General features: G+C 43.9%; 2 protein-coding genes across 2 annotated transcripts; one reads left to right on the top strand and one right to left on the bottom strand.

Moving 5' to 3' along the window:
* The first annotated feature begins 42,147 nt into the window (after window positions 1-42,147).
* Window positions 42,148-141,891, top strand: TFB1M (transcription factor B1, mitochondrial). The gene is made up of 8 exons (XM_077486249.1): window positions 42,148-42,321; window positions 50,706-50,843; window positions 57,812-57,963; window positions 91,436-91,544; window positions 93,046-93,197; window positions 96,769-96,888; window positions 136,940-137,067; window positions 141,344-141,891. Exons 2-8 carry the CDS (start codon window positions 50,729-50,731, stop codon window positions 141,594-141,596), a joined length of 1,029 nt encoding a protein of 342 aa, XP_077342375.1. The 5' UTR covers window positions 42,148-42,321; window positions 50,706-50,728; the 3' UTR covers window positions 141,597-141,891.
* Window positions 101,590-108,633, bottom strand: CLDN20 (claudin 20). Its single transcript, XM_077486248.1, has 2 exons — window positions 108,358-108,633; window positions 101,590-103,268 (listed from the first exon to the last, which is right to left on the bottom strand). Exon 2 carries the CDS (start codon window positions 103,200-103,202, stop codon window positions 102,537-102,539), a length of 666 nt encoding a protein of 221 aa, XP_077342374.1. The 5' UTR covers window positions 103,203-103,268; window positions 108,358-108,633; the 3' UTR covers window positions 101,590-102,536.
* Window positions 141,892-144,179: the final 2,288 nt, after the last annotated feature.

The following is a 144,179-nucleotide window of genomic DNA, read 5'->3' as shown; positions in this document are numbered from 1 at the left end:
ATTTCTTTTTTTTTTTTTGACTAATTCATCTTTATTAGAAAAAAAATTTCCATACACAATCACAATACTTTCCACAATTAGCAAATAACAACATTTCATACATAGATAATACAATGGGAAAGGGCGCTCCCGACCCACACATCACGCCGGGAGCGTCCTCTGTTACACCACCTATTAAGTTTCTGCTTCAATTTCGTTAATAGTGGTAGTAAGTTCTCCTTGACATACTGATTCACTTCCCCAGAGATCCGGATGCCCAGGTACTTCAAACTAGACACTGTCTCCAGACCTTGGATTGCCGGTGGCGCCCATTGAACCCCAGGTCTGGTCAATGGCAGGAGAGCTGATTTGCTCCAGTTAATTACAAGGCCAGATTGTTGACCAAACTCCCCCATCATCTGCACTACCCTATTCAGGGTTGAATCCATGTCCCCAATAAAGAACAGGACATCATCCGCGAACAGGGCGATTTTATCCTCCCCTACTCCGCGCCGGAATCCCTGGATGTCCGGGCATGATCTTGCCAGGACAGCCAGGGGTTCCATGGCTAATACGAACAGGAGGGGTGACAATGGGCACCCCTGTCTTGTACCTCTCTCCAGCTGAAAAGCCTCCGAAAATTCAGTTCCCATCTTGATTTTTGCCCTGGGCCTATTATAGAGTAGTTTTATCCATTGGATAAATTGAGTACCAAAGCCAAACCTCTCCAACACTCCCCACAAGTAGCCCCAGTCCAGGCTATCGAAAGCCTTAATCGCGTCTAAGGCCAAAATAGCTCCCGGCCCGTCGTTATCCCTGGGTGTTTGAATATTAAGGAAGACTCTTCTGATATTGGTGCTGGTTGTCCTGCCCGGGATAAAACCCGACTGGTCTGGATGTATTAGTTTATGAATATATTTATTTAAACGGGTTGCTAGGGCCTTAGCTAGAATTTTAATGTCCGAGCACAGCAAGGATATTGGCCGATATGATGAGACTTCCTGTTGGTCCTTCCCCTCCTTAAGTATTAGAATTATATTAGCTTCCAGCATTGAGGCGGGGAGTTCACCCACCTCTAGTGCTTGGTTCAATGTCTCCAAGAGCTCCGGCAGTAGCACTTCGCCATAGCGCTTGTATATTTCTGCTGGCAACCCGTCTGGGCCTGGGGATTTATAATTGGGCATTGCAGCTACTGCGTTTTTCAGCTCCTCCAGCGTAAGTGGGGCCTCAAGACGCAATTTATCCTGTTCTGGTAATGTTGGAATTGCTGCTTGAAGTAAGAAGTCAGTAACGAGACTACCTTGACCCCGTGGTGGTGATTTATATAAGTTATTATAGTAATCGTAGATTACTCTCATAATCGCAGGGGGACTAGAAACAAGATCGCCATTTGGCGACTTAATCACCTGGACTGTTGTGGGGGAACTGTTAGTTTGGACCAAGAGGGAGAGGGCTCTACCCACCCTCTCCCCTTCGCCAAAATAGTGCTGCCGTTGGAATATTCGCTGGTTCTCTGACTTTTTTAGAAGAGCCATTTTATAAGCTTGTTGGCTGTCTAGCCATACCTTCTGACTTTCAGGTGATGGAGCTTCTATATATACGCTTTCCGCCATAGTAGCCATATTTCTTATTACTGACTCCTGTACTCGAGCTTTCTTTTTAATTATTGCAATTTGTTGAATTAATATACCTCTAATATAGGCTTTGAGGGAATCCCACACTATTCCGGGTGAGGCTGTGCCCTTGTTTATGAGGAGAAATTCCCTTATCTTATCCAGAAATGGACTAGAACTGTCCATTAGCTCCAACCAACCGGGGTTTATCCTCCACTCCCCTGAGCCTATTCTAGTTCCCAAGGACACCATGATGGACAAGGGGGAATGATCTGAAATCCCCCTTGCCCCATATTCAATGTCCTGTACCACCTCTGCTGCCTCTTTGTTACCAAAAACCATATCAATTCTTGATAACGTGTAATAAGTCCTAGAAAAACAAGAGTACTGTCTCTCCTGAGGGTGTCGCGTTCGCCATAGGTCGCTCAGTCCTATTTCGGATAAAAATCCCTGCAGTCGCCCTGCTCTAACCCCGTCATGTTTAGGAAACCTATCCAGGCTCCCGTCTAATATTTCGTTAAAGTCACCTAGTACTATCCACGGAACTCCCGGCTTGTCCAAGCAGAATGCCAGCAATTTGTACATAACCTCCAGCTTAAAGGGAGGGGGTATATAGATATTGGCAAGGATGTAGTGTTGCCCTCTCATCAGACCATATAGAAAGACAAATCTCCCCACCTCATCAATAGAGGCCTCCTTACATAAGAAGTCCGTGCCCCTCCTAATTAAGACACTCACTCCTCTTGAGTATGACGTATGGAAGGAGTGGTAGTATGCTTGAAATTTCCGATTGTTTAACTGTGGAGCTGTGCGAGGGGTTAGGTGCGTCTCTTGCAGAAAGAGTAAGCCAGGGCCTCCCCTCTCTGTTTCCACCATAACCGCTGCTCGCTTCTTGAGATCTCCCAACCCCCTCACGTTCCACGAAATAATACTTACTCTACTCATGGTCATTGGCAGTTGATATGTTGGCCGGGGGCAGGGGGAGAGGGGGGAGGGAAACCCGTCTTCTCACGACGGGCCCCCTCGCCCCTCCCCCCCCCACTCCCCCTCAGCCCCCCATACCCGCAGTGTGTGCTCAAAGTTCCCCCCCTCCCTCCTACCCTCCCTCCCACCTCTACCTACCCATAGCCCTCCCCCCCTCCCATCCCCACTCCTCAAAGCATCCCTTCGCCCCCCCCACCCCCCCACCCCCCCTCCTCTGCCCATCAGGGCATCCCCTAGGGGTCGCTATGGTGGCCCTCTTATGCATTCACACAAAAGACCCAGGGCGCCCCACCTCACCTCCCCACCCCTCAATTTACCTGGAGACCCACCCTAACTAATTCCAAACATAGTGTTTATATAGCACCATCTTAACCCAGCATTCAGTTAAGCTCATCTCCACACAAGGAGTAGGAGGAAGAGAGAGAGAAGAAAAAAGAAGAAAAAAAAAAGGAAAGAAAGGAAGGGAGGGAGGGGAAGAAGGGGACCCGCACCGAGAAAATCTCCAGCAGGTAGCCCCTCCATAACACTCCCTCACCAGTTCCAGATGAATAAACCCATAACTACAAAGCAAAAAAAAAAAAAAAAAGAAAATTATATATTTGTGCCATTTTCACCCTATACAAGTAGCATTACTTAGTGCTGCTTATCCCCTAAATCCTATACAAATGCTAATCCAATTACTCTATTATTCAATTCCCCCCGATATAGTGAGGAGAAAATAAATAAATAAATAAATAAAAAAGGGGGGGGTCTAGCTTAATCCCCACCTTCCTGGTGAATGTCTCATTAGTGTCCCTAATATCCCATTCATTGCATAACACTCCATCCCTAAGCAATAAATACATTAGTGCATATTATGTGCATACGATGTGCTAAATGATTGATTATTTCCCTTTGTGCCAAACTCATATTGCCTATACATATTGCAATATCTCAAATTACATAGCATACCATTCCTAGACTTATAATTCTGCTTGTACAGTTAATATAACTAATTAATAATTAAATGTTACTTCGTATAGATCTCAAATTAACTTTAGCGTAAAAAAAAAAAAAAAAAAAAAGAGGAATCCCCAGTTTCCCAGGCACAATAGCGCTAGAGAGCACTAAAGATCCCCCCTATGTTCCTCCAGCCACCTCTTAACCTCGCTTGGAGTGCTAAAAAAGAGGGTTGAACCCAGGGCAGTCATGCGTAGTCGGGCCGGGTATAACAATGCATATGCTATATTATGTTCTTGCAAAATACACTTAATGGGGATGAATTCCGCCCTCTGCTTCTGTAAGTCTGGTGAAAAATCCGGGTAAAATGACACTCTAGTCCCCTTGTAGAAGATGTCCCTTAATTCTCTGACCCTTCGCATCAGGATAACTCAGTCATTATAGTTCATAAATTTCAGTATCAGTGGCCTGGTACGGCCCACTGGTGGCCTAGCTCTAATTGGCACTCTATGTGCCCTTTCTATAGCAAAGAGTGCTGTAAAGGAATCATCCCCCAGAAGTTCTCTAAACCAGTTTTCCAGGAAGGCTATAGGGTTAGAGCCCTCACTCCCCTCTGGTAGTCCAATCAAGCGTACATTATTCCTGCGATTTCTGTTCTCAATTTCATCTAATTTTGATGTCTGGATAGTAAGCTGCTTCTGTAGCCCAGTTATTTTTTGCTGGAGTGGGTGAAACTCATCCTCAACCCTGCTTAGTCTTTCCTCAAGTGCTGTAGTTCTTTCCACGGTATTGGTCAGCAATTGACTCATGGAGTGTAATTCGGTTTTAATGTTAGTTAGCTGGTTATCAAGGCCACAGATAGAACCTTTACAATCATTAACTGCTGCCAAAATATCTCGCAGGGTCGGTTCATCTTCCCCTACTGGTGGACGTATTACTGGTTCTGGTGCATTGCATATTGCCGAGCCCTCTACTAGCTCCGGGTTATTTGCTTTACTTCCAATCGGTGAGGCAGTAGGGTTTGCTGCTAGTTGGCTAATACTTCTCCTATCCGATGTCGTCCCTTGTGACCTTGCCTGCCCGACTGTCTGATGGTGTCCTTTCCTAGTTGGTGAAGTTGCATGAGCATAGCGTTCGAGTTTTGCAGCTGCTGCTGCAGAGGCCTGGCTTGCTTTTTCTTTGCCTGCCCGGGTTTTCTGATTCCCATCGCTATACAGTGTATCCTCCGTGGCCCTTTTACTAAGCATGGTCTACGCCTAGGGGCAACTTATCTGGTAATGTGGTGATAATACGGCAGTTATGTAGCAATGGTGGGCAGGGCCCTCTATCCCCCCCCTGCGTACTATGTAGTTTCAGCACGGTGCAATGCGGCTTAATCCAAATGCCCAACAGTCTTGCTTACCCACACCAGGGTCAATGTGATTGCAGATTTAAATACAATTTGGATAAAATTATAAAGCAGGGAAATTTGTGTTGCATTATACAGTGCTTTTCGGCTCTTAATCCCTTAGACCGCAATTCAACAATCAGGCCAAATGGTTAAGATTTTTGCTTGTCAAAAAAAAAAAAAAACAGGGGAGAGCAGAGGGATGGAGGGAGGGTGTCAATTGCATATAGATCTCCTTGTTACCAGCGGTCATACCTGATAGATCTTGTCCCTTGCATTTCACTTTTATTTTCTTCCTCCTCACCCCCCCTCGTCACCCCGTGTTATCACTTAACCCAGGCCGTTGCCACAGGTTACTCAGAAGCTCCACATTGGCTAGTTCAAATTCCGGGATCTCCGTTCCACATGCGGCTTTCAAAAGGCCCTCTTCTACGCTGTGGTGTGTATGTGGTCTCGCGATAGCTCAGCCCGGCGTGGCGGCGTAGCTTTCCCTCGGCTCCCCTCGGCTCTCCTCGGCTACCTTCGGGTACGCCGCTCGCTCTGCACTGCTCCACAGGAACGTTGCAAGGGGATCTCGCGATAGCTCGATCACACGCGAGATCTCCCTCGGCGGCTTCGGACACACAGGCTCCGTTTCTCTCGGGCTACATCCACAGAATTTGCAGGGGAATTTGCAGGGGGAAAAGGTAGGGCCATCACAGTATAGGCTGCATGTTCTCTGATTTAAGCACTACATCCAGGCATCTATCGAGGGAACGAGGGGAGGCGCAGGCAGAGCGACCTCTCACTCTCTCACTCTCTCACTCTCTCATCCGGCCACGCCCCGTAAGCTGTCGAAAAGAAAACATTTCTAGTTGGGACATGGCTGCAAGTTTTAGTTGAAGATACTTAAAACTCCATGTGCCAGGTATCCCAAATTCCTGCCGTAGTGTTGGAAAAGACTTAAATTGACCTTGGTCATATAGCTGATGTATATATTTTAATCCCCTTGTAGCCCAAATACAGGCATCAGGTAGGTCATAGAAGTGAGGAAATGTAGGGTTATACCATATAGGATGGTCAGGGGATATAGAAGCTGTATCATCTGGAACCAAAGGGAGGCACTGTCCATATATCCTAAGAGAGACCTGTATTATATCTGCGCCCTCATCATCTCTAATCATTTTCTGAAATATTACGTTATTTAGAGCTTCATAAGCCTTTGTACACACGGTCGGAGATTCCGAAGGATTTGTCCTATCGGACCGTTTTGTCAGATATTCCGACTGTGTGTGGTCTCCATCAGACTGTTTCTGTCAGAATATCCGACGGACCAACTTTTCCAACTTGCCGGTAAAATTTTCAGACAAAATGCTCCGATCGGACATACTCCGATCATGTGTAGCCTACTCCAACGGACAAAGTGCCACGCATGCTCAGATCAAATTCCTAGACCAAAGCTATTGGCTACTAGCCTGAACGTAGTCCCATCGTAACGAAATAACGTCATCACGTTATGTACAATCTGATTTTCCGACAACTTAGTCCGACCGTGTGTATGCAACATCACTTCCAGACCTCTTCCGGAATTAATCCGTCGGAATTACTCAGACGGATTTGGTTGTCAGAATCTCTGACCGTGTGTACAAGGGCTTAGAGGAAAGCAGGGCCGCCTCTGCCACCGTAGCAGCATTATCTAGCTGTGGAAAAAGCCACCAGTGTATGTAGACCAGTTGTGAAGCAAAATAATAAAGCCTTAAATTTGGTAGCACAAGTCCCCCCTGAGTTGTAGGTAATTGTAGTGTATTCAAAGCTATTCTAGGGTTCTTAGGAGACCATAGAAATGTCGATAATAGGGAATCGATTCCTTTAAATACTTTTTTGGGTGTATATACTGGGTTGTTTGCCAAAATATCTAAAAACTTGGGCAAAAACACCATTTTAAATAGGTTTACCCTACCCAGTAATGTCAATGGCAGGTTTGCCCAGCTGGTTATTTTGTTTTTAAAGGAATCTATGCACGGTAAAAGATTATTTATAATATAGTTAGAAATCGGTACTTGTATTGTAATTCCCAAATATTTAAACACTGAAGTAACCTGTAACGGGCATTCCAGGGGTAGATCAAAGGGTAGGGTTTACAGGGAAAACACTGGACTTAATAATAATAATAATACTACATTTTATTTATAATGCACTTTACATCAAAAAGATCTCAAAGTGCTATAGGTTAAAATGAACAATTTATGCAATAAAACAAACATCTAAAAAGAACAAAAAGCTTTGCTAAAAATAAATGTCTTAAGATCTTTTTTAAAACATTCAGTGGATTGAGGGGCCCTCAAGGTGTCAGGTAAGGCATTCCACAGGCGCGGTGCAGCTACACAAAAAGCCCTGTCTCCCATTGTCCTAAGTCTAGTTCTAGGTATTTGAAGAAGGTTTGAGTGATTAGAGCGAAGGGAACGCAATTTGTTTTGTAGTTTAAGAAGTTCTTTGAGGTAGGGAAGGGCATGTTAATGTAAACATTGGTGTATGAGAAGAGAAACCTTGTACTCAATCCTGGCGGAGACAGGAAGTCAATGGAGTGAGTGGAGAATGGGAGTAATATGCTCATGTTTTTGCACTCTCAACAGGATCCTTGCTGCAGAGTTTTGAAGGTACTGAAGCCTCTGCAGATTCTTTCTAGGAATCCCAATGAGAAATGCATTACAATAGTCCAGTCTGGAGGAGACAAAGGCACGAACCAGCCTCTCAGCATCTGGCAGGGAAAGAATGGGACGGAGTTTAGAGATATTATGAAGGTGGTAAAAAGAGGCCTTACACAAATAATTTATATGGGCTTCAAAAGCGAGTTGGGAGAAAACGCTTCTTTTCAGACCAGCTGACCTCGGAGGTCTGGGGCTCCCACATCTGTGGCTATACTATATCGCGGCTAGGTTGGTGCAGATGGCTCAGTGGCATTATCCCCCGGTTACAGTTCCATGGATTCAATTTGAGAGATCCTCGGTGAGTCAATTCTACCTCCCGGGTCTTTTGTGGATTGAGGGGATCCGCCCCAAGCAATTAGCCACATTAAATGGAGTTGTGGCACAATCCCTTCAACTTTGGTCTCTATATAAAAAAAGATATGCCCTGTGTCCACCCTGCCCCAGCCTAGCCTCTTTCCTTGGTGACCCCAGATTCCCAACAGCATTTTCATCGCCTGAGAGCTTTGAAGGCTGGTCTCAGAAGAACCTTACTACCCTAGAGGCGTTGTCCCAGGAACCCCATTTTAGCTCCTTTGCGCATTTGCAAGAGCAGTTTGGGATACCTAGGGGGCATTTTTATAAATATTTACAGGTTCGGCATTTTTACGCCTCTCATTACCAGGCGAAGGGGCTTCCCCCACCTAATGTCTTTGAAAGAGTTTGCAAGTCCTCCTCCAGAGATCAGGGTACCATCTCTTTGTTATACCAATCTCTCAATGAAGCGAAGCTCCCTGCTAAGTCTCAAGCCATGCTGGGTTGGGAGAAGGAAATTGGTTTTGAACTAACCCCAGAGGAGTGGGTAGATATGATCACAAATATGCGAAAATGCACGAAATCTCTGGCAGTCAGAGAAACAGCTTTGAAATTGCACACAAGATGGTATTACACCCCCTCAAGGTTACACAAGTTTAGCCCTCTGGTCCCGGGGAGTTGCTTCCGTGGATGTCCAGAGGCTGGCACCTTCCTCCATATATTTTGGGGCTGTGGAGTGCTCAAGCCCATATGGCAGCAGGTTGCTGATAAATTGTTCCAATTCACTGGAGTTAGGATAGATATCACGTGCCAGATGGGCCTCTTATTTGCTGACATCCTGGGACTGACCCCCCCAGCCCAGAAATTGGCCCATACACTTGTCAGTGCAGTTCACTGGACCGTAGCGTTACATTGGAGATCACCAGCAGTCCCCTGGGAACAAGTTCTGCGACGCATGGAATCGATCAAACTTATGGAACGTCTACACCACACTTTGATGGACTCCATGCCTATCTTCGATAACAAGTGGGACTCATGGTCGTCTCTTCAATAGAAGGCCTCCCGACCTGACAGGGTAGTTTGGCACCCTGCCCAATGGCAGTATCTAAGAACATAACCGATAGCACTCACTTGTGGTTGAGTTTTTGTCATCTTTTTGTTTTTCTTTTCTTTTCCTACTTTCCTCTCCCTTTTGTTTTCTTCTCAATGATGTACTTTTTACCGATATGCAATTTTATATCACCCTGATGAGTTTAGCATTTCAGCTTGTATGCGTATTGCATGTTTACAGATGTTTATTTTTTTATGCTATTCTCAATGTAAACTACTGTACACATTGGATCTTTCCTTGTACATGTCTTCATTCCTTTAAAAAAACGTTTGTAAACAAAAAAAAAGTGAGTTGGGAGTCCATTTTTACACCCAGATTTGTAACTGTTGATGAGAGGGGAATATTAGAACCAGAGAAGGTAATACTGGTTATGAAAGATGATTTAATTTGGTAATGAGTGCCAATCATGATGACTTCAGTTTTGGAACTATTTAGTTGAAGAAAATTGTGCTCCATCCATACCTTTGTCTCCTCCAGAAAGGTAGTGAGTACTGATAAGGATGATTGTGAGATTGGGTTTTCAGCTGTCGCATTTATATACAACTGTGTGTCATTGGCATAACAGTGAAATTTTATTTTATAGCGGCTAATAATTTGGCCAAGGGGAGTGAGGTAGAGAATGGCCAAGAACTGACCCCTGGGGGACACCGCAAGTAACTGTATGCGGATTTGATTTGAAGTGGCCCAGGGATATGTATTCTGTCCTATTTGTGAGATATGATTTAAACCAACTGAGGGCTATATCATTAAGTCCAGCAGTGCAATGGAGCCGGTTTAAAAGAATGCCATGATCAATAGTATCAAATGCAGCCGAAAGATCCAAAAGAATGAGGAGAGAAGGAAAGCCAATATCAGATGATATAAGGAGGTCATTTGTAACTCTGACAAGAGCAGTCTCTGTGCTATGAGCAAAATGAAAACCTGACTCAAATTCTTCAAAGAGGTTATTATGTTTGAGGTGATCCTGAAGGTGAAGGGCAACAGCTTTCTCAAGTACTTTTGATATGAAAGGGAAATTGGAAATAGGCCTATAATTAAGTAAAACTTCCGGATCAAGAGTGGGTTTTTTGAGCAATGGTCTGATAATGGCATTTTTTTAAACTGGAGGAACATAACCAGTTTGGAGGGAATGATTTATAACAGCGGTGATCAGGGGACTTAGAATAGTGACATGAGTTTTTACCAAAGAGGTCCAAGGAACAGGTAGAGGGTTTCATCTTCCTGATGATGTTCTGCACCTCTTCCAATGACACCTCAGGAAGACAGTTTAAAGGTTGTGAGACAATATGACAATTGGGGTGGGAGGACCAGAAAGGGCAGAGCGAATATGGGCAATTTTTGATGTTTAAAAAAAATCAATGAATTCATTACACTGCTCTTCTGTAAGGGCAGTAAGTGGAGGGGATTTTGGTTTAAGAAGGTGGTTTAAAGTGGAAAAGAGCTGCTTAAAATTGCCTGAGCTATTTCCGATGACATTAGAATAAAACTGTGACCTTGTCTCTTTAAGGGATTGTGTATATTTTTGTTTTTGCTCCAGATAAATTTGTTTATGGACTGTGAGACCAGATGCTTTAAAATGCCGCTCAAGGACCCGCCCTGCTGCCTTCATCTTATGAAGATCATCTTTAAACCAGAGGTACTCGGCAGGGATGTCCATTATCACCACTATTATGCCGCGTACACACGTAGCCAACTATCCGGCGGACTTAGTCTGCCGGACTTCCCGCCGGACTGTCCGCCGGACTTTCCGAACAGGCTACTTGCCCACACACGGCACTTTTTCAGTGGACTAATACGGCGTACTAAGTCCGCCAGACTATCCCCCGTAACTTTGAAATGAACGGACTCGCCCAAACACGCAGAGGAAAGTCCGCTCATTTTGAGCGCGTCTCCAGGTAGTTGGGGCAAGCGAAGGGGGCGTCGCTGGCCCGTCACCTGGTATGGACTTAAAGGGGAACCCCAACGCCGAAAAAAATCGGCGTGGGGGTCTCCCCCAGGTCCACATCAGACCCTTGTCCGAGCACGCTACCCGGCGGCCAGGAAAAGGGGGACGAGCGAGCGCCCCCCCCCCCCCCTCCTGAGCCATACCAGGCCGCGTGCCCTCAACATGGGTGGGTGCCTTGGGGAAGGGGGGCCGCGCGACCTCCCCACCCCAAAGCACCTTGTCCCCATGTTGATGAGGACAAGGGCCTCTTCCTGACAACCCTGGCCATTGGTTGTCGGGGTCTGCGGGCGGGGGGCTTATCTGAATCCGGGAGCCACCTTTAGTAAGGGGGCCCCCGGATACCGGCCCCCACCCTATGTGAATGAGTATGGGGTACAATGTACCCCTACCCATTCACCTGTAAATAAAAGTAAAAAAAAACACAACACACAAGGGTTAAAATAGTTTATTGCACAGCTCCGGGGGTCTTCTGTCCGTCTTCGGGGGTCTTCTCGCCAGACTCTTTTGCTAGCGGAGGAGCCCGGCTTTCTTCTTCACCGCCGCCCTCTTCTTCTGACTTCGGGGGTCTTGCCCCCCTCTTCGGTTCTTCTTGCCGGGCCACCGCGCCTTCTTCTAGCTCTTTTACATGCGGTGGCCCGGTCTTCTGTCATCGCCGTCGCCGCTGTCGCTGTCTTCTGTTCTTCTCTTCTTCTCTTCAGATGTTGCCTCGTCGCTCTCTCTGCTCACAATGACGGAGACACGGCGCGCAGCGACTTATATAGGGACATCACTGGATGATGTCCCCGCCCAGTATGATGTCACAGTCCCAGAGGATGCTTGGGGGCATTGGGCTTGCCCTTTAAGTCCATACCAGGTGACGGGGCCAGCAACGCTTCCTTCGCTGGCCCCGGCTACCTGGAGACGCGCTCAAAATGAGCGGACTTTTCTCCGGGCGGAAAAGTCCGTTCATTTCAAAAGTACGGCGGACTGGCACACACACGGCCAGATTGTCCGCCGAAATGCGAGTCCGACGGAAAGATTGGAGTGCAAAACTACTTTCTAAGTCCGACGGACTTTTGGGTAAAAAAAGAATTTTCCACCGGATTGTTTGATCGTGTGTACGTGGCATTATTCGCACTCGCTATAGAAACCCTGGCCAGACTCCTTAAGTCATAATTGGATATGCAGGGTATGAGGATCGGCACATTAGAAGAACGCATATCACTCTAGGCAGATGATATGTTACTTTATCTATCTAATCCCCAGGTTACAATCCCTATAATGGTCAGTTTAATTAGTAAATTTGGAAACTTTTCTGGTCTCAGAGTGAACTGGACCAAGTCTGAGCTACCATAGACACAGGAAATAGTGATGAGGTCAGGTATTGGTTTGGCTAAGAAGGCGAGAAGCCTCCCATTTTTGTCTCCTATGTCAAAAATCCTTTGTCTTTGATATAATAAGCGACTCTGAGTCTTTGACACAAGTGCCAGCTTATACACCCTTTGGGCATCTTGCAGCAACTAATAGCAAACACACTGTGCTTAATTTTAATTGCAACATGTTACAGTGCTCCGCATTCCAGTGCACACGTTACACCGCTTCCCATTTCAATAAGCACCTTGCACTATACCCAATTAAAATCAACATTCCTTACATCACAACTTATTATAATTAACTTACTCCCTTTAAAATCAGCACCAACAATGCAGTTAAAGCAGACTTAGATTTAAAAAAAAAAAAATATGTAAGTCTGCTGCATAACTTCATCCCCCAATAGCAGTCTCTTACTAATCCTTGGTTTCATTAAGCCCATTTTCTCCCCAGGTCATCCTCAGTAGCCCCAATCTGATTAATTGGACTATAAATCCATAGCATATCACATCAGAAAATGTAGGTACAGAATGCCACAGTATACCATCAACTGTTCCAAAGTATGGTAGGCATCCAGGCACTGAGGTAACTTTCCCCAATGCATTTTGTCCACACCATGCAGGAACTTCATCAGGACAAAAAAAAAAATCAACTAATGTTATATAAATAGTTTTGCCAATTCAGGAATATGTTCATTCTGCTCCTCTTATTTTTGTTAGTCTAACAAACTGATAAGCTAATATTCCTAATGCCGCGTACACAGGAGCGAAATGTATGGCGTAATTAGTCCGTCGAAACACATTGCAGCGGACAATCCGCTCGTGTGTGGGCTTCAGCGGACTTTTTCAGCGTGCATTCCGGCGTACTAAGAATTTCGGATTTTTCGAAATTCTGTCCGTCGTACTTTGGTTTCAGCGGACAATCCGCTCGTCAGTATGCTAGTTCAACGGACTAAGAATGGCGCATGCCCAGAAAGGATTTACACGGCGGAAGGGTGCTTTGCTGTGTCTTGGACTTCCTATTTCTAGTCCCGTCGTACGTGCTGTACACGTCATTGCGCAAGCTGTCGACGGACTGTTTGTGCATCCGTGTGTGGTCAAGTCCGTTCAGTCGAAAGTACGACGGACTGTCCGTCGGATTGTATGACGAACTAAGTACGCCATACAGTCCGCTCGTGTGTACGCGGCATAACATTCATCTAGAATAAAGATTCCTATGCATCTATGCCTCCTTGTGGTGGTACGTTTATGGCCACACTCTGGGGACTATGGGTTATGGGGACTACGTTTATAGCTGATTAATATATCCAAGGCAGTTCTAATATTGAAAGGCAAAATAATGCCTGAAGGTTGAATTTCATGTTCACTCAATAGGCTGTATTATTATTGTTGACATTTACAACTAGGGCTAACGTAGATATATGGATTAAATATAATGTAGTTCCTAGGGTGTAGCTATAAACCAACAGGTTGCTAGGCTGTGCTGCTGTACTTCTTCTGGTGACCCCCACCTTTGTTATTGCTGCTATGAAAGCAAATGTATGTCCTCAGGGACAGCTTATCCTTCTCTTCTAGGTCAGATCAGTGGGTCTTTCACTTCTCCCCTTAGCCAATTCTCCTCTTTCCATAACCCTCTTTTTAACTCATCTTCTTTCCATGATCACCAAAAGGTTGTTGTGTCTGACAGCCTCTAGAAAACGTCAGTTGTGCTTTAGGACTTTATATGCTGTAGGTCCCCCCACGTTCCCACCTCTGATATCACATTCTCTAAAACAGGACCCTGCTCTTCCAGCCTAGGTAGGTTCCTCTTTTCACTTCTTCCATTGGCCATATCAACACAGTCCCTTCTCAGTCCATCTTTTTTCCTTTTTCACCAATACTCTACTATGCTGCTGGACTCCTTTAGCTTTGGCTACAGTTCTTATCAGCTATCACAGTCTAACCATACACAGCAGAGGAATATTCAGAAGGACAGCACACCCTACTCTTCAAGCTGCCCCTTTTTACTTCTTCCCCTCAGATACCTTTCACCCACACAGAGCCTCATTTCTAACCCACCTGCTTTCCTTTTCTCCAATGGGTTGCTCTACCTGACCGCCCCTAAACAACTCCCTGCTGAATTACAAAGCATTTTCTGCTGTAAATCCCAACCTCGTCTCAGTTATCACACTCTATCTTAATGCAGAAGAGTGATACCTAGACCGCACAACCTTCTCTATCACAAAAGTGTGTCAATTTTGCACCACCCCTATGTGTAGTGAGACCAAATTTACTAGCAATTACTAGGTAATCTGATTTTTCAATGGAGGATAGCAAGAAATTAAACTTCTAATGTGCCATTAGCAATCTGACAACCAGCAATGAAAAATAAATAAATAAATAAAACTACTAACAATAAATGTCCTTTAACAGAGGATCAGCAGGAATAACTTCATTTGTAGACCAGGTAGTTTTAGCAAGCTTGCTTAGACATTTGCTTAGTCTCATCAGTAGTCAGCAAAGTCTTGCCCTAAATTCTTAACTCTTAAAATGAAAAATAAACACTTAAAACCAAACAAGTAGGTCAATATTTCTGGGTTTTAATTTATACAAATGTATATTTAGCTGAATTCAATTTTCCATTCAGAGTCAGAGGAGCAGATGATAATTGAATTGGTGTAATAATAAAACTTTCCACAATGGAACTGTGCACTTCATTCAAGATCTCATTCACTTATTTCGGTCTTCTATATTTTTCTGAATAACATTTTTCAAAAGAATGTTTTTTTAAAGCGAGAGAGAGACCAGGGCAGGAAGTGAGCTAGAAACAATCATAATTCACAGGGAAAAAATAGATATGTATGTAAAATACAATAGATAGAAATATACCAGTGCAGGGAGAGAGAGAGAAAGGAAGAGAAAAACTAAGGAAAAAAACAAGAGCATGACATAAAAAGAGAGAGAGAGAAAGAAGACCCAATGAAAGCCCCTCTTTTCCCACGATCACCTGGCCTCTCTGGCCTGCTGATCCAGATAATTCTGAGCTGGAAGCCCTCATACTGGTACATTTTCCTTGCAGCAGCATCTGCTAATTGGGCTTTCCTTTGAACTGGGGTGAAATGAGACAGGTTGCTCTGTACTGTGGAGTGAGGTAGTAATTTGGGGGGAGAGTTCTGTACTGGGGGGAGGGGACATTTGGTGGGAGAGATTTCCATGGGAGGCAAATTTTTAATGTACACTGGCCTATGAGTTAGCTAGTGTATGGAGGTGTCGTCATCACGCTGGATCAGGTGTTTGCTCGTGGGAAGATTCGGAGATGCCCCACATGCAAATTCATGCTTGTAAACCTGTGTTGGTGGAGACACTTTTAAATATGAGTGTTTTGTGATTTTAATAAATTGGAGACATGTTTTAAAAGGGTTTTATGCTATGCTGAGCTTTTTTTCCTATATTGGGTTCTCATCTCTTTGGAGAGATCAGTGGATTAGTGCAGAGAAGACCTACTAAATATTTGTAGACGAGTGAAAATGTCTGTTTGCTGGTTTATAACATTACCAGCCATTATTGTTGGTGAGTGATTTTGATCATAAATGGTGGTGGATAATTCACTTGGTGTGTGGGCAGCATATATGAAGAGGGAAGCAAATCATACTTACCTAGGTGGTAAGGAGGTAGCATCAGTCCGATTATGCAACTGTACCATGGCGCCTCTACACTGAGAACCGAGCAATTGAACATCGCTAATGGCTCAGTTCTCACAGCTTCCCGAGCGGAGAGCTGCTGATTGTCAATCAGCATCTCTCAGGTCTGCTCCTCCATGCTCAGTGGAGTGCTGAACTGTGGAGGGGCCGGGAGCGGGCATCTCAGGCTCTCAGCGGCTTACTGACAGGCTGAGAGGAGAATTAGTCCAGGCACCTGCTGGATCCAGACTCCCATTGTTGGGATGCCGAGGTGCCTGCACTGATTTCTGTTACATCAGCAGAGAGCCAATTTCGGTCTGATCTCTGCTGAAAATGGGTTACTGGAGTGCAAAACAAATTGCACTCCTGTGACCCATAGGAGAAGCTAAGGCTAACAAGCTAAGGCTGGATTTCTCCTTTAAGCCATTAATTAACACTGTCAGCCAGGCTATTTTCCTGACATTTTCCTTGCTCTTTATCTTCTTAAGCACTGGTCCCCTCACCGACCCCATAAGTCACTGTGCTTCTATAGCCTATGAGAGGGAACCTGGCCTCTGGAAAAGTCATCCCTATTAATAGGAGGTGTCCATGTCATGCACTGATGTGGACACCGGAAAGAAAAATTCAAAGACATAAACAAAAGAAGAGAGTAGGTTTGTCACAGGACCGTGGCTTCAGGTATGTAAAACAGTCATTTGGATACAGTTTGCTCCATACCAGTGGTTACTCAAATGAGGGGGGGTTGCTAACATATTAACATCCTAGAGTTAGGCTTTAAGGTAGTATTAAACACCCAGCGTTTTTTAGCTTAAAATATTTAGCACAATAAAGTAAACATTGCCCAGTAAACTACTGTTTGTTGAAATTCTTGCTGTTGGCTCCTGCTCTCTCAGAGCCACTTCCCTCAACTTCCAGTCATCACGAGAAAGAGATAGCAGTGAACAGTGTAGTCTCCAGTCTGCTTGTTAGCCTGGAGGAGGGAGTAGTAGGAAGAGGCAGGGGTGTACCATGTCATTCTAGGTCAAGGGGCTGTATGTTTCTATTGATGCAACAGTGTAGAGAGGCCACGCTCCAAAACATGTCATCATGGCAACCACCATCAACAACCATCTGTTCAGTGTCCTACGGCATGTGGTTCCAGCACACAGAGTGAAGCCAACTTTTTCCATAGCCGTGGTCCACCCTGTGGAGCAGTTGGTGGCTTGCTTATCTTGAGAGTGGCTGCTCCAGGCATCCCTTAAACTCCATCTGTCCTGCCCTGTCTAGGAAGAGACAATTGCCTGGCTGACAGGGGCTTCATTTGGCAGGTCTGCACTTGTATCGCTGGCAGCACGTTTGTTATACAATGAACCATATGTAAGATATCCCATTGTAAGCACATTGACATCTGTGTTTTTAATGGATTAATAAAAAGGCTTTACTGTGCTAAAGTCATTGCACTCTTTTTTTTGCTTTTTGCTTTTTGTTTCTGACAGATACTGGGTTCAGACTGGTATAAAGAGCTGCAGGACCTAATATTGTAATACTAAACACATTGGACTCGTATAGAATATTAATTTGAACTAATTATTTGATTTATTGGTGATCAGTATTAAGGCAATTAGCCAGTTAATTTATTTGTATCCTCAGGTGACGTGACTTTAAAGTACCTGACACCTAAATGTCAATCTTAGCCTGCTTCCGCTGGGGCCCTTTTTTCCGTGGTGCACATGTAGCTAACCCTTTAAGACTGTACACAAAGGATGGCTGATAGAATGTTGAATTGGGATGGTTTCAGTAAGATTAACTGTGGGCAACAAGAGGTTAAGCCCAATAGTTCCACTCACCACTCCCAGTATGCAACAGAACAGGTTCAGTCTGCTTAGCAAGCAGTTGTCTCCATGATCAGCCCCAGATCCCATTACAGGTCGGCCTCTGTTCGCTCCCCACCCTGGCCTGCCTGAGCTCAGCTTATTTTGCCCTGGAAAAATGCAGTATCTCTCCTCCTCTGTAGGGAATTGGGTGCCTGCCTCACTTGTATTAGGCAGTGCCCCTTTAAGGACTACATATCCCATGATCCATTGCTGCACAACAAGTCTTCTCTCTGATGCTTGAATTGGCTCAAAGTATTCCTCTCTGATTGGCTCAAGTCCAGTGCCAGGAGGGAGGAGGGCAGAAACAAGTAGGGGATTTGACACAGAGCCCCACTGCTCACAAAGCAAAGAAGGGTGAGAAGCAGCAGATGCAGCACAATGAAGTTGGGGAGAAGGAAGAGAAAGGAGAGAGAGGCACGTGCACACCCGGCTACAGTGGGTACCTTTCTCATTGTCAGTACGGTACTGTCTGTCTCTCTGGGGATGTGATTTTAGCAGTGTCATTATAGTACTTGATGTGTCTCTGTGGGTGATTCTGACAGGGTCAGTAAAGCATGCCTCTTAACTGTCCCTTTTTTTAAACCAAATCCCTCTGTCACTCATTTTGGATACATATGTAGGACTTTATAATAAATGCAATATTTAAAGTAGAACTATAGGCAAAACTTTTTTTTACATTTTGGATAGAGTAAGGGAGGGTGATAACCCCTGTCATATTTTTGTTGGCATCTGTGTCCCATTTAAGAGATTTCCCTTTTACATCCTGTCCCACAGCCAAAGAGGAAGTGAGGGGAAATCCCTGCAATTTAAAGGAATTCCTTGGGTGTCATCAGCATACTAAGGCCGCGTACACACGCGCGGACTGTTTGCCCAACCTTGTTCGTCAAACAGTTTCGGCAAACAGTCCGCTCAAAATTTGCATGAGCGGACTTGCCCACACACGAGCGGACTGTTTGACGAACAAGGTTGGGCAAACAGTTCGCTCAACTTTTGAAATGAACGGACTCGCCCACGTAAGGCGGAGGCAAATCCGCCCATTTCGAGCGCGTGTACAGGTAGGCGGGGCCCGCGAAGGAGACGTCGCGGGCTCCGCCGCCTGGAATGGGCTTAAAGGGGAACCCCAACGCCGAAAAAAATCGGCGTGGGGGTTCCCCCAAAGTCCACACCAGACCCTTGTCCGAGCACGCTACCCGGCCGGCCAGGAAAGGGGGCGAGCGAGCGCGCCCCCCCTCCTGAGCTGTACCAGGCCGCGTGCCCTCAACATGGGGGGTGCCTTGGGGAAGGGGGGGCCGCGCGGCCCCCCCACCCCAAAGCACCTTGTCCCCATGTTGATGAGGACAAGGGCCTCTTCCCGACAACCCTGGCCGTTGGTTGTCGGGGTCTGCGGGCGGGGGGCTTATCGGAATCCGGGAGCCCCCTTTAAGAAGGGGGCCCCCGGATACCGGCCCCCCACCCTATGTGAATGAGTATGGGGTACAATGTACCCCTACCCATTCACCTGTGAAATAAAGTACAAAAAAAAACACAACACAGGGAAAAAATATTTTATTGCACAGCTCCGGGGGTCTTCCGTCTTCGGGGGTCTTCTCGCCGGACTCCTCCGCTATCTGTGTGTAGCTCTTTTACTAGCGGAGGAGTCCGGCTTTCTTCCTCCCCGCCGCCGGCCTCTTCTCCCGACTTCGGGGGTCTTGTCCCCCTCTTCAGTTCTGCCGGGCCACCGCGCCTTCTTGTAGCTCTTTTACAGGCGGTGGCCCGGTCTTCTGTCGCCGCTGTCGTCGTCGTCGCCGCCGCCGCCGCCTTCCGTTCTTGTTCTTGTTCTTCTTCTTCTTCTCCTGGAGATGTTGACTCGACGATCTCTCCGGCCGGAATGCCAGGGACACGCTCCGCTGCCACTTATATAGTGACAATGGGGCGGTGTCACATGGTATATGTCACATGGGTTGGTCACATGGGTTGATGTCACATGGGGACTATGACATCGTAAGGGGGCGGGGTCACCATGTGACCAACCCATGTGACATATACCATGTGACACCGCCCCATTGTCACTATATAAGTGACCGCACAGCGCGGCTCTGGCATTCCGGCCGGAGAGCTCGTCGAGTCAACATCTCCAGGAGAAGAAGAAGAACAAGAAGAAGAAGAACAAGAACGGAAGGCGGCGGCGGCGGCGGCGGCGACGACGACAGAAGACCGGGCCACCGCCTGTAAAAGAGCTACAAGAAGGCGCGGTGGCCCGGCAGAAGAACCGAAGGCGGCGACAGAAGAACGGAAGGCAGCGGCGACAGAAGACCGGGCCACCGCCTGTAAAAGAGCTACAAGAAGGCGCGGTGGCCCGGCAGAAGAACCGAAGAGGGGGACAAGACCCCCGAAGTCGGGAGAAGAGGCCGGCGGCGGGGAGGAAGAAAGCCGGACTCCTCCGCTAGTAAAAGAGCTACACACAGATAGCGGAGGAGTCCGGCGAGAAGACCCCCGAAGACGGAAGACCCCCCGGAGCTGTGCAATAAAATATTTTTTCCCTGTGTTGTGTTTTTTTTTGTACTTTATTTCACAGGTGAATGGGTAGGGGTACATTGTACCCCATACTCATTCACATAGGGTGGGGGGCCGGTATCCGGGGGCCCCCTTCTTAAAGGGGGCTCCCGGATTCCGATAAGCCCCCCGCCCGCAGACCCCGACAACCAACGGCCAGGGTTGTCGGGAAGAGGCCCTTGTCCTCATCAACATGGGGACAAGGTGCTTTGGGGTGGGGGGGCCGCGCGGCCCCCCCTTCCCCAAGGCACCCCCCATGTTGAGGGCACGCGGCCTGGTACGGCTCAGGAGGGGGGGCGCGCTCGCTCGCCCCCTTTCCTGGCCGGCCGGGTAGCGTGCTCGGACAAGGGTCTGGTGTGGTCTTTGGGGGAACCCCCACGCCGATTTTTTTCGACGTTGGGTTTCCCCTTTAAGCCCATTCCAGGCGGCGGAGCCCGCGACGTCTCCTTCGCGGGCCCCGCCTACCTGTACACGCGCTCGAAATGGGCGGACTTTCCGAGCGGGAACAGTCCGCTCATTTCGAAAGTACAGCGGACAAGCCCACACACGGGCGGACTGTTCGCTCAAACACAGTTTCAGCGGACAGTTTTTCGGAATTTCCGAAAGACTTTGTCCGTCCAACTGTCCGCTGAAACTGTCCGCTGAAAGCCCACACACGAGCGGACTGTCCGCCCAAACACTGTTCAGCGGACAAGGTTGGGCGAACAGTCCGCCCGTGTGTACGCGGCCTAATTGTAGTGGAGCTGACTAAGGGAAGAGGTGTAGATCAAGAATAGGAGAGGTCCGAGGACAGAACCTTGGGGGACCCCAACGGTAAGAGGAGTGGGAAAGGAGGAAGTAGAATTGTAAGTGACACTGAAGGAGCAGTTAGATAGATTCAAACCAATGGAGAGCGTAGCTGCAGAGACCACGCAAATTAAGTTTTTTGAGGAGGAGGTGGTCAACTGTATCAAAGGCAGCGGACAGGTCCAAGTGTAATGCCCTGTACACACGGTCGGACTTTCCGACGGAAAATGTGTGATCGGAGCTTGTTGTCGGAAATTCCGACCATGTGTAGGCTCCATCAGACTTTTTCCAATCTGAATTTCCAACACACAAAGTTTGAGAGCTGGATCTAAAATTTTCCGACAACAAAATCCAATCGCGTAAATGCCGATCGCGTGTAGACAATTCCGAAGTACAACGTGTCACACATGCTTAGAATAAATTACGAGACGGAAGCACTCGGTCTGGTAAAACTAGCGTTCGTGATGGCTATAGCACATTCGTCACGCTGCAATTCTTAAAATTGTTTAATGCAGCGCATTCTCTTTTTCTTTATAATGATAGAAGAATGAAGTTGTTTTGCTACTCATATTTACACAGGGTTCTCACAAACTTCTTTCTTTATTATTTCTCGTGATTTCATGAATATAATATTTTTATTCATCAGATCTCCCGAATAATTTTTTTTTTTATGTTTTAATATTTTTAATTATTACATGGCTGTTTTTTTAATCATGATCTCCTGTTTTTTTGGGGGGGGGGTTTGTGATCTCCATCATTTTTTTGTGTGTTTTGTGTGTCAAGTTACTACAACACCATTATTATCTTTTTTTTTTTTTTTTTTTTTAATCTCGAGGAGGTTGTTTGGTGTTGGTGTCCCTTGTTAATATGACTTTGTATTTTTGAAATGTATCTGCCTACTCCCAAATAAACTGTCCTTTTTGAAGTAAAATGCATAGGCAAGAATTTCTTTAACAAAAACCTTTATTAGGGGTCATAACCAAATAAAGAGAAAGGCAACGCTGGAGAAACTGCTGAAATTGGCGAAGTCTTTGGCCCCCAGGGCACACATCAACTCTTTTAAGGCAAAATTGTTGGCCTGAGGAGTCCATATATAAAGGGAGTACAATCTGGTCCAGAAGTCCACGAGTTCAGGAACAGCAGCAGATGACATATATGTCCCCAGGCTGTGGGCATACAAGAGCCTGCATCTTTTGTCAGACCAGACTGAACCCAGACCATCACTATCTTGTCTTCCTTCCATGCTTCCTTCCAGGCTGTGGTGTTGGAAGTATGGCAGGAGGATGGTCCAACTCACACAGGTGTTTTTTTTGGGGTGATTTTGCCCCTCAACCCCTTATTTAGTGTGTGGTACATGATTTCCTCACACATGAGGAGTTGTCCCTCCTCCATGTCCTGCAGTTTGCATGCAGCCATGGAGGCAAAGGCCTCTTGACGAGTGGGGGTGGTTCTGAGGGCCACAGAAGCCTCCCCTATCAACCTGAGTGCTAACTCCTCCACATTCCTCCCCTTCCTGGGCCTTTTGGTTGGAAGGCGGAGGGGAGGGACCTGTAATTATGTGAGGCTCCTTGGCCTGCCCACCTCCTTGCTGACACTAACCCCTGCCTCCTTATGGCTGCCACATTCCACAGGCACCTCCTTGCTGCCACATTCCATGGCCTCCTTCTGGCTGAGGTCTTCCTGTGTATGAAAAGGGGACATACTTTAAGTTTTTGGTTCATCAATCACACACAATTTTCAGCTCATGACTGTTGCAAATTGAATGTTAACAAATAGAAAAGACTATCATTCTGACCCCAGCATTTTTCATTCTTGTCCCAATTATTTTTGGCTACTACTGTCTATTGATATGTAAAACACTTTATTAAATCAGCAATTAGTGATCAATAATCACATGTAGTTAACATAATTCATTTTTACAAAAAAAATATGTAGAACAATACTATACCTGGCGCAAGCTGGGCTCCTCCACTTCTTCCTGGCTGGAAGGCGTCGGTGGGCGTCGGAAGCCTCAGCTGGGGTGGAAGGAAGCATGGAAGGAAGGGTTGAGAGGGATTCCTTGACTTCAGTCTGTTCAGAAAATGCACTCTCTCATAGTACCACAGCATGGGGACATAAATGTCATGTGCTGCAGCTCCTGACCTCTGGGAATCCTGTACCTTCTTGCACTCCCTAAGATATGTGCTCCTCGGGCACCAATTTTAGATTTTAAATAGGGGATGGTTGCCGTGGGGACCACTGGCTTCACCAACTCCAGTAGTTTCTCCAGTGCTACCTGCCTCTTTAATTTGTTATTATAATGTGGATGTTTCACCTGCCACAGACAGGGCAGCTCCCTGTAGTTGTCTATGAAAATTGGGAGAAAGCTGTGGTCTTTGAACCCATCCATTTTCTCTGCAAGACACAACACAAGACAAACCCTAAATGTCAATCTAAACTCTCCTAATCTTAAACCAATATAGGCCTCAAACTATAAGCAGTATAGGCCAGTGATGCACCAAGTTTAAATTGTACCTTCGTTATAACTATCGTCGCTTCCGATACCCTGTCCTCTGCTCACAGATCGTACGTACGACGCACATGTGTTATGTTTTATATACACTGCACATGCGTGAAACTCTGCCCGCCCCTGACATTCTTTCTAGTCTATTCCCCGCCCCTTCTCTTTCGGCGCAGTGGGGAGAGCACATGGTGGAGACACAGAAGGTGCATGATAATTCCAGTAACGAGGAGGACGAGGAAAGCCTGGAACCAGAAACGTCCCGATCCCGGAGGAGATTTAAGGCCTCAAATATGTCCTTTGTAGAGATGGTGGAAATGGTGGACATCTTGAAGAGGGCCGACTATGACGGAAAGTATGGACCTTATCCAAACCCAAATGTGAGAAAGGTCTAGATCATGGTTAAAGTTGTGAAGATTCTGCAGAAGAATTTAAGGGTACGACGATCCAAGGATCAATTGAGGAAACGCTGGCCAGACCTGAAACCGAAGGAGCATGATCAGTACTAAAAGATCAAGCAAGTTCTTCAAAAAAATATTTGTTGTGTCGTCATATTATTATTATTACTTGCATACTGCTCCATGTGCTTTTCTTTACTGTTGTATAGTTTAAAATGGCAACTTTCATGTTCATGGGTTCAATCGGTCGTAGGAAACATTGTTTGTTCGCCCACTAAAATACAATGTTTTGGGAAGCTGCAATTAACTATATTTGTTCAGGCCTATTTCTATTAAAATAAGTTTGTTGTCTAGATGGGTTTGTAACTAAAATGAAATGCAAACTTGATTCAGTGTAAAGGAGAGGACACTCAGCAGCTGTTTACACATCTGGACTCAGGAGCACTAGTGTGGGACACCAGAACACCCTTTTTATTAGGGTGTCCCACACACGTGCTCCAGTGGATAATATAGGGGTGTCTCCATCTGTGAAACTTGCACAAAACAGGTAAGTATTCCAGCTTTAGAAAGTGTAAAAAAAAATTTTCTCAGCTTGGAACTCTGCCAAAAAATACAATTGTATGACACCCAACCATGTTTCATATTCCTATTTCTGCCCTCAAATATTGGTGTGCTAAGTATTCCTTTTTAAAATTCTCATAGGGGAGAAAAGACTGTCTGAGGACACCAGGAACGCCACACCTTTGAAAGAAGGGGAAATCCCAAAACCACAAGCAGAGGAGGAGGAGGGAGAGGTTTTTGAAATTGGTGAGATTGTCACCACAACATGTGAGTGTCTTAGACCACAGCTTCAGGTAATAGATGTATTCCTGTATTTTTATAATACAGTACATGTGTGGTTTTTTGTTTATGTTTAGGTGATGTGGAAGAAGAATGTCATTTCACAAGTGAAAGTGCCCAGATCATCATCAGGGAGATAATGGGGTGCAATCGTGATTTAGAAAATCTAAAGAAAAACATCAATGATTTTCAACAAAAAATGAAGAACATCATTGATGTTTTAGGGAGAATCTAAAATACCTAGCATTGATTTGTGTTTTTAAAAACAAGTTTAAAACGTTTTAAAATCCCCAGTTTGAATCCCAATTTGTGTGCATCTTCAAAATGTGGCTTTTACAGGGGTGACATCACCTCATCTGATGAAGGCAATATCAACACAGTTTTGACATACTAATGTCTGATATTGCCTTCACTTTTCAAAGTTGAACTTTGTAAGTTCCTGCGTTGCGTATGTTATGCTTTTAAACATGCCTGTTTTAACAAAAAATAATGTTATACACCAAAGATGTTGGTTTGTTGAAAAATCCTTTTATAAACGCACATGTGAATGTGCTTTGAGTAAAAAGTTTTATCATCAACAATGTGTGGCTTCTTCTTTCAATGCTCAAAAGCAGTTTTTGTAGTAAAGTAGGTGTTTTCCGTGACAATGGGGGGTTATTTACTAAAGGCAAATCCACTTTCCACTACAAGCGCAGTTTCAAGTGCACTTTTTCAGTGTACGTATAGTGCAAAGTGGATTTGCTTTTAGTAAATAAAACCCGCAGTGCTTTTTAATTTGCCCCAATCACGCCATTTTCATGACTCCCCAAATTTCTGTCATGGTGCTGAAAATGATGAATATTTTTGTCAGTAATGCATTACATACAAGGTTTGTGTGTAGCAGACCCCCAACATAATAATAATATTAGCCGAAGAAGAGATTGTCACCTCATGTCTCAAAGAAATTTGGTTTGCACTGTTGAAGAAAAAGGCCCCAAAAAAATAAAAAATAAAAAAAAAGCTAACCTAGGAGACCCCTAAAAGAAACCCAAGCAGTAAATCAAAGCAAATATTATTCCAGTTTCAAAAATACATTTATTTAAAAAATGTCTCAGACATTGTCTGGCATATCAATGGCCCCCTACCCGCAAAGTATTCCATGTAATTTCTTCTGACCTTGCAGGCACTTTTGGGGGGGGGGCAAGCCAGGGCAGCCAGGTTCAAGTGCCTATAGGGTTGAAGGATCTGGAAAGTTGGCCTCAGGCCCAACTGAGGCACAACTGAGGCCACATAGTTTGTAGCATTTTTTCAAAGAAAATTGTGGAGAATGCAGCAGGCAAGCACAATATGGTTCAGTTTATATTCTGCCATGTGGATTGATGTCATAAATAGGCAGAACCAGCTGGCCATTATCCTGGGAACCATTCTCCAATACTCTTCTGGCTCTGGCCAGCCGGTAATTAAAAACCCTCTGGTCCGGGGTGAGGGTCCTCATAGGGAATGGCCACCAGCGCAAATGCTTCATCCGGGATTAAGACAAACGGGAATCCTTCCACATTGTCTTCTGGAGGTGGCAAGCCCAAGCTGCCATTCTGGAGCTGTCGGTAAAACTCGGTCTGGGTGGTGACTCCACCATCCGACATCCGGCCATTTTTCCCCACGTCCACATAGACACCACCGCCAACATCACAATACTATTAAACCCCTTGTAATTATAATAGTATGACCCCAATTTGGGCAGTGGGACTATGTGGACATGTTTCCCATCAATTGCCCATCCAGAGTTGGGAAAGTCCCAGCGGGTGGCAAAGTGGGAGGCCACAGTCTGCCATTCCTGTGGCGTTGAAGGAAACTGTGGAGTCAAACAAGAAAAAAAATTAGTAATTTTGCACATAAAAATTGCAAGCAGATTAGACACAAACATTCTTGGCCAATATAAGTATGACATTTTTTGAAATGAGCATTTAAAGACAAAAGTATAAGGTCCACTTATCAGATTCCTCACCCCATCTGATAGCCCATTGCAAAAATTGAAGGGGGGGGGGAGATATTTTGGACAGATGACCCTCTCCACTTCATTGAGAGCTGAATGCATAAATAATGTGTGTTAACTTTGGCCAACCCCTCCTTACTTACACTATTGGCAGCCCACTGAACAGGTAAGAAGTGTCATATTAAAAAAATACACACTGAACAAATGGAAGCACATTTTTACATTCTACTATTACCTATCAAGATAATAATAGGAGAAACAAACTTTAAACAGTACCATTTGAAAATATTCAGACAAAACATTCATCCATAAATCTGACCACAAAAGAGGTATAGTGTGTATGAGTTGCCAAAGTCAGCAGATAGAGGATTGCTATCAGCTGACTTAGCGGCTGGGGGGGCAAATGAGTTTGGGCCACCAAAAAAAGCATCTGGTACTATGCATGAATTTAAGGACACAAATAACACTTGTACACATAGGGGGTGTTTAGGGTAAAGCACTACTATGGAGCTGACAAAATACATTGTTAAGTGACTAGGCTAGTTGTGTATCGGTCCAGAAGAGCATTCTGGGAAGGTTAGGGAAGGCAAATATGCATGAAGGACAAAAAAGGAACTTTAAAAGCTTCCAGCATGCATGAGGACAAAGGGGCACAGAATATTACAATCATGGTAATAAGGGAATGATGAAAGAAATACAATACATTAGCAAACATTAAATATGTATGATGTGATATTAAAGGATAAAACTCACCTTAATATAGTCCTTCTGCAGGACCTGAATGATGGCAGAACAGGTCTCTCGGATAATGATCCTCAGTGCCTGGGGGGAGATGCCTGTCGAGAACTTGAGGTCCTGCAGGCTTCTCCCAGTCGCCAAGTACCGCAACGTGGCAACGAGCCTCTGCTCCGGAGTGATGGCTTGCCGCATGCAGGTATCCTGCCTGATATAAGCAGACAGCAAAGCCAACAGATGGTGAAAAACTTAGTCCGTCATCCTGAGATAATTCCTGAAATCATCAGGATTATATTCCCGGATCTCACGAAGCAAAGGCATGTGCGAGAATTGGTCACGTTGGAGCAACCAATTCTTGCTCCATGAACTCCTCGTCCTGTTCATGGACTAGGCTTGTGTCAAAGCTAGAAGCCCAACACCAAGCCCCTGCGAAATGGCTTCAAAACGGTCGGCTAGTCAGAACAAACTAACAGAAAGCACTGAAAAACAGCAAGGCCTGAAAGAACGAGCTGAAAATCAGCAACGAGCAGACAAGAACGCACTGAAAATAAAATACGGTACTATAAATAGCACACACTGACAAACAAATGTGAACTGACTACACTCACTGAAAACCAGATACAAGCATAAACTGAAGAGCAGTAACGATCTGAAGCACAAGTCTGAAAAGCGCGAATCGTCTCTAACCAAACTTCTACTAACACAAGATAAACACGAGATCAGCAGAAGGAGCCCAAAGGTGGCGCACTTTGTACTGAACTTCCCTTTTATAGTCCCATCATGCGTGTTGAACGTCACCGCATTCTTGACATTTGGAAATTCCAACAACTTTGTGCGACCGTGTGTATGTAAGGCAAGTTTGAGCCAACATCCGTTGGAAAAAATCCAATGGATTTTGTTGTCGGAATGTGCGATCGTGTGTACAGGGCATAAGAGTACGAAATAGTGACCGTTGGTTTTAGCTGTTAGTAAGTCGTTTGTGAGTTTTAGGAAAGCAGTTTCTGTTGAGTGTTATGAGCGAAATCCAGACTGAAGGGGATCAAGAAGGTTATTCTCAATGAGGTGGTCACCCAGCTGGTTGTAGATTAGACATTCAAGGAGTTTGGAGGCAAAAGGAAGTAAGGAGATGTTGTTAAGATTGGTGAGGCCGTTTTCTGGTATGGGAGTGACTAGTGCGTGTTTTAGAGGGTTAGGGAAGATGCCAGTAGAGAGGGAGAGGTTAAAGATATAAGTTAAAGAATGTAGGATAGAGACAGAGGGTGACCATAGTATTGGAGAAGGAACAGGGTCCAGGGGGCAGGATGGTTAGGTGTGCCTTAGAAAAAAGTTTAGTGACTTCCTCTATAGTAGCTGGGTTAAACGAGGGAAGTATTCATTGTTCAGGAGGACAAGGAGTGTAGGGTGAGGGAGATACAGTATCTGTACAGTGAAGGTCTCCTCGCGAATCGTATCAATCTTGTTTTTGAAGTAATTAGCAATCTCCTGGGCAGGAGGTAATGGAGGACAAAGTAGAGCATTAAAAGGTAGAAAAGAGTTGATGGGGACTGCGTGAGAGGGTGTTAATGAGAGATAAAGTAGGTCTGTTTGGCAGTGTAGGAACAGGAATTGTATTTTTGGAGGGCAGATTTATATTGGCTAAAATCTTGCTGGGAAGTCCTTTGAGAAATCCTAGTTCCCACCAAAAATTTTTTTTTAACAAACAGGAAAATCAGTCCTTTTCACAAATTCGATACAATCTTCCTGACTTTGCCAATATCACTCCTGAATCAGAAAAAGGTTTGACTCTTACCGCAACGGGTGGACTCCAAATCAACGGAGTCGTTAACGCTGGCAGACAGCCCTCTGCAGGGTTCGTTTGTGTGTATTCCGTTCCGACACACTACTGAGGGCGTAGGTACATGCAGGTCATTCGTAAGTTACCAGCCTGGATCGAAAAGTTTCGGAACTCGTCGAGCGTCCTCCTCTTAGTCACCGCGGAAAAAGTAAGGTGGCCGTCCGATCTCGCTGAGTTCCTGGAGTTATCTAAAGCTCTCCAATAAACGTCAGATACCAAGGTTTTTCAATACGCAAACCTGCAGTGAAACATAAAAATGCTCGGGCCTCCTGGCCACGAGCACGGGTAAGGGGGAAAACAAAAGAGGACTCCAATCGTGAACGTACCGTTAAACAGTCAACAAATTTATTAAATAAAATTAAACACACAGCAGACCTAGGGTATGACCGAAAAGGTCCGATTCGAACAAATAAAAAATATGCATAAAAAAACGGTTAAATTAAAATAAAATATACACCCGTGCTAGGGAATATTCTAAGCGTGGTGGTATCAGCACAAACAGCCCGACATGTTTTGTAAAAACGTACATCCTCTTGGGGCACGAACCCTGCAGAGGGCTGTCTGCCAGCGTTAACGACTCCGTTGATTTGGAGTCCACCCGTTGCGGTAAGAGTCAAACCTTTTTCCGATTCGGAAGTGATATTGGCAAAGTCAGGAAGATTGTATCGAATTTGTGAAAAGGACTGATTTTCCTGTTTGTTAAAAAAAATTTTTTTGGTGGGAACTAGGATTTCTCAAAGGACTTCCTCTGTCTTGATTGAATTTGTTTTTTGGTGCTTTTTGATTTATGTGCTATTTTTATATATTTTGTACTGAGTTTTTTTCACTCTTTTCACCTTAGTTTTCATGTATATTTAGCGCAACTTTATGTATAACTTTTTTGATTTGATCCATATTTTGATATTTGATGGTTTTTAGTTACAGCTCTTAGGGTCCGTTCACACAGGGGCAACACGACTTTCAACACGACTTTTGCAGGCAACTTGGACACGACCTGAACACGACTTACAACACGACTTTAAGTCGCCCCAGGCCAGGCGACTTTTGCCGCGGCCAATCAGAGAATGAGCTCTCAAGAGGGAACTCCACGCCAAATTTATGAAAAACATTTGGCATGGGTTCCCCCTCCGAGAGCATACCAGGCCCTTACGTCTGGTATGGATTCCAAGGGGAACTCCCTACGCCGAAAAAACGGTGTGGGGGTCCCCCCCAGATTCATACCAGACCCTTATCCGAGCACGCTACCCGGCCGGCCAGGAAAGGGGGTGGGGACGAGCGTTTGCCCTCAACATGGGGGGGTGCCTTGGGGAAAGGGGGGCCGCGCGGCCCCCCCACCCCAAAGCACCTTGTCCCCATGTTGATGAGGACAAGGGCCTCTTCCCGACAACCCTGGCCGTTGGTTGTCGGGGTCTGCGGGCGGGGGGCTTATCGGAATCCGGGAGCCCCCTTTAATAAGGGGGCCCCCGGATACCGGCCCCCCCACCCTATGTGAATGAGTATGGGGTACAATGTACCCCTACCCATTCACCTGTAAAATAAAAGTACCAAAAAAAACACAACACAGGGTTAAAATATTTTATTGCACAGCTCCGGGGGTCTTCCGTCTTCGGGGGTCTTCTCGCCGGACTCCTCCGCTATCTTCTTGTAGCTCTTTTGCTAGTGGAGGAGTCCGGCTTTTTTCCTCGCCGCCGGCCTCTTCTCCCGACTTCGGGGGTCTTGTCCCCCTCTTCGGTTCTTCTGCCGAGCCATCGCGCCTTCTTATAGTTCTTTTACAGGCGGTGGCCCGGTCTTCTGTCGCCGCCGTCGCCGCCGCCTTCCGTTCTTCTTCTTCTTCTTCTCCAGGAGATGTTGCCTCGACGCTCTCTCCGGCCGGAATGCCAGGGACGCGCTCCGCTGCCACTTATATAGGGACAATGGGGCGGTGTCACATGGCTTTATGTCACATGGGTTGGTCACATGGGTTGATGTCACATGGGGACTATGACATCGTAAGGGGGCGGGGTCACCATGTGACCAACCCATGTGACATAAAGCCATGTGACACCGCCCCATTGTCCCTATATAAGTGGCAGCGGAGCGCGTCCCTGGCATTCCGGCCGGAGAGAGCGTCGAGGCAACATCTCCTGGAGAAGAAGAAGAAGAAGAAGAACGGAAGGCGGCGGCGACGGCGGCGACAGAAGACCGGGCCACCGCCTGTAAAAGAGCTATAAGAAGGCGCGGTGGCCCGGCAGAAGAACCGAAGAGGGGGCCAAGACCCCCGAAGTCGGGAGAAGAGGCCGGCGGCGAGGAAGAAAGCCAGACTCCTCCACTAGCAAAAGAGCTACAAGAAGATAGCGGAGGAATCCGGCGAGAAGACCCCCGAAGACGGAAGACCCCCGGAGCTGTGCAATAAAATATTTTAACCCTGTGTTGTGTTTTTTTTGGTACATTTATTTTACAGGTGAATGGGTAGGGGTACATTGTACCCCATACTCATTAACATAGGGTGGGGGGGCCGGTATCCGGGGGCCCCCTTATTAAAGGGGGCTCCCGGATTCCGATAAGCCCCCCCGCCCGCAGACCCCGACAACCAACGGCCAGGGTTGTCGGGAAGAGGCCCTTGTCCTCATCAACATGGGGACAAGGTGCTTTGGGGTGGGGGGGCCGCGCGGCCCCCCCCTTCCCCAAGGCACCCCCCCATGTTGAGGGCACGCGGCCTGGTATGGCTCAGGAGGGGGGGCGCACGCTCGTCCCCACCCCCTTTCCTGGCCGGCCGGGTAGCGTGCTCGGATAAGGGTCTGGTATGAATCTGGGGGGGACCCCCACGCCGTTTTTTTGGCGTAGGGAGTTCCCCTTGGAATCCATACCAGACCTAAGGGCCTGGTATGCTCTCGGAGGGGGAACCCATGCCAAATGTTTTTCATAAATTTGGCGTGGTGTTCCCTCTTGAGAGCTCATTCTCTGATTGGCCGCGGCAAAAGTCGCCTGGCCTGGGGCGACTTAAAGTCGTGTTGTAAGTCGTGTTCAGGTCGTGTCCAAGTTGCGTCCAAGTTGCCTGCAAAAGTTGTGTTGAAAGTCGTGTTGCCCCTGTGTGAACGGACCCTTAGGCTTGCCCCAAGCGCTATATTTTTGTTTTTTATTTAAAAAATCTTGCTGGGCCTTAGTCTTACGCCACAGACACTCAAGAGTGAGGCTATGTTTTTTGAGGCTTTTGGTATTGTCTGTTTGCCAGGGTTGTAGTGTTCAGGGTCTGATTCTGTGTGTAGTGAGGGGGGCCAAGGTATCCAGGGTGGATGACAGTGAACTGTTGTAGACAGAAGTGGCCAGTTTGGGGCAGGACAGGAATGAGATATTGTCATAGAGATAATCTGTAGCAGAAAAAAGAAGAGAAGGGTTAAGATGACAAAGGTTTCTACGGGTAATTGTTTGGTAGTTGGAAGGCAGGGAAGTGGAAGATAAGGAGAGCGTGAAACTGTCAAGGCTGGACTCAGCCTTTCCTTCTCAGAGCTATCTATGCCTGGTAAATGTCAGTACTCTTCATTCAACAGTGAATCACCTGGTCTTCATCCTGCTAGTCAGCCATCCTTGCTGGCTGATTAAACTGCCTGGATCAGATCTCCTGTGCCTTCGCCTGGTCAACATATCGGGATACTCTACTACGCTGATCTCTGGATTCCTGTTTCACTGGCTTGTTCCGACTACCCGCTCTGGTTACCGAACCCTGGCTATGTTTTGACTATGTTTGCTCTGTTTATACAATTTTACCTTTTATTAAAAAAAGGGTGATTTTTACTGTACTTCTATCTCAATCTGATTCATGGTTCCTGACAGTAGGCGAAGGCCATGAATTCAGAAAATGCAGGCAATCCACTTATTGGTAATATATTTTCCAGATTGGATGAGCAGGATCACCGCATGGATCAGTTTGCCATAGCGTTACGGATGATCCTGATTCACACTGCTCACCTGGATCCTTCCACTGTGGCTGTTCTGGTACAACCTGTGTTGCAGGCCATCCCTGCTGCTACTCCAGGCTCTGTGCAGGCACCCGCCTCGAATATTCCCTCTTTAAGAGGTATGTCTGATTCTGCTCCGCTTCACCAGCGATTGGGTGTGATCCAGTTCAATGCAGGGAGTTTCTCAACCAAGATGAGATATACTCTGAAATGCTGCCCTAGGCATTTCCCCACTAGAGATGGCCTTGCGGTTCGCCCGGCGGTCGTTTCGCAGCAAATTTTGCACGTTCGCGATTCGCCAAACCGGCGGACTTCTGGCGCTGTTCGGCCGGCAGACATTTGCGTTTACATTGTGAAAGAACTTTGACCCATGATGACACATCCATCCTGGGGTACAGGACAGCCAATTGAGACATTTCAGCACATGGACAATTGGACATTCCCCCTAACTTATAAATATACCTGATCTGGCGGCCATTTTACATTCTGTCTTTTGTCAGTGTAGGGAAAGGTTGCTGTGTGGAGCAGGGACAGACTATAGTGACACAAATCGTGAGCTATTAGGTCCACAAAAGTCCTTTTACGGACTGGTAGAGGTGTACAGTATATAGGGTTCTGGTGCAGTGCTGTGCTGGTGATTGCTGAGTGCACTGCTGACTGATTCTGCAGCTGTCTTTTGTCAGTGTAGGGACAGGACGCTGTGTGGAGCAGGGACAGTCAGTTTAATCACTAGCTATTACTATTAGGTCCACAAAGGTCCTTTTAAGGACTGGCATAGGTGTACAGTATATAGGGTTCTGGTGATTGCTGAGTGCAGTGCTGACCGATTCTGCAGCTGTCTTTTGTCAGTGTAGGGACTGAGGGACAGTCTGCAAATCACTAGCTACTAGGTCCACAAAGGTCCTTTTAAGGACTGGTATAGGTGTACAATATATAGGGTTGTGGTGCACTGAGGTGCTGCTGATTGCTGCCCGATTCTGCAGCTGTCTTTTATCAGTGTAGGGATTGAGGGACAGTCTGCAAATCACTAGTTACTAGGTCCACAAAGGTCCTTTTAAGGACTGGTATAGGTGTACAGTATATAGGGTTGTACAGGTATAATCTACTTTTTTTCAAATATAGAAAGAATATTATACTTGACTGCTGACCGATTCTGCAGCTGTCTTTTATCAGTGTAGGGACTGAGGGACAGTCTGCAAATCACTAGCTACTATTTCCACAAAGGTCCTTTTAAGGACTGGTATAGGTGTACTATTTGGTGTGCAGAATATAGGGGTGTAATACACGTATAAAATACTTGCACATATAGAAAGCATAGTGCTCTCTATCTCGGTGCTGGTGTGGTGTCAGTGCTCTCTATCTCGGTGCTGGTGTGGTGTCAGTGCTCTCTATCTCGGTGCTGGTGTCAGTGCTCTCTAGATTCACTGGTTAGGTTCACTTTTATAGAAATTCACTGGGTTTTTGTATATTGGTGTAAATAAATGTTTGTATTGATTGCTAAGTTTCTATTACTTGTAATCGATACTGTTTCTCTAATAAATCACATTTATTTTCACTTCGTTTTAAGTCTGGTGTTCTCTGTGTGGATACACACATCTGGTCACATCTGCTCTACAGGATATTAGCCCTTTGTATCCTAACGCCAGTGTTTTAATAGATATTATAAAACATTCCAGTTTCCAGGCTTAAAGAGGATCTATGGGAAGGCATTGATCCATGTCCCTGCTTTGTAGGAACACAGGATCAATACCTTCCCTACTCACAGTACTCTCCTGCCACTGGGCTCCCACAGTGGGAGCAGGTTGCCGGCGGCACGTGTGCACGCCCAAGACCCTGAATGTCTTTCTACTTGAGTACCAGAGAATGTAAAGTCGGACTCCATGAACAGAACGATCACCTTCCTATTAGCCAAAAAAATTATACAAAATATATCAAAAACACAAAATATGTGTTTTTGGTGCGGGTCCATTGGTCTAGCCCAACAGAGTACCTAAGTATCTGTTTCCAGTCCATAGAGTACCTGAGTACCTGTCTCCAGCCCAGAGAACCCAAGTACCTATCTGCAGCCCATGCCTCATATAACATACATTGGGGTGTTTGCTTTCCAAAATGGGGTCATTTTGTGGGTGTTTTTCGATTGTCCTTGTAATCTAGAGCCTTCAAAAGTGTGATAGGTAGTCAGGAAATTAGATATGTAATTTATGCTCCTAGAACACCTGATGGTGCTCCCTGCATGTTGGGCCTCTGTATGTGGCCCGGCCGTGTAAAAGTCTAACACATGTGGTATCGCTATACTAGGAGTAGCAGAATGTCTTTTGAGGGGTAATTTTTGCTATGTACATGCTATGTGTTAGAAAAATCTTACAAATTGACAACTTTGTGTAAAAAAATAAAAAAAAGTTTTCATTTTCTTTCCACATTTTCCAAAAACTTGTGTAAAAAAGGACGTGTTCAAAAGACTCATTATGCCTCATAGAATATACAGTATCTCACAAAAGTACACCCCTCACATTTTTGTAAATATTTTATTATATCTTTTCATGTGACAACGCTGAAGAAATTACAATTTGCTACAATGTAAAGTAGTGAGTGTACAGCTTTTATAACTATGTAAATTTTCTGTCCCCTCAAAATAACTTAACACACAGTCATTAATGTCTAAACAGCTGGCAACAAAAGTGAGTACACCCCTAAGTGAAAATGTCCAAATTGGGCCCAATTAGTCATGTGACTTGTCCTGCCGCGTACACACGATCGGACTATCTGGCGGACTTAATCTCGTGGACAAACCCGCCGGACTTTGCAGCTAAGGTCCGTCTGACTTTCCGAACGAGTGGACCTGCCCACACACGACCGCACTTTTTAGGGGGGCTAGGTCTGGCAGACAACCCGCTGGACTATGGCGGGAGTCCGCAGTATTTTTGAAATGAACAGACTTGCCCACACACAGAGAAAAGTCCATTCATTTTGAACGTGGCTCCAGGTAGCCGGGACTAGTGAAGATTGACACCTTGCAAGCCCCATCGCCTGGTATGGATTTAAAGGGGAACCCCTACGCCGAGAAAACGGTGTGGGGGTCCCCCCAAAGTCCACAGCAGACCCTTATCCGAGCACACAACCCGGCGGGTCAGGAAAGGGGGTTGATGAGGACAAGGGCCTCTTCCCGACAACCCTGGCCATTGGTTGTCAGGGTCTGCGGGCGGGGGGCTTATTGGAAGCCGGGAGCCCCCTTTAATAAGGGGGCCCCCAGATACCTGCCCCCCACCCTATGTGAATGAGTATGGGGTACATTGTACCCCTACCCATTCACCTGGTGAAAAAAGTGTAAATAAAAAAACAACACAAGTTTTTAAAATAATTTATTAGACAGCTCCGGTGGTCTTCTTCCGTCTTGGGGGGGTCTTTTCGCCAGACTCCTCCGCTATCTTCTACTAGCTCTTTTACTAGTGGAGGAGCCAGGATTTCTTCTATCTTTGTCGCCGCTGCCGTCCGGGGGTCTTCTTCCGACTTCGGGGTCTTGTCCTGCTCTTCTGGGGTCTTGTCCCGCTCTTTGGTTCTTCTGCCGGGCCTCCACTATCTTCTTATAGCTCTTTTACTAGCGTTGGCTCAGTCTTCTGTCACCGCCGCCTTCTTCTCTTCTTTTTCTTCCTTGCGATGTTGACACGACGCTCTCTCTGGCCGCAATGGCAGAGACACATTGTGCGGCAACTTATATAGGGACAAGGGGCGGGGTCACCGGGTGATGTCACATGGTGACCCCGCCTTTTATGATGTCACAGTCCCAGCATCCTCTGTGACTCAGGTGTGAATGGGGAGCATATGTGCTCTCACTCTCTCATACTGGTCTCTGGAAGTTCAACATGGCACCTCATGGCAAAGAACTCTCTGAGGATCTGAAAAAAAGAATTGTTGCTCTACATAAAGATGGCACAGGCTATAAGAAGATTTCCAAGACTCTGAAACTGAGATGCATCATGGTGGCCAAGACTATACAGCGGTTTAACAGGACAGATTCCACTCACAACAAGCCTTGCCATGGTTGACCAAAGAAGTTGAGTGCACTTGCTCAGCGTCATATCCAGAGGTTGTCTTTGGGAAATAGATGTATGAGTACTGTCAGCATTGCTACAGTGGTTGAAGGGGTGGGGTGGGGATCAGCCTGTCAGTGCTCAGACCATAGGCCGCACATTGCATCAAATTGGTCATCTTTAGAAGGAAGCCTCTTCTAAAGATGATGCACAAGAAAGCCCGCAAACAGTTTGCTGAAGACAAGCAGACTAAGGACATGGATTACTGGAACCACATCCTGTGGTCTGATGGGACCAAGATAAACTTATTTGGTTCAGATGGTTTCAAGCATGTGTGGCGGCAACCAGGTGAGGAGTACAAAGACAAGTATGTCTTACCTACAGTCAAGCATGGTAGTGGGAGTGTCATGGTCTGGGGCTGCATGATCCCCTCCCTTTGGAGACTGTGTTGCAGGGCAGTATTCCAACATAACGACCCCAAGGACACCTCCAAGACGACCACTGCCTTGCTAAAGAAGCTGAGGGTAAAAGTAATGGACTGGCCAAGCGTGTCTCCAGACCTACACCTTATTGAGCATCTGTGGGGTGTCCTCAAATGGAAGGTGTAGGAGCGCAAGGTCCCCAACATCCACCAGCTTTGTGATGTTATCATAGAGTAGTGGAAGAGGACTCCAGTGGCAACCTGGGAAGCTCTGATGAATTCCATGCCCAAGAGGGTTAAGGCAGTGCTGGAAAATAATGGTGGCCACACAAAATATTGACACTTTAGGTCCAAATTGGACATTTTCACTTAGGGGTGTACTCACTTTTGTTGCCAGCAGTTTAGACATTAATGGCTGCGTGTTGAGTTATTTTGAGGAAACAGCAAATTAACAATGTTATACAAGCTTTAAACTCACTACTTTACATTGTAGCAAAGTGTAATTTCTTCAGAGTTATCACATGAAAATATATAATAAAATATTTACAAAAATGTGAGGGGTGTACTCACTTTTTGTGAGATACTGTACATTGGGGTGCTTGTTTTAAAAAAATTGGTAATTTTGTTGGTAATTCCACTGTCCTGGTGCTCCAGGGCCTTCAAAAATGTGATCAGTAGTCAGGAAACTGTGTAATTTATGTCCCTATAACACCTGACAGTACTCCCTGCATGTTGGGCCTCTGTATGTGGCCAGGCTGTGTAAAAGTCTCCCACATATGGTATCGCCATACTCAGAGTAATAGAATATATTTTGGGATGTAATTTCAAGTTTATCTATGCCATGTGTGAGAAATAACTTGTTAATATGACAATTTTGTGGAGGGAAAAAAAATAAAAAAAGTGAAATTCTTAATTTTGCAAACAATTGTGGGCAAAATATTTCAAGTTAAAAAAACTCGCCATGCCTCTTACTAAATACCTTTCACTGTAATATTTACAAAAAGGGGTCATTTGGGGGGTATTTGTACTTTCCTGACATTTTAGGGCCTCAAGAAATGAGATTGAGGCCCTCAGTACATCAGGATTCATCAATTATTCAGTGATACATAGCATAGCTTGTAGACACTATAACTTTCACACAAACCAATTATCAGGATTTTTTTACCAAAGACATGTAGCAGAATACATTCTGGCCTAAATTTATGAGGAATTTTTTTTTATTGGATTTCTTTTAAAACAGAAAGTAGAAAATATTGTTTTTTTTTTGTTTGTTTTTACGCTTATATTGCATTAAAAAAAAACCCAGTGGTGAATAAATACCACCAAAAGAAAGCTCTATTTGTGTGAACAAAATGATAAAAAATTTATTTTGGTACAGTGCTGCATGACTGAGTAATTGTCATTCAAAGTGTGAGAGCGCTGAAAGTTGAAAATTGGTCTGGGCAGGAAGGGGGTGAAAGTGCAGGTACTGAAGTGGTGAAAATAGAACTAAAGGCAAAACTTATTTTTTCCATTTTGGATAGAGTAGGCTCTTTTCACACAACAGGTTCAATCAGGTCCACCTGTTAGTTTTTCAGGAAGACCTGACTGTACCCTCCATGGATCGACACAAGTCTGTTTACACCCACCTACCTCCGGTCCGCTAAAACCAAAAGATGTAAGGCAATTGGAGGGCAGTCAAATGTAAGTGGACAGCGGAGTGTGTTTACACCCATAGAGCAGAGTGGCTGTCTGTGTCTGCTGTGCATAAAAAGAGAGGACATGGATCTGTCATCTGCCCGCTCTGCCTAGAGGACAGATCCCCCGCTGATCTAATTAGAGTCCACCCTGAAAGGGGCCTAAGGGAGGGTTGTAATCTCTCTGTTTTTTTTTGTGCTATTGGGGAGATTTCACTTCACTTGCTGTCCCATAGCCAAACAGGAAGTGAGAGGAAATCCCTGAAAATTAAAGCGGGGCTCCACCCAAAAAGGGAAAGCTCTGCGCCTGAAAACAGCCTCAGTGTGAAAGGGGCCTTAGTGAAGATGCTGATTGACGAATTGGCGAGGGGTGACAACATCGCGGGCTCCCTGGACAGGTAAGTGTCCTTATATTAAAAGTCAGCAGCTACAGTATTTGAGTATTCAGAGTTAAAAAACAAAACAAAAAACAGACGGAGCTCTGCTTTAAGGGAATCCCGGTGTGTCACCATAACCTGTGTCCCCACTGGAAGATTTCCTCTCTCTATTCCTGTTCTGGGGACTTTCTTTTACTTCGACATTCAATAATGGTAAACAGGACAAATATAGAGGGTGAGACTCCCTAACGGGGACAACAATAAAGAGAGGACATGGATCTGTCATCTGCCCGCTCTGCCTAGAGGACAGATCCCCCGCTGATCTAATTAGAGTCCACCCTGAAAGGGGCCTAAGGGAGGGTTGTAATCTCTCTGTTTTTTTTTTGTGCTATTGGGGAGATTTCACTTCACTTGCTGTCCCATAGCCAAACAGGAAGTGAGAGGAAATCCCTGAAAATGAAAGCGGGGCTCCACCCAAAAAGGGAAAGCTCTGCTTGTTTGCACCGTCCCCTCCCCACTCCACTGCTACATTTCACACTTTTATTTTGGGGGGGGGGGGGGGGGTAGGGTTGCCACCTCATCCCTTTAAAACCCGAACACAATGATTACGCAGGTTCTGTGGCAGATTAAGATGGTAATTATACACACTTGGTGCCTTATCTGAATAAAATTTGCTTCAAACCTGTGTAATTCATATGTATTTGGGTTTAAAGGGATGAGGTGGCAGCCCTAGGGAGGAGTGGAAACCTGTCAAAACCAGGTACCCACCCCCCCTTCCGGGTAAGATCGCTGCACGACGATCTACAAATTTTCCATCCCCTCCTACTGCCTTCTGGGAGACACACAGGTCTCAGAAGACGGTGAGACCATTCAGAAAGTGCAGCGCTACTCCCGCATGCGCAGTATGAAATGGACTGTGAATCCACAACGCCTCACTTCCTGTTTCCCTTAGGCCCCTTTCACACTGGGGAGGTGCGGGTGTCGGTGGTAAAGCGGCGCTATTCTTAGCGGCGCTTTACCATCGTTTTAGCGGCTTAAAAAGGGTTAGAACCGCCCGCAAATCACCGCTGCAGCCGCACTTTGCCGGCGGTATAGCCGTGCTGCCCCATTGATTTCAATGGGTAGCAGCAGTTTAGGAGCGGTGAATACACTGCTCCTTCACCTTTCCAAAGATACTGCTAGCAGGACTGTTTTCATCGTCCTGCTAGCGCACCGCTCCTGTGTGAAAGGGGCATTTTTTTTCAGGCCCTATTTTTAGCGCTATAGCGCCTGAAAACAGCCTCAGTGTGAAAGGGGCCTTAGTGAAGATGCTGATTGACGAATTGGCGAGGGGTGACAACATCGCGGGCTCCCTGGACAGGTAAGTGTCCTTATATTAAAAGTCAGCAGCTACAGTATTTGAGTATTCAGAGTTAAAAAACAAAACAAAAAACAGACGGAGCTCTGCTTTAAGGGAATCCCGGTGTGCCACCATAACCTGTGTCCCCACTGGAAGATTTCCTCTCTCTATTCCTGTTCTGGGGACTTTCTTTTACTTTGACATTCAATGATAATGGTAAACAGGACAAATAGAGAGGGTGAGACTCCCTAACGGGGACAGCAATAAAAACCTGACAGGAATTTTAACATAGCTCCCAACTGTCCCTGATTTCGAGGGACTGTCCCTGATTTGTTGCAACGTCCCTCTGTGCTCCTCATTTTGGTCTGATCTATATAGATGTATATACAATCCACTTTTTACCTATTAAAAAGTGTTTTCCAGTGCTAAACCTTTCATCTGATTTCTACATTGCTGTATTTGTACATTTCCAAAGTCAGTACACAGGAAAGGAACTTTTGCAGATAAGTGTCCCTCATTCCCATCTCAAAACGTTGGGAGATGTGGTTTTAATACCTCTTCACTCTATCCAAAACAAAAAGTTTTTCCTTTAGTTACACTTTAGGTTTTGTAAATGAGAAAAAATTGATTGGTTGACAAGAACAGTTGCCCCGCACTCTGACTGCTCCCAGTTTGATGAATCCTCTCATTATTCAATTTCATACATACACTAAGCAAGTCTCTGTTTTAAGCAACAACCAACCAGAACCCTTGTATGAGCCAGGTCTGAGTCATGTGACCAGAACCGATGGCAAAAGCGCACATGCGCAGTGTGCACAAACTGCGTATCGGATTATTGTCATTCTACACTGTGTTACTGAACTGCATTGCATTTATTATGCTAATATTCTTTTACGTCTGTCACGTCGCATTCACCCGCCTACATTAGTCCTTGCCCCACCCAAGAACACGCCTATACACTGCGTGCTACAGAGGGCCCCGCCCATACATTGCGTGCAGCAGAGGACTGCTGGGAGATGTAGTCCGGCAGTACAGACACATGAACACACGTGGGGCTTCCGGTTAATCCCGCCCACTGTCTGTCGGTAGTGGAAGCCTGTGAGATGACGTCACTGGGAATGGAATACAGAATGTGTATATGAAGGAGAAAGGTATGGCAGAGATTCATGTAGCTCCCTCATGGGTTGTAGTGTGGGGATTAAAGGACAGCTCCATATTCTGCCAGTGCTGGTATCCTGGTTGTCACGCTGACCTTCTGGAGTCCCCTTGCACCCTGTCACTAAACCTGGCTCAGTGTGCACACAATGACTTCTGGCTTACACATAAAATGTAATGGAATCCACGTAGGTCTGGTTCACGTCATGTCCATCAGTCTGCATAGATCAGTGCATTGTGTATTGTTCTGTGTGTGCCCTTCACACCATACATGTGCCAGGTGTGTGCGACATGTGTGTGTTTATACTCAGTGTAAGTCCCTGCATGGGATCACAGCACTCCGCAGTGATTGGAGATGAATGGAGGGTTCTGTAGTGACACTTCAGTGGACCTCTAGGCTAACAATCAAAAATGGGTGATCAGGCAGCATTTCTTATTGCAGAAGTGACATGCTCTGTCTCTTTTGCATTAAAGGTCCTCACGTGTAGATCTGCTGATAAGGGAAGACAGCCGGTGTTCTATCAAAAAACTGTCCGGCCATCGGATAGTGTCCGCTGTGTACTGCGCAGGCGCAGCGCTTGCGCAGTACGGAAGAGAAGGAGACTCTGAAAGTGTCCGAAGATGACCACCGCCTGCGCACTCTAGTCCAGGTGCAAGCCCCACCATGTGAGGGGACATACGGTTGCACTTTTACACTAAAGCCCCATACACACGGTCGGACTTGTACAAACTTTTCCGTGGACTTTTGTACAAAGTGTGTTGTCCACAAGTTTGTATTGCATACACACGGTCGGACTTTTTGACAACAAACACGAACGTGGTGACGTCACAACGTACGGACGCCACTTCAAAAGAGGACGTTCAATGACTCCAGCGCCACCTTTGGTCAACTTCTGTATTGTAGTCTGATCGTTTGCAATGGTTCTGAGCATGCGTGTTTGTACCTTGTACAAAAATCCGATGCTTTTGCATACACACGGTCGGACTTTGCTCCATCGGACTTCTGTTGTCAAAAAGTTTGTCCGTTCGCAGAGCCAACAAAAGTCCGATGAAAACAGAAAAAGTTTGTCCGATGGAGCGTACACACAGTCGGATGTTGCTCCAAAACAGCTAATTTGCATGTTTGTTGTCAAAAAGTCCGACCGTGTGTACGGGCCTTTAGTTACACTTTACAAAACCTAAAGTGTAACTAAAGGAAAAACTTTTTGTTTTGGATAGAGTGAAGAGGTATTAAAACCACACCTCCCAACGTTTTGAGATGGGAATGAGGGACACCTATCAGCAAAAGTATGCAGGCATAGGACACACCCCTTGTCACGCCCCCTTAAAGGAGAATTGTACAAAAAAAAGGGGCACTGCATTAAAGTGGTTCTGCACCTAAAAAAAAAAAATATTAAAAGCCAGCAGCTACTAATATTGCAGCTGCTGACTTTTAATAAAATCACACTTACCTGTCCCAGGGTCCAGCGATGCCGGCGGCAGATGACGAGCGATCACTCGTCTCTCTGCTGCCCCCGCTGCCATCCTCTGTCAGGGAATCGGGAAGTGAAGCACTGCGGCTTCACTGCCCGGTTCCCTACTGCGCATGCGCGAGTCGCGCTGCGCGTCTCTGCTGGTCCCCGCTGTGTCTCTGGGAACTGTGTGTTTCCCAGAACACAACGGGGGGGGGGGGGGCGTCTGCGGCGGTCTGTCCCGGAAGTGGGTGCAGATACCTGGATTATCCAGGTAACTGAGGGATCAGATTAGCGGAACTTCCCCTTTAGGGTGAAGAACCGCTTTAAGAGACAGAAAAAATGATGTGAACTTTGTGAAAGTGGGTCAACAACCACTTTAACGCTGGCACTGGTGTTTACAACGCTCAGCTTTTATGTAAAACCTTTATCCTAAAAGGAAAGCAAAACTGTTTCCTAAAAATAAAAATAAATAAACTGTTTGCTGGGAAAACAAAACTACTTATAAAGTGTTGGCTGGAGTTCAGCTTTAGTTTGTTAGTGTATGTAAATCTGCTAGTACTTCTAATACTCCGCTCCTCACAGACTGGCAGTGCTGCTGTCCAAAGATGCCCCCTGTTCTCCTTCATCCAGAGTTATGTCTCACTAATACAGGAGGCGTGTTACTGGTCAGATCACCAGGTGAAAACAGAGTGAATACTAATGCAGCCACGGCATCTGATTGGCAAGCTGCAATAAAATTAAATTGGGATACTTTACAACATTGCGTTAGACATCCCCAGCACAAGATACATCTAAAAACATGTGTTGCAGCATGCAAGCCCTTAGGTAAATAAAACTGACCTCAGCCCTAACCGTGTTTTATGTGTGCTCTTTACCTGTTATTTGTCTTTGCACTGCTTGTCAAAAGTCAACCGACAGTATATTCTGTTTTCAGGTGGCTATGCTGCCTTGCAGGGTCCCATGGAGCCCCGGTGTAGCTACTTTTTCATGTGCGCTCCCAGCAGGGAAGTACAGCTGGACATTCAGACACTATGCACACCATCATGCGCAGACTTAAAACCTAAAAGAGCAAGCCACGCCCCTGCTCCTCCTCCAGTTTTGTAGATTGACGGCAGCTCCTGAGGTAGGGTTAAATAGATATATAGTCTCGATTAGGGTGGTCATGTGACTTGCTGTGACATGCTCAGTGTGTGACCAGAAGTTCAGGGAAGTGTACTGAGTAGGGATGAGCTCAGGCGTGTTCACATGGTCCACATGCAGAGCCCGCCAGGAAGTCGGCGCAGCGCTGCGCTAATCACAGGCAGTGAGACATTGCCCCGATGTGTGGCCACAGAGATCAGGCAATGTTTCACTGCCTGTGATTAGCGCAGCTCTGCGCCGACTTCCTGGCGGGCTCTACACGTGGACCATGCGAACACACCTGAGCTCATCCCTAGTACTGAGTAATCCTGAAGCAGCAGCTGTGAATACTGGGAAGCACTTCTGCACATATTTAGACAAACCATTGTACAGGTGCATCTCATAAAATTTGAATATCATCAAAAAGTTTTTCAACATTTCAAATCAAAAAGGGAAACATATACTGTAGATTCATTACATACAGAGTGATATATTTTAAGCATTCCTTTCTTTTAACTTTGTTGATTATGGCTTACAGCTAGTGGAAACCCAAAATTCAGTATCTCAGAAAATTAGAATATTACATAAGACAAATAAAAAAAAAAGGATTTTTAATACAGAAATGTTGGCTAACTGAAAAGTATGTCCATGTATAGTATACACTCAATACTTGATTGGAGATCCTTTTGCAAGAATTACTGCATGACATGGAGGCGATCAGCCTGTGGCACTGCTGAGGTGTTATGGAAGCCCAGGTTTCTTTGACAGCGACCTTCAGCTCATCTGCATTGTTGGGTCTGTTGTCTCATCTTCCTCTTGACAATACCCTGCAGATTCTCTGAGGTTTAGGTCAGGCAAGTTTGCTGACCAATCAAGCACAGTGATACCATAACAATTAAACGATGTATTGGTACTTTTGGCAGTGTGGGCAGGTGCCAAGTCCTGCTGGAAAATTAAATCGGCATCTCCATAAAGCTGGTCAGCATAGGGAGGCATGAAGTACTCTAGAATTATCTGGTAGAGGGCTGCGCTGACTTTGGACTTGATAAAACACAGTCGACCAACACCAACAGATGACATGGCTCCTCAAATCATCACATATTAACTAGTAACTTACCTTGCCGGTGTTCTGGCAGATCGTGTCCTGCCATCATATAGTGTCCGCCCCGTACTGAGCAGACAAAACTTCGGAAAATCTCCGAAGCTGAACGGCGCCTGCGCCATGAGTGGAGGTGGTAGCCCCACCATCCAAGCGGACATAGGGTTGTGAATATTATAGGGCCCCTCGCGGGCGAGCTTCGCTCGCCACGCTTCGGGCTCGGCCTCGCTACGCTCGGCTCTTTTATATTCCTACTCTATGTCCACTTGGATGATGGGGATATAACCTGGAATCACGGCGCAGGCGCCGTTCATCCTCTGCAATTTTCAGAATCTGTGTTGCTGTGTACTGCGCATGCGCAGTACACAGCGGACACTATAGGATGGGGGACCTTGTATGAAAGGACACCGGTCCACAGGGAGGGACCTGGCAACAAATGTTGCCACGTCTAAGGGCAAAGTTTAAGCCCCTTTCACACCAGCAGATAGATTGGGTCCGCCTGTCTGACAGGACCACCCATTGCTTTCTGTAGAGCGGCAAATGTCAGTGGACATGTGTCCGCTAACACCTGTGGGCATCCGATTTGGTCCACTAAAAACAGATGGGTGGGGATACGTTCCCCATCTGTCTGGCAAATTGGATGACAGTTGGATTGAAATGGACAGGCAGACCATTTCCATCTGACCGCCCCATAGAGAAAAGGGGGCTGTGTCCATGTCCACTCTGCATAGCGGAGTACCAAAAATATGTAGAATACATATCGGCCTAAACTGAGGAAAAAAAAACATTTTTTTATATATATATTTTTGTGTGGGTGAAAAAAAGACGTCAATTTTGTTTGGATACAACGTCGCAGGACCGAGCAATTGTTAGTTAAAGCAATGCAGTGCCGAATCGCAAAAAGTGCTCAGGAAGGGGGTAAATTCTTCCGGGGCTAAAGTAGTTAAAGGAGCGCCAGGAAGTACTGGCTGTGTGGTACATGTGGCAGCTATGTCCCATATTCTCCATATGTCTGAGCTATCAGGTAGAGTGGCAAGACAGAAGCCTTTTCTTACGAAGAAAAACATCCAAGCTCAGCTAAATTTTGTAAAAACACATGAAGTCTCCCAAAAGCATGTGGGAAAATGTGTTACGGCCAGATGAAACCAAGGGTGAACTTTTTGAGCATGATTCCAAAAGATATGTTTGGCACAAAAACAGCTCTGCATATCACCAAAAAAAAACATGCCAGTTATGAATCATGGTGGTGGAAGCATCATGCTTTGGGGCTGTTTTTCTTCAGCTGGAACAGAGCCCTTACTCAAGGTAGAGGGAATTATGAACACTTCCAAATACCAGTCAATATTGGCACAAAAGCTTCAGGCTTCTGCTAGAAAGCTGAACATGAAGAGAAACTTCATCTTTCAGCATGACAATGACCCAAAGCATGCATCCAAATCAACAAAGGAATGGCTTCACCAGAAGAAGATTAAAGTTTTGTAGCCAGAGCCCAGACCTGAATCCCATTGAAAATCTGTGGGGTTATCTGAAGAGGGCTGTGCACAGGAGATACCATCGCAGTTTGACAGATTTGGAGTGTTTTTTTCAAAGAAGAATGGGCAAATCTTGCCAAATCAAGATGTGCCATGCTGATAGACTCATACCCAAAAAAGACTGAGTGCTGTAATAAAATCAAAAGGTGCTTCGATAAAGTATTAGTTTAAGGGTGTACACACTTATGCAACCATATTATTTTAGTTATACTTCTACCTAAAATATTTCAATTGAGTTGTACAGTTTATAGGTCACATTAAGGCCTCATGCACACGGACGTTTTTACAGCCACTTTTTTGAGCTTTTTTTGCAGCTTAAAAACGGCTGTCCATGTTAGTCTATGGCTTCATGGCCACCTAGGCGTTTTTGAGCTGCAAATGGCATAGGCGTTTTTAAGCTGTAAAAAAAACCCAGGACCAGTGCGTTCCGTGGTGTGGAGCTAGAGCTGTAAAAACGCGAATCGCGGGAAAACGCGCAAAAACGCGCATAAACGCGCAACATATTTTCTTTGTTTTCTGAGTGCTATAGCCAAGAGATGTGTTTCTTAAAAAACGCTACTTAACGCTAACGCTAAAAAACGCGCAAAAACGCACAAAAACGCCAATGCAAAACGCGGTAAAAAAACAACAATTTTTCCAGGCATCGGAGCTAGCTTTGCAGCCAGTTTTTCAAAACGTCCGTGTGCATGAGCACTAAGGCTGGGTTCACACCGCTGCGATGCGGGAACGCCGCGATTCCGCAGCGTTTTCCCGCATCGCATTACTCCCGCCGGCAGTTCACACTGCCCTATGCGGACGGCTGGGAGTGTCAATGATATGTTAATGACACCCCCAGATCCGTCCGCATATCGCAGTGCGATCTGCCGACTCGCACAGGAATCGGATCGCATGGTGTGAACCCCCATGCGATCCGATTTTGTTGCGGACCAAAAAAAGGGTCCCGTGCGAGTTTGCTGCGGGAGCGATGCGAATTCAGCCATACTATCTGTATGGCTGAACTCGCATCGCTACGGAGATCGGATGTGATTTGCGGTGCGAATCACATCCGGATCTCCCCCCGCAGCAGTGTGAACCCAGCCTAAGGCTGGGTTCACACCGCTGCGGGGGGAGAACCGGATGTGATTCGCACAGCAAATCACATCCGATCTCCGTAGCGCTGCGAGTTCAGCCATACAGATAGTATGGCTGAACTCGCAGCGGTCCCGCAGCAAACTCGCAAGGGACCCTTTTTTGGGTCCGCAACGGAATCGGATCGCATGGGGGTTCACACCATGCGATCCGATTCCTGTGCGAGTCGGCAGATCGCACTGCGATTTGCCGACGCATCTGGGGGTGTCATTAACATAACATTGACACCCCCAGCCGTCCGCATAGGGCAGTGTGAACTGCCGGCGGGAGGTATGCGATGCGGGAAAACGCCGCGGATTCGCGGCGTTCCCGCATCGCAGCAATGTGAACCTAGCCTAAAGGTGGAAAAAGTTATTAAAATTATTTCTTTGTCCCTTTTTTTTTCTCATCAATGAAATCTGACTTTTTAACAAGGGTGTGTAGACTTTTTTTTTGTATCCACTGTAATCCACTAATTTTGACAGACGTCTGCACTAACATACAGGTTCATTTTTAGGCTTACTCTGCAACAAAAATTTCAGTTTTGAGATTTTTTTTTTTTAAAGGGTTGAATAATACTAAGCCCCTGTAAACACAGTCGGACATTCTGCCAACCAAATTAGTCGGATTTTGTCCGTCGGATTTTGCCAGTTGGATCTTGTCCGAAACTGTTGCATACACACGGTCGGACTAAGTTGTCGAAAAATCAGATCATTCAGAACGTGATGACGTAATTTCGTTACGATGGGACTAGTAGCCAATAGCTTTGATGTAGGAATTTGATCTGAGCATGCGTGGCACTTGGTCCGATCAAAATTCTCTACACATGATCGGAGTATGTCCGATCAAACCAGTTGGTCGGAAAATATTTCCAACATGTTGGAAAATTGGGTCCGACGGAGATTCGGACGGAATGAGTCCGATGCATACCACACACAGTCGGATTATCCAACGACACGGTCCGATAAGACTCATTCCGACGGATTCTCCGACTGTGTGTACAAGGCTTTAAAGGGCTTTCACACCATGCCGCCCATAGCATTGGTAAATCGCCGCCATTTTTAGTGGCGTTTTACCATCGGATTTGCGGCGCATTTCGGCCGATAGCAGGCTGCTTTTACCCCCGATAGCGGCTGAGAAATGGGTTAAAACCGTCCGCAATACGCTGCAACAGCGGCGTTTTGCTGGCGATATTGCAGCGCTGTATGTCAATGGGGAGCAGCGGTAAACACACCGCTCCAAAGAAGCTGCTGGCAGGACTTTTCCTGACGTCCTGCCAGCGCAAAGCTCCAGTGTGAAAGCCTTGGGCATTTTTTTTTTTAAGAGCCCATAAACTCCACTCTGTTAGCCTATGTGTCCATGCACACATGGACGTTTTTTAGCTTTAATGAGCAGTGGAGTTTATGGGCTTTTTTCTGAACGCCAGAAATTCGCGCTCCAAGTGCCGATTTTCATCGCCAAAAAACGGCAAACGCCGATAAGCGCGCATTAATTAGTGTTCTGCATACTATTTTTTTCAATGCATTGTGGGAGTTTGGAATGCACTGTGGGATTTTTGGAATGTCCTCTGTATTTTTATTGTAAACGCTAACGCTAATAAAAGCTCATAAACGCTGTTAAAAGCAAGTTTTTCAACCAGCGTTTTCTGGCAGCAATCTGACGTCCAGAAAAAGTTTTTTTGAGCTTCAGTGTACATGGAGCCTTAAATACCCACATGTGCTTATGAAAAAACTAAACACAAATTTTTATTTTCACATGATTGGATAGTTGAAGTGAATGCTAAAAATATTTATTTCTTGTGTGGTTTTTTTTTTTTTTTGCAGTTGCTGGTCTTTGTTTTGCCAGCAGATGGCACAGTAGGTAAATTTTGAAATATCTGCTTTGTTTTTTAAAAATGTGCACTGTGTTGACGGGTAGGGGGCTCTACTTATCAGTGTAAGTACTGTACACTAAGGCTTCAGTATTAGCAAATGAGGATGATAAGATATATATGGAAATGGCCTTTTATTGGTTTTACATGTTTGATAACGTTGTTTGAACTTTTTTATAATTTTTTTTTTTTTTTTTAGGTGTATAACATAAATTAGGCAAGATGAACTTGTATCGGTTACCTCCTTTGCCAACCATCAAGGAAATTATAAAACTTTACAATTTAAGAGCACAAAAACAACTCTCTCAGAACTTTTTGCTGGACTCGAGACTTACAGGTATGGTCTGTGTGTGTGTGTGTTTGTTGTTTTTTTTATTTTTATTTTTATTTTTTTTAGATTTCATGTATTAAGGCTTTAGCCACACTGTCAAAGTCACACCTATTTGACCACTTTCATTTGTCATGCCAGATCATGGATGGTGGGAAGGGATGGCAGGCTGCTGTACACAGCTTCCTGAATACACCATAGCACCTTGCACTAGCACTCCTCTTAAGTCTTGATGCAAGCAATGGGCTGGTTTTGGAATGATTTATGTAAATGGATGGATGGACTTTTTTCAACCCGACAAACTGTAAAAATGTAAATATCAAGATGCTTTTGTGGGCAGATGTCAATCTGGAGGAGTGTGAGTTACCAGATAGACTGCATTTGCATATAGACCACCTTAGGTTTGCTGATGAGCCTCCATGACTGAAGTAGCTGATATCCAGGGAATGAAAGCTGCAGGCCAAGGACAGTAAGGATGGGGAGAAAAGTGCTAGATGATGCTGGATGTCCTCTAGCCAGGAAATTAAGCTGGCTTTGTCTTACTTGCTGTAACTTCTAATACACACTGCGATGATCAGGTTATGACTCAGAGTCCTAGAGATAGACTTTCCATCTGAGGCTTAAAGAGACATCATTCCCTTACAAAATTGCGAGTAAAGGCACAGAAGAATCAAGTATTTCAAATGCTTGCTTGCAATTTTTTTTTCTTTCCTTAGATTATTATTTATTGACTTGAAGTGAGCTTCTGAACTTGCTACAAAATGTGACTACTCTAGAAAGTGCCTACTATCTCTTTGCAAAGTGTCTAGTTACTTTCTGTGCTAGGCAAGGTCCTCCACACCTCCCCGCACCTCCCTACATAACCTTTCATGTAAGGTAAGGAGAGGAGTGACAGCTCTGAATTTGCTGGGGCTGCTGACATCACTTCCATGATATTGGAATATCTCTAGATTTTTCTAGATTGGATACCTCGTAGATTTTTGAAGGTCTACATAACTGAGGCATTTACAGGAAGATGACACACATAATGTAAATACAATAACTGCAAAAGATTGTTTAATGAATGGTCTGGTAACAGTATCTCTTTAACCATTGGGCACTTTCACCCCCTTCCTGCCCAGGCCAATTTTTTTGATGGTATTTAATGATCACTGTTTTTATTTTTTGCTAAACAAATGAAGAAATTGACCAAAAATTTTGAAGACCGAAAGCATTTTTCTTCGGTTCTGTTATACAATTTAGCAAATATGTAATTTTTTCTTTTCTTACATCAGGGGGCACAGAGCCATAGTAATAACTATGTGGGTTATATCGGTGGGAGTGACAATATCGCTGCTCCGGCCACTCACAGCGCCAGAGCCGCGATATCCGGAAGAAACGCTGAGGGAACATGTCAGCTCCCTCGGCGTGTATCAGGTGAGATGTCGGGGGCTCGTTCTAAGGTAAGTATTTCATAATGAGCTAGTATGCGGTGCATACAGACTCATTATGCCTTTTTGCCTTGCAGGTGTGGAAAAAACAAAACATGTCAGCGGGTTTACTACCGCTTTAAGGAGTGAACTTCCCCCATATAACCCCTTCCATTACTGGGAGTCCTCAGTTTTTTTTTGCCAGTGTCTAAGGTGTTGGGCACGTGTAAGGATGTGTGTACTGAGCTCCACAGGCAGTAATCCATTGATGAGAGCCAGCCATCCTGACCGGATCCATTCTGATGTCTCCGTAATGGACTAAATTAATGGTACCCGGACCTCGTCATCCGAAGACGCAAGGTTTTGCTTGCGAATGCTTTTAAAGCTGGGCCCTGGGATCCAGTACTTTTTGGTAATAAAGCCAATACAAGTTTACTGGCAGGGTCTTCTAACCGGTCCAGGATTGCGGGATTACCTGAGTGTACCCCTGTTCCTGAAGGTTTCCTTTCAAGGTCTCGGAGCCTACCGTGAAGGGCGAAGATTGTTTTTTTTATCTCTGATAAACCCTGCTGCGAGATAAGGTAGGGGAGTTTTTCTCAGTAATCTCTCCTTCCATGTATTGTGTTGTCATGTCATGCCTATGTGTCACCACTGGAGGCTGTATTGAGCACTCACCATTCTGACTCTGGAAACAGCAGAAGCTCTACTCTCCTCTCCTCTCCGTTCAAGCCAGCTCAGACCCTCAGGTATGAAGGGGGGTCTGGTCACTTCCTGGGCCCCCAGATTGGCGGCTTTTGATCCTTTAAATGCCAGCCAGCTGCCTTTTTTTCTTAAATAAAAAAATAAAATAATTTTTTTGGGCAGGTCGTGGCCGCTCGTCAGGTGGAGGATTTACCCCGCTGCCGCCTGCCATGATGCCGGGGCTCACACACTTCCCTGTTGGAAGAGGGGGCCGTTTTCACGTGGGGGCATGGCTAAACATTGGCCACACATGGAGGAAGTAATTTAGAGCTCTGCAAGAGAAGCTGCTGCCTGGCGGTGGAGGGACAGAGCAGAGCGGTTGCTGGTCAGGTTTGGTGACACAGGCATTTTCCTTTTGACAACATTGTATTGCATAGCTAGGATTTATAGCAGTTATTGTACTGTACTATAGCCTAGCAAGTGAAACATTCTCTTGCTGGTACTACCTCTGCTTTGTACTGTAAGCTCTGAGTTACAAAGGGACCAGAAACTCCTCTAAGGGGTTAATAGTATACAACAAACTAAAAACCCTTACAAAAGAATGTCATCCTCCCCTGTGAGGTAAAAAAAAAATACGGCCAGTCAGATGAGCCTGCCAAGGGTAGAACACTTCTGTCCCTGTGTATTTCATACAAACAGGTTTTTTCTTCTACCATTTAAAAAATTATTGCTATTTTGTCTCTCCGTAGTAGGACTAAACATAGCAGATTCCCATCTAGTCCTCTGGGCCCTTTTGTTGAGGTGCAGGAGGTTGGGGATCAGGTAGATCTTCCCAAATATTGAAAAATGCTTATTTTTCCTCTTCGGAGGATCCTAACAGGGAGGGAGTAGCCACACAAGTCAGGTGTTTGTCTACTCCCTTACGTAACCCTTTTGTTGCCTGCAGCACAGGCTCTTGCGGTATCTACCTCTAATAGGGTTTATTGAACCTCCCCCACCTGGGGAGGTTTTTCCTATTCATGCATAGCTATGTATTAAGTTAAGGTTGGATTTTCCTTTTAAAGACAAGATGTCTTTTGCAGTTCTGGCTGCAATTGGAGTAGCTCAGTCCATTTACCCTGTAACGTCTGCTCCACTATTTTGGTGCAGCACATTTTCAGTCACGCCAATGCATTGGAATATGGACTCCAAGGGGTTAAGGAACAGGTGTGAGATACCTGAAAGTTCTACCTGATCAGCAGGCCCGGCAAGGGGCTGGTGTAATTGACGCACTGTGTCTCACAGATGCTATGAGGGACTCGATCGTTTAAGCCTTATGGATTTGCATATAGATATGCATTTTGCAGAGGTCCGTGGCTGAAATATTAATCAGCCGAAGCACCAGGTGTAAACCATTAGCCAGTCTGTGTCCCTTCCTGGGGTACGACTATTTAGAATTGATAAGTACACCCAAAAGGGGTAAAGCTCTCTTTACAAGTAGAAGGAGGTTCAAAAAGTTCTCCTTTTAATTGTGCAGCCTCTCCTATGCCTTAGTTCCCAGGGGTAGCACCAGGATCTTGGGGGCAGAAAGCCCATAAAGCAGAATGCTAAGGCCTTCTCATGAAGGAGCACCCCCACTCGTTCGGGTGAGGGGAAAGGCAGGAACAATGTTAAGAGCAGAGGGATTTCTGCAATTTTCTTCTCTAGGTTACATCTAGAGTTTCAAGAGCCCAGATGGCCCAGTCGGCTGCTGCCTGTGGGGTCCTTGGGGCTGCTGATGTGGCAGTCTTTATGCAAGAGTGTCCATCTCCTCAAAGAATGCTCCTAAGGTTCCAGAGAAAAAAGAGAAAGTCTTTCTGGCATCTGGATCAGCTGTTATCCCAGTCGGTGATATCAGAGATTCCCTTTTTTTTTTTTTTACCGCAAACCTTTTAAGGTCTCCGAGCCAAAACAGAGAGGTAAGACCCATTCTAGATCTCAGAGATCTGAATCGGCACTTGATCATCTGATCCTTTCATAATTCGATCGGCTGTGTCTATCCTGCAAGGAAGGGAGTTGCATATTTCCATGTGCCAAAGTTTCCTGCTTACCAGAAATTTCTGCGGTTTGAAATATAAAATTATTTTTTCAATTGTGGCACTGCCATTTGGCTTAGCCACAGCACCACGAGTGTTCTGAAAGATTCTGGCACCTCCTTTAGCCAGGTTAAGGGCTCAAGGCATAACTGTGCTAGCCTATTAGAAGATCTACTTTTAATAGATCTTTCAGTCTTAGGTCTAAAACCAGAGTCTGATCTCCGCTGTAGATATCTGAAAACTCTAGGTTGGATTCTCAGCCTAGGAAGATTCTCCTTTAAAACCATCAAGGAGGTTACTTGGGGGCTGGTTATAGATACCATACAAAAGAAGGTATTCTTACCCCAGTCGTGAATCCGTTCCATCATAGGACTAATTCAACTTATCAGGATAAAGGAAAATTCCTTCATTCGGCTGCAGGAGATTTTTAGGGGAAATGGTGGCCTCCTTCAGGGCCATCCCTTACGTGCAGTTTTATTCAAAGACTGCTTCAAGACACCATCCTGTCGGTCTGGAATAAAGAGGATTCAGGCCTTGTTTGTTTCCAATACGTTTGGCTCCCAACATAGGTCAGAGCATAAATTAGTGGTTGCTATCCAGCAGGAGGGAAAATCTTTATCCTGCAAGGTGTTAACAGATGCCAGCCTTCTCTAGGCTGGGGAGCAGCCCTGGAAGAAGATTCTGTCCAGGGGAGATGGTCCAGGTTAGAGGACCTTGCCTATCAACTTTGTTGGAAGTTTCAGGCAGTACATCTGGCCATAGAATCTTGGCGGTCAGATTACGGGATTGTCCTGACAGGATTCAGTCTGACAGAGCCATGGCGGTGGCTTACATCGATCACCAGGGGATGCATGAAAAGTTGTGCAGCCCAAAAAAAAGGTGTTCAGGTGTACTACTTGAGACGCCAACAGTTATTTCTGGGAGAATGATCTCTTCACCCCGACATCTTCCTGGCAATATGTCAGATGGTGTACACCGGACATGGACCTATTCGCATCCAGGTTCATTAATAAGGTCGACAACTTTATGTCAAACAAGGGGACGCATTAGTCTTCCCAGGGGATCAGTTTTCACTGATCTATGAATTTCCTCCAGCTCTGCTACTTCCGCGCCTTCTCCGTAGGATTAAGCAGGAACAGAAGGAGGTGATTCTGGTGGCCCCAGCTGGGTCCCAGAAGATCTTAATTTATGGAGATCTTAAAGAGGGTAGTAGAAGTCCTTTGGACTCTCCCATTATAGCCAGACCTTCTTGCACAAGGTCCGAAATTTCATCCTACTTTACGGACAAGGAGTTTAACAGGTTTGACTGTTGAATCCCACTCTATAAAAGATTGTGGGGGATCTCCTTCAGTAGTGTCTACTTTGACTAATGCCTGGAAGCCGGCTTCCAGAATCACTTACTATAGAATCTGGAAGGCATAGGTTTCTTGCTATGGATCCAGGGATTGGCGCCCCAGGAAGTATGTCAATAGGCAGGATTCTTGCATATGGGATCTGAAATGAAGTTGGCCTTGACTTTTATTAAGAGCCAGATCTAACTTCCTTTCTGATCAATATATAATCTATTTTAGACCAAATTCATTCAAACTGAGTTAATCAGACAGGGTAGAAATTTGTGAACCCTTTTGCATCAGTCAGCAGCACTGAGATACTTTGTTTGTGAATACAATCAGATTATGAGAATACATGGTGGAAACGGAGATGGAATCAATAATTTCCCATCACAAGTTATGATCATATCTTTACTATTGATTGAAACCCACTCTGTGTGTGTGTGTGTGTGTGTGTGTGTGTGTGTGTGTGTGTGTGTGTGTGTGTGTGTGTGTGTCATATCAATAAAATGGGTTGTCGACAATGGAATGGTTATTCTTATTGGAAAAGATTGCTGAGAAAAGAAGTTGCCATTAGATAGAGTAAACAAATTAAAGCCTAACTTAGGCCGCGTACACACGGGCGGACTGTTCGCCCAACTAAGTTCATCAGACAATCCGACAAACAGTCCGTTCAAAATTTGCATGAACGGACTTGACCACACACGATGAGCAGACAGTCCGCTGAAAGCGTGCGCGATGACGTGAACGGCACGTACGACGGGACGAGAAATTCGACGTCCAATACACTGCAATGCAACCTTCGCCGTGTAAATCCTTTCTGAGCATGCGCCAAACTTAGTCTGTCGAACTAGCCTACACACGAGCGGACTGTCCGCTGAAACCAAGTTTGGACGGACTGTCTTACGGAAATTCCGTAAGACTTTGTTCGTCAGACTGTCCGCTGAAACAGTCCGCTGAAGCCCACACACGAGCGGATTGTCCGCTGAAACACTGTTCAGCGGACTAAGTTGGGCGAACAGTCCGCCCGTGTGTACGCGGCCTTATGATTCATCAGATCAGGTCACCTTCTATTGCTCTGTGGTCCAGTTGCTGTAGACACAGGTCACCCATACACAACTAACTGCTGTGCCCATTTTCTTCTTCCTTTTTTTTTTTTTTCTTTAGCTTTCAGCGCATCAGCTTCAGGGACAACCTGTTTCCTTGCTGTCTAATATATCCCACTGACTTTGATATGCCATTTTAATGTGATCATCAATGTTATCCACCTTACCTGTAAGTGGTAAAAACGTTATGGCTGGTCAGTGTTAATCTATTCCATGTGGACTGTCACATTTTCTGTTCTTGTATGTGGTCTCTTAATACCCTCCCACATAATTTTTCTACAGTTGGCATTCAGTAAATCCTGCTGTCCACATCAATGGAACATTATTTATTGTGTGATTTTTTTTTTTTTTCTCTTTGTGTGAAAATACAGTTGTTAATTGTGTGTACTTTTTCAGATAAAATTGTCAGAAAGGCAGGAAATCTGAAAGGCGCCTATGTATGTGAGGTTGGCCCCGGACCTGGTGGCATTACAAGAGCAATTTTGAATTCTGGAGTTGAAGAGCTTCTGGTGGTAGAAAAGGATACCAGATTTATTCCTGGACTTAAGGTATATTTTATTCTGGGGTTACTGCAATTATTGATGGTACTCTAAACACAGCAGTTAGTAATCCTTGTGCACTATTAATTTTCGTATTATGTGTTAACCGGTTCTTGCCTGCAATATGTAGAATAGGATTCCTCAGAATTATGCCCTGAGCTCAAGGAATGTTACTCTACAAACATTTCGGGATATATGACACTTGCACAAATGTTGAGAGTGACATTTAACAACAGTTAACATTCTGATCTGCCCCTCTGCTCTGACTTGGTTGAAAATCTAGTTCCTATGTCTTGCTGCAATTTTTTGTATTCCCTGAAATAGAAGAGGTGCATGTGGGTATTACGACTGGTCTAGCCCAAAAAGAATTGTTCAAACCATTATATAAAAAAAAAAAAAACTTTCATTTGTCACATTACATATAAAATTCGATTTTTTATTTTATTTTTATTTTTTGGATAAGCAATATACACCATAGTACATTACATTGAACATGACAAAAGTGTGTAGTAAGAATCAGACTTTAAGTTGCTTCTCAACGTGTTTTGTAAAGCAAGGTTCACTTCATCAGGAGACTAAGCAAATTTCAGGCTGATAACCAACATACATCTGATATAACAACAAGAGCATTACTTTTCCAATTAAAAATCAGTCAAAAAATAAAATTCAATTCTAATTGTCCCTCACAGGATGACAGGTGCAACGGATCGGCACTGACTGAGCCCGTCTTGCACGGGAGCAGAGGGTAGGACATGCTGCCAAAGGGGGGGAGGCCAAAAGATGTTAAGGTGTGGGATGAAGAACAACCTGCTGTCAGGGGTCCCGGTTTTAACAGTATTCAACCATTCGTAACGTGGACTGTCAGAGGAAAGATATTTATTTTTAATTAATTTTCAAAAAAGCTGCGCTGAGAATGATCCAAAAATTATTTGTGAAAAATAAAGAGCTAAAAAAACAATATTATACCAACTCTAATTAAAAGAATGTGTATATTCAAAAAATTGTTCCAAAAATTTTTTTTTAAATATTAATTATATTAATTTTCCATATCGCCATCTACACAAAAAAGAGTTCATTTCATATAGAAAAAATAGATCCTCTTTGATTGTAGTTCCCACCGTGAAACACACCACACCGGTAAAGGGAAAAAGGGTGTCCTCAAAGATGCAGAAAACAGAACTCCACCACCAATATCACTGCCGCTTACCAGCTAGACTGGTCCCATCACAGAGACCAGATATGGCCACACATAAGAAAACACTCCTTCTGCACATGGACCACCAGGAGGATACAGCTCTGTTCAGACGTTTGGACTGGTCATACGGCTACACCACTCATTGCCCGGTACATACAGAAACAAGAAGGGTCGCCATAGTGTAATAAATTCTTAGGTTTAATAAATAAATAAAAGATTGCACTTACATCCAATTAGGAAAATAGGTCCCTGTATGACAAGTAACAATATTGCCGGCCGGCTTCGTGAACGCTGCCCGTTGCTTCCGGGTTCAGCGTGGAACGCGATGACGTCAATACGCCACTCCTCCCTACGCCGTTTCGTCACAACTGACGTCTTCCAGGGGCAATCTTTTATTTATTTATTTATTAAACCTAAGAATTTATTACACTATGGCGACCCTTCTTGTTTCTGTATGTACCGGGCAATGAGTGGTGTAGCCGTATGACCAGTCCAAACGTCTGAACAGAGCTGTATCCTCCTGGTGGTCCATGTGCAGAAGGAGTGTTTTCTTATGTGTGGCCATATCTGGTCTCTGTGATGGGACCAGTCTAGCTGGTAAGCGGCAGTGATATTGGTGGTGGAGTTCTGTTTTCTGCATCTTTGAGGACACCCTTTTTCCCTTTACCGGTGTGGTGTGTTTCACGGTGGGAACTACAATCAAAGAGGATCTATTTTTTCTATATGAAATTTTGTGTAGATGGTGATATGGAAAATTAATATAATATTTAAAAAAAATTTTTTGGAACAATTTTTTGAATATACACATTCTTTTAATTAGAGTTGGTATAATATTGTTTTTTTAGCTCTTTATTTTTCACAAATAATTTTTGGATCATTCTCAGCGCAGCTTTTTTGAAAATTAACTAAGATTTGGTTTGTGGGTATCTCACATATTAAGTTGCTGCTACACTCACGATATAAATTTCTTTTTTCTTTCTTTTTTCATATACATTTTTTTCAACAATTTTATTGAAGAATAGCGCTGTACTTTTTGGGGTTACATTTATTTTTAATTGCCTGTTCTCCTATTGCTAGAACTTGCCTATAGTGTATATATCCCTACTTTTTATTATAAGCTCTGGCATTCTTAGATGAATGTGTTTATTTTAATTAATTATTAACACTTCTCTATGTTCTATACTTTACTGAAGCGACCATGAGCTTATAGCAGAAGTAGGAATCGGGTCCATATGGTGAACGTGCTTCGCCAGCTGGAGGCAGTGCTGTATGTCCATACAAACTGACAGTGAAAGGGTTAAATCTACACATCACACTGGGGTGACAGACTTTCCTTTTAAGAAACTATATACAGGATACACAGTATATCAATCAGTTAGGCTGGATTCACACCTATGCATTTTTTTAGTGCTGTTTGCTTTTTTCAGATTTGCACTACAGTCCATTTTACATGGTTTCCTATGGAACACGTTCTGTAGTGCAAATCTGCAAAATGCAAAAAGCACTAAAAATGCATAGGTGTGAATCCAGCCTTAGGAGGCTCATAAAGCATAAGTTCTTATTCATCAACAAGACATATTGAAATAAGTGAAAATCCAATGGAAACCCAGAAAGTTATAAAAGACCTTCCGCTGCATAAATCGCCAGGTAATGACGGTCTATCCAACAAATATTACAAAACATTCATTAATATTTTAGCTCCGCACTTAACAAACCTGTTTAATTGCATAGCTACAGCAAAATGTTGCCCGAAATAACTATTAGAAGCAGTAATAATGACTCTCCCGAAATCTGACATAGACTTGACTTCTCCTTTTTAAACTATCGACCAATCTCTATACAAGTATCACTGATAAATATCGACTGACAAGTATCACTGATCCAAGCGCTCAAAAGAAGATGTTTAAAATTGAAGTTTGAACTCAAAGCTGCTATCATATCAAAAACAAAATATCAAAAACATATATAGTATCACATATTCTAGAAAACCATATCGCTGTGTTACTATATTGACAGTGCTACAAGATTAATTATAATCATGCAACAAACAGACTAATAGGAATTTAGAAAGTTCATAGACATTGAGTGATGTGCTGAATCTTAATTTGTGAATAGGGTGCTCCGCTAAGTTCTCAGACAGAGTAAAAACGAGTCCAATTCAACACCATCCACTAAGATGCTTTTATCCAGTGTGAAGCTTCGTGCTCAGTGTCACTCCCAGTGGTAATGCACGTACCCCAAACAGGGTTGTATAAAGGCACTTCTAATTGTATATCACTCCAGGTGTTTCTAAGGCAAAACCTCCAAGACAGACTCTCCCCTCACAACATCACTCAGATGTTTTTGACATATGGAAGAAATCAACAAAAACGATCCATAGTGCAAACCATTTTAATCTGTGATCTCATATACACTCTTTAAAAACATACGTACAATGTACATAAGTCACCTTCCCTTTGATCTTTTTTGGTATATATATACAGATTAAAATGGTTTGCACTATGGATCGTCTTGGAGGTTTTGCCTTAGAAACACCTGGAGTGATATACAATTAGAAGTGCCTTTATACAACCCTGTTTGCGGTAAGTGTATTACCACTGGGAGTGACACTGAGCACGAAGCTTCACACTGGATAAAAGCATCTTGATGGATGGTGTTGAATTGGACTCGTTTTTACTCTGTCTGAGAACTTAGCGGAGCACCCTATTCACAACTTAAGATTGAGCACATCACTCAATGTCTATGAACTTTCTAAATTCCTATTAGTCTGTTTGTTGCATGATTATAATTAATCTTGTAGCGTTGTCAATATAGTAACACAGTGATATGGTTTTCTAGAATATGTGATACTATATATGTTTTTGATATATCGACCAATCTCGTTGCTCAATTCGGACATTAAAATTTATGCTAAAATATTGGCCAATCGTTTGTTAGAAATAAGTCCTTACCTGGTTGACTCTGATCAAGTAGGCTTTAAGGGTCGTCAAGCCCCGGACAGCACGAGAAGGATGATCAATTTGATTAACTACGTTGAGAACACACAAACGCCTTCTCTTCCCCTAGGTCTAGACGCAGAGAAGGCATTCGATAGAGTGCACTGGAACTATATCTCCAGGACTCTTGAGAAGTTTGGATTTTCAGGATTTATCCATGAAGCAATTATTCTACTTTATACACAACCATCACCAAAAGTTTCCACCTCAGGAATGTTGTCTAAGCCCTTGTACACACGGTCAGACATTCCGACGGAAAGTGTCCGATTGGACCGTGTTGTCGGATAATCCGACCGTGTGTGGGCTTCATCTGACTTTTTCCGTCGGAATGTCCGACCAACAAAGTTTGAGAGCTGGATATAAAAATTTTCCGACAACATGATCCGATCGGACTTTGTCCTATCGTTTGTAGAGAATTCCGATCAAAGTGCCACGCATGCTCAGATCAAATTCCTAGATCAAAGCTATTGGCTACTAGCCTGAACATAGTCCCGTCGTAACTAAATAATGTCATCACGTTACGAACGATCGGATTTTCCGACAACTTTGTCCGACCATGTGTATGCAACATCAGTTTCAGACAAAATCCGTCTGGAAAAATCCGACTGATTTTTCTTGTCGGAATGTCCGACCGTGTGTACAAGGGCTAAGACTTTTAACCTCATGAATGGCACCAGACAGGGTTGCCCACTCTCACCCATTATATTTTCTTTGGTAATTTAACCCTTAGCGGAAACCATTAGGTCCAATGAAAATATTTCAGCAATAAAGATAGGTGATGGAATACATAAAATTGGGCTATTTTCCGATGACATCATTCTATCATTTAACTAATCCCAACAAATCCCTGCACGTGCTACAATCAATACTTAACTCCTTTAGTAAAGTATCTTATTACAAAATTTGCAATAGGAAAAGCTTTGCCCTACCTATGAATATATCTACGGTAATGATACTTCTACCATCCTCAAAGAAAAATATAATTATTATTGGGATGCATCTTAGGCCGCGTACACACGGGCGGACTGTTCGCCCAACCTTGTCCGCTGAACAGTGTTTGGGCGGACAGTCCGCTCGTGTGTGGGCTTTCAGCGGACAGTTTCAGCGGACAGTTGGACGGAAAAAGTCTTTCGGAAATTCCGAAAAACTGTCCGCTGAAACTGTGTTTGAGCGAACAGTCCGCCCGTGTGTGGGCTTGTCCGCTGTACTTTCGAAATGAGCGGACTGTTCCCGCTCGGAAAGTCCGCCCATTTCGAGCGCGTGTACAGGTAGGCGGGGCCCGCGAAGGAGACGTCGCGGGCTCCGCCGCCTGGAATGGGCTTAAAGGGGAACCCCAACGCCGAAAAAAATCGGCGTGGGGGTTCCCCCCAAGTCCAGACCAGACCCTTGTCCGAGCACGCTACCCGGCCGGCCAGGAAAGGGGGGCGAGCGAGCGCGCCCCCCCTCCTGAGCCGTACCAGGCCGCGTGCCCTCAACATGGGGGGTGCCTTGGGGAAGGGGGGGCCGCGCGGCCCCCCCACCCCAAAGCACCTTGTCCCCATGTTGATGAGGACAAGGGCCTCTTCCCGACAACCCTGGCCGTTGGTTGTCGGGGTCTGCGGGCGGGGGGCTTATCGGAATCCGGGAGCCCCCTTTAAGAAGGGGGCCCCCGGATACCGGCCCCCCACCCTATGTGAATGAGTATGGGGTACAATGTACCCCTACCCATTCACCTGTGAAATAAAGTACAAAAAAAACACAACACATGGAAAAAGTATTTTATTGCACAGCTCCGGGGGTCTTCCGTCTTCGGGGGTCTTCTCGCCGGACTCCTCCGCTATGTGTGTGTAGCTCTTTTACTAGCGGAGGAGTCCGGCTTTCTTCCTCCCCGCCGCCGGCCTCTTCTCCCGACTTCGGGGGTCTTGTCCCCCTCTTCGGTTCTTCTGCCGGGCCACCGCGCCTGGTCCGGTGGCCCGGTCTTCTGTCGCCGTCTTCCGTTCTTCTGTCGCCGCCTTCGGTTCTTCTGCCGGGCCACCGCGCCTTCTTGTAGCTCTTTTACAGGCGGTGGCCCGGTCTTCTGTCGCCGCCGCTGTCGTCGTCGCCGCCGCCGCCGCCGCCGCCGCCTTCCGTTCTTGTTCTTCTTCTTGTTCTTCTTCTTCTTCTCCTGGAGATGTTGACTCGACGAGCTCTCCGGCCGGAATGCCAGGGACACGCTCCGCTGCCACTTATATAGTGACAATGGGGCGGTGTCACATGGTATATGTCACATGGGTTGGTCACATGGGTTGATGTCACATGGGGACTATGACATCGTAAGGGGGCGGGGTCACCATGTGACCAACCCATGTGACATATACCATGTGACACCGCCCCATTGTCACTATATAAGTGACCGCACAGCGCGGCTCTGGCATTCCGGCCGGAGAGATCGTCGAGTCAACATCTCCAGGAGAAGAACAAGAAGAAGAACAAGAAGAAGAACAAGAACGGAAGGCGGCGGCGGCGGCGGCGGCGACGACGACGACGACAGCGGCGGCGACAGAAGACCGGGCCACCGCCTGTAAAAGAGCTACAAGAAGGCGCGGTGGCCCGGCAGAAGAAACGAAGGCGGCGACAGAAGAACGGAAGACGGCGACAGAAGACCGGGCCACCGGACCAGGCGCGGTGGCCCGGCAGAAGAACCGAAGAGGGGGACAAGACCCCCGAAGTCGGGAGAAGAGGCCGGCGGCGGGGAGGAAGAAAGCCGGACTCCTCCGCTAGTAAAAGAGCTACACACACATAGCGGAGGAGTCCGGCGAGAAGACCCCCGAAGACGGAAGACCCCCGGAGCTGTGCAATAAAATACTTTTTCCATGTGTTGTGTTTTTTTTTGTACTTTATTTCACAGGTGAATGGGTAGGGGTACATTGTACCCCATACTTATTCACATAGGGTGGGGGGCCGGTATCCGGGGGCCCCCTTCTTAAAGGGGGCTCCCGGATTCCGATAAGCCCCCCGCCCGCAGACCCCGACAACCAACGGCCAGGGTTGTCGGGAAGAGGCCCTTGTCCTCATCAACATGGGGACAAGGTGCTTTGGGGTGGGGGGGCCGCGCGGCCCCCCCTTCCCCAAGGCACCCCCCATGTTGAGGGCACGCGGCCTGGTACGGCTCAGGAGGGGGGGCGCGCTCGCTCGCCCCCCTTTCCTGGCCGGCCGGGTAGCGTGCTCGGACAAGGGTCTGGTCTGGACTTGGGGGGAACCCCCACGCCGATTTTTTTCGGCGTTGGGGTTCCCCTTTAAGCCCATTCCAGGCGGCGGAGCCCGCGACGTCTCCTTCGCGGGCCCCGCCTACCTGTACACGCGCTCGAAATGGGCGGATTTGCCTCCTCCTTACGTGGGCGAGTCCGTTCATTTCAAAAGTTGAGCGAACTGTTTGCCCAACCTTGTTCGTCAAACAGTCCGCTCGTGTGTGGGCAAGTCCGCTCATGCAAATTTTGAGCGGACTGTTTGCCGAAACTGTTTGACGAACAAGGTTGGGCAAACAGTCCGCGCGTGTGTACGCGGCCTTAGTTCACTTATCTAGGTATCAACCTTACATTTCCCACAAAAAGACTATATGCAGCTAATTTTCCTAAGTTATTAGACTTAATTTCTAAAGATTCAAAATATAAAACAAACACACCTATCATGGATAGGCAAAATTTCAGCATTTAAAATGCAAACCCTACCCAGAAAACTCTACATTTTAGAGCCATACCTGTTCCAATACCTTCAAACTTTTTCAAGATACTAAATTGAGAAAACTGGTCTGGAATAACAAAAAACTAAGGGTAGCTTTCTCTATTTTAACATCTTCTAAAAACAAAGGGGGTATGAACTTACTTGATATGCATAAATACTACTATACAACACTTTTGGTTCAAATTAAATACTGGTTCTTCCCAAATGACGATAAGCTGTGGTTATCCATTGAAAAAGAAATAACCAAGGGAAATTATTTATTTGTCCTCTTAGTGGCTTACATGATATTCCCAAAGGTCATAGTTCCTAAATGGCTTTCCATTAAAGCTACTCTGTTAGCATGAAAGTTTCTTATCTCAAACTTCCATGTTCTAGGGCAGGGGTAGGGAACCTATGGCTCTTGAGCAAGATGTGGCTCTTTTGATGGCTGCATCTGGCTCTCACCTCTCAATCCGCAGATTGCGTGGTGTGCCGATGCGTGGATTGAGCCCATAGGAAAGGCCGCAGCTTCAGCCTAGCTCCGGAGTTGCGGCCATCTTGGTACACCTGGCGGCGGCCTAGGTGAGCAGCGCGCTGACGTCATCATCACCCGCCTCAACTGCTCATGGATCTGCCTGCCTGTGTAGTGGTAAGCAAGTAGACAATCGTAGGGGAGATTTGGATATTACAGTGGGGGAGATGATGTGGATATTACAGTTATAATTGAAATTAGTCAATCGATTAAAAAAAAAACATGTATGGCTCTCGTGGAATTACATTTTAAAATATGTGCCGTTCATGGCTTTCTCAGCCTAAAAGGTTCCCTACTCCTGCTCTAGAGCATTTACAAAAGATACCTATACCACTCAGAGCCCTTGACTACTTTAGAGACCGACTCTCGATGAACAAATGGATTGCTGAGGGCTTTAACTTTTACGTACACCTTCCCTCAGGACACAAAGCCATGATTGATGATAAGTTAAATAAGCTTAACCATCTGCAAAGCTTTAATCCACATCAAAATTTTGAAATTCCATCTTTAATTTGGTCACCACTCACCATTAACAAACCTGTAAAACATCAAAGTATAGCTTTCTTCTATAAAGTTTTTTTTTTCTCAGTATCCTAAATATGAGCCTAATATGTATAAATGGGGAAAAAGATTTAGGACAATCCTTTTCGGACGAATGTTGGTACAATGCTATAAGAATAAACCAAACTGCAACCTCCTGCTCAGAGCATTGGGACAACTCTCCGAAAATGTTGAATAGATGGTACAGAATTCCTTACAAATTAGCTAAAATATATACATCTACATCACCACTATGCTGGCGTTGTACAGATCAAGTCGGTTCCTTATTCCACATTTTATGGAGTTGTAAAAATCTGACCGGTTTCTGGAACTCGATATCCACCTTTTTTATTGCCTCTCTCACAGGCAACTTGTTAAAACTATCGCCTGCTATGGCCCTTTTAGGTATCACACTTTCCATTTCAATACAGTATATTAGTGGCAAATATTCTTATAGCGGCTAGACTTACCATAACAAAAATGTGGAAATCAATTGAGGCCCCTAACCTGTGTGATGTCATTCTTAGCCCCTGTACACACGGTCGGACATTCTGCCAACCAAATCCGTCGGATTTTGTCCGTCGGATCTTGTCCGAAACTGTTGCATACACACGGTCGGACTAAGTTGTCGAAAAATCCGATCATTCAGAACGTGATGGGACTAGTAGCCAATAGCTTTGATGTAGGAATTTGATCTGAGCATGCGTGGCACTTGGTCCGATCAAAATTCTCTACACATGATCGGAGTATGTCCGATCAAACCAGTTGGTCGGAAAATATTTCCAACATGTTGGAAAATTGGGTCCGGCGGAGATTCGGACGGAATCAGTCCGATGCATACCACACACAGTCGGATTATCCGACGACACGGTCCGATAAGACGCATTCCGACAGATTCTCCGACCGTGTGTACAAGGCTTTAGAGTCAACATCCAGGCGTACTATGAATTACTGTTAGCACTTAATTCACTTTAAGAAGCACTGGCATGTATGGATCATACATCCTAAAGCATCTACAGTATTGAAAGGCTTATACGCTCAGTCTTAACTACCACTAGGTAGCCTGTTGGTATCATTTGGCTTATTTTACACTTTTTGTAGGATCCTGCTTACTTCCACTGTGCTGTTGTGTGTAAACCCAATAATACCATCATTCTGATACATAATTTATGTGTACATACTCCTCTTACGATACAGATCCTATACCAGAGCCACATATCGCATGTATACCACTTGAACTTACTATCCTGCTATAGAATGCATGTATACTGTGTTTATGTATGTACAGTGCTCAGCATAAATGAGTACACCCCTTTTGAAAAGTAAGATTTGAATAAATATCTCAGATTGACAAAACTGAGTTTTATAGAACATTTTTTTCACTCATTACATGAAAGTAAGGTTAATATTATAACTTAGATTACAAAATCTTCATACTCAAATTTAGTTGATGCAAAAATAAATACACCCACAACAAAAACTACTACATCTAGTGTTTTGTATGACCTCCATGATTTGTTAGGACAACCACAGCATCATGTCTTCTAAGCATGGAATAAACAAATTGGCAACATCTATCTTTTTCCATGCTTCAAGGACAACCTCTTTTAGAACCTGAATGCTGGATGGAGAGTGATGCTGAACTTGTCCCTTCAGAATTCCCCATAGGTATTTGGGTTCAGATCAGGAGACATATAGCACTTGGCCACTGAATCACTTTCACCCTGTTCTTCAAAAATGCATCAGTGGCATTAGATGTTTGGGTTAGTGTCATGTTGGAAAGGTGCACGACCAAGGGCACAAAGTGATGGTAGCATCTTCTCTTTCAATATAGCGCAGTACATTTGTGAATTCATGATACCGTCAATAAAATGCAGCTTCCCAACAGCAGAAACACTCATGCAGCCCCACAGAGGGACACTGCCACCACCTTGTTTCACTGTAGGCACCATGCATTATTCTTTGTACTCCTCCTCACCTTTTGCGTCGCCATACAGAGTCCCAGTAGTTGTCTTCTTTTTCAACATGGGCCCTTGCCAATTCTAGGTAGGTTTTTTTTTTTGCATGGGCTTTAGGAGAGGCTTTCTTCATGGATGAAACCCGTGCATCCCATTTCTCTGCAGTGTACGCCATATTGTCACAGGAAACAATCGGCCCAGTTTGGCTTTCTACTTTAGCTAACTGCAGTGAACTTGTATGGTAATTTTCTTCAACCCTTCTCATCAGAAGATGCTCCTGTCAAGGTGTTAACTTCTGTGGATGGCCTGGTCATCTCTGTGAGATAGTTGCAGTTCCATATTTGTTACATTTTTGTATCACTTTTGCTATAGTATTCTGACTAAGTAAAGCTATGCTGATCTTCTTGTAGCCTTCATCTTTCTTGTGTAAAGAAATATTTTTCTTTCTTGGGCCTCATGACATTTCTCTTCCATGTGGTGTCATTGCTGACAGCATGAAATAGGAAGGGGTTTTCTTTAAGTAACGCCATTTTATAATCAACTGTCTGCTGGACACCTGTTCAATTAATAATTAGACTCGCCTGTAGTTGAATTCTTATTAATTAATTAATTAGGATTTTGTTGTCTAAAATTTAGCTTTGCTCCTAATGCTGGCCATGCGCTAAACGAAAAATCGACCAAACCCATTTTGTGAAAAACGAACATTCGTCCGTGAGTGCAAACGATAGTTCCATCATGTAATGACTGATAAATCGTTCAGTGGACATAAATAAATTTAATTTTTTGTTAGGTTTTTTTTTTACATATACCTAGTGCAGACAGTTCAGACGGGAAACACATTAACTTTTTCAATTTATCGTTCAGCAGAAAATTTCCAAACTTGTCCTTTGGTTTTTTTCAGCTCAAAAACGTCCCAATGATTATCCTCTTTTTTTTTATGATTATCCTTTTTTTTTTTTGTTCCCATTAACTGGCCAAAAAACAAGCAAACTGTCTAAATGACCAAATTTCAGCCGATTTTGCGTATAGTGTATGGCCAGCATTAAACTTTCATTGGGGAGTATTTTTTTGCAACATGATCTTGAATGAATTTGTTATGAAAAAAACTTTTTTGTGTGTGTGCAAAATAAAAAATTTTGGTTGCAATCAATGGCCCACATTTCTGGGAGTACTTTGTAATATAGTGTCCCGTAGAAAATGTTGATTCTGAAATTAAAGTTAGGCTCCATTCACACCTTGGCTTTCTGTTTCACATATGGAATCGCTGAGCTTCTGCCCACAATTCAGAAATGCCGCAAATCGCAGGACGCCCTTGCGATCCCCGCTATTTTGAATGGCACCAATCGTGATGCGATTTTGCTCCAATTGCCGCCTGACGAATCGTGGTAAAATTTTGGTAAAAAACACGCAAACCGAATTGTGGGATACCCGACCCCCAAAAAAATGAACTTCTTTTGAGCATCAGGTGTCCCACAATTCTGTTTGTGCAATTTTGCTGCAATTCGTCAGGCGAAAATCTCTGCAAAATCCTGCTGCTATTTGGTGCCATTCAAAACGGGGATCGCAATGGCGTCCTGCGATTTGCGGCGTTTCTGTCCACAAAGCAGAACGCCATGATGTAAATGGAGCTTAAAAGTTTACTGACAAATCTGTTGGGGTGTACTCATTTTATGCTGAGCACTGTGTGTGTGTGTGTGTGTGTGTGTGTGTGTGTGTGTGTGTTTGTATATCTAAATATCATAAAAAGTTTACACACCCCTGTTAAAATGTCAGGTTTCTCTGATGTAAAAAAAAAAATCTGACAAATACAAATCATTTCAGAACTTTTTCCACCTTTAATGTGATCCATAAACTGTGCCACTCAGTTGAAAAACAAACTGAATTTTTTTTTTGGGGGGAATAAAAATAATAAACTAAAAATAATGTGGTTGCATAAGTGTGCACACCCCTTTTTATAACTGGGGATGTAGCTATGTTCAGAATTGAGCAATCACATTCAAACGCATGTTAAATAGTCAGTACACACCTGCCATCATTTAATGTGCCTCTGTTAAAGTTCAGCTATTCTAGTAGGTTTTACCTGACATTTTCTTAGTCGCATCCTACAGCAAAAGTCATGGTCCACAGAGAGCTTTCCAAAGCATCAGAGGGATCTCATTGTTAAAAGGCATTAGTCAGGAGGAGGGTACAAAAGAATTTCCAAGGCATTAGATATACCATGGAACACGGTGAAGACAGTCATCATCAAGTGGAGAAAATATGGCACAGCAGTGACATTGCAAAGAGCTGGACGTCCCTCCTAAATTGATGAAAAGAAAAATGCCCAGTGAGGCTGCCAAGAGGCCTACAGCAACATGAAATGAGCTGCAGGAATATCTGACGGGTACATGTGACAACAATCTCCCATAATCTTCATATGTCTGGACTATGGGGTAGGGTGGCAAGATGGAAGCCTTTTCTTACAAAGAACAGCCAAGCCTACCTAAATTTTGCATAAACACATCTGAAGTCTCCCAAAAGCATGTGGGAAAAGGTGTTATGGTCTGAAGAATCCAAGGTTTAACTTTTTGTCCATAATTCCAAAAGATATATTTGGCCCAAAAACAACACTGCACTTCACCAAAAGAACACTATACCCACCCTGAAGCATGGTGGTGGCAGCATCATGCTTTGGGGCTGTTTTTCTTTGGCTGGAACAGGGGCCTTAGTCAAGCTAGAGGGAATTATGAACTGTGGCACAAAACCTTCAGCTTTCTGCGAGAAAGCTGAACATGAAGAGGAACTTCATCTTTCAACATAACAATGACCCAAAGCATGCATCCAAATCAACAAAGGAATGGCTTTACCAGAAGAATATTAAACTTTTGGAATGGCCCAGACCTGAATCTGTGGGGTGATCTTTAGAGGGAGATGCCCTTGCAATCGGACAAATTTGGAATGTTTTTGCAAAGAAGAGTGGGCAAATATTGCCAAGTCAAGATGTGCCATGCTGATAGACTTAGACTTATACCCAAAAAAGACTCAGTGCTGTAATAAAATCGGAAAGTGCTTCAACACAGTATTAGTTAAAGGTTTTGCACACTCATGATGGACTGGCCCAGCATGTCTCCAGACCTAAACCCTTTTGAGCATCAGTGGGGTATCCTCCAACGGAAGGTGGAGGAGCGCAAGATTTCCAACGTCCACCAGCTCCCTGATGTCGTCGTGGAGGAGTGGAAGAGAACTCCAGTGGCAACCTATGAAGCTCTGGTGAACTTCATGCCCAAGAGGGTTAAGGCAGTGAAGAAAAATAATGGCGACCACACAAAATCGACACTTTGGGCCCATTTTGGAAATTTTCACTTAGGAGTGTACTCACTTTTGTTGCCAGCGGTTTAGACATTAATGGCTGTGTGTTGAGTTATTTTGAGGGGACAGAAAATTTACATTGTTATACAAGCTGTACACTCACTACTTTACATTGTAGCAAAGTGTAATTTCTTCAGTGTTGTCACCCTGCTCGGATCGGCACACGCCGCGCTCCACGGTCACGGCCTTAGGAGAGTCCGCGGCTTCAGCCTAGCTCCGAATCGGTGCCCATCTTTCTACACCCAGGCTGACGGAGCGATCACTTGTAAACAAAAATATCATGACGCCGGTTCCTCTCTCCCCTCTCTGTACTGACCTGTACTGTGGAAGGGGAGAGATCGGATGGATGCAGCGATGTGGGCTGCATCTGTAGTGCCCACAGCGCTGCTCTTTGACAGCCTACTCTGCCATACCCAGCCATACTCTGCCATACCCAGCCATATTCTGCCATATCCAGCCATGCTCAGCAATACCCAGCCGTGCTCAGCTGTACCAAGCCATGCTCCGCCAATATTACAGTGGGGGAGATTGTGGCTATTACAGTGGGCACTATATGGAGGTGGAATTTTCACAGGTTTTTGCAAATTCAGTTATTTGCTGATCCGAAAAAAACGATCCGATCCGTGAGTTTTTTGATCCGTTGCACCCCTAGTATATATATGTTTTATACATTATGTATAATATGTACAGTATATATGTAAGCAGACAGTTTGAGAACATCTGTGCTGCAATAGCCACACAACACATTTTGGGGGCAGCATCTTGGCATGCAGTGCCGCTTCCTCTGTGCTGATAGAACAGTTTTCTTTGACGAGAAACCAGAGGTCTTTGCTGGAACGCAGAGCTGAGTGGCACTTCCTCCTGTTTAGTCTGTTGTGTGTTCTAGTGTTGTGCTGGCCATTTTGGATTATACTAAAGCAGCTTCGAAAGGTGTGCGTTTTTGTGTTTTTTTTTTTTTGTAAAGGTGCAACACGCTATAGCAGCAACATGCACACAAGAAATAATTAACCATATCAATACAGGGCACTTTCACCCCCTTCCAGTCCAGGTCAATTTTCAACTTTCAGCACTGCCATACTTAAAACTGTACCCAAATTAAATGTTTATCACATAAATAGAGATTTCATCTGCATGCTCGGATAAGGGTCTGGTATGGATTTTAGGGGGCCCCCACAACATTTTATTTTCTTGTTCTCTTTGCCAGCAATTCTCATCACGCCTCCCCCCTTTTTTTTTTTTTTCTTTTTTCTGACTCTTTCCAAAAACGCAGCAGCTGAAAAATGCATAGATGTGAATGTGTCCCATAGGAAACCATGTTAAATGGACTTTAGTGTCAATATTAATGCATCTTAACAGAGTCTTTACGGATATGTATGCATATAATATTACATATCTCAACGATGTAAACTATTTTTCTGCATTAATAGTTATATTATGCTGTTTATATACAGATTATGATGGAATAACTGTGTACTTCGCTACTTTTTTGTTACATTCTTATCAATATATCTGTCTAAGATGTTTGTATCTATCTTTGAAAATTAATAAAAAATATTAAAAAAAAAATAAAAAATGACCACGTCAACACAGGCCTTTCTTAAAGAAGAACTCCAGGAATTAGATTACTTTAAACCCTTATTTTGGGCCAGCTTGGCTCAAACAAATTATGCAGATGCCACCTCCTATGTGGCAGATGATGAATCTGGATTGAAATCTAGCAGGGACTGGCCGCATTTCAGTCCTTGCCAGTATACAAGTCATTGGAAATAAGAAACCTGCTTGAGCAGATCTTATGATGCCATAGCCACAATCCCAAAGCATGTCAACAGGCCTTAAAGTAGTTGTAAAGACACCGTTTTTTTATCTTCATGCATTCTATGCATGAAGATAAAAAAAAAACTTGTTGTAGCAGCCTCCCCAGCCCCCCTAATTACTTACCTGAGCCCCATCCCTCTCCAGCCATGTCCATGCATGTCTAAGCCATCCGGGACACTCCTCCTGATTGGCTGAGACACAGCAGCAGCGCCATTGGCTCCCGTGTTTGTCAATCAAGGTCAGTCAGCCAATCAGGGGAGAAAGGGGGGAGGGCCAGGTCGGGGCTCCGTGTCTGAATGGATACACAAAGCTTTGACTTGGCTTAAGTGCCCCATAGGAAGCTGCTGACTGTGGGGGGCACTCGATAGTAGGGAGGGGCCAGGAGCAGCAAAGAGAGACCCAAGAAGAGGAGGATCGGGGGGCTGCTCTGTGCAAAAACCAACTATAAAATTTTTTTTGTTTTTGTTTTTTTAAACAAGACTTTACAGTCACTTTAAATGTGATTGGAAAATGCTTGTCTGCAAAATGATTACATTGTGGTAATAATTTTATATCCTCTACATGCAATAACTGCATTGTACCAAACTTCAGTAGGAAATACAGTATGTAAATTACATAGACCAAATACATTTATGTTCTACCCTGAAGAACGGCAAGTTACAGGGACTTTTTTAAAATGTTACTAAACTCACATCATAAAAAAAAAAGCTATCAATAAATGGTGTATTACATGCTGCTCATACTCAGTCAGTATGGGATTCATTTTCTGTATTCTGCAAAACAACTGGTTGAACTTGCTACTCTCTCTCTCCATCTTCTGTTTATGTCCCCAGTTCAGCTAGGGATATTGCAGAGTAGTGTTGGCAGCTCTGCACATGCTCAGTTTTCAGTGAGTTTCTATGTTGCGCATTTCCTCCCTGTCACATCTGAGCAGCCCATGTGACTATAGAGTCACATATGTGGGTGTATACACACTCATAAATGACAGTCCACTCCTTCCCATTATATGTAGATTCACAGAGGCCTCACCTCTTCTTATGCTAAGACAGGCTGGAGGGGCGTGACACAGCCTGTGACTGGCAGAAATCTGCCCACATCATGTTATTGCCAAAAAATAATAATAAAGATCTGATTTCAAATATGTATTTGTATGACAAAGTAATTAACAGTCTTTTTATTACATGCCGGAACACTTGGCCAACATTGACCTTCAGGCTCATTCAAGATGTCCATGTTGCACTACTGAGTCTCTTCCACATGTTCTGGCTGTACCCTTTATATATATATATATATATATATATATATATATATATATATATATATATATATATATATATATATATATATATATATATATATATATTCCTGCTGGTCCAGGATCTACTCCTTTCCTAACACAAAGTTGCCCTTTCTAGGACCATATGCATTGGAAATGTTCCTCTTGGATTTTATGCATACGTAATCCTAGTGACCTGTGCCAGAACTATAAATGTCTCTGCTCTCGCAACTCCTTCCTTAAGGCCGGGTTCACACCGCTGCGATGCGGGAACGCCGCGAATCCGTGGCGTTTTCCCGCATCGCATTACTCCCGCCGGCAGTTCACACTGCCCTATGCGGATGGCTGGGAGTGTCAATGATATGTTAATGACACCCCCAGATCCGTCCGCATATCGCAGTGCGATCTGCCGACTCGCACAGGAATCGGATTGCATGGTGTGAACCCCCATGCGATCCGATTCTGTTGCGGACCAAAAAAAGGGTCCCGTGCGAGTTTGCTGCGGGAGCGATGCGAAGTCAGCCATACTATCTGTATGGCTGTACTCGCATCGCTACGGAGATCGGATGTGATTTGCGGTGCGAATCACATCCGGATCTCCCCCCGCAGCAGTGTGAACCCAGCCTTAATGCTGGAAAGACTCTCAACCCCCTATTTATGCCACCTTTTATGAAGTTGACCAGAGGCACTGCCAAAATACAAATTAATCTGTGTAAGCCATGCATTGCCTGGTACATTTACTAAAATTTGGAACGAATATTAACTGACTTATTTTAGCTTTGAGAAACACTTTCTTTGTCATAGTGCCATCTCGCATGGAAACGAGAAAACTTTATAGCCCAGGGTAAGATAGTGTATCTGTTTTTGTTTTATTGAACTATGAATAATTTTGCGTCTGTTGACCCCACCTAGATGATGTGTCAATGTATGTTGAATGAGTACATTTCCCTGTGAATCCACTAAGCATATATAATTTAGGGCTGCTTGTCTATTCTGTGGACCATTTCTTGTTGAAATGCAAAAAATCTTTTTATTTATAAAAAATAAAATAAAAAATTATATAAATAAATTTGTGCTCTGTTGTCCCACATAGTTCTCCCACAGCAGGCACTTCACAGTTATCTTTTAGAAAAATGTGTAATTAATAGAATAGTGGGCAGTGAAGTAAGAAGAAATGACAGCTTCATGGAGGTTGCCTTGATTGCATTCACCCAGCAACATTGTACGGTTGCCAGGCAGCACAGCGGTACAGTCCCTGATCTGTGCATCAGCAAGCACACGGTTAAATATGTGGGTTCAGCTAAGATGCTTCAGCTGGCTTAAATTTAAAGTGGTGCCTTTCTGATGAACATTTTCTGAAGGAAAAAGAAAATGCCACAAAGGAGAAAACAGTCAAGATGGTGATTCACCCCTTACGAGGAGAATACTTGCCATTGCTAAGTGTGTAACATAGAGCTCGCGCAGCACGACGAGACTAGGAATAGAAAAGCAGTGTGCAATGGAAAAGTAAATTACAGTGGAAGATATGCTACAATTATCTGGGCTTTATGCAAAATTAGAATTATTTCCTATGCGCAAAGAAGCAGATCTTTTCATTACTTTTTTGTTTCCCATTTGCTATTACTTCTTGCACATTTTAATTTTATGGTGCACGTGGTAGATTATCACAGCAAAATTAAAAACTGCTATGTTTTGAACAAAACTTGTACTAGTGCTACCTGCTGACCGATCGATGTCTAATAGAGATTGAGTGGATCATTTCGAGCATAGCTTGTTATGTAGGCTTATTACACTATTGCTCTACCATGTTAGCCAATGATGACTAACAATTTCTATGCACATGTTTCGTTATCCTGAATGTATGAAAAAAAGTGCAAATTTTAGTTTACAGCTGAACTGCAGGCAAAAAAACACCATGTTTATTTCTAACTCTAGCTATGATCGTTTCTTTTTTTTTCTTTTTTTATTATACTGACGACACACATTCTGGGACTCCAACCTTTTGAAGAGAGGGGGTGAGCATTTGTATAGGCTGCCAGGAGAAGAGGGGTGACCTCATTAAGCTTCTCCTTTAGGCCTCATGAAATACCCCAGGCAGGTACAAACACTGGGATTTTATGCCGGAGCATATTTATGGTTAACCAATCTGTGTAGATGCTGCAGTAGAGGTTAAAGACTTGGCTATGATGTTTGGTAGGGGTGCCTGAATCATAAATCTAGCTGCTTGGAGTTAATATTTTGCATTTATATCTGTTCAAAATATCTACTTTAGCTTTTGTATTCACCTTCTTTTCCAGTGTTACTGTATATAAACTCAAACAATATATAGGTGCATCTCATCAACACAAGCAGAGGACATGGCTCCCCAAATCATCACTGACTGTGGAAACTTCACACTGGACCTCATGCAACTTCGATTCTCTTCCTCTCCACTCTTCCTCCAGACTCTGGGACCTTGATGTCCAAATGAAACGCAACATTTTCCACAGTCCATGACTGTTTCGGGAGCCATGTCATCTGTTGGTCCCCTGTGTTTTATCAAGTCCAAAGTCAGCGCAGCCCTCTACCAGGAAATTCTAGAGCACCTCATACTTCCCCCTGCTGACCAGCTTTATTGAGATGCTAATTTAGTTTTCCAGCAGGACTTGGCACCTGCCCACACTGCCAAAGGACCAATACCTGGTTTAATGATCATGTGATCAATGTGCTTGATTGGCCAGCAAACTCACCTGACCTAAACCCTGTAGAAAATCTGTAGGGTATTGTCAAAAGGAAGATGAGAGATATCAGACCCAACCATGCAGACAAGCTGAAGGCTATGAAAAATTCATGCAAAAGGTGCACTGACCAAGTATTGGGTTCATACTATATTATACATGGGCATACTTTTTAGTAAGCCAACATTTATGTATGAAAAATCCCCACTTTTTTTTTCTTTTTTTTTTGGACTTATGTAGCATTTTTTAATTTTCTGAGATGCTGAATAGAAAAAAAAAAGAAATGCTTAAAATATATCAATCTGTGTGTGGCGCATCTATATAAAATGAGTTTCTGTCACGTACCTTAAGGCAGAGCCCGGGATGCAGGGAGCGGCTTCTCGTATACCTCAGACGCTGGAAACCCTGGTAGAGATGACGAGCTTGAGAGTACAAAGGGGCACAAGTGCCTGACTGGGTAGCTGGTGTAGAGGGCAGGATACCGTAGATAGCAGGGAGGTGTCCTGTAGGCCAGCAGCAGAATGCAGACAGCAGGCAGGATACAGAGGACAGCAGGGAGGTGTCTTGTAGTCCAGCAGCAGGGTGCAGACAGCAGGCAGGATACAGTGGACAGCAGGGAGGTGTCTTGTAGTCCAGCAGGGTTTAGGCAGAATACAGCGGACAGCAGGGAGGTTCTTATCTCTCTCTCTAAAGCACTACGTCCCATGGCTTTCTCCTGCTCAGTTTTTGTTTTTGGCATGACAACCTCTGACAAGTTCTCCATCAACTTGGATAAAAGCAGCCTGAATTTTGTTATAAATGAATTAGCAGACAGCTAAACTATTCACAGAACAGCTCTGAGAGTCCCTGCCTATGTGGAGGGGGAGGGGGGTGGATGTGCCTTTCTTCCAATCTGCTGTCTTGGCTGTATGCCCAGACTTCACACACAGTGCTGAACAGGAAGAGAAAAACTAACCGAATGTGAACTTTCTAAAGAAAATATAGCAAGTTGAAGACAGTAGATATACACGTAAAACATATGTAGGGATATTTGTTTCATCTCTGTATATCATCTGAGGCTGTTCATTTTACTGGTATATGTGAGGGTTTACATCCACTTTAACCTAATTAAGCCCCTATAAACCTATGAAGCAACAAATCCATTGAGTCGGTAATCAACTTATCAGATTTTGTGCTGTAGGGAGGTATAACATAGCTGATCCCCAAGACACTGTCCTGAAATCCCAGTATCATTGGAGATGACAGTATTGAAATTTACCATGTAGCCACCTGTGGAAGCAAGGATTGGTTCAGCTTTTGAGCTGGGTAGTGTTACTATGAGCCTAGCGCTCCATTAACAACTCAAGTGTCTGTAGAATTCAGTTAGGGCAGAGGTAGGCAGCCTTAAAAAGAGTGGTGATCTACCTGTAAAACATGGGAGAAGTCAAAGATAACTGCACAGTCTTGCCCAGTGTCGCCTCCTCACACCTGATTTAAACCTCTAATTGCCGTACTACCATGTCACAATTGCATGCATTGCACAGCAATCATGGGTTTAAATCAAGTGTTGGAAAGGCAACATATTGCCTCCTCTCCACCTGCCAAACACAGTTGGAACGCGTGCCTGCTGCACTTGTGAATGAGCCCTTAGTTGCATTCAGCAGCGGCATCCTTTAGAGCTCGTTCACGCGTAAATTGGGGGGTAAAACCCTGCTGTTGCGGTTTTACCTTCCTCAATCCCTACCAACTTTAGCTGCTGAAGCAGCAGCCAAAGATGTCTACGTGCTTAGCTGTGCTTAACTATAGAGTTTTTTTTATTATATCCTGCAGGTGTGGTGCACTTTCTGTAAGCGTACCATAACTCTGAGATTTGGTGTGTTTTCAGAAAGTGCACCAAACCCGCAGAATATAATAGAAGTCTGTTGCTAAGCACAGCTAACCCAGGACAGCTGCAGTTACACTGCACCCGCGGTGTGGCTCAACCACAGCGCATCAGTGTGAAAGAAACCCTATACTAGTATGCCCAGTGTATTGCTTAATGACCTGAAGGTCTCTTTTCTGCTGCTGGAGACCGCTAGCTGGGAAAAGAGGTGAAGTGCAGTTGGTATCGCTACATAGGACAGGAGCCAGCACAACAGGGGAGGAATCGGCTTATGTGGCTCTTTCTCCCTACTTCAGCTCCAACTTTACAGGTAGTTCCTCTTCATTGGACTCTGCTTGACATTCTGGAATGGAGGGTCAGCAAGCACAGACCGCCATCTACCCGTCGCCTGTCTGCGATCTACAGGTTGCTTACCCTTGAGTTAGGAGTTTGCTCCTGTAGGTTACAAACAGCTGATTAAGGCTGCATATAGAAAGATAGATGTCCTATCAAGTACCATGGACAATTGTAAATCAACAAATCGGTACGAAGGATAACTCCCTGATTAACTTCATGGCAACATACAAATGGGTAGACTCTGTCCTCGTTCCTACATCATAGGACCCCCCCCCATCCCAAGAATTTGATAACCATTTTTTAGTTTTGCCTGACTAACTCCATGGTAGCGTACAAATGGAATCTTAACTATCCCAAAGCAAGGGTGGGATTATTTAGCCAACAGAAACTTTAATGCCAAAGATAACAGGATAAGGATGCTAGATTTCCTCCACTGAGTCATAAAAATATTAGTGGGGGATCATACTGTCACACATTTCTGGAGATGGCCTATAGCAAACAGGTGCTGCAGCAATTACCAGCTAGAAACTGGTAAGAATTGTGAGTCATAACATATAGCCAGCACGTCACGGATCCTGAAAACAATGCACAACCATTAAACAAAACCCTGACTACAATTGTTTTCCCAACCTCTTGAAAGGGATCCCACAACGTCCTCACACTCCTGGTTAAGCATGTTATCATGGCTTCTGTAAGAGCCATACCTTAGCCCTATATCCAGCGATTAATCTGGATGAAGTTTCCTTTCCTCAGATTTTGCCAGAAAATGTGACAAAGAGGTGGCCTAAATCTCTAACACAGCCAAAGATTGTGAGCAAGTTCAACATATCCTGACATCCAGCAAATGGAACTGGCCCCCTAGGTAATCCTATTTGTGGGGAGAACAATAAGAAAACTGAGCAGAACCAAAAAAAAGGACCCTCCTAGCCTAATGTCCTGATCATTTAAATTTTTCTGGGTCAAGGTGATAGCTATTGGGGGGGGGGGGGGGGGCTGTCTTTATTGATGACCTCTTTAACCATTTCAGCCCCGGAAGATTTGGCTGCTCAATGACCAGGCCATTTTTTGAGATACAGCACTGCGCCTCTTTAACCGACAATTGCGCGGTCTTGCGACGTTGTACCCAAACACAATTTGATGTCGTCCCCCCCCCCCACACACGCAAATAGAGCTTTCTTTAATGGTATTTGATCATGTCTGCATTTTTTTTTTTTTTTTTTTTTTTTTTGTGCTATAGGCAAAAAAAGAGCAACTATTTTGAAAAAAACACATTATTTTGTAATTTTTGCTATAATAAATATACCCAATTTGAAAAAAAAAAAGCTATTTTTTTCCTCTCAGTTTAGGCCGATATGTATTCTACATATTTTTGGTAATAGTAATAATAAGCATATATTGATTGGTTTGCGCAAAAGTTATAGCATCTACAAAATATGGGAAAGATTTATGGCATTTTTTATTATTATTTTTTTTTTTTACTAGTAATGGCGCCAATCATCGATTTTTATCGGGACTGCGACATTTATACAACGGTCAATGCTTTAAAAATGCACTGATTACTGTGTAAATGTCACTGACAGGGAAGGGATTAACACCAGGGGGCGATCAAAGGGTTAACTGTTCCCTAGGAAGTGATTCTGTGGGGGGAGGGGACTGACTGAGTGAGGAGAGCGATCGTTGTTCATACTTGGTATGAACAACAGATTGCTCTCCTCACCCCTGACAGCATGGAGATCTGTCTGTTTTAAATTGACAAATCTCCATTCTGTGTGGAGCGATTACGGGTGCCCAGCAGTCATCGCGACCACCGGGCAAGTGCATTGGCTCCGGCATCGCGCTGTTGGCGCGCGTGCACATGCCCCCTAGTGGTGAAAAGGCGAAACGATGTACAGCAGTAGTACAACTGGGACAGTTGGTCGGGAATGGGTTAACTGGGCTGAACGTGATCCCATCTGTGGGTGCCAAGGAATCAACAGCAAATGGAAAATCTCAGTTTGGGAGTTTTGGCTCTTTCTGGAGCCCCCCCATTAAGAAACGGGATGAAAAAGGGATCATTCACCCATGAGAGAAAAGCCTGAGTGCCAAGCTCTACACTCTGAGAGCCAAAGATCAGCCCAAAATCCAGGTTGGTCTGTAAGAAGTCTAAAATGTAGTGGACCTGAGGATTGAAACAAGAGGAAGTCGAAATTGGTTGTAACTGGACGTACTATATTAGTGCATCGTATATTTGGAGTATACATACAGTACACACTGTATATCAGTCAATAACTGGAGGACATGAACAAGGGTGAAGTATTGCACCCTGCAACAGACAATCACATCTGTGAGAACGAGGGACTGGGTCCTAATAAGAGTTTGAATTAGAAGGAGCCAAAGCCTGATGTTTGGCCCTTAGGAAAATACTACAATGGTTTTCATTGTTTTTAACAGTAATCCTTAGAAAGTAAATATGGTGAGGACTGGTTGAAAAGCATACAGCTTAGGAATCCTCTCTTTATCTGTCAGAACATCCACTTCCAGGTTTACTGCTCTATTCCCCCTATAAAAAAAACTTTCCTGCTAGCAGTTTTAAAGGCGACACAAACCTAATCTAATTGAAGGAGCCTGGATGTAAAGACCACTTGTTGTTCAATAAGGACACTGAATATGGAGTCACCCTAGAAGTTTTCAATCCTTGGCACGTAGGTTGCTGAAATGTTGGAGAGATTCCTTCTTCCCACCGAAATACAGAGCCGCAATATCCTGTGTACTGGACTCTGCTCGGCTCGCAGTCCCGCCCCCTGGATGGTTCTTAGCGTTGATCTCACGGCATTGAACCGCTGTTATGTCCATCATAGGAGCCGAGCCAAGGGGCGGGACTGGGCCTGACTGGGAGACGAGTACAGGTGGGCACGGATCAGCCTGTAGTTATGGACAAGGCTGCAGATGGCCACTGATTAGGCTGTAATAATGTGCAAGGCTGCAGATGGGCACTGTTCAGGTTGCAATGATGGGCAAGGCTGCAGATGGGCACTGATCAGGCTGTAATGATGAGCAAGGCTGTAGATGGGCACTGATTAGGCTGCAATGATGAGCATTGATGAGCATTGATGATAATTTAAGAAAAAAAATTTTTTTTCTAAAACTTCCTTCTTAAAATTAAGGTTCATGTTATAAGCTGATTAAATACGGTACATAAAACAATTTTCAGAAATAAAAAACCTGATAATTGGCATGTACGTATGTATTCACCACCTTTGTTATGAAGCCCATATAAAGCTCTGGTGCAACCAATTACCTTCAGAAGTCACATAATTAGTGAAATGATGTCCACCTGTGTGCAATCTAAGTGTCACATGATCTGGCATTACATATACACACCTTTTTGAAAGGTCCCAGAGGCTGCAACACCTAAGCAAGGGACACCACTAACCAAACGCTGCCATGAAGACCAAGGAACTCCAAACAAGTAAGGGACAATGTTATTGAGAAGTACAAGTCAGGGTTAGGTTATAAAAAAAAATAAGAACATGGCACAACAGCAAACCTGCCAAGAGACGGCTGCACACCAAAACTCAGACATGGCAAGCAGGGCATTAATCAGAGAGGCAGCACAGAGACCTAAGGTAACCCTGGAGGAACTGCAGAGCTCCACAGCAGAGACAGGAGTATCTGTACATAAGGCGAAAATAAGCCGTACGCTCCATAGTGTTTGACTTTATGGCAGAGTGGACAGAAGAAAGCCATTACTTTCAGCAAAAAACAAGATGCTCTGGTCTGATGAGACTAAAATTGAACTTTTTGGCCATCAAAGAAAATGCTATGTCTGGTGCAAACCCAAAAAACACCATCAAACATTCCAGTGAAACATGGTGGTGGTAGCATCATGCTGTGGGGATGTTTTTCAGCAGTCGCGACTGGGAAACTGGTCAGAGTTGAGGGAAAGATGGATGGTGCTAAATACAGGGATTTTCTTGAGAAAAACCTCTACCACTCTGTGTGTGATTTGAGGCTAGGATGGAGGTTCACCTTCCAGCAGGGCAATGACCCCAAACGCACTGCTAAAGCAACACTTGAGTGGTTTAAGGGGAAACATGTAAATGTGTTTGGAATGGCCTAGTCAAAGCCCAGACCTCAATCTAATAGAAAATCTGTGGTCAGACTTAAATGTTGCTATTCACAAGCGTAAACCATCCAACTTGAAGGAGCTGGAACAGTTTTGCAAGGAGGAATGGGCAAAAATTCCAGTGGTAACATGTGGCAAGCGCATAGAGACTTATCCAAAGCAACTTGGAGCTGTGATAGCCTTAAAAGGTGGCTTTACAAAGTATTGACTTTAGGGTGGTGAATAGTTTATTATACACATTGACTTTTTCTGTTATTTTGTCCTATTTGTTTGCTTCACAATAAAAAAAAATAACATCTTCAAAGTTGTGGGCATGTTCTGTAAATGAAATGATGCAAATCCTCAATCTATGTTAATTGCAGGTTGTGAGGCAACAAAACATTAAAAATGCCAAGGGGGTGAATACTTTTTCCAAGGCACTGTATGTGACTATTCACAGCAGAAGCTGATCTGCAGGTGCCAGACACTGGTATTTTGACAGGGGGAAGGGATGGATTTTGTACCCCTGCAAAGCAGGGAATAAAATCCATCTCTTCCCTTAGTAAAAGGGCCTAACATTGGCTAGGCTCACAGTTAACCCTTTGATCGCCCTAGATGTTTAACCCCTTCCCAGCCAGTGTCATTAGTATAGTGACGGTGTATATTTTTAGCACTGATCATTGTATTCGTGTCACTGGTTCCTTAGTGTCCGATTGTTGCAATAATGTAGTCCTGCTTATCTCCACCATTATTAGAATAAAGGAAAAATAAAATAAATACAAATTCCAGTATATATACCAGTTTGTAGACGCCATAACTTTTACACAAACCCATCAATATACGCTTATTGGAAATTTTTAATTTTTTATTATTGGATGGGTTTTATAGCATAAAGTAAAAAAATAATTGTTTGTTTTTTTTTTTTTTTTTTTTTTTTTTTTTGCAAAAAATAAACAGTGTTGATCAAATACCACCAAAAGAAAGCTTTCTTTATGCATACATTTTATTTGGGTACAGCGTTGCATGACCACGCAATTGTCATCTAAAGTAGCGCAGTGCAGAATCACAAAAAATTACCTGGTCATAAAGGGGGGGGGGGTAAATCTTGTGGAGGTCAAGTGGTAAAATTAGGCAGAATCTACATACCAGAAAGTTCACAGCTATTGTGTCACTCTTTGGGAACAGACCTGCATTTAGCAAGGCAACAATCCTGCATTTAGCAAGGCAACAATCCCAAATGCCAACCACAACAACCAATGTGAAGAGCCTATTTAAGGGTCCATAAAGTGGGTTCTGCACCTGTGGAGCAACAGCTGGCCAAACACAAGTTTATTAAAACCAGGTAAGAGGAGCTGCTTGCACATCTGGTTTTGTCCTACAAGGTAAGGAGGACAAAAAAAAAAAAGACTGGATCAGAATATAAAATTTACGGGAGAGCGTTGTATGAGATGGGAGCAAGGGCACAGTCTACCCATTCTTATGCTACCATTGAAAGTGTACATTTTACTTGGGACCCCTTCTCTCCCTACCATTTTTTTTTTTTTTTTTTTTTTGTATTAACACATGCAACTGTGAAGATAAAAGGGAGTTCATTATTCTTAGTCTCGTCTCCCATATACAGTTGGGCCCATGGAAATTAGGGCAGTGTGCATGAATTTATCATGTGATCAAACAGTAAAAAAACACTGGTATAAAAATCAGTTTAAGTGGCCCCATGGGTTAGTCATGGGTTGGTCATAAAGTACCATACCAACCAATTAGAGCACAGCTCACAGGGCTATAAAATATAAGCTGGCAACTGTTCGAGTGGGTGTCAAAGTCATCACTGAAGTGTAGATTGTATACAGATGGTTATATTTCAAGTTTAGCAGTCCTAAGATATCACATGTTAGCTATTCCATGTTCACACCAGGATTGCACAGGAGCATGAGGGTTCGAACGCATGCATTTCTGTGCAATTCTTGCGTGTTCCTGTGTGGTGCATTTTTGATAGCCCATTCATTTGAATAGGCTGCAAGACCCACTGGACCACACAAAAAGTAGTGCTTTTAAAAACAGACTTCACCAAACCACATTTTCTCTTAATACCATGAGATTTGGTGCCTGCAAATGCACTGCATTTAGGGTGATGTTAAAAATACATTCGTACCCACGTGCAGATCGCAAGGACAGTGCGTTTGAATGCAGTGTTGGAAATGTGCACAGAATGCAAGTCTCCTGCACCATGTTGTGTTGTGAACTGAAAAAATGTAGAACAAAAACCAAAAGTACGAATGGAGATCCTTGTTTTTTATACGTTTCTTTTTTGGCTACAGTTAACGCCTGTGCATTCAGGAGCAGAGGCTGTTTGGCTGTAAAAACACAAAATGCCAAAAAACACGGCAAGACACAGTTTAAGCTGTAACAAGCTTTTAGCCTCGTTTGACGTTTTTAAGTGCTACATTTTAGGGAGTGCTTTTACTGTAAAAAATAATTTAATAATAATAATTTTTCCTGACAGCGGTTCTGACATTTTTAAACATCCTCTGTGCATGAGCTCTTAAAGCCCCAGTCCCCCCCCCCCCCCCCGTGACAGGAATTAAGATTGCATTCATTACTTGGTTAATAACTCCTATCCAGTATATAAAATATTAATACATTCTTTTATAAAATGACCACAAATGCTAAAAATCCTAAACATACCGTATATACTCGAGTATAAGCCGAGATTTTCAGCCTCTTTTTTGAGGCTGAAAGTGCCCCCCTCGGCTTATACTCGAGTCATCGCTGTCTGCCTGCTCGATCAGCATGTCGAGCAGACAGACAGCGGACATTCTACCATTCAAACGCCGCGCCTCCGCCTTCGCCTGTGATAGGCGGAACACTGAATTTCCCAGCAGCCTGTGTTCCGCCTATCACGGACATCGTCTCATCCTCGTCCGTAGTACGAGGATGAGACGATGTCCGTGATAGGCGGAACACAGGCTGCTGGGAAATTCAGTGTTCCGCCTATCACAGGCGAAGGCGGAGGCGCGGCGTTTGAATGGTAGAATGTCCGCCGAGGCGCCGACGAAGAGCGGCGATCCTGGCAAGGCACGGGACGGAGGCAAGGCAAGGCACGGCACGGGACGGGACGGAGGCAAGGCACGACACGGGACGGAGGCAAGGCACGGCACGGGACAGAGGCAAGGAGGCAAGGCACGGGACGGAGGCAAGGAGGCAAGGCACGGGACACAGGCTCGGGACACAGGTAGGCTGGACACACACACACACACACACACACACACACACACGGACACACACACACAGGGATGGATGGATACACACACACACAGGGATGGATGGATGGATGGAGACACACACACAGGGATGGATGGATGGATGGAGACACACACACACAGGGATGGATGGATGGATGGACACACACACACACAGGGATGGATGGATGGATGGACACACACACACACAGGGATGGATGGACGGACACACAGGGATGGACGGACACACAGGGATGGACGGACACACACACAGGGATGGACGGACACACAGGGATGGACGGACACACAGGGATGGATGGACACACAGGGATGGACGGACACACACACAGGGATGGACAGGCATGTCTCACCCTCGGCTTATACACGAGTCAATAAGTTTGCCAGTTTTTTTGGGGGTAAATTGGGGGCCTCGGCTTATATTCGAGTCGGCCTATACTCGAGTATATACGGTACATAAAATATTAAAAATTTGCTATAAAACCGTTTTAAATCAACTTCAATATTTAGTTCATATGGGTGCAGGCAGTTAAAGCGGTTCTAAATCTTAAGGTTTTTCACCTTAATGCATTATATGCATTAAGATGAAAAACCTTCTGTGCTGCAGCTGCCTCCCAGACCCCCCCTATTTCATTACCTGAGAATATCCGATCCAGCGATGTGCACAAGCGCATCGATGTCTCTGCTCATTGGATAGATTGATACCAGCAAGAGTGAATGGCTCCCGCTGCTGTCAATCAAATCAGGTGAAACGGGAGAGGGGTCGGGGCTGAGTCCTGCTGTCTGTCAATGGCCGCTTTCCCTGGGGGCACCCGATGAAAAGGGAGAGCCTGGAGCGCCGACGGGGGACCCCAGAAAAAGGGGACCGCGACTGCTCTGTGCAAAACATTGCACAGAACAGGTAAGTATAGGCATGTTTGTTTTTTACTTTAAAAAAACAAAGCTTTACAACCATTTTTAAGTTCATAGATCCAGTATGTTTCGTTTTTGAGATCTCCCTAATCCTATTAGATCCCCTCCAATGCCCAAACACATTAACTATGCCACAAAATGGATCTCTGTTCTGTACATTCCTAAAATGTTTGGCTAATAGCTATGACGCTTGAGGCCCTTTCTAATGTTTTCAACGTGTTCACTTAACCTAATATGTCATTTTCTCTTCATCTGGCCTATATACTGGAGGCCACATGATCATTCCAGCAGGGAAGTAACAAACAAGGTGTTGGATGTAATAAGGTGCTTAAAGGGGTTGTAAAGATAAATGTTTTTTCACCTTAATGCATTCTATGCATTAAGGTGAAAAAAACATCTGACAGTGTCTGCGCCCCCAGCCCCCCCCCCCCGTTTTACTTACCTCACCCCTCGAAAGTCCTGCGCTCGTCCCCCGACGTCCTTTCCACCGTTCAGCCTGGCTGCTGATTGGCTGGAGTGGATGGATGGAAAGCAGTGCAGCCATTGGCTCGCGCTGCTGTCAATCACATCCACTGATGCAGAGCGCCGGGGGCGGGGCCGTGTGATACAGCGAGTGGCTATAGCCGCTCGCTGTATCACGGGAGCGCGCCTGCAGATGCTTCTCACCATGCGAGGGAGCTCGCATGAACGTGAGAAGCACCTGCAGGAGGAAGCAGAGACAGCTGCCGAGGGACCCCAGAAGAGCAGGTTCGGGGCCACTCTATGCAAAACGAGCTGCACAGTGGAGGTAAGTATGACATGTTTGTTATTTAAAAATAAAATAAAAAATTCACTTTACAATCCCTCTAATCTGATATTCTTCTCCTGTCACATTTGACGTAAACCTTTCAAGGATAACTGTAAGGATAACTGTAAGGATAAACCTTAAAGTATTTCCTTTTGGATTTACATGTTGCATTTTTTTTTACAAGGATAAAAACTAGAGGTCGACCGATATATCGGCGATATTTGCCTGTAATAGAAGTCAGTGCAAGTTGCCTGAGTCTTCATAGAAGCACTTGTTTCCTCTCTGGGCAGTCTGCCAAGAAAAGAGCAAAAAGATGCAATGTTTACACTTGAATGAATGAACTCAACTCTGTGTGTAGAGTTCTCAGTTTAACCATTTAAAGACTAAGGCCCCTTTCACACTGACGTCCCGTTCAGGCCCGCCTGTCAGTTTTTCAGGCGGACCTGAACGGGTGCTCCATAGAGCTCTATGGAGCGTCGGATGTCAGCGGTGACATGTCCACTGACATCCGACCCGCTCCGATCCGAAAAAGTGTGACGGAGGAAAAAGCTATTTTTCCATCCGTCTGCGGATCGGATCTGGTGACGACGGGCACTGCGGTCCGTCGTCATCCGATCTCCCATAGGGGAGAGCGGCGCTGTGACAGGTCCGTCCCTGCGCAGTGTGCAGAGATGGACCTGTCATCTCCCTGCTCAGCGGGGATCGGCGGAGTGATCCCCGCTGAGCAAACGGATATCCACGGGGCGGATCAGAACTGATCCGCCCCGTGTGAAAGGACCCTAAATCTTTTCTGCCACTTGTTGCTTACAAGTAAAAGTCCTGTATTTTCTGCCAGAAAATCACTTAGACCCCCAAAAAATTATATATATTTTTTTAGCAGAGACCCTAGGGAATAAAATGGCGGTTGTTGCAATATTTTATGTCATACGGCATTTGCGCAGAGGTCTTTCAAATGCATTTTTTGGGGGAAAAAAAATACACTTAATGATTAAAAAAAAAAACTAAAACAGTAGTTAGCCCATTTTTTTTCGTCCAAAAGTTTTGACTACCTGTTTTTATTTTATAGGCTGCTTTCACACTGAAGCGGGCAGGCGTTGATGGTAAAAATGCTGCTAGTTTTAGCAGCGCTTTACCATCATTTTAGCGGTGCTATTCGGCTGCTAGTGGGGTGCATATAATCCAGCTAGCGGCCGAAGAAGAGGTTAAATGCGCCCGTGAAGCACCGCTGCCAAATCGCATTGCATGCGCTTCGGCAGTGGTGCCCATTAATATCAATGGGCAGGAGTGGTGGAGGAGCGGTATACACCACTCCAAACGTGCTGCTTGCAGGACTTTTTTTTAACATCTTGCCAGCGCATCGCCTCAGTGTGAAAGCACTCTGTCTTTCACACAGACTGCAGGGGAGCCGTTTTGCAGGCACTTTACAGGCGCTATTTTTAGCCCAAAAGCGCCTAAAAAACGCCCCAGTGGGAAAGGTGTCTGTTAGGTTTTATGAGATGAAGGGGGATAAAAAAATAAAAATCGGCCTAACATATCGGCCCAAAAAAATCGGCATCATATACCGGCCATCGGCCGCCATGATTTCTAAATATCGGCATCGGCCAGAGAAAAACCCATATCGGTCGACCTCTAATAAAAACCCTTCATATCAAACATTAGATAGGAAAAAGAATACCCCCCCCCCCCCAAAGATAATTGGGACTTTAAAGACAACGAAGTACAAATCTCATGAAAAATGATTTATTCAAAGATTGATCATTGAGTAAGTAATATTTTATATTTTCGTTGCCTTTAAAGTCCCAATTTCCTTGGGGGGGGGGGGGGGGGGTATTCTTTTTCCTATCTATTGTATAAGGGATGTTGGCAACTTAAATTGGTGTAGTTGGGTGTTCTCTCTTTTTATGTCTATTCATATCAAACATGTGCCCAATTCTTCCACAACATTTTTTACTAATCTACTCCTAAGGTTGGATGTCCTACGATTTTATTCCTTTTTTTGGGTGGGGGGGGGGGGGGGTATAAGGACAATATTTTCTCATGGAAAAAAAATATATTTATATACTATTTTATACACAGCAGTACTGGATTGTTTAGTATAGTCCCAATTCTATCCAAAACATCTAGTATGTATTATTACTCTTGTTCTAAAGATTTACTTTTGTGATCTGAAAATCCATTTCTTTCTTTTAAAGATGTTAAATGAAGCATCTTTTGGGAAACTGAAATTTGTTCATGGTGATATACTTACATACCGAATGGACAGATCATTTCCGAAGCATTTAAGGAAGGAATGGGAAGATGGTAAGTTAGTATATTAAGGTATGCACAATGCAGCTTTGTTTAAACCATTAGGTCCTTACTATAAAATGATTCTCTGGTGCGATGTGTATGATATAAAGCCAGACTTGTGTTCTCAGAGCAGTGACTTTTATTGCAGTAACTCATCCCTTATCAGATGGCTCCATTTAAAATATAGCTAACCCACAATTAGGGAGTGTGTGTGTGTGTGTGTGTATATATATATTTCACACACGCACTGTATATGCCTATACAGTCTTCAAAAATAATCAGATACTGGTGCACACAGAATCTAGTGTAGCCAGGGTAGAAGGGGGGATCTGGGGTCTAATAGGCCCCAGATCTCCCCATAAGAGTTAGTAACTACCGTATTTATTGGCGTATAACACGCACTTTTTTCCCCTTAAAATCAGGGGGAAATCGTGGGTGCGTGTTATACGCCAACCCCCCCGCCAATTGTGAGCCTGTGGACAGCTTTCAGCCGCCTTCGGTCGGTCTCTGCGGCTTTGGCCATTCTCGGCGGCCGAGAGCAGCCGAAAGCCATTTTTAAAAGGCAAAGCTGAAAATGAAACTGACAAGGGTGCAATGATGGACAAGGCTGCCTAACAAAGCTGCATATGACACTGACAAGGCTGCAAATGACACTGACAAGGGTGCAATGATGGGCAAGGCTTCAGATGGACACTGATAAGGCTGCATTGATGCATTTAAATGTAAGTTGTTTTTTTTTTTTTCCTTAAAATTCCCTCCTAAACTTGGAGTGCGTGTTATACGCCGATAAATACGGTAATTGGTTTCTAGTGTGAGCTTGTTAAAATAATCTTTGACTATAAAACCTAGAAACTGGTTATTTTGTACACCTGCACCAGATTCTGTGTGTACCAATTTTAGTAAATTATTTAGTGAAGCAGGGATGTGTCCTACAAATTCATGTAGGGTGTGGATATTAGTGATTGGTCCAATTTAATTATTCAGCAGCTACTAGGCAGATAAATTTGTTTTGTCCTTTAAATCATATAAAAATCCTAACAATGACGTTTTTTTTTATTGCTCTATTTTGGTCTGTTAACTGTACCATTTGAAAGGGTTTTAGTATAACTGTTTAATAGGTGTAAAGAGTACCTGTTGATCCTGCCAGTTATCGAACATGCTGATAACTTCCTGCCCTCTCTGCCTGTGCCAACTGTTATCAGTTACATATTCACAACCATCTCTGTAGACTAAAAAACAGCTCTTATATGTTATAGAGTAGAGGACAGGGGAGGTTTCTGTAGTCATGTACTAGAGTGAATACTGTTTTTTTTCCATGGATAAAGTACAGGGAGTGAAGAAATGTGTGACTCAAAAGATCGACAGATAAATTTAAGAAAAAAAGCCTGAAAAAAAAGAAAACATGCAATCACCACACATGTAGGGATTGGTAGTCTGTGATATGTTTTGTTCTTGATTTTAGATAAATTTGAACTAAAACAATTCTCTTTGCATTTTTTTTTCACACTTACAGATCCACCAAATGTACATATTATTGGTAATCTCCCTTTTAATGTCTCAACACCTTTGATTATTAAGTGGTTCGAATCAATTTCAGAAAGAACTGGGCCATTTTATTATGGCAGAACACAGATGACATTGACTTTCCAGCAGGAAGTTGCAGAGGTATGGGTCTTTCCAGTGTATATTTATTTTTTATTTTTTGGTTGTTTTGATATTGGGAACAGTCAGAATTCTGCTTATACCTCATTCCATTGTATTGGATTTCATTTTAACCACTTGTAGACCAGGTCTGTTTTAGCGCTTTTTATTTACATGTAACAATAAGTATTTTTGGCTTTCATGCGTGTACACTGCTTCCCTACATTCTTCTGTTTTGTGGCTTTTTGAGTATGTTGTGTTGTTGTTGTTGTTTTTTTTTTTTTTCTTATTTCCCCACTAAATGTATTTTTGTAATTTCCTGAGTGTGAAAGATGATGAAATGTGCAGCCATGGGTACTGAAAAGCAATTCTCCATTAACCTTAATCAATCTAATTTAAGAGGATAATTAAAGCTGAGTACAGTCAGGACTGGCTGAGACAGTTCTGTCCAATATCACTTTGTACCAATTAAATACCGTACTTACAGCTAAGTTGTCTAAAGAGATGTTTGTTGAGCCACACCATGTTATACTCAAAATAATTTCTGGAAGGCAACCAGAAAAAAGCTGATGGCTTGTCAACATGGACATGATTACAATGCCATTCCTAAGGCTCTGAACTTGAAATGAATCAAAGGCAGAGCCACCCTTAAAGATGAAAAAAAAGATTGTTATTCTAAACAAATAAAGTATAAGCAGTGTATTTTCTTTTTTTTCGCTGTCATACGTCATTCAAATATTATTGGATAAAAGAATCATTGATGATGTGAAGCTCAGAAGGAGGAACCAAAGAAACTGCAGCAGACCCATAAGATCGACACTCCCAGAAGTGTCGGTTTCCCTTTGGACTTCAGTCAGGGATCTCTCAGGAATGGAGCAGCTTTCTGGTGGTGTAAGCGACCATTAGATGGCGCTCACGATCATTGTGTTATTATATTACACAGAATGCAACAAGTTTTATTGGAACCGTGGATGTTTGTCACATTTGTTCAGTGAACTTTTTATGAATAGAACAATACATGTTTGTTATGTGTTCCCTTTTGCATATAGTTTTAAATTATTTCTAACCTTCCTAGTTATTTCTTTGGAGCAGGATTATGCATAAGTGCATTTACCGACAATGTGCCACGGTAGCCTTGATAATCTCTAACCATTTGTTAGAACAGACAGTGTGCATATCTAGTTTACAATTGACAATGAGATCTGCCAGCACAGTACAGACAGAGTTAAACCGCTATGGCTACCATTATTTGTACAGTCTAGTGGGCTGAACGAAAAAAATACTGACGGCTTATTTCAGAGCCGCTTTACTAACAATCTGATGTTAGTACAGAAATCTTCCCTGCTGTTCTATTCTATTGTATTCTGACAGAGATTGAACCCTCCGGTCTCCGGCTGGGAGAGCTGATCAGGAGTTGATTAGTGGACCTTTTTCAGTCATGCCCCTTCCAGACCAGCTGTAGTACGCACCGAATGTTGGGTGGCTTCTAGTGAACTGGCCGATGCAGCCTGACATGCGGCCCTTGTGTACTAGGCTTTACACCCTAAATATGGGTGTAATATGTTGCTAAATGTGGCAGAGTTGCACAATTAATGGTTAAAAAATTGTGATCTCAATTCACCCCCTCTGACATCTCTCCTGCAGAGGTTGCCATTCTTTCATATAAGTGGAGAAACTATCTGCTCACTCAGCTGTCAAAAGAAAACATCCAGGCAGTCTGCCAAGTTTTTTTTAACTTGCAACATTGTAACTAAGCTTCCTTCTTAGATCAAAGGGATAGAACTTCTGTGTAAATAAATAATTGGGAAGACTGCCAAGTTTTCAACATGTAAATGCAGGAAGTTTAACCACTTAAAGTCTAAATGTTTTTCTGACACTTCTTTTTTTAAGTTAAAATCAATATTTTTTGCTAGAAAATTACTTGGAACCCCCAAACATTATATATATTTTAGCAGACACCCTAGGGAATAAAATGGCAATTGCTGCAATATTTTATGTCACACTGTATTTGCCCAGCGGTCTTTCAAATGCAATTTTTTTGGGAAAAAATTCACTTCAATGAATAAAAAAAAACAAACAGTAAAGTTAGCCCAATTTTTTTGTTTTAATGTGAAAGATGATGTTACGTCACGAGAATCGTGATCGATCCTCTAAGCAGAAGAATCGTGATTCTCATTTTAGCCAGAATCGTGCAGCTCTAAAATGTGGCATTAGCCTTTAAAATAAATGCAACTTCCCAGCCACATCCTTAACCACTTCAGCCCCGGACCATTTTGCTAGCTTAAGACCAGACCACTTTTTGCGATTCGGCACTGTGTCGCTTTAACTGACAATTGCGCGGTCGTGCGACGTGGCTCCCAAACAAAATTGACGTCCTTTTTTTCTCACAAATAGAGCTTTCTTTTGGTGGTATTTGATCACCCCTGCGGTTTTTATTTTTTGCGCTATAAACAAAAATAGAGCGTCAATTTTGAAAAAAACGCATTATTTTTTACTTTTTGTTATAATAAATATCCCCCAAAAATATATATAAAAAAAACATTTTTTCCCTCAGTTTAGGCCCATACGTATTCTTCTACATATTTTTGGTAAAAAAAAAATTGCAGTAAGCGATTATTGATTGGTTTGCGCAAAAGTTATAGTGTTTACAATATAGGGGATCGTTTTATGGCATTTTTATTAATATTTTTTTCTTTTTACTAGTAATGGCGGCGATCAGTGATTTTTATTTTTATTTTTTATTTATTTATTTTTTATTTTTTTATTGTGACTGCAACATTATGGCGGACACATTGGACATTTTTGACACATTTTTGGGACCATTGTCATTTATGCAGCAATCACTGCTTTACAAATGCTGTGATTCCTGTGTAAATGACACAGGCAGTGAAGGGGTTAACCAGTGGGTGGCAGTGTAGGGGTTAAGTGTTCCTAGGGGCGTGTTCCTAACTGTTGGGGGCTGTGCTTTCTTTTAGTGAACACTGATCTCTGCTCCAATCACATGGAGCAGAGATCAGCGTCACTTGTTGCTAGGCAGAACTGGGAGATGCTGTTTACAACGGCATCTCCTAGTTCAGCTGCCCCGTGAGACGATCGCGGGTACGCTCGCGGCGATAGAGTCAGTGGGACACGCGACCGGACTCACGGGGGGGGGCGCTCACGATGGCAGGACGGCAAATTTAAAGGGACGTACAGGTACGCCCATTTGCCTGCCCATGCCATTCTGCCGATGTACATCGGCGTGCGCTGTTCGGGAAGTGGTTAAAATGACATAGAAAGGGAAAGCTAAGTAGGATTTTTTCAGCAAATGAAAAGGTAAGCAACTTAAAAAAAAAAAAAGTTTAATTTATTAACTTTAATGCTATGTGAATGGGAACATGTAACACATTTTAGGTGTTATCCCAATTTGGTTGCAAAGGTGGAAATACACTTTAATGTAAAAAGCTGCAAACTCAGAAGTGGGACCAGTGCTTATTTCCAACACTTTCTGCAAGGTCTGTGCATATCTTAAAACATACCATGTTATTATAGCAGTATATGTATATCATTGCAGTCCTTTTAAGGTTTCTCTGTTGTTTTTTTATCTTTTACACAGAGGATGACAGCTTCGGTTAGCAGTAAACAAAGGAGTAGACTGTCTATCATGTCTCAGTACCTTTGTGATGTAAAGCATTGTTTTTCAATTTCTGGTCGTGCCTTTCTTCCTAAACCTAAGGTAAGGATATTTCCGATTTCAATATCTCGGTTTTAATAAATCAGATTTGAATATTTCACCTGTTTTTGCTATAGTAGATTCATTGTTTGTATTAACTAAATGTCTTTTATATATACAAATCAATTAGATTACACTTTAAGTAGAACTATAGGTCAAACATATTTTTTTATTTTAAGATATACAGGAGGGTTATATCCTCTGTTTTTTATTTTATTTTTTTGCAATCTCTGTCCTATTGGGCAAATGTTCCTTCATGTCCTGTCCCATAGCCAAAACAGGAAGTGCCCCCCAGGTCACCAGAACCAGTTATACCTTAACCTATATTAGGTTCTACTTAAGGTGGAACTCCAGGAATTTTCTTTTTTCATTACTTACATTGGTCCAGCTTGGCTTAATGCAGGTATGTATAAATTATATCTGGAGGGTCACTAAGAATGCCAAATCATACTTAAAGCAGGGAATGCATTAAGGTAAAAAAAAAAGCCTTTATTTCAGGTTATTGCATAGCACCCATCAATTTACGCAGCACTTTACATATACTGTATATTTTACATTCACATCAGTCCCTGCAGTCAAGGAACTTACAATCTAAGGTCCCTAACTCTCATTCATACGTGCACATACTATAACCAATTTAGACAGCCGCCAATTATCCTATTTGTATGTCTTTGAAGTGTGGGAGTAAACTGGAGTACCCAGGGAACATACAAACTCCAGGCAGGTAATGCATTGGTTGCAACTTTGAACCAATGATCCTAGTGCTGCTAGGCAGAAGTGCTAAGCACTTAGCTACTGTGCTGCCCAGCCTTTAGAGCCACTGGCATGCCAAAACCTTCTGATTCTCATTCTGAGTGCTTGCTTCTCTGTTTGCGATCTATTAATGACCTAGGAGGATCTCTGCATACAGCAAGCACACATCCCTCATAGGTGATCAAAATTCTTTTTCCATGTGAACCACAGATTTTGCAGTTATAAACCCGTTTCAAACAATACCCTTGTTTTGAACAGTGTTTTTTTTTCCCTCAAGGGTCTTTGGAAACTACCTTTCAGTTTAAATGCTCAGGTTCACCGGCAGCCTTTTAATCTGAACAGTTTTTCTCTACAGTCTGGATTTTGATCCATATTTGGTACATATTACTAAATTATGTTGGCTCCACTCACCCTGGGCCTTCAACCTCTTATGTTGCCTGAAGCCTGGTTTGAGGTATATTCACCCTTCTCTTACTATAGAGTCTGTTTGATCTTTGGATTAATGCACTCTGGTAGTGCTTATATGTTCTAAGGTCTGTTTCTCTCAAGAGCAATCTCTTGATCTGCATAGTTGATAGGCATCACCTGACGTGAGCTTCCCAAGGATTCTGCTCTCAGCACTGACTATTCTGTATGCATTAGTGCTCGTAGCTTCCCCATCATGGAATGCTTTTTTGTGTCCTATTTTTCCGGAAGTTATTCTGAATGTATTATATGTCATCCCTTCTTTTAAGTATAATAAACATTATTTCAACCTTCCCCTAAGCACTGTTCCTTAGGACTTGTTTAGCTTCTTATTCTTAATTGCACACAATGCACCCTTGAGTGCCCATAAAGTGACAATTCTTGTTTTTTTATGCTGGTTTCTGGATAGGATGGGACATTAAAACCTTTTCTCTCTGGACATATGGTTCAGTATTTACATTGACTCCCCTTGCACGTCATTTGAGTATGCACAACTCTTTTTTTAGAGAAGCGCACTAAAGCTGGCCATAGATGGTTCGAATCTTGGCTGGTTCAGTAGGCTTATTTTGCCTTGAAATGCACTTTAATTGAAGAACCCTGATAAATATCTGATAAGATGAAACAATTTTGCCACAGTGTCTGTTATTTTAAGCCTAAGTAGGCTAACAGACAATTCCCCCTGAGGAAGATATGTCATATTTCCGGTATTGACACACGTTTGGGAGGGGACAGGACAGTGTGGGAGACAGCAGAGTGGTCTCAGCACGGAATGGACACATCGGCTCAACGATTAAAAACTGCTTTCCGCAATTGTATAGAATGGTGCACTGTAGCACCCACTAAATGTGAGTACTCTATTAAAGGGACTTTTTTTTATCTGTGAATAAATATATATATATAAATATATATATTTTAAACTATATCACGCTATCAAGTTTCCTCTGTAATACTTTCGTGTGGAAAAACGCACAAGCAACAAGCCCAGGACCCAAGCACAGATATTGAGTTGGTTCATAAGTGTGTATTGACCAAGCTTAGCTGCAAGGTCTAAGATGAGCGCACACACTGAAGAGGGAGCACAGGAGTGGACACAGCACACATGTGATTGTTATCAATAGAATCTGTGGATTTGAGCTAATTGGAATGGACTTTGTTTTCAACAGTACATGTTATTGCATGAATGATTTTGCACATTAGCTTTTAGTGTACTGGAACACTTTTTGTTTTATAATGGAAGCACTTTATAAGGACTGTTTACATATAAGTGGATACACTATTATATTAATGCACATAATCACTTTGCTTTCACTAGGTTATTTTATCCATTAGAGCAAGGATATGCAATTAGCAGACCTCCAGCTGTTGCAAAACTACAAGTCCCATCATGCCTCTGCCTCTGGGTGTCATGCTTGTGGCTGTCAGTCTTGCTATGCCTCATGGGACTTGTAGTTCTGCAACAGCTGGAGGTCCGCTAATTGCATATCCCTGCATTAGAGTATGTATATAATATATTTTTGATTCTGTATTTACTAATTGATGCATCTAGTGGGGTTAATCACCATTAGATTTAGATCGGCACTTTCTTTTGTATTTTAGCTTGGTCTGCATGATTGTATGGGACGTGATCAGTGCTAGCAGCTGTCTAGATTAATTAATCATCAAAACACATATAGTAGCTTGAAAGAACTTTTATATTTAGACTCATATTGAGAGGAAAAACAGTTAGCCACCGATGGATCTTTCAGTTTAGCCTCCCAAAAAAAATGTTTCCTCCATCCACATAAACAAGGTGGATCAAGGAATCCTACCCGCTGAGACTTTGGGGTTCAAAATCTGGTGCAGCTGTGCATGGTAGCCAATCAGCTTTTAACTTCAGCTTGTTTAAGCGTTGACAAAGAAAAATGGAAGGTGATTGGTTTCTAAGCAGAGCTGCACCAGAATTTGCACTCTCCAGTTTTAGTAAATCAACCCCATTATTTTCTTATAGCAGGGACTCTCCATTGTCAGAATACACAAAGAGAATTTTCAACAAGTCTGTTCAGGAGCGGCCACAAATGGATAGAAATTCAGCTGGAGGCTGCTAAACCGGATGGAGTTTGATCGCTCTTTGGCCAGCTTAAAGTGTAGTTCCACCCAAAAGTGGAACTAACGCTCATCTGATTCCTCCCCCCTGAAAGGTGCCAGAATTGGCACCTTTCAGGGGGGAGGGGGCTGCAGATACCTGTATAATACAGGTATCTGCACCCACTTCTGGATATAGAGTCCCGCGGGAGTCACGCCCCTTCCCGCATCCACCCCCACCCCTCGCTGTCTCCTGGGAAACACACAGGTCCCAGGAGACAGCGGGGACCACTTACGATGCGTGACTCACGCATGTGCACTAGGGAACTGGGAAGTGAAGCCGAGTGATTGCTTGGCTTTAGCTGCTGACATCGCTGGACCCTGGGACAGGTAAGTGTCCATTTATTAAAAGTCAGCAGCTGCAGTATTTGTAGCTGCTGGCTTTTAATAATTTTTTTTTAGGTGGACTCCCTCTTTAACCACTTCAGCCCCGGACCATTTTGCTGGTCAAAGACCAGACCACTTTTTGCGATTCGGCACTGCGTCGCTTTAACTGACAATTGCGCGGTCATGCGACGTGGCTCCCAAACAAAATTGACGTCCTTTTTTTTCCCCACAAATAGAGCTTTCTTTTGGTGGTATTTGATCACCCCTGTGGTTTTTATTTTTTGCGCTATAAACAAAAATAGTGACAATTTTGAAAAAAATGCATTATTTTTTACTTTTTGTTATAATAAATATCCCTCCAAAATATATCAAAAAACATTTTTTTCCCTCAGTTTAGGCCGATACGTATTCTTCTACATATTTTTGGTAAAAAAATCACTCACTCACTCACAGGGGTCCTGACCAGCACACGAGCGCGGCGGCGCGCTCGTGATGGCAGGGCGGTATTAAAGATTGGACGTACCTGTACGCCAATATGCCTGCCCGTGCCATTCTGCCGACGTACATCGGCGTGCGCTGGTCGTGAACCGGTTAAAGTGATTGTAAAGGCAGAAGGTTTTTTATCTTAATGCATTAAGATAAAAAACCTTCTGTGTGCAGCAGCCCCCCCCTAATACTTACCTGAGCCCCATCTATACGATGTCCACAAGTGCATCGGCTGTCTGGGTCTCTGCCTCCTGATTGGCTGAGACACAGCAGTGGCGCAAACTCAGCCAATCAGGGGAGAGAGGGGTTTTGCCAACCTGCAGCTCCGTGTCTGAATGGACACACAGAGCTGCAGCTCGGGTGCCCCCATAGCAAAGTGCTTGCTGTGGGAGCACGGGACAAGAGGGAGGTGCCAGGAGCACTGAAGAGGGACCCGAGAAAAGGAGGATCTGGGCTGCCTTGTGCAAAACTACTACACAGAGGAAGTAGGTGTAACATGTTATTTTTAATAGAAAAAAAAAAAAACAAGACTTTACAATCATTTTAAGGCACAATAATTGGCAACACTACCACTAAGCAACCTAAAATCACTGTCGGCTTTTTATTGCTTTGTCCTTGTTGAGATGATTCTTGTGGGCTCCAGGAAAGGAAGTAAATTGAAAGTAATTCTAGTAGAAATGCAGACAGCAGTAAAAGCCTGACCAAGAATTTTTATTTTATTTTATTTAAAGCCTTCTTCCCTCTAAACTAGTAAATAGTTTGGTCTGGAGTAGTTCTTTTACCTTCATTTCCTATGAAAAAACAAAACAAAAACAAATATAGGAGTCCCCGGAATCTAGCTACCTGCAGATGGATATTATTTTAACAAACTGCAAAAATAACATGTTAATAATCCTCTCATTTATTCACTTCTATTTATTCATTCAATTTCATTTATTCAAAATCTTTAAAGCTTTTGTGTCCTTTTATATATTTTTTTTATTTTTCATGGTTTTAATCATATTTAAAAGTGAAGCTATGCTGTCTGAACCACTCCCCCACATATTACAAATAATAAAAAGGTTGTAATACATTTAGGGTAGATAAAGGCAATTTTGTCTGTTTAATATGTACCCATAAGCAATAAATATGCAGAAATGTTTTTGTGGAGTTACTTTTGTTCAAATATTGATACAGACTGACCCAAAGGTATTTTTTATTTATTCAGCCATACAAGATGGGTTCAGTTTTTGTTCCCCACATTTGTAAAGGAAGAATAGTTACCATGGAAATATTTAGTGGGAGTCTGAAACAACATACAATCTATACATCAATGTATTATTCAGAATTTATAGTGCCTTATAAAATGCTTTATATTATCGTCTAGCTTAGAAAACGGTTTTCTATTTGCATTTTACAATACAAATAGAAAAAGGCCATTATTGCCAACACTAGCATTTTTTAGCAAGGAACAAAATATATCACATCGGTAAAAGCTCTGTGTTGTATGGCCTTTTCATTTACACATAGTCCTGGAGGTTGTAGCTTCCGTTGTTGTTGTCTGACTGCTCAGCCGCTGGCTCGGGTTCTTTTTTTGGACGCGATTCTGTTTTGTTCTGCTGTCGTTTAGGGCAGGATGCACAGAATACTGCACCAGCTAGAATGTGTAACCCAGCAGAGATAAAGCCTACGTATACAGCTCCTCCAGGTTCATGTTTTCCACTCACTGGAATGGATGGATCCAAGAAGCTGGAGATGATCTCTTTCATGTACCAACTCACTGAGATCATACCAAAGAGTCCAGCCAGCAAAAAGCATGTTCCACCAACAAATGCTATATTGCTTTTGGTGTGTCGGTCACCTCCTAGCTTTGTACATTTCATTCCGGCCATGGAGACGCAGATTCCCAAAGTGGAGAATATACAGGATAAGACCATAGTAGTCCTCACAGTCTGGATGTAAACTGGGAGGGAAAGGATGGAGTATTTCACAGTGCAGCTAAACATGCCAGTACTGTACCAGGAGCAGTCCATCCAAAGACCCTGCATTTGAGTAACTGCGGTAATGATGTTCGCCCCGGTATCTGCATTGACCTTCCAGTTTGGTAACAAAGTGGCAACGATGGCAGCGCATACACCCATGAGTGCAACCACAAAAGCTGAGACTTGTAGCTCCGCCGAGGCCATGGATGGTTTCCAACTGACACCTGGTCTCTGCTGTCAAAAGTCTGAATTTGAAAGCTCTGTTCTGTACTGAAATAAAAGGAAAAAAAATATATTAAGTGGGAGGGTGGTAAACCTACAAATAAGGCAGGCAAAAAAATAAGTAATACCTCGGTGGGTTAAAGCTTAGCGCTTTTTCTCTAAGAGGAGTAAAAGCCTCTCTAACAAATACACGTGGCACTTGAAAATGTATTCTTTGATAAATATAGATTGCTAGAAACTGTGTCCATGGTGCTGTACATAAAATACATAAGCATGTATTTATAAGCATTTTCTAGAACACTAAGCAAAAGCGCCCCACTTTGTCATAGCACTGAGTACATGATTAATAGTGCTCTGCCTCGATGCAGGAGAGACCTTTTACACACAAAACATCAAACTAAGCACAAGTGCTACGCTCCATACAAAGTCTATTGAGATCCATGGCCCATACTGCTTTTTTTTTTTTTTTAACACTAACGGCTATAATATCTACAACTGCAGGTGTGATGGCTTATTAAAGAGGAGCTGCACAAAAAAAAAAAATATTAAAAGCCAGCAGCTACTAATATTGCAGCTGCTGATTTTTAATAATATCACACTTACCTGTCCCAGGTTCCAGCGATGTCGGCGGCAGATGACGAGCGATCGCTCGTCTCGCTGCAGCCACCGCCGCCATCCTCTGTCAGGGAATCGGGAAGTGAAGCAAGAGGGCTTCACTGCCCGGTTCCCTACTGCGCATGCGCGAGTCGCGCTGCGCTGGTTCCCCGCTGTGTCTCTGGGAACTGTGTGTTTCCCAGAACACAACGGGGGGGGGGGGGCCGAGCCATGCGGCGATGGGCGGAGCCATGCGGCGGTCTGGCCGGAAGTGGGTGCAGTTACCTGGATTATCCAGGTAACTGCACCCCCCTCCCCCCCGAAAGGTGCCGATTGTGGCACCGGAGGGGGGGAGGGATAATACTAGCGGAACTTCCCCTTTAGGGTGAAGAACCGCGTTAAATAGCCTACAGATATTATGTAAATACATTCATTTTATTGAGAGTGTAAATAAAAGAGCAGTGCATACAAATTATATTTCAATGTGCAAAAAATGATTTTACATCACATTTTTATGACAAAAATAAAATAAGAACCAAACAAATCAAAACATTAAAAAAAAAGGGGGCAGTCTGCCAAGTATTACAACATTCCTCAGTCACAAACTATAAACATTGTAACTTTTGTTCTTTAGATCAAAAGAATGAACTTTGGTGTGTAAATGAGGGAAGTTTAACCACTTAAAGACTAAACCTTTTTCTGACACTTGTTGGTTTCACGTTAAAATCATTATTTTTTGCTTGAAAATTACTTAGAACCCCCAAACCGTATATATCTATATATATATATATATATATATATATATATATATATATATATATATATATATATATATATATATATATATATATATATATATATATTTTTTTTTTTTTTTTATATAATTTTTTTTTTTAGCAGAGATCCTAGAGCAGGGATATGCAATTAGCGGACCTCCAGCTGTTGCAGAACTACAATTCCCATGAGGCATAGCAAGACTTTGACAGCCACAAGCATGACACCCAGAGGCAGAGGCATGATGGGACTTGTAATTTTGCAACAGCTGGAGGTCCACTAATTGCTTATCCCTGCCCTAGAGAATAAAATGGTGGTTGTTGCAATATTTTATGTCACGCTGTATTTGCGCAGTGGTCTTTCAAATGCAATTTTTATGGGAAAAAATACACTTTAATGAATAATAAAAAACGGAATCAGTTACGTTAGCCCAATTTTTTTGTATAATATGAAAGATGTTGTTGCGCCATGAGAATTGTGATCTTTCTTCTAAGCAAAAAAATTGTGATTCTCATTTTGGCCAGAATCGTGCAGCTCTGCAATGTGCAGATAATAATATACTTTTTTTTTTCTACATTTTTATTCAGTTTTTATCACTTTTTTTCATTGCTTGAATGATAAGCAAATTACAGCGGTATTAAACCCAAAGCCAAATATATAATATATTGCAGTTTACCAACCATTAAATGTGGTGGCTGCATTAGTGTTTTTTTTTTTGTTTTGTTTTTTTCAGGCATTTTCCCCTCTGTTTTCACAATCTGGTGATCTGGCTAGTAATACACTTGCTGTATTAGATCTGGATGAAGATGCAGCATAGACACCATTGGGCAGCAGTATTGCCAGTGTGGGGGAGGGTAGAGTTATATGTACTAACAGATTTAAATACACAAATAAATTGAAGCCAAATTCCAGCTACACTTTATAAGCAGTTGCAGCAACAGTTATTTTTCCTTTTTGTTTTATGTAAATAAAAGCTGATTATTGTAAACACCCCTGACAGTGTTGTCTCAACCCTCTAACTGCTACATCTGCAGGGCTGCTTGGTACATTGAAAAACAGACTTACAGGCCAGATCACCAGGTTGCCATAAAACAGAGCCTAAAGAAAACAAATGCAGTTATCCCAAGTAAGAATTGGTAAGCTGCAAAATAATAAATGTTTACTTTTTGGGTTTAACCACTTAAGGACCGGGCCTCTTCTTTTTTAGATGTGGTGTTTACAAGTTAAAAACTGTTTATTTTTCTAGAAAATTACTTATAACCCCCAAACATTATACATTTTTTTTCCAACACCCTAGAGAATAAAATGGAGGTTGTTGCAATACTTTCTGTCACGCCGTATTTGTGCAGCGGTCTTACAAGCGCACTTTTTTTTTTTTAAAGTACACTTTTTTGAATTAAGGCAACAGTAAATTATACCCAATTTTTTTTATATTGTGACAGATAATGTTACGACGAGTAAATTGATACCCAACATGACACGCTTCAAAATTGCACCCACTCGTGGAATGGCGACAAACTTTTACTCTTGAAAGTCTCCGTAGGCGACATTTAAAAAATTCTACAGGTTGCATGTTTTTCGTTACAGAGGAGGTCTAGGACTAGAATTATTGCTCTCGCTCTACCGATCGCGGCAATACCTCACATGTGTGGTTTGAACACAGATTTCATATAACGGGACTGGGTGCGTTTAAAAATTTTTTCTTTCTTATTTATTTTACCTTTTTATTTTTACACTGTTTTAAAAAAAAATTGTGTCACTTTCTGTAAACATCCCTTGTAATAGAAAAAAAGGCATGACAGGGCCTCTTAAATATGACATCTGCGGTTTAAAAAGACCTCAGATCTCATATTTTCACTAAAATGCAATAAAATAAAAAAACATTTAATTTTAAAAATGAAAAAAAATGGCCCTTTAAGAGCTATGGGTGGAAGTGACATTTTGACGTCGCTTCAGCCCTGCAGTGAAATGGAGACGGGTGGGGGCCATCTTCCCCTCACTCGACTCCATGCACAGCAGCCGAGAAGACCGGATCGCCTCCGCTGCTACTGACGGCTCCAGTAAGCGGCGGAGGGCACTGGATTTTGGTGGGTTGGGGGCCCCTCTCCCACCGCCGATTAAAAGTGATCTTGCAGCAAATCCGCCACAGAGACCACTTTTATCTTGCATGGGATCGCCGGCCGAATTCAGAGATACCAGGTTTATGGCAGCTAGCTGCTGCCAGAACAATGATATCTGTCCTTAAAGTGAGCACGTACATCGGCATGTGGCGATCCAGAAATGGTTAACCACTTCCCGACCACCCCATAGCAGATTTACTACTACAGGGCAGCCGTTCTGTGCAGAATGTGTATATATATATATATATATATATATATATATATATATATATATAAGCGATTCTGCACTTATGGGTAGAGGGCACGCACCGCTTCTGCTGTGATTTAATCACAGCAGAAGCCGATCAGCGGGTACCAGCCAATGGATGTCCTCTAGCACCCACTGATCGAGGAGAGAGGCTGGACAGAGATCTGCATATGTAAACAATGCTGAGCTCCTTCCCGACGACGGGATTGTGATGGATTTTCTTTCCACGCTAAACAGGGAAAGAAAATCCATAACGTCCCTTAATAAAAACAGCACACATAATAAACAAAAATACTATTTAGGCACATATTTAACCCCTTAATAGCCCTAGATGTTTAACCCCCTTACCAGCCAGTGTTATTAGTACAGTGACAGTATATATTTTTAGCACTGATCACTGTATTAGTGTCACTGTTTCCCCCAAAGTGTCAAAAGTATCAGATTGTCCGTTGCAATATTGCAGTCCCGCTTTAAGATGCTGATCCTAAAAAATTAAATACAAATTCCAGTATATATTCCATAGATTGTAGACGCTATAACGTTTGCGCAAACCAATCAATATATACGCCTATTGGGATTTATTTTTTTACCAAAAATATGTAGCAGAATATCTGTTTTTATCAAATTTTTTATTGAATATGTTTTATAGCAGAAAGTAAAAAATATTGCTGTTTTTTTCTTCTTTCAAAATCGTAATTTTTTTTTGTTTATAGCTCAAAATTAAACCCTGTGGTGATCAATTACCACCAAAAGAAGGCACTATTCATGGGGAACAAAAAAAAAATTATTTTGGCGTTGCATGACCGCAGAAATGTTCAGTTTAAAATAACGCAGTCTGTATCGCAAAAAATGGTCTTATCATGAAGCTGGTAAATCTTCCAGAGGTCAAGTGGTTAATACCACTTTAAATGTATGTTTTTGTAAAAATATAAAATTTTCCAGCTTTTATGTATTTGTCATTTATCATTTACCATGTTGTTAAATATTAGGGTTCTTCAGAATAATACTAAAATCGGATTCTTAAAGGCACTTTCTATTGCTGTATTTCGGTATATAGAGTAATGTGCCTTCCCCCCCCCCGTCTCTATGTAGCAGTGTTTTAAGACCACAATCCCAAACGGACTGCAGTAAGGTTTTTCTAAATAGTTTAATCCAATCTAGAAATATTTAAATAAAATAGCATAGCTATGGAAGAGAAATGGCAGCATATTACTTGAAGCCTCGGTGTAAAAATAGTGCAGTAATGATGTATTTTAGTAATTAGTGGGTGTACTTTAACAATTGTATTAAGTTAATGACTCACTGATCCATGACTTCAGCGCTGCCTGAACAAAGCACTGCTCAAAGCATAGTGTCGGTAAAGTATTTTTTTTTTAATACCTGGAATTTAAAAAATACTTACTGGAAAATAAGCACCACGTCACGTCCTGCAACTTTATAATGGTGGAGGCAAATAAATTGTAGTGGGAAAAAATGCAGTTGCCAAAAGAAAAAAAAAATATATATATGTTCAAATACAGGTTGTTGTCCCTCACATTCTCATTTACTTTCCCTGTTGCTTGTTTGAAGAAACAGTCTGTCCATCTTGCTGAGAGGCTGAAGAAATAATGAGCCAGCAAAACTTTGAAAAACATGACGAGGACGGGAAATTGTACTTGGACGCTGAGACAATACCAACCTTATAGAGACAAACAACTGACTTTTGTCATTTCAGTTCAATTCTTTGTATTGTTTCACAGCATAAATGGCAACTATTTGGGGTTTGCAGATATTTGTTTCACAATATTCCGCACTCCATTACCACTTGTACAGCTTAAAGTGGAACGCTTGGTAAAAATTAAGTGAAACGTGCGTTTCCCACAGTGTAATTTGTGTGAATGGGCAGTAAATTGTAGAGAAGTTGTGGTTATGTTTGAACCTTCAAGAAAAATAGGCCAGTATGCTCCTTCCCCTTTAAGGGGTATCAGGGGCAGCAGGACTTGACAGTCGCATTGGTGTATGGCAAAATGCATGGGGGCGGAGCCTATGATGTCATCATGCATAAGTGGAGCATTGGCTACCGAAAAAAAGCTGCCATTCTGAATTCTCCTTAAAGTGGTAGTAAAGACGTGTTCATTATTTTAAAAAATGTGCCCTCCTGCAGATTTAGGTCATAATGTACTTGTATGCACTGCATACTAGTACATTATGAGCGACTTGCCTACAAATAGAGCCCTCCAGTGCTGTGCTGTCATGGCTCCCACAATCCGCAGCGGCTTCCAGGGTAACGCAGTCTTCATTTCAGTTTCCTAATCTTCGGCTGCTTGATTGGCTGGGTGCGGTGATGTCACTCGCGCACATGCAAACGAGTCACATTGCCATGGCATGCTGAGTGTGCCGTAAATGTGGTCTGAACTGTGCATGCATGGCTCAGATTGCATACCGATTGGACGTTTATGATAGAGACCTCTAGGCTCTGCTATAAAAACCCTGCCTGTCAGTGGATTTTGGCACGTGGGAGTTTACAACCACTTTAAAGAGGACTTTTAATAAAAGAACAAATTCATGTTCAGAGATCCAACGCTGTCCTCATCGGGCTAGTTCTTCACTAGTTTTGGATTCCTGGCACTGGCATCTTAACTGTGGGCAGCCGGATATGCTGCTTTTGGTCTGACAGCCAGCTCCCCACTATGCATGTGCAGGGTGCACTGTGCTTTTTAAATAGTCCCGCAGTCCCAGAAGACTGCGGGGAGGGAGCGGTAGAGGAAAGCCCTTTAGGCTAATTTCACACTGGGGCGGTAAAGTGGGGCTATTTTTAGCAGCGCTGTTCGGCCGCTAGCGGGACGTTTTTAACCCCTCCTAGCACTGCTAGCAGCCGAAAAGGGGTTAAAACTGCCCGCAAAGCGATACTGCATCAGCGCTTTGGTGGAACTGCCCCAAAGTTTTCAATGGGCAGGGGCGCTTTTGGAGCGGTGTATACACTGCTCCTATAGGGCTGCAAAGATACGGCTTGCAGGACTTTTTTGACCATCCTGCAAGCACACCGCTCCAGTGTGAAAGCCCTCGTGCTTTCACACTGGAGACACAGGAGAGGCTCTTTACAGGCACTATACAGGAGCTATTTTTAGCGCTGAGGAAAAGATGACCCGCACTCCGGTGATTGTTCTTAAAAAATATAGTATTAACAAGCCACAGTGACCAAACGCAAATAAGAAAGGTTGATGCATTTCAGCCTATAAGGCCTTAGTCATAACCCTAAAGCGCTCCAGTGTGAAAGTAGCCTTAATTGGGCCATGCACGTCTTTATACTGCAGTGCACCAGATTTTAAAGGGCACTGCTTTATGTGGGTGTTAAATATGTTTTTAATAAAGTAGGGTTTTTACTAAGACAGACGCACTGAGTTTGTGGTCAAGTTCCTGAGGTGATACGTTGATAAGTCCTGACACTTGGGTGATATCAGGTACCCCTTAAAGGGGAAGGCGCATATTTAACTATTTTCCTTATGCACGTGATGACAGATATTTACATGTCCATTTTTTCCTCCTTTTGTTTTTAGACCATGGCATCTGCAGTGGTGTATACGGGCTCCTCTTCCCTCAGGTTCTCGGGCAGAGCCCCCAGAGGATCCGGCAATCCCGCTCCAGTCTTTTCTGAGGGGCGACTGCACGTGCACTGCCGCCATTTTGCGGGGGCTGAGTAGAGTCTCGGCCACTCCAGAAGTGACATTCTGGAAAAGTGGGTCGATGGTTTGGTGCGGGGGGGAGGAGGCAGGGTAGGAGCTGGCACCTATCCTTGCTTCCGGTCCGATGCAGGGGCACTATAGGAGTCCGGAAGCGGCATGTGAAGCCCCGAGTGGAGCACTGAACACCCACTATGGAGGATGTGGCGGGATCTACATCTGTGGGCACAGGCACCAGCAAGGCCCAAGTAGGGGCAGTTTTTATACTTGCCTTATCTTTTACTTGGAGTTCCAGTCTCCCTTCTTTTTCCCCCTGCTGGCGGGGGCTTGTCTGGGCACTTGAGGTTTTTTCTTACTTCCCCTCTTAATGCACCTTTTGGGTGAGCCATAGGCGGAGACTGAGTGTCAGCAAAGGTCCCCTGATTTTTCTTTGTTTCCTCTTTGGCCAAAAGTGCTGAATCAGGCAAAAAAGATGCCTTTCGTGTAAAGCTAAAATGGGGGAGAATTGGAAGAAAGCCCTATGCAGCACTTGCATCACTTCCTTGGTCAAAGAGGAATATGCTTTTGTCTGTGATGACTTGGTTGCCTCAGTAAAAAAAGGAGCTCTATGCCACAATTGAAGCGATCCGTGATTCGTTGACTAATCTGGCTGCTAGCCAACCTTCCACATCTGAGTCTTTCCAGGGTTTGCTTTCAGTCCCAGTGTTAGAGACTCTATCAGAAGGTCCTTCTACCAGGAAAAGACCGTCCCCCACACCTTCCAATGACGGTTCAGAAGAGAAAGAGGGCAAAGGAGTGGAAGTGGCCCCCTCCAAGTTCAAACTATCCCTGGAAGAGGTTGATGGGCTTTTAAAAGCTAAACATGTTACTCTTGGCCTAGGTGAAGAGAATAATTAGCTAACACTTCATGACCATATTTATGCTGGTCTAAGTGAGCCTAAGGGGCAAACGTTTCTGGTACATTCTGTCATTTCGGGTTCCATTAACAAGGAATGGCAAGAACCGGAAAGAAAGCCTTTTCTCAAAAGCTCACAAGAGGAGCTTCCCTTTTTGAGGAGGATCCTTCTGCGGTATGGAAAAAGGTCCCCAAACTCGACTGCTGTCTTTTCCCAACTCTCTAGGTCCACTGACCTAGCCTTGAAGACATGGGGATCCTAAGGGATCCGATGGATAAACAAATGTATCTTTTGCTCAAAAGATCTTGGCAGTCCATCATGAGAAATTTGAAACCAGCCAGGGCTATGACATGTGTAGCTAGAAACCTGGAGTACTGGGTTAAACCGCTCCAAAGCTCATATTGTGGCGGATTCACCCAAACAGGAGATATTGGATTCCTTCGCTGTAGCCTATATTGCTGGTGCTTCGGCCAAGGAATGACTGCTAGATCAGCAGCCTTGGCGAATTCGGCAAGAAGAGCATTGTGGCTGAAGACTTGGCCAGATAATGCAGAATCTCAGAGTAAGCTCTATGGAATTCCCTTTTTCAGGCTATCTTCTCTTTGATCTATATACTATCCTAGACAGAACAGTAGACAGGAAGAAGTCATTTCCGGTCAAGAAGAAAAAGCAACTCACAAAGCGTCTTTTTCAACCTCAAAAAGCTCAAGACCAGGACAGTAAGTCCCAGGGAATGAGGAAGAACTGGTCTGTGCAAAACTTAAGGGAAAAGGCTGACTTCCATCCTCCTACGCAGGCCGAAAACTCTTTGGGTGGGGGGAAGACTCCAGAATTTCCGTCTACAGTGGTCAAGTATAAAAGCAAATCAGTTCATCTTGACCATTCTCTCCCAAGGCTACGCAATAGAGTTTACGGAATCCCCCCCCCCCCCCCAAAGTGTGATGAATACCCCAAACAATCCAGTAAAAGCCTTGGCCATGATGTCCCTTCTAAGGGAGCTGATGTAACAGGGTGTTAGTGGTCCAATTATCACCAGAAGAATGACAACAGGGTTTCTATTCTCACATATTCTTGGTGAAGAAGCCAACAGGAAAATTCAGACTGATCCTCAACCTAAAGCCCCTGAACAGGTTTGTCAAATCCACAGACCCCAGGATCCAGTGTTTGTTTTATTCAGCCATATTTCCTGGAGGGGTACTTTACAGGCCCAGGAATGTGGATGCCCTGATTAAAAAGGGGCCCCGGTTCCTCAAGGTTTTTTAACCTCCCTGGCGGTATGATTCAGTCTGGAATTAGGTGCTGAAAGCGGTACAATTATTTTGCATGGAAATCTGGTGTTTTATTTTGTAGTCCTGTAATTCTTAGGAATAACGCTCTTAAATCTCTTCAAACCAGAGTCTAGCAGACATCCCGGGTATGATAAAGTTTATAATATAATAAAGAATAATAAAAATTATTCAATAATGTAATTAAATCCTAAAACACTGAAAAAGGGACACGTTTTGGTTGCTATGGACAATCTCCAAATTCCAGGCAGAAAAAACAGTATTTATAATATAAAAGTGCATGCAGGGCACTGCACAGACCACTAGGGACAAAGGGGGTGTGTATTTTGTAATACAGTACTGTAATCTGTAAGATTACAGTACTGTGTGTGTTTTGTGTCTTTTTACTTTTTTAAATTTGCTGCCGTTCTCCGCTCCCATGTGTTGTAACGCCGCAGGGAACAGAGCTCGGCGGCATTCGGCACTGTGAATCGAGCGGAGAACAGCTCGATCACACAGCGCGGGGGACATCACTGGATCCAGGGGACAAGGTAAGTAACTCTCCCTGTGTCCTCCCTGTATCCAGCGAAGTGATCCCGAGTCTGGCTCGGGGTTACCGCTTCTATCAGTAAATTCCTAACCCGAGCCAGACTCTGGCTTTCCGCTAGGGGGGTTAACGGAGCCCACCGTGGGGTCTGTTTGGGTTACCACAGAACCTTGCAGACAGATAAGGTAAGGGAGATTCCTAAGGAATTTTTCTAATTCTAATTTCTCCTTTAAGTAAATGTGTCATGCCTAAAGTCACCACTGGGGGCTGTCAAAAGCACGTATCTGATTCCATGCTTGTCAGTCTCACTCTGTGTCGCAAGCTGCACGATTCCTCCGAGCCCAAGCTCCAGGTAGGATATGGGAAGGGGGTTTTTCTCTTCGGAATGTCCCCCCACAGCTTCTTTCGAGGCAAAGAGGGCATGGGTCAGTCGGCGATATGCCTCACCGCTCCCGCCGCCATTATTATGGCGGCTCTCCATCCACCAACGCCTCTCCTCTACTCCACCCCAGCCCCCCCCCTCCACGTGCGATCTGCCAGATGAATACCCTGAAAAATAGGGGCTCAAAGGGATCTTCCTCAGGCTCTGAGGACCCTCCCTCTGCAACGCCATCCACCCCGAAAGACCTAGGGAGGCTGGTCAGAATGAGCCATCGGGGTTGTCAGGGGCTACAACTGCTTCTGGCATTTCAGCCCCTGTATATATTATGAGGTTTTTTCCTCAGCCATGAGTGGATTGGAGGAAAGATTAATGGCCTTAATCACATCTTCACAAAGTGAAAGAAAACGCATTAGGTCCCCTTCTACCACTCAGGACCCTCAGAGGAACACTGGGAGACGGAAGATGAATCCTCCTCCTGGGACCGGGAAGAGACTTCCCAGGAATCAAGTGGGGAAGGACCCTCTTCAGCTTCACAGGCTGAGATATTGCTGCTGCATTCTCTTACTGAAATGGTCCCCTCCACATTTAAGTTACCCGTAACTGAGTCGGTTGAAAACCCCACTTCTAGTTTGGGTTCACTGAAGCCTCCTCAAGCTGTGCATGCTTTTCCTGTCCATTCATTGCTGGAAAAGCCTATATATTCTGAGTGGGATCACCCAGATAAGCATTTTTTCCCTCCCAAAAAGTTTTCAAAACTTTATCCTATGGAGGAAAAATTTACAAAGATGTGGGGTATACCAGCAATTGAAACTGCTATATACTCAGTAAATAAAAGTTTGAATTTGTCCTGTTGACAATGCTCAAATGCTTAGGGATCCAACTGATAAAGTTGGAATTCCTATTAAACATTTTTTATTTGGCTGGTTCAGTAGCTCAACCTGCAGTGGCGGTAATTGGAGTGTGTCAGTCCTTGAGAGACCACTTGAAACAGGTGCTCAAGTTTTTCCCTGAACAGCAGGCCCTGCATTTAGCCGCCAGTGGTTTTGTGTTTTGCAATTGACGCAATCAGAGATTCTATCCTTCAGACCACTCGCTTTACGCTTGGATTGGTGCAAATGCTTAGAATCTTATGGCTAAAAAAATCGGTCAGCCGAAGTGCAATGCAAAAAGCTCCTTGCTGGTTTTCCTTTCCGTGGAGAAAGGCTGTTTGGGGATGATTTGGACAATTATATCCAAAAGATATCATGTGGGAAAAGTACCCTTTTGCCAGTTAAGAAAAGGAGTAAATGTCCCTTATTTAAACGTGTTCTTTCTCCAGTGCCAGGGGTGTCAGCCTCCAGGCAGTCGCGACAGCCTCCACTGTCTGGTTCAAGAGGTAAAACTCAGAGTTGACCCCAGGGACAAAAGAAGTCCTGGGGGAGGAAACCTACTAGACAGAACGCTAAAGCCTCTTATGAAGGGGTGCCCCTGCTCGTTCGAGTGGGGGGAAGACTGCTACAGTTCTCAAAGGTCTGGTAGGAGGATTTTTAGGACAGATGGGTGGTCTCCACAATAACTCTAGGTTACATACTAGAGTTCTGAGAATTCCCGTCTCCTCGTTTCCTCAGATCAAATATTCCCAAAGATCCAGAGCAAAAAGTCTCTCCTTCAAGGGTTAGACCAACTTTTGTCTCAAAAAGTGATCATGGTGGTTGCCATGGAAGAACAGGGGTTGGGGTTTTATTCAAACCTTTTCACGGTGCCAAAACCAAATGGAAATGTTAGACCCATTCTAGATCTCAAAGATCTAAACCGGTTCTTGAAAATTCGATCTTTTCGCATGGAATCGATCCGATCAGTAGTCTCCATCCTACAAAGAGTAGAACTTCTGGCATCAGTCGACATCAAGGATGCATACCTGCATGTACCTATTCATCAGAAATATCTGCGTTTCGAAGTGGAAAGGGCGGAGAAAGGTCCTTCTATTCGCCTTAGCATGACGTTGTTTGGAAAGTTGGTGGCTTCATTCGAAGCGGTTCCCTATGCTCAGTTTCATTCGAGACTGCTGCAAAACAGTATCCTGTCTGCCTGGAACAAAGTCCAGGTGCTAGATTTTCTGATGCGTTTGTCGCCAATAGTGAGCCAGAGCCTCAGTTGGTGGTTGATGCCCAAGAATCTGCGGAAAGGGAAATCCTCCTTACCAGTTACCTGGAAGGTGGTAACAGAAGCCAGTCTTTCGGGTTGGGGAGCAGTCCTGGAAAAGGACCTTACCCATCAACATTCTAGAGATTTGGGCAGCGTACCTAGCCCTAAAGGCCTGGACATTCAGGTTGCGGGTTGTCCTGTCAGAAAGGTCGCCAAGCGAAGTTGGTCCAAGAAGGAGGCGGTAAGATCCCCGAATTGGAGAGAGTTGAAAGCAAACGCTTTAGCTCTTGCGATTATTTGATTTCCAAACTCGCCATGTTCAGGTGTTGACCAACAACGCCATGGCTGTGGCTTATCTAAACAGACGGGGGCACAAGGAGCAGGCCTTTACAAGCGTTGGCAACAGAGATTCTTCTCTGGGCAGAGAAACATTTGCTATCCTTGTCAGCGATCCACCTAAAGAGAACTCTAAACAGAGTGGCGCATTTTCTAAGCTGGTTCCCCATTCAGGAAGCCGAATGGTCACTGAATCCAGAGTTCTTTGTGATGATTTCCTATATGTCGGGACAACCAGAGGTGAACCTGTTTGCCCCAAAGTAAAATACACAAGTTCCTCAATTATTTTCCCTAAACAATCTTGATGGGTCCCTAGGGACAGATGCCCTGGCACATCCATGGAGATTTTGCCTTTGTCACGCTTTCCCCCATTCCAATTAATTCCACTGGTGTTGGCATTTGCCTGTGGGACAGGATTTGCTAATCCAAGGCCCAGTAAATCACCCAGAAGTAGCCAGGCTGTCCCTGGCAGCATGGTATCTGAAGAGCAGCTCCTAATGAATAAGGGGTTTTCAGACCGTCTGGTTACAATATTGTTATCAAGCAGAAAGAAGGTAACTAGAGCCATCTATACAAAGGTCTGGAAGGTCTATAATTCATGGTGCATATCATCTAGTCAAGACCTGAAGAAACTTGTCTATATTCGTTTTTACAGGAGGGGGCAGATAAAGGACTAGCAGTCAGTACCTTGAAGGTACAGGTTGCTGTTCTAGCAGTATTCCTGGAAGGGTACGTCGCCTCCGAGCCTCTAGTAGTTAGGTTTTTAAGGCTCTTGCGAGATCAAGAACATCACCGATCAAAAGTTTCCCAAAACTGGACTTGTCGGTAGTCCTGTAATCTCTAGCAAAGAGTCCATTTGAACCTCTGGAAGAAACATCATTCAGATGTCTCACTGTTAAAGCTGCTTTTCTGATCGCCATTACGTCAGCACGCAGGATCAGCGAGCTACACGCTCTGTTGATTGGGAAGCCTTACCTACCAGTGTTCCCTAACAGAGTCATCCTTAGGACGGAGCCAAAATTCTTACCTAAAGTAGCCTCAGTGCATAATCGTTCTCAGGATATTGTTATCCCAACCTTCTGCGCTAACCCTTCGAGGGAGAAGGAGATCTTTTTTCATATGTTAGATGTTAAAAGGATTTTGTTACGTTATCTGTAAATAACAAGACTTTAGATGTTCAGACTCTTTATTCTTTTTTTTTGGCAACAAGAAAGGTTGCAAAGCTTCTAGGGGATCAATAGCCAGATGACTGAACTTATCCATCCTGGATTCATACTCACTCACATGCGGCTTTGTCCCCGCCAGCTGGAATTTGTGCACGTTCAACCAACCTTGGAGCCACTTGGGCAGAAAGCTGGTGCCACCCCTGCACAAATTTGCAAGGCGGCAACATGGTCAAGTTTTCGAACCCTTTGTGCGACAGTACAGGCTGGACCTTTCATTTGCCAGCAATCATGTGTTTGGCAGGAAGATCCTACTAGCTGTTGTCCCGATGAGGTAAGTCTCGGTTATCCTCTCATGTGCTGTCCTGAAAGACGCTATGGGAAAATCCAAGTTAGGCCGCGTACACACGGGCGGATTGTCTGTCCAACTTAGTCCGCTGAACCGTGTTTCAGCGGACAATCCGCTCGTGTGTGGGCTTCAGCGGACTTTTTCAGCGGACAATCTGACGAACAAAGTCTTACGGAATTTCCGTAAGACAGTCCGTTCAAACTTGGTTTTGTCCGTCCAAACTTGGTTTCAGCGGACAGTCCGCTCGTGTGTAGGCAAGTTGGACGGACTAAGTATGGCGCATGCTCAGAAAGGATTTACACGGCCGAAGGTTGCATTGCAGTGTATAGGACGTCGTTTTTCTAGTCCCGTCGTACGTGCTGTACACGTCATCACGCACGCTTTCAGCGGACTGTCTGCTCATCGTGTGTGGTCAAGTCCGTTCATGCAAATTTTGAACGGATTGTCTGTCGGATTGTCTGACGAACTTAGTTGGGCAGACAATCCGCCCGTGTGTACGCAGCCTTAGACTTACCAGTAACTTGTTTTCCATGAGTCTTTCAGGACCACAATGACCAGCCCTTTTGTTTTTGTACTGTGCTGTGACTAACGTATATATATTTATGTGTTCCAAAATTCTCTTTTACAACTGACATGTTAGGGAGGCGCCTCCCTTTAAAGATCTGGAGGAAGAAGGTGTTTCCTTGTAGCCCAGTGGGAGGAATCACAATCTCTCAGGTGCTGTCCTGAAAGACTCATGGAAAACAAGCACGAGAAATCTTTAAAAAAAATGTTCCTTTGAAATTGAGTATGAGGGGTGCCCACATTGTATTTGGATTGCGTAGCAATGTTTGGCTTTTTTTATTTTTTTATTATTGATTTTGTGTGAGAACACATAAATGTGAGAAGCAGTCAACACCTAATCATATATATCGGGTGAACTAGCACATATAGAACAGTAATTGCACAGAGGTACTTTTATTATTGTAATGTCTTTGCTAGGCTTCAGGTACACTGGCAGCTTCTAAACTTGAGTTTTGGCGTTTTTTATATTTTTTTTGCCAAAGGCTTTTAACAGTTTGAGCTGCTGCGTTTAGGTGAGGTTAAGCCTCCCTCTCCTGAATAGGGATGAGCCGAACACCCCCCGGTTCGGTTCGCACCAGAACTTGCAAACGACCCCCGCGTTCGGTACGAACGTTAGAACCCCATTGAAGTCTATGGGACTCGAACGTTCGAATTGGAAAGTGCTAATTTTAACGGCTAATATGCAAGATAGTGTCCTAAAAAGGGTTTGGGGACCTGCCTCCTGCCTCAGGGGACATGGGTCACTGCAAAAAAAAGTTTTAAAAACTGCCATTTTGGCGGGAACACTGATTTTAATGACGATTAAAGTGAAAAAAAAAAGTGAAATATTCCTTTAAATATGGTGCCTGGGGGGTGTCTGTAGTATGCCTGTGAAGTGCCACGTGTTTCCCGTGTTTAGAACAGTCCCTGCACAAAATGACATTAAACGGAAATAACACCATTTAAAACTGCTTGCGGTTTTAATGTTATATCTGGTTCCTGCAATATGGTTGAAAATCATTGAGACACATGGCATGGGTAGCCCTCCCTGCCCATTACCAGCCTATTTGGGTCTTGTACGCATATTAAGGGGAACCCCGTACCCATATTAAAAAAAGGAAATGCGTGTGGCCCCCAGGCCCTATATACTCAGAACAGCAGTATACAGGCGGTGCAAACAAGACAGGGACTGTGTAGGTTTGTTGTGTTAAGTTGAATCTGTTTGTCATTTTCAACCGGTACATTTTTAAAGTGTAGCTCCAGTCAAAAAAATTATCTTTAAGCTTTTTGGAAAACATAGGGAAGGGTTATCAGCCCTGTATAATTTGTTTTGTCGTCCATCTTTTTTCATCTCACTTGCTGCTGTCTCCTTGCGTTTGCAAGTAGGAGATGTTTGTAAGTTGGATGTTTGAAAGTAGGGGCCTGCCCTATATTATAGCGGTATGTACTGGGTACAGAGCACGCAGACAGCACGCACTATCTCCTAACACTACTGACTGCAAGCTCTATTATTAACCACTTGTTAGCCCAATGTTTGCATAAAGTGAAAGATGAAATTATGCTGAGTAAATAGATATCAAACATGTCACTCTTCAAAATTGCACATGCCCGTGGAATGGCGCCAAACGTCGCTACTTAAAAAATCCCCATAGGCTACGCTTTAATTTTTTTTTTACTGGTTACATGTTTTGAGTTGCAGAGGAGGTCTAGGACTAGAATTATTGCTCTCGCTCTAACATTCTCGGCGATACCTCACATGTGTGGCACATGCGAGCACATGGGGACATGGGCGCTTTAATTTTTATTTTATTTTTTTATTGTTCATTTTACTTTATTTATTTTAGTTTGACATTTTTTTCCCCAAAAATATATTTTTGATCACTTTTATTCCTATTACAAGAAATGTAAACATCCCTTGTAATAGGAATATGGGGTGACAGGTCCTCTTTACAGTGAAATCTGGGGGTCAATATGACCCCACATCTCACCTCTAGGCTGGGAAGCCTGAAATAAAAAATAAAAAAAAGATTCTGGCTTTGATCGTACTGGCGAGTTGGTAGAAGCACCGGAGGGCGGTGAGGGGTGGGGGGCGTCTATGGCTGGGTATTTCAGGGTATCACTGAGTATGGCTGGGTATCTCTGAGTATGGCTGGGTATGGCAATTTATGGCAGGGTATTACAGAGTATTGGCAGGGTATTGGCGGGGTACTACAGAGTAATAGCAGGGTACTGCAGAGTATTGGGGGGTACTACAGAGTAATGGCAGGGTACTGCAGAGTATTGGGGGGTACTGCAGAGTATTGGGGGGTACTGCAGAGTAATGGGGGTTACTGCAGAGTAATGGCAGGGTACTGCAGAGTAATGGGGGGTACTGCAGAGTAATGGCAGGGTACTGCAGAGTATGCACTGGTATTGCAGAGTATTGGCAGGGAATTGAGGGGTTAAATTCGGTGAGCAGCGATGTGGGCACTGCAGATGCAGCCCACATCGCTGCTGACACCGATCTCTTTCCCCTCCGCTGTACCGATCGGTACAGAGAGGGGAGGGAGGAACCGGCGTCATAACATGACGCCGGTTTGTTTCCAAGTGATCACTCCGTCATTTGACGGAGCAATCACGTGGTAAACGGCCGCTATGAGCGGCCGTTTACCGTGATCCGTGATGCTCTCGAGTGCGCACACCTCGGGGCACGCGAGAGCAGAATTCTGGGAGGCCGTTAATTAACGGCCTCTCAGAGTTCAACAACCGCCCTGAAGCTGTTAATCGGCAATGGGCAGTTGTTAAGTGGTTAAAGCTAGATCACTAGCTATATAGGTGAGGTGAATATAGTGGTGTATACTGCAGTCAGGGCACAGACAACAACCACTACACAGCAGCAAGATAGGAAATCAGCCAAAAACGATTGGTGTGTACTGTGTTGAAGGTACACAGAACACCCACTGCTTCAGATGCTAAGTAACACACTACACGAAGCCGCCTCAAAGGTGGCCTTATATAGTGTGGGGCGTGCACTACACAGCCTGAGCTATGATTGGCCACAGGCAGGATGCCTGTGGCCAATCATGGCTCTCCTCGCTGCCGGCGCTGCGATTGGCCAAGCATGCGGGGTCACAGTGCATGCTTGGCCAATCATCGGGCAGCAATGCACTGCACCAACGCAGTGCATTATGGTCCGCGCGCGCGTCACTCGAATTTTTACGCGAACGGCCAAAACGTTCGGAATTCGCCGAACGCACGAACAGCCAATGTTCGAGTCGAACGTACGTTCGACTCGAACACGAAGCTCATCCCTACTCCTGAAGATGGAAGAATTTCATTCAGGAAAGGAACGTTTTAACAGCTGCCTGTGGGAAACCTCAAAACGTTTTGCGTTTTCCCAGTCCGGGTAGGGTACATGTAGGAAAAAATTAAAAGTAAAGCGCTAACACATCTATTGGTTATATAGGCAATAAGTGAATAGCAATCCACTAATCTTAAAAATACAAAACAGGAAAACAAGTAGCAGAAAAATAATTTAATCTTTGCTGAAAATCTCCAGTCACCTTGCTCCTTATGTGAAAATGTCTTAGCTTCTTCTTTAGATTAGTATCCCACCACAATGTGTACAAAATGCACACTTACCGACCACATCTATAACATAAGCCTTTGGTGTCTTAGGGTACCACCCTTTTTAGGCCTCTTTCACACGAACGATCCGTTCAGGTCCGCCTGTCAGTTTTTTAGGCGGACCTGAACGGATGCTCCATAGACCTCTATGGAGTGTCGAATGTCAACAGTGACATGTCCGCTCCGATCCAAAAAAGTGTGACTGAGGAAAAACCTACTTTTCCATCCTTCATTGGATCGGGTGACAACGGACTCTGCGGACCGTCGTCATCCCATCTCCCATGAGGGAGAGCGCCGCTCTGACAGGTCCGTTCTTGCACAGTGTTCAGAGACAGACCTGTCATGTGCCGACTCAGCGGGGATCGATGGAGAAATCCCCTCTGAGCAAGCGGATTTTCTCGGGGCAGATCATCACGGATCCGTCCTGTGTGAAAGAAGTCTTTCAGTTGTATTCACAATGTCCCACCTTTGTAATAATTAATAGGAATCTGCCAACCGCTTTCCTCTCAATTGGTCATCAAACATCAATAACCGAGACCCAGGAAAAAATAATAGTCCAGGATAGTGTAATGCCATTTATTTTAAAAGCCAAAAACAGAGCTAAAATACAAATGTTACACTTACTTTTGCAAATGCTATAGTCAGCACTAACACAACCAGCCTGGTATCAGTTGTCCTGCAAGCCGCTCAGTCTGAGCCCTGTAATGTACATGTAGACTTACAGATATAAATAAGAACTTGTTTCAAACTGCTGTAGTGCATCGCATACTAGCACATTATGTAAAACTTGCCTCAAAACTAAGCCTTTCAGCGATGCAATGTCATCGCTGGAGATAGTGTTCATCTGCACCCAGTCCTCCTTCCAGATTTGCAGACTCTGCCTCTGTGACTGGCTAGAGCCATCGGTCACGGCACAAGGCTCTGAAGAAACTGCATGGGCTGCCATTCCTTCAGAGTGCATGTGCCAGTGATTTCACTGACTGTATGTACAGTAAATATTTCCTAAACAATGCATGTTTAGGAGATATTTACACTACTTATAGGTAAGCCTTGCTTACCTATAGGTAAAACTTAAGTGGTTGTAAACCCTTACAGACCACTTTGACCTACAGGTAAGCTTAGGTTAAGGCTTACCTGTAGGTCCAAGAAATATCTCCTAAACCTACACGGTTTAGGAGATATTTGCAAAAAGACAGGCACCACTGTCTACGGTGCATTCGCGGTAGACAGTGGCACGCAGGCGCACTGAGCATGCCACTGCTAACGGCGATATGCTGTTAGTGGCGGCTCCCATTTGCATACGCAGGAGTGATGTCATTGCGGCTCCGGCCAATCACAGCGCCGGAGCCACGATACCCGGAAAGAAGATGGACCCTCCATGGAAGAGGGGACAGCGGTGACTTCGCCGGCTCCTGTGTCAGGTAAGTGACACATAATGGGCTACTATGCGATGCATAGTAGCCCATTATGCTTTACCTTTGCAGGGAAACAAAGAGGAAGTAAACCCATCAGGGTTTACTTCCTCTTTAAAGATGAAAGTTTACTTCCTCTTGAAAGCTTGTTCATAAACTGGATGCTTGTTAGCAAGAGTTGTCAAGTTTTAATGTAGATGTGCAACTCTGGCAGGTTGGAGAAATCTAGACATGAATAGATTGTCGTAGCAGTACCACTGGATGCTAGGACAAAATTAGTTATAAATTTACAATTTTAAAACATACAAGGCTGTTTTTTTTTGTTGTTTTGATTGTGATCCCTTTTTAGTTTGCATTATTTGATGTCAAATACAAGTAGGCAAAACAGGAAATCTTAATCCACACCTACGGAGTATGGAAATGGCAAGACATAACTGGCAAAAAGAACTGAAAGTTTTTCTGTGCATCTCTCTCGTTGGAATTCCTTTCCTCCTCTGCCAAACCCACCTACAGAATTCACTAATGCACAAGAATTAAGTGGCAGTAACTGCTCTACTGTTTCTTTAATCTAATATGGTTTTTATTTTCCTTCTACATGTTTTTTTTTTCCTTACTTATGTAACAAACCATCTCCATATTTTTTTGAACATGACCACTTCAACCATATTCATCAACAGTTTTTACATCTATTAAAACTGTAGGAAGAAATAAAGGAAAACATTCATTACTGAGAGTGCATTGGTCTGACACAGATCTTTGTGCATAAACATGGCAATAAGATGTGACTTACAAGAACAAATTCCTTTATATATTCAGATGTTCAAAAGCTTGGACTAGATTTAATTGAGGTTTAATTTCTCTATTTCAAAAGAAAGCTTATGCTAGTGTATGTACTGTATAAATTGAATATTGGGCTAATTTCATGGAATGCATTCAGAAAGGCTATTGTAAAGGTAATTTTGGATACCAAAATTGCGCATTCAATTTTAAAGCTTGGTATTTTGTGACTATCAATTTACTTGTCGCAGCTTCATCTTTTATATTTTATTACACATTTGACACAGCCTAACCAATCTATTAACCTTCTATGAGGGGGTGAGTTGCCATCTAGATAGGAAGGCCTGTAGATGTGGTGTATCTGGATTTTATAAAAGCATTTGCTACAGTTCCCCATAAATGTTTACTGTACAAAATAAGGTCTGTTGGCATGGACCATAGGGTGAGTACATGGATTGAAAACTGGCTGCAAGGGTGAGTTCAGAGGGTGGTGATAAATGGAGAGTACTCGGAATGGTCAGGGATAGGTAGTGGGGTCCTCCAGGGATCTGTCCTGGGACCAATCCTGTTTAATTTGGACCTGGAGGGTGGGGTAAAAGGTTCAATCTCTTTATTTGCGGACGATACTAAGCTAAGCAGGGCAATGAGTTCTCTGCAGGGTGTGGAAACCTTGCAAAAAGATCTGAACAAATTAATTGGGTGGACAACTACATGGCAAATGAGGTTCAATGTAGAAAAATATAAAATAATGCATTTCGGTGGCAAAAATATGAATGCAATCTGTACACTGGGGGAGAACCTCTGGAGGATTCTAGGATGGAAAAGGACTTGGGGGTCCTAGTAGATGATAGGCTCAGCAATGTCATGCAATGCCAAGCTGCTGCTAACAAAGCAAACAGAATATTGGCATGCATTGAAAAGGGGATTAATTTTAGAGATAAAACGATAATTCTCCCGATCTACAAGACTCTGTTCCAGCCGCACCTAGTGTATGCTATCCAGTTCTGGACTCCAGTCCTCAGGAAGGATGTACTGGAAATGGAGCGAGTACAAAAAAGGGCAACAAAGCTAATAAATGGTCTGGAGGATATTAGTTATGAGAAAAGGTTGCGAGCACTGAACGTTTTCTCTCTGGAGAAGAGATGCTTGAGAGGGGACATGATTTCAATTTACAAACTGTACTGATGACCCTACAATAGGGATAAAACTTTTTCTCAGAAGGGAATTTAACAAGACTCGTGGCCACTCATTAACGTTAGAAGAAAAGAGGTTTAACCTTAAACTACGTAGAGGGTTCTTTACTGTAAGCCCTTGTACACACGGTCGGAGATTCTGATGGAATGTGTCCTATCGGACCGTTTTGTTGGATAATCCGACTGTGTGTGGTCTCCATCGGACTGTTTCTGTCGGAATATCCGACAGACCAAGTTTTCCAATTTGTCTATAAAATGTTCCCACAACATGCTCCGATCGGACATACCCCGATCATGTGTAGCCTACTCCGACGGACAAAGTGCCATGCATGCTCAGATCAAATTCCTAGACCAAAGCTATTGGCTACTAGCCTGAACGTAGTCCCGTCGTAACAAAATAACGTCATCACGTTATGTACAATTGGCTTTTCCGACAACTTTGTCCGACTGTGTGTATGCAACAGTTTTGGACAAAATACAACGGATTTGGTTGTCACAATGTCCAAACGTGTGTACAAGGGCTTAGAGTGGCAAGGATGTGGAATTCCCCTCCACAGGCGGTGGTCTCAGCGGGGAGCATCGATAGTTTCAAGAAACTATTAGATAAGCACCTGAATGACCACAACATACAGAGATATACAAGGTAATACTGACATATAATCACACACATAGGTTGGACTTAATGGGGGCCGAGAGTGGCGGTGCTCAGAAATGAGGTATAAAACACTACACTGGGCACATAACATTATCGAACACTGGGGATTGTATGAAAATTACAAAGTAATTTTAGCAGCAGGAGGGAAGGGGCAGCCACTGACATGAACTGACAGGCATAGAGTAAAGGGGGGGGGGGGGGGGGTAGAGAGGACAGAGGAGAGACAGCGGACTGATGGAGGCACATAAACACTATGGTGTCAGGGCTCAGAAGCCACAATAAACGCTGTCAGTTTACAGAGGGGAGGGCAGCACCAGGCAGGTATTTTAGGTGATACAATGGGCCGAATTACACAGCACAAGCACTGTGCTGTTATGCATGCTTTAAAGGAACAGGATTTTTTTTTTTTTTTTTTTTTAAGGTCAACAACCACTTGAAGAAGCAATTTACTATTTCAGAGACATTTGGAAACCAGTGATGTTGTATACCAGACACATGCATCCTTCCTCTTTTAATGAATTATGGGTATTTGACCTAAAGGGTACCTAAACCCAAAAGCAAAAATGTAATATATACAGCTAACCTGTCTTTAACTTCATACGTTGTTTTTTTTTTTCTTTATTTTCACCTGATGCTCCAGCAGGTAATGTCATTATTATTATTATTTGTTTTATTAATTTTTTTAGGTGATTGGTTAGATACTCTTTAACCACTTGCCGACCGCCTAACGCCGATGTACGTCGGCAGAATGGCACGGGCAGGCATAAGCACGTACATGTACGTGATTTGCCTCCCGCGGGTCGGGGGCCCGATCGGGCCCCCGCCCGGTGCCTGCGGCGGTCGGTTTTCGTTCGGGAGCGATCCCGGACGAGGGGACGGCCATTCATTCATGGCCACCCCCTCGCGATCGCTCCCGACGAATAGAAATCCCCGGTGACATCACTTCCTCTCCTGTAATGTAAACACAGGAGAGGAAGTGATGTATTCTCTCCTCCGTGTCGGTATTTTTCGTTCCGACACGGAGGAGAGCGGATCAGTGAGTTGCACCAACACATCCCACACACAGTAGAACATGCCAGGCACACTCACACCCCCCCTTTACCCCCCGATCACCCCCCCAATTACCCCTGCCCCCCAGTCACAGTGACACCAATGTCATTTTTTTTTTTTTTTTTTTTTTTTTTGCATTGGTGTCATTTGTGACTGTAATAACTGTTAGGGCAGTTAGAGTTAGCCCCCTTTAGTTCTAATGTACCCCCCTAACCCCCCCAATAAAGGTTTAACCCCGTGATCACCCCCCGTCGCCAGTGTCACTAAGGCTGGGTTCACATTGCAGCGGTTTATGAGAACGAATGTGATTCGCACCGCACTGCAGTGCAAATCACATCCGATCTCTGTGCGATTCGAGTTCAGCCATTCGCCGCACCCGCCGCACCCGCCACACCCGCCGCACCCGCCGCAAATTCGCACGGGACCCTTTTTTTGGCCCGCAGCAGAATCGGATCGCATGGGTGTTCACACCATGCGATCCGAGTTTGCAGATCGCACTGCGATATGCGAACTGATCTGGGGGTGTCAGTAACATTTCACTGACACTCCCAGCAGTTCGCATAGGGCAGTGTGAACTGCCGCCGGGAGGCATGCGATGCGGGAACCCGCCGCGGATTCGCGGCGTTTCCGCATCGCTCCAGTGTGAACCCAGCCTAATAAGCGATCATTTTTCTGATCGCCGTATTAGTGTCCCAGGTGACGCTAGTTAGGCAGGTAGGTATTTAGGTTCGCCGCAGCTTTTTATAGCGCCAGGGACCCCCATATACTACCGCATAAAGCCCCCTGATTGCCCCCTAGTTAACCCTTTCACCAGTGATCACCATATAACTGTTACAGGTGACGCTGGTTGGTTAGTTATTTTTTTATAGTTTCAGGGCACCCGCCATTTATTACCTAATAAAGGTTTAACCCCCTGATCACCCGGCGGGTGTCATTTGTGACTAATAACTGTTAGGGCAGTTAGGGTTAGCCCCCTTTAGTTCTAAGGTACCCCCCTAACCCCCCCAATAAAGGTTTAACCCCGTGATCACCCCCCGTCGCCAGTGTCACTAAGGCTGGGTTCAGATTGCAGCGGTTTGAGAACGGATGTGATTCGCACTGCAGTGCAAATCACATCCGATCTCTGTGCGATTCGAGTTCAGCCATTCGCCGCACCCGCCACACCCGCCGCACCCGCCGCAAATTCGCACGGGACCCTTTTTTTGGCCCGCAGCAGAATCGGATCGCATGGGTGTTCACACCATGCGATCCGAGTTTGCAGATCGCACTGCGATATGCGAACTGATCTGGGGGTGTCAGTAACATTTCACTGACACTCCCAGCAGTTCGCATAGGGCAGTGTGAACTGCCGCCGGGAGGCATGCGATGCGGGAACCCGCCGCGCATTCGTGGCGTTCCCGCATCGCTCCAGTGTGAACCCAGCCTAATAAGCGATCGTTTTTCTGATCGCTGTATTAGTGTCACAGGTGACGCTAGTTAGGCAAGTAGGTATTTAGGTTCGCCGCAGCTTTTTATAGCGCCAGGGACCCCCATATACTACCGCATAAAGCCCCCTGATTGCCCCCTAGTTAACCCTTTCACCAGTGATCACCATATAACTGTTACAGGTGACGCTGGTTGGTTAGTTATTTTTTTATAGTTTCAGGGCACCCGCCATTTATTACCTAGTCTCACTAGTGTACCCCTAAATTTAGGGGTGTCTACTTTCCAAAATGGGGTCATTTGGGGGGGGTTTGTGCCATCTTGGCATTTTATGGCCTTCAAAACTGTAACGCCCTTAGAAAGCCTGAAGGCGGTGCTTGGTTTTCGGGGCCCCGTACGCGGCTAGGCTCCCAAAAAGTCCCACATATGTGGTATCCCCGTACTCAGGAGAAGCAGCAGAATTTATTTTGGGGTGTCATTTCACATATGCCCATGGCATGCGTGAGCAATATATCATTTAGTGACAACTTTGTGAAAAAAAAAAAAAAAAAAAAAAAGTTTGTAATTTTCCCGCAACTTGTGGCAAAATATAAAATATTCCATGGACTCAACATGCCTCTCAGCAAATAGCTTGGGGTGTCTACTTTCTAAAATGGGGTCATTTGTGGGGGTTTTGTGCCATCTTGGCATTTTATGGCCTTCAAAACTGTAATAGGTAGTGAGGAGTGAAGTCAAATATTTACGCCCTTAGAAAGCCTGAAGGCGGTGCTTGGTTTTCGGGGCCCCGTACGCGGCTAGGCTCCCAAAAAGTCCCACATATGTGGTATCCCCGTACTCAGGAGAAGCAGCAGAATTTATTTTGGGGTGTCATTTCACATATGCCCATGGCATGTGTGAGCAATATATCATTTAGTGACAACTTTGTGAAAAAAAAAAAAAAAAAAAAAAGTTTGTAATTTTCCCGCAACTTGTGGCAAAATATAAAATATTCCATGAACTCAACATGCCTCTCAGCAAATAGCTTGGGGTGTCTACTTTCTAAAATGGGGTCATTTGTGGGGGTTTTGTGCCATCTTGGCATTTTATGGCCTTCAAAACTGTAATAGGTAGTGAGAAGTGAACTCAAAAATTTACGCCCTTAGAAAGCCTGAAGGCGGTGCTTGGTTTTCGGGGCCCCGTACGCGGCTAGGCTCCCAAAAAGTCCCACATATGTGGTATCCCCGTACTCAGGAGAAGCAGCAGAATTTATTTTGGGGTGTCATTTCACATACGCCCATAGCATGTGTGAGCAATATATCATTTAGTGACAACTTTGTGTAAAAAAAAAAAAAAAATTTTTTTTTTGTCATTATTCAATCGCTTGAGGCAAAAAAATAAAATATTCAATGGGCTCAACATGCCTCTTATCAATTTCCTTAGGGGGTCTACTTTCCAAAATGGGGTCATTTGGGGGGGTTTTGTACTGCCCTGCCATTTTAGCACCTCAAGAAATGAGATAGGCAGTCGTAAACTAAAAGCTGCGTAAATTCCAGAAAACGTACCTTAGTTTGTAGATGTGACAACTTTTGCGCAAACCAATAAATATACAATTATTGACTTTTTTTTTACCAAAGACATGTGGCTGAATACATTTTGGCCTAAATGTATGACTAAAATTGAGTTTATTGGATTTTTCTAATAACAAAAAGTAGAAAATATCATTTTTTTTCAAAATTTGCGGTCTTTTTACGTTTATATCGCAAAAAATAAAAATCGCAGAGGCAATCAAATACCATCAAAAGAAAGCTCTATTTGTGGGAAGAAAAGGACGCAAATTTTGTTTGGGTACAACATTGCATGACCGCGCAATTACCAGTTAAAGCAGCGCAGTGCCAAAGTGTAAAAAGACCTCTGGTCATTTACCAGCAAAATGGTCCGGTCTGAAAGTGGTTAAAGGGGTTGTAAAGGTAAATGTTCTTTCACCTTAATACATTCTATGCATTAAGGTGAAAAAACATCTCACACTGCCGGTGCCCCCAGTCCCCCCGTTTTACTTACCTGACCCCTCGAAAATCCCGCGCTCGCCTCCGCCGTCCTCTTCGCCGCTTAGCCTGGCCCCTGATTGGCTGGAGTGGATGGATTGAAAGCAGCGCAGCCATTGGCTCGCGCTGCTGTCAATCACATCCAATGACGCAGCACGCCGGGGGTGGGTCTGTGTGATACAGCGAGCGGCTATAGACGCCGGCTGTGTCACAGGAGAGAACCCGCAGGTGCTTCTCGCCATGCGAGGGAGCTCGCATGAACGTGAGAAGTACCTGCGGGAGGAAGCAGAGACAGCCGCCGAGGGACCCCAGAAGAGCAGGTTCGGGGCCACTCAGTGCAAAACAAGCTGCACAGTGGAGGTAAGTATAGCATGTTTTGTTATTTAAAAAAAAAAAAAATGTACTTTACAAACCCTTTAAAGCTGCCTCCTCTGGTAAAAATATTCCTATCATTGCCTCTATCTTGAATACTTCTTGAACTGGTATTTTTGAGGCACTGTGAAGATTAATAGCAACCGCTGCTACTGAGAGAAGTTGCTCGCCTGCCCCCCTTCTGCCCTTTCCTTAACAGAACTTGTGCTATATTGTCACACAACACTTCACATTATGAGAATGGAAGAGGAGCAGATGAATGACTATATCTCCCTTGCCCATTCAGAGAACGCAAAACATTGTGGGAAAATAGTATTATCGTTTTTTTGACAGGGGGGGGGGCAGGCAAGCGACACAACTTTGCTCAGCAGCAACGTTCTCAGCAATGGAAAACAGCCACTCCGGGCAATATCAAGCAACCACCTCTGAAAAAAGCAGCCATCTGCAGGTAATTGGATACACACTATTCCAAAAACTAACTAGCGCAAGCTCATGAACTTGACTTTGTATCCACCACTTGCAATCACCTATTCAGCACAGCTTAGACAGGGGGAGGGAGGCGCAGTACAAGGCACCAGTTAGTGCCACAGTGCCCATGTGCTAATAAAGAGCATAGGAATAGGAGGGGAGAGCAGAGTAAGCGATGAGCCCATCGATGTTCAGCTTCTCATTTCACTGCCCAATCACAGGGTGGAGGAGGAGCCAGATGTTAAAGTGTAACTAAACTGCAGCAGATGGAAATCCAGTCTTCTGTCCTGCCAGACAGGGATATGTTGAGTGACATAGGGCTGGATGGACAAAATAATTTATTTATATATATATATATATATATATAATGTGTGTATATATATATATATATATATATATATATATATATATATATATATATATATATAATGTATATATAAAAACGTTTCTTTCACTCATGGTTAGTGTTTATCAGTCAACTGTGTTTACTCTTTTTAACCACCTCAATACCAGGCACTTAAACACCTTCCTGCCCAGAGCAATTTTGAGCTTTCTGCGCTGTCGAATTTGAATGACAATTGCGCGGTCATGCTACACTGTACCCAAATTACATTTTTATCATTTTTTTTCCCACAAATAGAGCTTTCTTTTGGTGGTATTTGATCACCTCTACGGTTTTTATTTTTTGCTAAACAAATAAAAAAAGACCGAAAATTTTGAAAAAAAATATATATTTTTTTGTTTCAGTTTCAAAACGTTGTAAATAAGTAAGTTTTATCCTTCACTGATTGGCACTGGTGGGGCGGCACTGACGGGCACTGATAAGGCGGCACTGATGAGGTGGCACCAATGAAGTGGCACTGATGAGGTGGCATTGATGGGCACTGATAGTTGGCATGGATGGGCACTGATAGTTGGCACGGATGGGCACTGATAGGCGGCATTGTATTGTACTGATGGATGCCAATCAGTGCCAAACAATGCATGCCATTCAGTGATGCCCATTGTGGGCACTGATTTGCATCCATTGTGGGCACTGACTGGCATCCCTGGTGGTCTAGGGTGGCATACCTGGTGCTGGGTATCCCTGGTGGTCTAGTGGCATCCCTGGTGGTCCAGTGTGGGCATCCTCCGGGGGGGCTGCACTGATAGAGGAGCAGCCGATCAGCTCTCCTCTACTCGCGTCTGACAGACGCGAGTGAGGAAAAGCCGATCACCGTCTCTTCCTATTTACACTGTGATCAGCCGTGATTGGTAAAGAGTTTCCATCTGAGACTCTTTACCGAGATCATAGTTGTGGTGTGTCAGACTGACACCCTGCAACAACGATGCGCGTCCAATCCTGAGGACGTCCTATGATGCCCAGTCATGATTTTGAAACCACTTTGCAGCCGTCATTTGCCTATAGGGTGGGCGGCAAGTGGTTAAATCATAATGGCAACAGAAACTATCCAAATGACCCAGATCAAAAATGTACATACCCTGGTGATTTTGGCCTGATAACATGCACACAATTTCACACAAAGAGGTTTGAATGGCTGTTAAAGGTAACCACCCTCACCTGTGATCTGTTTGCCTGTAATTAGTTTGTGTGTATAAAAGGTAAATGAGTTTCTGGACTCCTGACAGACCCTTGCATCTTTCATCTAGTGCTGCACTGACGTTTCTGGATCCTGAGTCATGGGGAAAGCAAAAGAATTGTCAAAGGATCTGCGGGAAAAGGTAGTTGAACTGTATAAAACAGGAAATGGATATAAAAAGATATCCAAGGAATTGAGAATGCCAATCGGCAGTGTTCAAACGCTAATCAAGAAGTGGAAAATGAGAGGTGTAGACCAACTAAAATTTTAGCTACAACTATGAGGAAAATTGTTTGGGATGCAAAGAAAAACCTGCAAATGACTTCAGGGGAAATACAGGGCTCTCTGGAAACATGTGGTGCGGCTGTTTCAAGATAAGGAGGCACTTGAAGAAAGATGGTCTGCATGGTCGAGTCGCCAGAAGAAAGCCATTACTACGCAAATGCCACAAGGTATCCCACTTACAATACACCAGACAGCACAGAGACAAGCCTCAAACCTTCTGGCACAAAGTCATTTGGAGTGATGAGACCAAAATCGAGCTTTTTGGCCACAACCTTAAAGCTACATTTGGAGAGGAGTCAACCAGGCCTATGATGAAAGGTACACCATTCCTACTGTGAAACACAGATGTGGATTGCTGATGTTTTGGGGATGTGTGAGCTACAAAGGCACATGAAATTTGGTCAAAATTGATGGCAAGATGAATGCAGTATGTTTGTATTCATCAGCCAGGAAGCTGCACATGGGATGTACTTGGACATTCCAATATGACAATGATCCAAAACACAAGGCCAAGTCGACCTGTCATTGGCTACAGCAGAATAAAGGGCAGGTTCTGGAGTGGCCATCTCAATCTCCTGACCTCAATATCATTGAGCCACTCTGGGGAGATCTCAAACATGCAGTTCATGCAAGACAGCCCAAGAATTTACAAGAACTGAAGGCTTTTTGCCAAGAGGAATGGGCAGCTTTACCATCTGAGAAGATCAAGAGCTTCATCCACAAATGCCACAAAAGACTTCAAGCTGTCATTGATGTTAAAGGGGGCAATATATGGTATTAAGAACTCAATACTTATTTGACCCGCTGTATATACAATTTGTGTATTTGGTTAACTCGGCATTTTAGCTTTATTATTTATCTATTAAGAATAGTTATTATGGAAGTACATCAACTGTGTAAGGCAGACATACAGCTGAACTCAATTGGCCACTATTTACAGTGGCTGTTTAATAATGACCTTTCACTAGTCATGATTACTCGTCATACTACTTTGTGGAACAACTAGGGATGTTCTTAAAATGTTTTTGTGTGTGCACATTTTTTAATAGGTGCGTGCCGAATAAATAGACTCAGATCGATCATTTTTTTTTTTTTTAAAGTGTCTTTTCACAGATAAAATGCTTTTTCTTCTGTCAGTTGCCATGGTTACAAGGCTACATGATCGTTTCAAGAGCAGTTTTGCTTTGCTGGAAAACAATTGCTTTGTTAGCAGTGGCATTATCTGCATATTTTTATGGTGATAATTGATTTCTAATTATTTTTAATTTTTTGTAGCACTCGTCACCTCTGCTTTGTTTCTATGTTGTTGAACCATAATTTATTCCACAGTGAATAAAAGAAAGAATTTAAGCAAATGTAATTCTATTTTGAACCTTATTGTTGAGATGGTAAAGGTCATTAATTAAAAGCTCATTAAAAACTAGCTTGTATAAAACACAGTAGACAAATGCTTACATTTGAATATAGCATGTTATTAGGAACAGAAAACGAGCAATCCTCAGGTTGCTAAAGATTAAAAAATATATTTGTATAATTCCTCTAAAAGTAAGCTTGTGGAGATTCCATTTCAGAGTCCAACTCCTTCCGGATGGATCATAAAAATAAGCAACTCAGATTAGGGTCTACCTTACATTAAATATTTCAGGCCTGTGTCCAAATTCATTGTTATTGGTCCATTTCTCCAGTAAAATCAAATTGAGCTACCCTGTTTGGTGTCTACCTCAATCCCGGAATCAAAAATGTATTATATTGCAGCTTACACATCATTACATGTGGTAGCTGCATCCATTTAGTGCCCTCGCACTGGATGAAGGAGCATGACAGCTGAATTGTTAGTCTGGGGGGAGGGCAGTATTAGATTTCATAGCAGATTTAAATACACTAACATATTGAAGCCAAACTCCAGCTAGTACGTTATAAGCAGTTACAGCAAACAGTTTTTTGTTTTTGTTTTTTCTCCTTTTTGGGGTAAAGGTTTTACATAAATAAAATGTGATCATTGTAAGAACCCCTGCTATTGTTAAATGGTTTGTCTCATCTCTGTAACTGATACATGGTGAGCTTGTTTTTTTGAAGAACAGAATTACTGGCTAGATCACTAGATGAAAGTAGAAGAATAAAACCCTAAAAAAGAAATGGTAAAATGTGATATAATGTTTGCTATTGGATTTAGTGCTGATTTAAATATTTCAGGACCATGTCCAAGCATAATGGCAGCAAACACTTCTGGTGTGGTACAGATTTTGTCACTATCTTCCCAGGTATGGCCACTACCCCAAGTAACAGTAACATTGGTAAAAAAAAAATGTTAGTCTATGACTAGGCACATGTGGGGTCATGGGGACCCTGTATAATTGCTGGTATGCATTGTTTTCCCACTTTTGTATAGGTGTTTGAAATTAAATGTTTGAAAAGAAATGGCTTGGTTGCTGACATATTAAACAAATGTTTCATAAGCATTTATGTACTATTTAAGTTATTGAATGTTGTATGATTCTTAGACTGAGCCAAGAGGAATGTAGTTGTCAGTCTAGGGGGTGCAGTGTTCTTTTACGTACATATGATCACAAGGTTAAGGTGGAATGCCTGGAAATCGCTAAATGCACACTAGAAGCATACATGTTTACTGCAGAACCTAAACACTAGGATCATGATTATGTGGTTATGTTTTCTAAAAGAACAACCTCTTCCTGAAATGTCCACTTTAGTGTCAACTCGGACAAGGCAGAAGGTGTGGGTGAGGTGGGGACAGAGGGCATGTCTAGCTAGTGAAACAGCCATATTTCTGCTGAGCATACCACCTACTAGCTTTATTGTATTTATGAAGTATGGTTTCCTTAATCATACAGTACAGGACACAGGCTTCCCTTAATCAAGAGCATGGGTTATATGATGCCACCACATTTTTTGGGGCAACCAAAAAAAACCCTCCCACTCTGCAATTTTGCAGGGTTTTTTTTCCCAGTGTCCTAAAGGTATGGATAACTTCTCTACTGAGAGCTGGTTTCTGGCCTAATATTCTTATGTACACCTGGAAGACTGAGCAGACTGCACTTGGTTCTTCACACAGATAAATGTTTTCTTTACCTAGCTTCATCTACAGCCAATATGGCAAATTGTTGCAGCTTGGAACTTCCGCTTTAAGTACTCGTGACCTCCTGACATGCCACATTTAGCATGTCATTTTTTTTTGGTGGGGGGGACCAGGTACCTAGTTTTCACAGGTACCCAGCTCCCACTTCCTCACCTGGTGCCAGAAGGAAGTTCACCTCTCCCCCCCCCCCTGCAATCTTCTGGGACACATCACACAGGTCCCAGAAGATTGCCCGGCCATTCATAATGCAATGTGGCTCGCTCATGCGCACTCACACTTGCAATGCCGTCACTGCAGAGAGGAGGGGGAGTGAAGTGAGGCTTTGGGCCGCCACATCACTGGACCGTGGGACAGGTGAGTGTCTGTTAAATTCAGCAGCTACACTTTTTGTAGCTGCTGACTTTTAAATGGGTGGAATTCCGCTTCAGATCTGGGGAAGGGTACAGAAAAATGTCTGCAGCATTAAAGCTCCCAATGAGCATAGCCAAACTGAGCAATCGGGGAGAACATTTTTTATTTTTAATACATTTCAAAGATTTAAAATAAATTTCTTTTACGTTGTCATCATGGGGTATTGTTTGTAGAATTTTGAGGGAAATAATGAATTGAATCCATTTTGGAATAAGGCTGTAATATAACAAAATGTGGAAAAAGTGAAGTGCTGTGAATACTTTACCGGATGCACTGTATATTGTTTAATTCATCCTTGCATGTTTTAGTATTTACTTTTGAATTTACAAATGAACATATTCCAATTTTAATAAAATATTCTTCCTCGTTTCTAGGTTGATGTTGCTGTTGTACATTTTACACCCTTAATACAGCCAAAAATTGAGCAGCCATTCAAACTTGTAGAAAAGGTAGTCCAGAGTGTTTTCCAGTACAGAAGAAAACACTGCCACCATGGACTTTCGTAAGTTTTGCCTGTGTCTGTGTTTAGTTTATTTTCTTCATATTTTCATATAGTCTTTATATATAGTTTAGTTTGTCATTCACCTGATCATTTACTCTTTTACACTGCATATTCTGCAGCCCTAAGGCTAGTCTGTTAAATGACAATTACAGGTATAAAATGGCAATAAAGTAGTGATAAACAAAAAAGAGCATAATGCATTTTATCCACTTATGGTCTCATACTTGCATAACCCTTATGGACAAGAGTAGTTTTTACATTTCCATAGGCCTGTTGTTCATGTTTTAATTTCATAAGATAACAATGAAGCACATACATGTTTTTTGCGGCCAAACTAGGCTTTATTTTTAACATAGAACGACACATGAATGACAGTCTGAAAGGGTTGCACACCCCAATACAAGTGTTTAAAAAAAAATGGAGGATTCCCCATGGGGCATTTTAACCACTTGCTTACTGGGCACTTAAACCCCCCTCAGTCCCAGACCAATTTTCAGCTTTCAGCGCTGATGCACTTTGAATGACAATTGCGCGGTCATACAACACTGTACCCAAATGAAATTTTTATCATTTTTTTCCCACAAATAGAGCTTTATTTTGGTGGTATTTAGTTACAGCTCGGAGTTTTATTTTTTGCTAAACAAACAAAAAAAGATGCAAAAAAAAAAAAAATCATGTTTTAATAGTTTGTTATACAATTTTGCAAACGGGTCATTTTTCTCCTTCATTGAAGTGCGCTGATTAGGCGGCACTGATGGCTGCATTGGTGGGCACTGATGGGCTGCATTGGTGGGCACTGATAGGCTGCATTGGTGGGCACTGATAGGCTGCACTGGTGGGCACTGATAGGCATAGTTAAGGCGGCACTAATAGGCACAGATAAGGCGGCACCGATCGGCACAGATAAGGTGGCACTGATGGGCAAAGATGGGCACAGATAAGATGGCATGGATGGGTGGCACGGATGGGTGGCACAGATGGGCACTGATAGGTACCACTGATAGATGGGACTGGGCACTGATAGGTGGCACTGATAGGTGGCACTGCTGGGCACTGATGGGCGGCACTGCTGGGCACTGATGGGCGGCACTGCTGGGCACTGATGGGCGGCACTGGGGTGCAGCACCTTTAAGGAAGATTGTGGGCACTGTGGGTGGCACTGTTGGTGGCACTGCTGGATGGCACTGTGGGTGGCATTGTGGGTGGCACTGTGGGTGGTGCTGTGGGCACTATGGGCACTGATGGGGGGCACTTACTTTCATTCAGGATGGCACTGCGGTGGGCAGGTGGGCACTGGCAGGAGGCAGGTGGTCAGCTGTATTGCTGGCCGTGATCGGGACTGATGTCCCGATCACGGCCGCTGGTGATCGGCTTTTTTTTTCTCTCCTCGCGCTGTCAGCGCGAGGAGGAATAATAGCCGATTACCGGCTCCGTTCTGTCACATGATCAGCTGTCATTGGCTGACAGCTGATCACGTGATAAGGGGTCGGGATCGACCCCTTGCACGGATCGGTGATCAGGCGAGTCTCGTGGACTCGCCGATCACAGAGCGCGCCGCGCGCGCCCCTCAGGGGGCGCGCAGGCCGCTCGTAACCGGGACGACGTCAATAGACGTAGTCCCGGAAAAGTAGATCCGCGCTAATGCCGTCATTTGGCAATAGCGCGGATCTCAAGTGGTTAACATCAAGTAAGTAAGAGTCAATGATTCATAAAAATCACTAATTTTTATTATCAAAAGACGGTTGGACATGAATCATGGGGAATCCTCCATTTTTTTTTTCCCCAAAAACTAGGCTTTATTTTGGCAATGTTGTGCTGCAAAAATTATTTTATTGTGTAAACTATAGACAATAAGATGTAACAAATAAATTAAACGTGCACACTGTAAATCTGGCACTAGTGTGTTTTCTGGGGGAGTTCCAGTGATGTCACGACTCCGCCTCCTACACTCCAGTTTATAAACACACCCACTGTCTGGAGATTTACAGAGAGCTGCGACACGCGCAGAGATGAAAATACTGCGGCAAAAATACAGCGCTGTGGATTTTTATTGAATGTACTATAAACTGGTGCATGTATTTGAGAACTGATGCATAGGAGGTTTATAACCACTTTAAGTTTTGTGTTACTTTTTTTTTTTAGTTTGCATAAAAAAAACTAATGAAATATAAATAAATTACAGCTAGAGTAGAGTTAACAAAGGGTATTCAAGGAACAAAATAGAAATACGCTTTATTAAAACTTTTTTTTAATTGTAAGATTTCTTTAACCAACCTTCCCCCCCCCCCAGCCATTGTACTAAATTGCCCATTAGGGGGAATTGTTTTTCAAAGTGAACGTTTTAAAACTTTCCTTTTGCGTTCTGTTTGAGCACGCGATGCCTATAATCCACTTTGTTATTGGTCTTACACTGAATGCACAGGGCCAATAAGATTGGCTCTTCCTGTGATGGACAATCACAGAGATCCCAAAGTAAACAGTACTATTTACATTTAGGCGCCCGCCCCTTCTCACAATGAAGGAAGTCAATGGAGCCAGTGTTGAATTGTTTTTAAAGGGAGGTTTAAAGCGCCAGTGGCCACCAATGATGGGGAAGGAGGTTTAAAATGCCCCCTAACCATCAATGATAAAGGTGTTTTGAGTTTATCCAATTACATCTAGCCATTGCACACAACGCAGTTTCAGTTTCCAGGAGGAATTTTTCCGCTAATAACAGATAGCTTACCTTGCCTTAAGTAGGTAGCTTTTAAATGCTAAGCGCACCTAAACCATGTCAACACCAGCTTATGTCTTCACAAAAAAATGCAGCAAAAATAAAATCATTATGTCTATTTTGTGGTATCTGTTTAATCCTGGTGTTTTTATTTGATAAGTCTTATAACAGACAGTAAAGGATATTTTGCAATGACCTTTTACAGAGTATCAAATAACTTGAGTGCCTGCTGCACCCATTTGATTGGGCTGCCTATCGCACCACAATGGATATAAAATTGTTTCTGCCGAAAGTTTGGAAGTGCATGGAAACACAGTAGTGGTTTACTGTTTGTTGTGGTGCACTGCGATGCAGGTGCATTGGGTACCATGAACAATGAATGACAACCCAGCATTCTTAATATGTCTTGCAATATGTTAAAGTAACAGCATGTTACACTGGTATGAATGAGCTGTAAAGAATCAAGGTAGTTGTTCTGGGACAGCCCCCCCCCCCCGACCCCCCCGGTAAGGAGGGTAATAGAAATCAGCTGTTCTAATCAGTTTAGGTGAGTTTGCTATTTATACAACGGTATTTTACTGCTTTTCTTTTTAGCATTAACATGTTCCATACAAATGATTTAGCACCACAAAATGATACTTGGTTCTGTATTCTCTAAAAGGGGCAGTACTGGTAGGTGGGTAGGGGGTAGAATCAAGAGAAGGTGGTCAGAGGTGGGTAGGGGTCAGAGACAAGGGGTGACTCAGATGGGGGGAGTTCCTGCACCTATTCTCAGAGAAAAAAAGCCCTGGTTATGTTGAAATTCAGTGTGGCCCGAATGAAAGGGATTTTTGGAAGAGCTGTGAAGGTGAGCAGCTGAAGCCCATTTGACTCATCTGTGATTTGTAATGACTCTGGCCTCTATCAGTCCATAGCCTAGCCGACAGGGGGGACATCAGCTTTGTTGCTTCCTAAGAGCAGACAACCAAGATGGATCAATGAGTAGACAAAGGTTATGCCATCCAGTCAGATAATAAGACTGTAAAATTCCAGGAAATTCTGCTGGCCCATTGTGACACTTGCAATTCTGTCACTGGAGAGCTATTATTATAGAGAGGGCAGAGACACTACTCATTTGGCCAGTGTTTCTGCTTCACTGATGGAAATGCAGCAGAATCTTCCTTCCCAGAATGGGAGCTATACCTCACTCAACTGACCAGGGAGTAATGTCAGGAAAAGGGTAAGTATTTTCTCTGCTTTGCATAGGGATTCTGAGGATCACAAGTCAGACGTAAGCCCCATACACACTATCAGCTTTTCTGCTGTTTTTTTTTTTCCTTCAGATTTACCAAAACCATATAATATGAGGTCAAACCTCAGGCGTTTCAATTTGTATGCAATCAGGCAGGCCCTTGCACTACATGGTTTTGGTAAATCTGAAGACAAAAATCAGCAGAAAATCTGATAGTGTGTATGTGGCTTTAGGCCTGAAGGTTTACAAAGTCCATGTTTGTTTTTTTGTTTTTTCTTTCAAAATAATTACTAATGTAGTTTAATTCTTCCCTTTATAAACTCCTTCTGTAGATTACTATTTCCAGAAGACCAGCGTAAAGAACTCACTAGGACAACTCTAATGCTGGCTAATGTTGAACAAACATTGCGACCAACAGAACTGACGATTAAACATTTCCGTGATTTATGCTGTGCATACAGAGAACTGTGCGACAAGGATCCTGAGCTTTTTTCTTATAACTTCCGAGAAGAGCTTCGTCAGAAAAAGCTGAAAATGAACCCAGAGTTAATTAAAGAAGAGGAAATCATAACAGGAACAGTATGAAAACGTAGGACTGAAATAGTTTTTTGTATAGTGTTTCTCACTGCAAATGTAACATTTAAAAATGTGTGCTGATCCTCGAAGTAAAGGTCATTGATCTCAAATATGTTAAAAATATATATATATTGTTCACAATGGGGATGTCTACAATACCAGGAAGTCTATTCCTCTCATTGCTTTATATGCTGACCTTTGATAGAGGCATTCTGTAACTAAAGATATTGATTGTGCATGTCACATTTTTCGAACAGTTTTTGTTACCTTGTTTTCAGATAAAGTTTCTATATATTTGACCCTACAGGTGTCTAATGTTGTGTATGGTCCCACCAGGACATTTTCTTCCTATGCAGATTTCTGCCTTTGTAGTTTATCCAAATTTTTCAATTTGCTCCACAGTCCTATTATAATTATAAAAACAGGATTATCGTAATCGTACATAGGGTGTGTATTCATAGAACATGGCCGCAGATCCCCAAGCAATAAACTAAGGAGTGGACAAGAATAGCAAAAAGACCCACAAGCAAACTAGGGTCATGGAGATGGGCTTCCTCCCTGAAGAAGTGTTTTAAACTAGTTCTTTTTATTTCTCTTCACTACTTTGACTGACACGACTATTAAGATCCAACTACTTATTGCCTCAGGACTCAGTTGCTCTTCCTGGATTGGCTGCTCTCAACTTATAACTTCGAATTGTACCTGGACCCCACCTGAGCAGGGCCAGCTTGTAATGTTTGCTTTGGACAGTGGACCCTACATTTGGAGCTAACCTTGGCATGTTGTTTAGCGAGTGTTGTAGGTTGCAAGGTGTTGTGCAGATTCAGGGCTGTGTTCCATTCTTATGGCACCCAAATGATCTCTCCAAGGGTATTCTTACTGTATCGGGTGAAGTTTGGTCTTCTTATGGAACCTGCGACATGAATAAGGTTTTTATTCATTTTGAACACATCTGCTTCTCCAAAGACATAGACCCAGGACAAGTTATAGCAGCATTTATTTTGTGAATACCCCACGGGGATCCCCTCACTCAAGCTATAGACAGCACCAAGAAATACAAGCAAAACCGCTGATGGTGACAGCTGTTCTGCACTGAAGCAAGGCCCTGTGTTAACACTGCCCCCTTTTAGGTACATAACAAACTGCCTATCTGACTAAGCCATACTTTGCTGCGACTATGCATGATTTTTTTTGTGAAATTCTCTGCTCTTCTGAAGCCTTCAGTCTCCTAGCTTCAAAAACACCCTTCTCTCCACCACCTAAATTTGTTCAGGAGTAGGACACTGATCCTCTTAACCTCTTTAACCACTTGCCAACCACCTCACGACGATATACGGGCACGGGCAGGCAAAGTAATGTACGGGTACGTCACTTGCCTCCTGCGGGCGGGGGGCACATCGCTATGGGAGCATCGCTCCGGGTGCCCGAGGCGGTCGGCATCGTTCCGGGAGCAATCCATGCGGAGGGGGAGGCAACAGATTCATGGCCACCCCCTCGCGAACGCTCCTGGTGAATGGGAAACTACCCCTGCTTCTGTAATGTAAACAGAAACAATGTAATCTCTCCTCGTGGAGCCTTTTTGTCTCGACTCTCGAAGAGAGAAGACATCAATGTGGGTTGCACCAACACTACACTAACAGTAGAACACGCAGGCACACTTTTCACCCCCCCCCCCCCCCGATCACCTCCCTGCACCCCCCCCCCCCCCCCCCGATCACCTCCCTGCACCCCCTGTCATAGTGACACCAATAGCAGTTTTTTTGCTGATTACTGCATTGGTGTCATTTGTGACTGTTATAAGTGGTAGGGCAGTTAGTGGTAGGCCCCTTTAGGTCTAGGATACCGCCTTAACTCCTCTAATAAAGGTTTAACCCCGTGATCATCCCCCATCGCCACTAAGCAATCTTTTTCTGAACCCTGTATTAGTGTCACAGGTGACGCTAGTTAGGCATTTAGCTTCACTGTCAGCTTTTTATAGCGTCAGGTACCCCCATATACTACCTAATAAAGGTTTTAACCCCCTGATTGTGCCCTAGTTAACCCTTTCACCAGGGATCACCGTATAACTGTTACGGGTGACGCTGGTTATTTAGTTTGTTTTTTATAGTGTCAGAGCACCCTCTGTTTATTTCCTAATAAAGGTTTAACCCCCTGATCACCCAGCGGGTGATCTAAGTTAGGTTTTAGGGTCTGTGTCGCCCCAGGCAGTGTCAGGTTAGTACCAGTACCGATAACCCCCACGCATGCAGCATACACCTCCCTTAGTGTATAGTATCTGAATGGATCGATATCTGATCAGATCTATACTAACGTCTCCAGCAGTTTAGGGTTCCCAAAAGCGCAGTGTTAGCGGGATCAGCCCAGATACCTGCTAGAACCTGCGTTTTTGCCCCTCTGCCCAGCCCACCCAAGTGCAGTATCGATCGGTCGATTACTGTCACTTACAAAACACTAAACACACATAACTGCAGCGTTTGCAGAGTCAGGCCTGATCCCTGTGATCGCTACCAGTTTTTTTGGTAGAGTTTTGATATAGTCGCTAACAATCAGGAGCTTTTTTACCTGTGAGTCTCACTAGTGTACCACTAAATT

Source organism: Lithobates pipiens, unplaced genomic scaffold (assembly GCF_037356315.1).
Source record: "Lithobates pipiens isolate NorthernLeopardFrog02 unplaced genomic scaffold, aLitPip1_a1.2 Scaffold_18, whole genome shotgun sequence".
NCBI lineage: Eukaryota > Metazoa > Chordata > Amphibia > Anura > Ranidae > Lithobates > Lithobates pipiens.
Note: the sequence above shows the minus strand (reverse complement) of the source record. Positions and strands in the feature narration are given on the sequence as shown.

Bases quoted from the DNA above. Each gene is read 5' to 3' on its own strand.
- TFB1M (XM_077486249.1), top strand. From the start codon at position 50,729: ATGAACTTGTATCGGTTACCTCCTTTGCCAACCATCAAGGAAATTATA. The intron at 96,889-136,939 runs GTAAGGATATTT...CCTCGTTTCTAG, and splicing joins CCTTTCTTCCTAAACCTAAG to GTTGATGTTGCTGTTGTACA. The intron at 137,068-141,343 runs GTAAGTTTTGCC...CTCCTTCTGTAG, and splicing joins CACTGCCACCATGGACTTTC to ATTACTATTTCCAGAAGACC.
- CLDN20 (XM_077486248.1), bottom strand. From the start codon at position 103,202: ATGGCCTCGGCGGAGCTACAAGTCTCAGCTTTTGTGGTTGCACTCATG.